The sequence below is a fragment of the Brassica napus genome, chromosome C5 (genome assembly GCF_020379485.1).
Source record: "Brassica napus cultivar Da-Ae chromosome C5, Da-Ae, whole genome shotgun sequence".
Lineage (NCBI taxonomy): Eukaryota > Viridiplantae > Streptophyta > Magnoliopsida > Brassicales > Brassicaceae > Brassica > Brassica napus.
This window is the reverse complement of record NC_063448.1, coordinates 27117679-27261857: the sequence shown is the minus strand read 5'-3', so window position 1 is coordinate 27261857 and position 144179 is coordinate 27117679. Positions and strand designations below refer to the sequence as shown.

At 38.7% G+C, this 144179-nt stretch overlaps 8 protein-coding genes, 2 long non-coding RNA genes and 3 pseudogenes across 16 annotated transcripts in view; 6 read left to right on the top strand and 7 right to left on the bottom strand.

Moving 5' to 3' along the window:
- LOC106415510 (vacuolar protein sorting-associated protein 53 A) overlaps positions 1 to 7138 on the bottom strand; it is an 8966-nt gene extending 1828 nt beyond the window's left edge. The window contains exons 1-20 of the mRNA XM_013856250.3: positions 7004 to 7138; positions 6746 to 6827; positions 6503 to 6597; positions 6198 to 6254; positions 5924 to 6074; positions 5612 to 5682; positions 5266 to 5390; positions 4719 to 4879; positions 4506 to 4647; positions 2858 to 2921; positions 2436 to 2621; positions 2298 to 2339; positions 1982 to 2086; positions 1842 to 1901; positions 1342 to 1419; positions 975 to 1082; positions 828 to 893; positions 318 to 395; positions 103 to 236; positions 1 to 16 (exon numbers count right to left, since the gene is read on the bottom strand). The exon at positions 1 to 16 is cut by the window's left edge and continues 78 nt beyond it. Of these exons, the coding sequence (XP_013711704.2) occupies positions 1 to 16; positions 103 to 236; positions 318 to 395; positions 828 to 893; positions 975 to 1082; positions 1342 to 1419; positions 1842 to 1901; positions 1982 to 2086; positions 2298 to 2339; positions 2436 to 2621; positions 2858 to 2921; positions 4506 to 4647; positions 4719 to 4879; positions 5266 to 5390; positions 5612 to 5682; positions 5924 to 6074; positions 6198 to 6254; positions 6503 to 6597; positions 6746 to 6794 (1788 nt within the window). The 5' untranslated portion in view covers positions 6795 to 6827; positions 7004 to 7138. The remainder of the gene's footprint in view (positions 17 to 102; positions 237 to 317; positions 396 to 827; positions 894 to 974; positions 1083 to 1341; positions 1420 to 1841; positions 1902 to 1981; positions 2087 to 2297; positions 2340 to 2435; positions 2622 to 2857; positions 2922 to 4505; positions 4648 to 4718; positions 4880 to 5265; positions 5391 to 5611; positions 5683 to 5923; positions 6075 to 6197; positions 6255 to 6502; positions 6598 to 6745; positions 6828 to 7003) is intronic.
- A 119-nt stretch (positions 7139 to 7257) lies between these two features.
- LOC106412011 (pseudouridine-5'-phosphate glycosidase 2) lies at positions 7258 to 9884 on the top strand. 2 transcript variants are annotated; one of them, XM_013852897.3, is made up of 12 exons: positions 7258 to 7437; positions 7550 to 7643; positions 7714 to 7824; positions 7938 to 8020; positions 8301 to 8360; positions 8429 to 8489; positions 8620 to 8726; positions 8813 to 8890; positions 8977 to 9022; positions 9107 to 9227; positions 9351 to 9453; positions 9563 to 9884. In XM_013852897.3, exons 1-12 carry the CDS (start codon positions 7354 to 7356, stop codon positions 9581 to 9583), a joined length of 969 nt encoding a protein of 322 aa, XP_013708351.1. In that variant the 5' UTR covers positions 7258 to 7353; the 3' UTR covers positions 9584 to 9884. The 2 variants fall into 2 exon arrangements, with proteins under 2 accessions (XP_013708351.1, XP_013708350.1); XM_013852896.3 differs by having other exon boundaries at positions 7259 to 7437; positions 9351 to 9436; positions 9569 to 9884.
- Positions 9885 to 9966: 82 nt separating this feature from the next.
- On the top strand, positions 9967 to 12050 carry LOC125586850 (annotated as a pseudogene).
- A 19107-nt stretch (positions 12051 to 31157) lies between these two features.
- LOC106411994 lies at positions 31158 to 35433 on the bottom strand. Of its 2 annotated transcripts, XM_048756603.1 has the most exons (7): positions 34937 to 35433; positions 33219 to 34845; positions 32865 to 33135; positions 32510 to 32759; positions 32120 to 32407; positions 31939 to 32044; positions 31158 to 31869 (listed from the first exon to the last, which is right to left on the bottom strand). In XM_048756603.1, the coding sequence occupies exons 1-7, from the start codon at positions 34963 to 34965 to the stop codon at positions 31258 to 31260; spliced, it is 3183 nt and encodes a 1060-aa protein (XP_048612560.1). In that variant the 5' UTR covers positions 34966 to 35433; the 3' UTR covers positions 31158 to 31257. The 2 variants fall into 2 exon arrangements, with proteins under 2 accessions (XP_048612560.1, XP_013708319.1); XM_013852865.3 differs by having other exon boundaries at positions 32510 to 33135.
- A 242-nt stretch (positions 35434 to 35675) lies between these two features.
- On the bottom strand, positions 35676 to 39356 carry LOC106376919. The gene is made up of 9 exons (XM_013817051.3): positions 38930 to 39356; positions 37970 to 38758; positions 37684 to 37890; positions 37514 to 37603; positions 37329 to 37436; positions 37015 to 37248; positions 36577 to 36927; positions 36187 to 36498; positions 35676 to 36112 (listed from the first exon to the last, which is right to left on the bottom strand). The coding sequence occupies exons 2-9, from the start codon at positions 38744 to 38746 to the stop codon at positions 35825 to 35827; spliced, it is 2367 nt and encodes a 788-aa protein (XP_013672505.1). The 5' UTR covers positions 38747 to 38758; positions 38930 to 39356; the 3' UTR covers positions 35676 to 35824.
- Positions 39357 to 48498: 9142 nt separating this feature from the next.
- LOC106415796 lies at positions 48499 to 50304 on the bottom strand (annotated as a pseudogene).
- A 4775-nt stretch (positions 50305 to 55079) lies between these two features.
- Positions 55080 to 59819, bottom strand: LOC106413831. The gene is made up of 3 exons (XR_001282673.3): positions 58474 to 59819; positions 55952 to 58337; positions 55080 to 55641 (listed from the first exon to the last, which is right to left on the bottom strand). It is a non-coding gene; the product is annotated as an uncharacterized LOC106413831 (long non-coding RNA).
- A 10148-nt stretch (positions 59820 to 69967) lies between these two features.
- LOC106414219 (pollen receptor-like kinase 5) lies at positions 69968 to 76566 on the top strand. Its single transcript, XM_013854908.3, has 3 exons — positions 69968 to 73612; positions 73850 to 74524; positions 74619 to 76566. Exons 1-3 carry the CDS (start codon positions 72901 to 72903, stop codon positions 75290 to 75292), a joined length of 2061 nt encoding a protein of 686 aa, XP_013710362.1. The 5' UTR covers positions 69968 to 72900; the 3' UTR covers positions 75293 to 76566.
- Positions 76567 to 90549: 13983 nt separating this feature from the next.
- LOC106413232 lies at positions 90550 to 91782 on the top strand. The gene has a single exon (XM_013854046.1). It carries the CDS (start codon positions 90550 to 90552, stop codon positions 91780 to 91782), a length of 1233 nt encoding a protein of 410 aa, XP_013709500.1.
- A 14462-nt stretch (positions 91783 to 106244) lies between these two features.
- LOC125587181 lies at positions 106245 to 107618 on the bottom strand. Its single transcript, XM_048757362.1, has one exon. It carries the CDS (start codon positions 107616 to 107618, stop codon positions 106245 to 106247), a length of 1374 nt encoding a protein of 457 aa, XP_048613319.1.
- Positions 107619 to 112414: 4796 nt separating this feature from the next.
- LOC106415979 lies at positions 112415 to 115322 on the top strand. Of its 2 annotated transcripts, none has more exons than XM_013856796.3 (4): positions 112415 to 113092; positions 113231 to 113297; positions 113385 to 113540; positions 113970 to 115322. In XM_013856796.3, exons 1-4 carry the CDS (start codon positions 112658 to 112660, stop codon positions 115109 to 115111), a joined length of 1800 nt encoding a protein of 599 aa, XP_013712250.2. In that variant the 5' UTR covers positions 112415 to 112657; the 3' UTR covers positions 115112 to 115322. The 2 variants fall into 2 exon arrangements, with proteins under 2 accessions (XP_013712250.2, XP_013712249.2); XM_013856795.3 differs by having other exon boundaries at positions 113967 to 115322.
- Positions 115323 to 129254: 13932 nt separating this feature from the next.
- LOC106414183 lies at positions 129255 to 134960 on the bottom strand (annotated as a pseudogene).
- A 230-nt stretch (positions 134961 to 135190) lies between these two features.
- Positions 135191 to 139087, top strand: LOC106411736. Of its 4 annotated transcripts, none has more exons than XR_002657279.2 (6): positions 135191 to 136411; positions 136508 to 136629; positions 137089 to 137401; positions 138042 to 138234; positions 138453 to 138783; positions 138859 to 139087. It is a non-coding gene; the product is annotated as an uncharacterized LOC106411736 (long non-coding RNA). The 4 variants fall into 4 exon arrangements; XR_001282426.3 differs by having other exon boundaries at positions 138423 to 138783; XR_002657280.2 differs by having other exon boundaries at positions 138080 to 138783.
- The last annotated feature ends 5092 nt before the right edge of the window (positions 139088 to 144179 follow it).

Sequence of the window (144179 nt, the reverse complement as noted above, 5' to 3'; positions counted from 1 at the left end):
TATTCCATTCACGTACCTGCAAGAAGATAGAAGTGCATGTTACTTACACTTGGTCGTATAATCAGAAAACAATAGAAGCTTTAAACTCCAGTTAGATCTTACCCAGACTGGTCACCCACACTGTCAAGTGTTCCCCATGGAACACGTGTCATTGCTGCCATTTCATTGTCAAATTTAGTTTCAATTCCAAGGACCAGCGTCACCAATGATTTTGTTATAACGGCAGAAAATTCATCCTGCACAGAAACACAGCTTAAGAAGAATCCAAAATAAGTAGCAACTCAAAGAAAATTATAAGTCCTTCATGTTATCAGTACCTGGACCTCTGACATGTCTACGCCTTCAGCATAATGCGGGTCAATAATTTCTGAGACTTTTTCTGCCAATTCACCAGACTGCGATACAAATAACATACAATTCTTGTGAAGTGCCAATTGTCATTCAGTTCATCGAAACTTTTTGACAGAATCCTACCGACATCGACACACATCTTGTATCCCGGAACAACACAATCGTTTGCATATATAGAAGCAGTAGAGAATATATTACCACATCACAGGTATTTAAGAAAATTTGCAAACAAATAACTTCGGTATAAGATCACATCACAAAAACATTGAGTAAGTAACTAGACCCATGAAATTTTCTTGGAACTTGATGTGAAGATTGATAGTATCACAGCTGGTCATTTACATGACTGGCTTTATACAACCCCAGTTAACCTCTCCCAGCAGGCTACAAACATGTATCACGTATATGCTGCATGCTGAGGGTGCTAAAGGTGAAAGGAGGGAAGTAACAGAATGATATACAAAAAACAAGCTTACTGTTTTGTGGCAATACTCGGCAGAATTAACTATGTAACATATCACCCTTTCATCTCTATCAGAGACCTGCATAGAAAAGATGAAAAAGGATAAACTAAGTCGCAACGCAGACATGAGAAACAGGAAGAAGGAAGAGATGCTCAGCACCTTTATCTGTCCGTCCATGCCTGTGGCTGCAGCAACGATACCGGTGCCTCCTTTAGGGAGCTTAAGAAATAGCTTTGTAGCGTATGCCTTCAGAACTCGTTGAAAGACCTGTAAAGAGGAGACCATTTCAAAAGAATGAACTCGGAATCTCCATCCATCTAATATGGGACCGTGAATTTGAGCATTTAAAAAGGCCTGCAAACACTATTAAAGAGCACATGTGTATACGTCCTCCCTTGTAGAAACCTAGGTTTGTCCAAATAAAAATTATGATACTCCACAAACAAAGCTGGTTCTTATAAAAAATAAAACATTGCCCGAATACCCAGTAATATATAAAATCCATATCGACGAATGAAAAATGTACCTTGAACAAATTGAATAAAGTCTGGTTCTTAGTGAGAACACTGCACCGTTTCAAGCTCTTCTTTATGTCGCTAAATAACTGCAAACAAAGCAAATAGTAACTGCGTAACAAAACAAAATTTGAATGGCTACAGAAGATAAGATATAATGTGACAGATACAGTTTGTATAGGAATCTTACCAAGTTCTCACAGGCTAATCTACTAATATCAAATTGATTATGATATACCGAGTTTCACATAGAAAACTTTTCCTACTAACTACTCAAACATCTCTTAGACATGACCCGGGTTTATTTTTGTCAGCTCAATGGGTAATGACCGAGTAGGTTCTGGGTTTCAAGTAGAGAGTTCTTTAACACATCTGTATAAAGAATCAAACTACCCGTGCCACAACCTAGTGCAAGTCGTGAATCATTTAATACAATGAATAAAGATGTAAATCTCTGTCAAAGTTAACACTCTCAGAAACCCAACTTAAAGAGGCTTGCCTAGGTACTCACCTGAGTGCTGCTATGTAAAACATTATTTTGACTTCCATCCTCAATATCCCATGTTTCCTCCTGATAAAGAAATGCAAATTATGAGAACTTGACAAAGCTTGGATCAAAAACAATTTCATTATGCGAAAAATTTAAATTACTTGAACAACTTTCTCCAGGCGTTCCATAAGTGTCTTCTCTTCCAACTCAATATATGGGGTTAAATGAGGTTCGAAGCAAGAAGAGATAATTCCACGGAAATTGAACTGCCAGGTCGAGATTTACACCAGTGAGTAAAGAAATCATTCAAATGATACTATGATAGAATAGCTCAAATGGATAAGGAAAGTCTTATATCAAAGCAAATGTTATGCCTATTACTAGCCACTTTCACTTGCTTTTTAAGAAACTCTAGAACTACAATAGAAATGACAACAGCCAAAATCAGAGAGACATAACAAGAAAAAGGGGATGTACCCCAGCTCCAGGAGCAGATAAATCTTTGTTTCCGGTCTTTTCCTGTTGAAATAGAGAGCAAAAATTATCATAATAAAATTTAAGCGATCATATAACATCACTATACAGTTTTCCATAGTACATATGAAGAAAACATACATTTTCCCCGGATTCTTGACCAGCAGCAAATTTCTTTTCATACTTCTTGCGAATTTTGGATATATTCTGACTATTGTTTTCCCATGTACCAATTTCTTCAATGTCATCTCCGATATCACTAGTAGGAACATCACCACCAAATTTCTTTTCAAGTTCCTTTTCAAACTCCACTGTCCTTTGTAGTGCCTAATCAATCATATCAAACTTTAAGCCTGAAACATTCCACAAAATATCAAGAAGTAACAGGATTTCATGACATCGAAAAAGAGGGACAGCATAATAAGATTTATAATCATCAGATATTCGCTTCAGAGGTGAAACAATGCTGTTATAGATATACAATCCATCTGATAAATATAATGATTTTTAATGATATGACAAGCATGTGTATGCTACTATTGATCAGAGAGACTATGGCTGACCAGTAACAATGTCGCTACTTCTGGTTTCTCTTTCATGTTGACCAGAATAGATTCTACTTGTTTCCTGAAAAACATGATGGGAACACATGACGTTTAAGAAGGTTACATATTGTTGTTAGATTAAGATTAACAGTTAATACTGCCGCTATATCTTTCACAGCGTAGTGACTACTACAATGCAGCAAAGCATACAGCCATACACACCAAAAAAAAGAAGCATCCATATACTGAAGCAGAACTTAGAGATACTTACAACAATTCTATCAAAAGGGGATGTGGTACTTATAACCAATTAACATTTATCATTTGTCTAAAATATTTAACTGATTTTTGATTAGTAGTAGCTATTATAAATCATGCATTGGTTATAATTTCCATAACTATGGTCCATTACCAAAAACTTGTCACTCATATACCAATAACTCTGTATCAAAACTTTTCCTCTTTATCGAATTTTCATTTACATTTTCATTTTCATTTACACCACGCAAAGTAGGGTTGTTATTTAGCTATGTTGTAACAATAAAAGTGTGGGTCAAATATCTAATTCAGAAGAGTAGGGGTGTTATGTTGCCATGCCCTAAAATTTTAATGAGCTCCAAGAGTAAAAATGAAGACTCTATACAAAGTGGAGCTCAAAAATGGTAGAGGAACGTCTTTTTGGTTTGAAGCTTGGTCCTCTCTAGGTTGCTTGAAGGATCTGTTGAATGGAGGAGGTCAGTTTGATTTGGGTATTCCTCTCAGAGCAGAGGTTGCGGAGTGTATGGGGCATCGCAGAAGAAACCATCGGATTGTCTTGTTGAATAAGATTGAAGACGAAATAGAGAAGTACAAAGAAAATTGGGAATCAGAGAAGGATGTGCCTCTATGGAAAGATGGGAAAGGCAAATTCAAGAGAATTTTATCAGGGAGAAGCATGCTCAGTGTAGTTGGAGTGAGACTGTGTGGTTCAAGCATGCTACGCCAAAGTACTCATTCATATTATGGACTGCGACTCTGGATAGGCTCTCGACGGGTGATAGAATGAGTCATTGGAATGCAAATGTTGATACCTCGTGTATTCTGTGTCAGGACCCGATGGAAACAAAGGAGCATTTATTTTTTGAATGCACCTTCTCTACTCTTATATGGAAGAATCTGATGGAAGGTGTTCTTGGGAATGAGTTTTCAGTGAGACTGGAAGAGGTTTTTCGAATAAGCGCAATATCAGGGAGGCCGAAGATTCAAAGATTTATAATCAGATATGCTTTGCAACTAACTGTGTATAGCATATGGAGGGAGAGAAACAGAAGGAGGCATGGAGAAACTGCTCTACCTCATGACCTACTCGCTAGATTGATAGAGAAGAATATGAGAAACAGGCTGTCTACAATTCAAAAGAAGAGAGATTCTGAGTTGGAGGGAGGTTTGAGCTATTGGTTTAGTAAAAGATAGAAGTATATAGAAAGAAGAGGGAAGGGGGTTTCATTAGTTTTTCTAGCAATCTAGCAATGTCTTTTTGTAAAGATAAAAACATTTTGTAAAGGTTTTTTTTTGAGTTTAAATTTAACATTTTAATTCAAAAAAAAAAAAAAAAATGAAGAATATTTGAGCAAATATGAAGATAAGAGAAGGCCAGAGATGTTCATCAAAAAGTCAAAGGTAATACCTTGTTTTCTTGCAGAACTGGATGCAAAGTCTATAAGGCACATGCCAAGAAGCGGGAAAAATCTTCCAAATTTCTTCATTTGTACGGATTCGACGCTTTATCCATGCATATCTCCTCTCCGTTTTATCCAGCTTTGCCAATTCTGCCCGCAAGTAACCACTTAGCAATTATGTAAAACAATACATGAAAAATGTACGGCATTGTGCAACATACCAGCTCCTTCGAAAATTTGTTCATATGAGGTTAGCTCCCGGCTACAGAAGTTGTTTACCAACTCTTCCCTGACAGATGACTCCAGAGCATCAACAACCAAACAAGAATCAGATAACTGTTGTAGCAAATTTGTTTCCTCTGTCTCTTTCCCGGTACCTAAACTGAAATCACAACAATATACATTTTTAGGAAAAGTACCTTTAGGAAATTAACAAATAAAGGGGGATGTGGAGACTGGGAGGGGGAATTTTATATAAAAACCAACAATTAGGAGTGTAGCACCACGAAAAGAAGCAGTCAATAACCTAATCACTATGCAGATACTACTCGTACAAAACCGCATGCCAGCCAACAAGCATGTTGTACCAATTTCTGACATCATATTGCAAAATTTATCCCCTGATACGTTGCAATATTCTACGGATTGAAGATAAAGAAATTAAGAAAGAGAGGCAGGATCAATCACTAGAACTACAGTGGACCTCTTTTGGCTATTTCTGTAGAACTATTTTAGCATAAATTACGGTAGGATCACTAGAGGCATTACCTCGAAAAATCAGAAAATACATGAGACTTGAGGACTTGCTTAATATTATTAAGCTTTTCCCTCAGTTCCATGATTTTAGGAACATCCCTATACGCTTCGAAGTGATTACATAATTGGTTTACGGCCTGAAACATATTACAAAAATCAAAATTTTAAAGATATAATCAGAAAGTGAGAATAGTCATCTGCTAGGAAATCCAGCAAAGTGTCCTAGGGTTACAGTTGATTGTGAAAAAGAGAAAGAGCTGCCTTGGGCGAACATAAAGCAAAAAAGTAAGTGAACTCTACAACCAACGTAACAGAAGCAACAGACGCATAAGATTGTTGAACTAAAATAAGAAGATACCTCCAGCTGTGCAGCTGCCTCCTTGTATTGTCTTTTTGACGCCATCACCTGAAGCTGTTCAACAGCAGAGACTGCCATAGCAAGGTAGGGAATTTTATCAATGTGGTTTGTGTACTTGGTCAACTTATACTACGCCGATGGCATATATTTGATTACCATGTAAAGATTAACATAGATCCACAAGTAGATTAACCAGAAACATCATGCATAACTTGGAACCCTATTTATATAGGGGTTCATTTCACTTAAGGTGTGATTCTGATTTCAGGATTCTATGACCAGATAAGTTAAGTTAAATTACTGCTAACTGACCTAACATTGTGAGACGATGAAGAGCAGTGATGGTCGTGGTTATGTTCTTTTTCGCAAAATCTAACTTCTTAATGTCACGGCATATTTCTTGCACCATTGCTTCACTTTGCTCAGCTTTGGATTTAATCTCTTGAATCTTATAGGAGAGTTCCTGTGTTAATTAAAAGCCAAAATCAAATCCCCTTGCGACTGAATAGATAGGAGAAACGAAAAAGGAAATGATATATTAACCGTATGATGGATACACTACATAACAACGTATGAGAAAACTAACCTCCACAGCACGCGTAGCATCAGCAAGATCTTCTTTCGCTTTAGTTCCGGAATTACTCTGGAGTATGATTTCCATCCCAAGAATAAGATTCAAAACCATATATTATTCTTTCAACACAGAAAAAAATGTTGCTTTTTTGTGCAGACAATATAATATAATAATTGGCTCAATGTACACATCCACAAGAAATTGATAAAGAGTGACTCACAAATGTTCCAGACAACACTAAGTATTAAGAATAAAAAAAAAAGGGGGAGCTACAAACTTCTGTACTAAGGGACCAATAAGGAAGAAGCAAATCTGACCTGTTGACGAACAGCAGAAAGAATGCTAGCATCAACCCGGCGAATCTCACCATGAATCTTTTGCATAAGCGGCTCAACGCCAGATAGCGATGCTTCTGTAAAGGGAAACACACACCATTTTGAAACACATGTTAAAGCAAGAAACAGTTAATCAGCAGCTGAACTACGCGTCCTGATTACAGAATCAAAAGATAAACAGCTCCAAACCATAAAGAGCATGACTGTTCTGAAACAAAAGATTACCTGTTGGGAACATCTGGTTGATATACTCCAACGCACTCGACTTATCCATGGCTTGATCAAAACCAAAATCACTCGAAATGATCTGTAAAACGAACATAAGAGACAACTTTTTTAGCGCGAATGAACACAATTAGGCAACGCAACCATTAGATCACGAGTTGCGAATACTTTTGCTGAGATCGGGAACAGTTAGTGTGAAAAAGCGAAGAAGCTTACGGATTTTGAAGGAGAGAGAGAGAGAGAGAACGCAACACATACCTGAGTACAGCGAGGACGATCAGCAAACGGCGGCGATGAATGCCGGCGACGGCGACTGAGATCAGAACGGATCGGATCGGAGATACGCTCCCAACGGACGATCCAAACACTCGGATTGAAAATTAGATCTCTCTCTCTCCAACTCCAAGGTTTCTTACAATACCGAAATCATCCGAACCGATCAATAATCATGAACCGAACCGAACCGAACCGGTTAAGAAGTACCAGTATATAGATACACATTTTAAGCTCCGGTTTGTTTTGGTTTTGTTTCGTCTAGTCGTCTACAACGGTGAGAGAGAGTTAAGAGTACTTCTTCATTCCCTGCATCGCGAACTTGTTGAAGAGAAATGGCTTCTTCTTCTTCTTCGGCTGCTCTTTATAGAATCTCAAATCTCCAGAATCATATCTCCCCTCTTGAAGCCAACAACAAGGTTTCTGTATCAAAAAAAGGATCCTCCTTTTTTTTTTCTTCTCAATTTCGTGTTTTATAGTCTCTTAGTCTGATCTTGATTTGACTTTCAATTAAAACTGGATTTGAAGCAGCTAAGGAGTCTGGTGAAGATATCTCCACAAGTATCTGAAGCCATATCCAGTGGACGTGCTGTGGTCGCTCTTGAGTCAACCATTATCTCCCATGGTTTAGATTAGATTATTTGCTGTTTCCAAAACTCAAACTTACTGGTCTGATTTCAACTGCATTTTGGTAGGGATGCCTTACCCTCAAAACCTGCAAACAGCAAAAGAGGTGGAGTCTATTGTGAGAGAGAATGGAGCAGTTCCTGCCACAATAGCTATCTTGAACGGAGTTCCTTGCATAGGTGAGTTACTTCATTTTGGTTGAATCATAAATGATCTGATTATGTGTAAGCACTAGACTTTCTTGTACGTGTTTTCTTCTCCTTATATATAGATGCTAAATTTTTGTAAACAGGTCTGAACGAAGACGAGCTTGAACGTCTTGCATCTCTGGGGAAAGGTGTCCAAAAGACTGCAGGCAGGGACATAGCATATGTTGTGAGTCACTCACTCTGTGCTCTCCTCATTTCTTGTGGCTCTCTTCTTATTACACTATCAATGTTCAACCAAGATCATAAGACTTGCTTGTTCTGTTTAAGGTTGTTTTCATAGTTCATAAAATCAAAAACTGCTTCATCAATTCAATCAAGCTAGCTTCTTTAACCTACCTTAACTCCAAACTAACCAGCTTTGTATAGACGAACACAGTTCTTTACTTCCAATCAACGGAGGACTTGCTTTATTCTCCCATATATTGCCTTAAAATGTTTTACTTCAGGTGGCTACAAGAGGAAATGGTGCTACTACAGTCTCTGCAACCTTGTTTTTCGCTTCTATGGTAACTCATTTGGTAATATTGGTATACCACTTATACTCATTTAATCCAAAGGACTTTGGTTGTTGTAGGTTGGCATCCAAGTCTTTGTAACCGGTGGAATTGGGGGTGTACATAGGCATGCCAACCAAAGTAAGTTTCATCTCCATTTTGTACTTTTTAATTTTTAAAAGTTCTATCTACTTGGTTAGAATCTCTGTTGGGATGCTACTAAAGCCAATATGCACTCCCCAAGCAATGCTAATTTGTGTTTGTAATGCAGCTATGGACATATCATCTGATCTTACTGCACTTGGAAGGACTCCTATAGCTGTGATATCAGCAGGCGTTAAATCCATACTTGATATTCCAAAGACTCTTGAATATTTGGTAACAATCTTAAAATTGAGCTTCCTACATAATGTTGTGATTATCAGAATTTGAGTTTTGAAAGGAGCTATTCGCTGGCAATGCAGGAAACTCAAGAAGTGTATGTTGCTGCATACAAGAGCGATGAGTTTCCGGCATTTTTCACAGAAAAAAGCGGCTGTAAGGTGTAAAATTGTCCATTAGCACTGATCTTAATCACTTGGTTCTACTTAGACGTTTAGTTCTGATGTGGATATATTGGATTCTTTAGGCACCTTCTCGTGTAGATAGCCCTGAAGACTGTGCTCGAGTAATAGGCAAGTGTAGACTTTGTCTCAAATTTTCCTTTTCTTATAAGTATTTCATATCTCTTACCACCGTGAGAAAACCACTTTTGTCAGATGCAAACAAGAAGCTAAACCGTCAGGCAGGGATTCTGTTTGCTGTTCCAATCCCGAAACAGCATTCAGCCGCTGGAAATCTTATAGAATCAGCAACACAGCGTGCTCTTACAGAAGCAAGGTCCATAGGGAGTAGCTAATATCTTCCATGCATACTTGCATCAGAATAAATTAAAGGCTTTGCTTCTTTTTCTTATTTCATCACGATCTGAAAACTGAATTTGTTTTTTTTGTTTTTTGTCAGGGAACAAAACGTTACGGGAAATGCAGAAACTCCGTTCTTGCTTGCACGGGTAAATGAGTTAACTGGAGGCACTTCACTTGCAGCAAGTATCCTTTCTCTAGAGGTTCCCTTAATCTCTTATAATAATCTTTCAGTGTCTAGTCACTATAAGTAGTTCAGAAATTTATATTGTATCCAAAACAGCAATGTCTCAGTTGAGTTCCTTGACACAGTTTCAGACATTGCGCTTGTGAAAAACAATGCACTTATCGGTTCTCAGATTGCGGTAGCCCTTTCTCAGCTAACGTGAGCTACCTTATCAATCTAAAGCTCAAGCTCGATTCAGGTTCATGATTCAGGGCATCTCAAAAACGTTCTGGATTGGTAGTTATCTAGTGTTTTTTAATGTTTTTCTTTAGCCCAAGAAACTCTTTTAAACATATTTTCACATGTGTATATTAAAATTTATTTTATATATCATGTGGAACCTGATTTACCGCCTTGTGTAACGTTTTTCCCTGAAGATTAAGCTATTTAATTATTGATTTTATATCATAGAGGATCTCAAGGAAAGATCTGTTCTAGAGACTTTATCTATAGTATCTTGCTTTAAAGCTCTCTATAGTTTTTCTTGACAACAATGGCTGCATTCACCGTTGACTTTCAACTCTGCTTCATCGCCATCCTCCTATGGCTCTTCTCATGCTTCTGCCTCTCTGCTTTCTTCTTCAAGAAACGAAAGGAGCCAGAACTCCAAGACTGTAATCTACCTCCGAGCCCACCGTCTGTTCCGGTCATTGCTCATCTTCACCTTCTCCTCTCTGTTCCAATTCACAAATCATTTCAGAAACTCTCTTCAAAGTATGGTCCTCTCCTTTACCTTCGCGCCTTTACTAGCCCAATTGTTCTGGTCTCATCGGGCTCCATGGCCTACGAGGTTTTGAAGATCCAAGACCTGAACTTTGCTACTCGCACCCATAATGGAAAACTCAATACTTTTTGGATCTTTTGGCTTTATCTCAGCTCCTTATGGAGATTACTGGAGGTTCATGAAGAAACTACTAGTCACAAATCTTCTGCGCTCTCATTCTCTCGAGCGGACACGGCTCATCCGTGGGGAAGAACTTAGGACATTCCGTGCTATGTTGTTTGACAAGGCGACAAAGAATGAGGCTGTTGATGTTGGTAAAGAGGTGATAAATCTGACGAATAACACCATTTGCAGGATGATCATGGGGAGGAAATGTTCAGAGGAGAACGGTGAAGCAGAGCAACTCGGAGACTTGTTGACCAAATCACTTAGTTTGGTGAGGAAGTTCCTTATAGCTAGCACGGTTGGTCGACTTCTCAAGAAGCTCGGTATCTCGTTGTTTGAGAAAGAAATCATGGAGGTCTCGCAGAAGTATGATGAGTTGCTGGAAAAGATTATTAAGGAACGTGAAGGTAATCCGAACAAGAAAGAGGACAGTTACCTGATAGATGTTCTGTTGGAAGTTTGTGCAGACGACAACGCTGAGTCTAAGGTTTCCAGGAACCAAATCAAAGCGCTTTTTTGTGGTAATGTTCTAAAAACTTCTCTTCATGTATGTTAAAAATAAAATAAAAATGTTCATCTTCATGTTAATAAAAGATCATGCAAAGTCTCTTACCTTTTAACATTGTGTGTAGGAACTTTTCCTTGGAGGCACAGAGACTTCAGGACAAACAACATCGTGGATAATGGCTGAACTCATTAACCATCCAGAGATGCTCAAAAGATTGAGAGAAGAGATAGAATCTGTTGTCGGAAAAATGAAGTTGATTCAAGAAACAGATCTCTCCAACCTGCCGTATTTGCAGGCTGTGGTGAAAGAAGGGCTTAGACTACACCCACATTCGCCAATCGTGGTGAGGAATGCAACTGAAGGGTATAAGATCGGAGGGTTTTACATCGATGATCATTAACACTTATGCGGTGATGAGAGATCCAGATTCATGGGAAGAACCAGACGAGTTTCAGCCCGAGAGGTTCATGGTTCCTCCTTCAAAAGGGAATAAAGAGATGAGAGAGCAGTTAGATTTGAACTACATTCCTTTTGGGAGCGGAAGAAGGGGATGTCCTGGATCAAACTTGGGTTCTATCTTCGTTGGACTAGCCATTGGAACAATGATACAGTGTTTTGACTGGAGTATTGATGGAGAGAAGGTTAACATGGAAGAGGCTGGAGATGTGAACCTGAGCATGGCTCATCCACTTAAATGCACTCTTGTTGCTCGAGACCCTTTGGCCAGCTTTATGTCTGCAGATCCTTAGTTGATTGTTGAGTTTGATATGTCCTATTGAAGTTGAAGACAATATGTCTGAAACTGGTTGTCTTTGTAATGTTCATAACAGAACTTGTTGTCTTTTAAGTTTTGAGATATATGTTACTTAAAGGACAAGGTTGTAAAAGTTACAGTGCTAAATTAGATAGTCTAAAGGCATCATAGGAAGATAATCACACATTTTAGATAGTGTACTTCTAACTTGTTATTACACTTTCACTACTTGCTACATCTGGTAACAAACTTGTGATGCTTTCAGAACTTCAGAAGAAGGCTCTTTGGTGTCTGCTGGGAAAGGAGTTCTCTGATTGGGTGGGGCTAACCATGTCCAAAAGAAGTTTCATCTTAGCCAGTGATTTAGTGAATTGCTGCAAGCTTTTCGTGTACATGTCATCAATATCTTGCTGCACTGCATGTTGCTCTAGTCGTTCAATGTTCACAGTCAGATTCGATCTCACAGTAGCTTAATTAATCCGTCTTATCTTTATCAACATTCTTGATTCACAAAGCCGGTTTCAGAGCTTACAAACTCATCAAAAACAGAACAAGGAGTGGCCAAGTAATTAGACACCATTTGATTGTCTTCACAGACAATCTTCGGATCCAAATACTCAATCTCATCAAAACCGGTAGAAGCCAACTTGGTCTCATTCACTGTTGGAACCTCAGGAATGCGCATCACCTCAGGTGAATCTCCTGAGTAGGAGAGAGGTAAACTCAACAAAACCGGCAGGAAAGTGAAACAAATCTGTTGAGGAAAGAGAGAACTCTTTCTCCAAATTTCTCATTCCTCACTATCACTTCAGACAAAGTATGAATCCACGTAACACTAGTATTGAATTGCTGCTAATTATAGAATGAATCCACTTAACTTTAGTATTGTAATGTTTGATTCTCAAAGTTAAATCATTCAACTTCCTTCTGTTGTCACTGATAGACCATCGATTTTACTCATTATTAGCCATAGTATATAAGTGTTTTATGGTGTATTTACTACTATATAGAGTCTATTTAGAGTAATTACAGGTTCATGCACTTACTTGAGGAAAATGATGTATTTGAAGCAATTTTGAGACTTTTTGAGAGTTTTGCTGGAAACAGAGAGAATCGATTATTTTTCAGAATATCGACCGACGATTACCAAGCACAATCGATCGATGAAAGACTCGTATCATCGATCGACAGCGAAGCCACCCGCGAGTTAATGACTGAATTAGAAGATTGTAAATTTCACAAAAGTTCCAATAATTGCATTTTAAGTCCATGGTCGCCTGTTAGGATATATTATTAGAGTTTTGTATTATTTTAGAGGCAGACTTGCCTAGAGACATTTTAGACCTAGTTTGGAGAGAAGCAACAAACCACCATTGGAGAGAGATGAAGCTTAGATTGGAGAGATAGATCTGAACAACAAAACTGAGAAGATCTTGAACTCCCTTGCTTTCATTTAACTCTACTGCTTACTCTTTGTTATTCAGTTATTTAAGTATTATTCAGACCATCATAACCATGGGCTTTATGAATATGTCTGAGTAGTCTTACTGTTAGATTTAGGTTTCCCAATAGGTTGATAAATGTATTAATAAGATTTAGGTTTCTCAATAGATTGATAAATGTATTAATAACTTAAAATGTTGCTAGGGTGTTTTAAAATATAATTCTTCGTCTAGTTGTTCTTAAAGCTAAGTTTAGGATTGATCACCCTTTAAACTTAGATCTTAGGATTAATTGAGAACAAGCCATTGCTTGACTCAATACCTGAAAATAACTAGCATAATCTAACTGACTAGATACACACGAGAGTTGGTCTAGTAAGTTAGAGAATATTAATCAAACATGTCCGTAAAGCTTTCTGGAAGAAGCATCGATCGACGCAACGATAGTTCAGTCGATCGATATTTTGAAAAGTGTATCGATCGATATTCTTTACGAATCATCGGTCGACACTTTCTCGCGATTAACATACAAAAGTTGAAATCCGAGTCCAGATTAGATAATCTAATTGATTAGTTTGAATTCGAGAATAATTAATATCAATAAACCCCTAAAAACCCAAATTAAGTTATTTACTTATCATACGTGAGAATATACTTGAATCTATCTATATTCCCCAACTGTTAACAACCTCAAATCAAACCAAACGAGCAATTACCTTGCTCACCCATTCATTTACTGCTTTAAGACCTATTAATCTAGCTTTAATTCAAGGACTATTAATCTATTGTGTAATCCTAGAGTCTCTGTGGATTCGATCCCTAAGTACTACATCTGAACTTCTTATTTGAGAGAGTAATTCACTCCCTAGGGTAATTTGAGTGATATCAAATTTGGCGCCGTTACCGGAGACTCTTTCTTATTACCATTAGATTAAGTTTAGAATTTAGTCTAGATTTTGTTACTGAATTTGCTAAAGTTTTCTCTCTTTCCCTGCTGACACATGTACTTAAGATGGAGGACATGGATTTCAGACGGACATCGATCGACGAAATAACGACAACATCGAGCGATCAGACGATGGAAACATCGATTGACGCTTCACAATAAACATCGATCGACGATACCCCGCCAGAAGCAGGTACTTTTTCTCTTACCAATCATGCTAATGAGGAAGTAGTCCTAGGTGAACCTAAAGGTCAACTAAGCAACGCAATTAACCAAATCATAAATGAACAGGGGACTGCAATCCCTGTAAAAATTAATTCAATCTAAAAAAGAGATGAAGAAACGAAATTGCCTTTGCAAGACTATATAAATCCTGGTAGGACATATTCCAATAGGTCAGCCATTAAACTACCAAAGGACGATACCAAGAAATTTGGGTTTAGCCTCGAACATCTAATCTTGGTACGTCAAAACCCTTTCCGTGGAACCATCTCAGAACACCCACACGATCACATCGAACACCTAGAAGACATGATGAATGATGAATACAATCGTTGTAAGCTATTTTCATTTTCCCTACAGGGTGACGCTAGAAAATGGTTGGACCAACTACCAGCAGGATCTCTTACCTTCTGGAAGGAAATTAGGAGTGTTTTCATTAATCACTTTTTCGATGAGACGCATTACTGTGATGTAAGGAAGAAAATCTCCACAATCCGGTATGATCCACGGGAATCATGTAGAAACACCTGGGAAAGATTCAAGAGCTACCAACTTGAATGTCCCCACCACGGTTATTCAGAACCATAGCTTATTAACACCTTTTACGGGGGTGTTAACCTACATTACCAAATCACATGACACAACCAGTGAAGGGAGCTTCAGTACTAGGAACCCGAAGAAGCAAGGCATTTTATCAAAAATGTAGCGACGGGTAGATCCTACGAAATGATGGATGTAGAACGAGGAAGAAGAGTTGATTCCATAGATGGGCCGCATCTCGCTGAAATTAAAGAATCTCTGGACTCACTTCATTTTGTTCTAGACGAGCAAAATCAATTTGGAATTTACCAAATTGATGATGATGCCCTTTCCGATCTAGAACAACGAGTAGATTTCGTAGATATTACAACCTCGAAAGATCGGTATCTTAACCCTGACGCCGACAGTTTTACCCGAAATTATGATGCTACTGTTGGATCACGCCGAGGCAGAGCGAAATTTAGGTTAAATCAAGCCTTCATGGAAAATCGCAAATTGGCCACTGACCTGAACGGAAAGATAAATATAATCTACAGCGAGCTAATGAGGAAGTTTGACGCTCTAAGTGAACACATTAAGAGACTGGACAGTCAAGTAGCAGAAAATGCGACTGCCATCAAAAGAGAAACATGACGTCTCCCTCAGAGAACTGACGCAAATTCGAAACGTCAAGTTAATGCTGTGTTACTAAAAAGCGGAAAATGCCTCGCCCCAAGCACAATAGAAATCAACTATGCAGGAAACCCAGCTGAAGTTGAGAAAACCGGTGAAAGTAGATCGCAACCAATAATTCTCGATAATCGCAATTCGGAATTATAAATTCCTCGAGAGAAAGGACGATCCGACACTGATGAAGCTGAGAAAGCGACTATCAACCTCGATGAAGAAGAGGAGTCAAGAGATGAGGTGGAAATCGATCGACAAGAAGGAAACAATGTTGATCGACTGACTACGGTAAACATCGATCGACATAATGGAAACAATGTCGATCGACGCTCGACTCCTGCCAAACCGATAGTAGAGAGAGTGTATAGGACTTTGCCACTCTTTCCCCCTAACGAGACGCAAACTAAGCGAGAATTGGATAAAGCTATCTGCAAGAAAGCAATCGATAAAATTACGCTGGAAATGCCACTAAGTGATGCTATAAAAGTATCACCTTCGATAAAGAAATATGTAAAGGACATGGTATCCAACAGTTTCCCAGCTACTGAACACAGCGTCATGATGGTTTCGGAGGAAGTGAGTGCAATAATCCAAGGCGAAACTCCGATCAAGAGACCTGGTCCGGGCAGTTTTGTTCTAGATTGCAACATACGAAACAAGAATTTTCCTCGATCCCTTTGTGACCTAGGATCCAGCGTAAATCTCATGCCGCACTCTGTCGCGATATCCCTGGGATATGACGAGTTCAAACCAACTAAAATAACTTTGCTTCTTGCTAATAGATCGGTCAGAGTACCTGAGGGAGTACTAGATGACGTGCTGATAAGGATAAACGACTGTCACGTACCAACGGATTTCGTTGTGTTGAAATACCAGAATGAATCAAAAGATCCCCTCATTTTAGGTAGACCATTTTTAGCTACTGCTGGTACGATCATCGACGTCAAGGAAGGTCGAATATGTTTAAACATTGGAAACATTACAATGACCTTTGATATGGAAAAATTGATAAGACGTCCCTTAATCGATAAGTAAACCTCTTACGTGGACGATATCTCCGAGTTGGCTGAAGAATCCTTCATAGACCTATGCTCAGATTATCCCTTGGAAAAAGTGCTCACATTTACCGAAGAGGAAACTTTTAGCATCGACAACAGGGCTGATGAATACGCACGATTAATGGACGCAAGTGTGGAATTGGCAAACGTCGATGATGTGGATGATGACAATTCGGAAATCAACATCGATCGATATTTAAAGGCCGCCGTCGTCGACAACCATCCTCGCTAGAAAACTGAGATCCCGAGAAAGCACCAAAAATTGAGTTAAAGCAACAGCCTGCCGGACTCAAATACGCTTTTCTCTACAATAATTCCTACCCCATAATCGTACAAACGGAGAGCTTGCGTTGTTATTGAACAAAATGCGCAAGTATAGGAAAGCCCTCAGATACTCTCTCGAGGAGATTCCTAGTATCTCTCCAGACATGTGCATGCACCGAATTCACTTAGAAGATGATTCCAAATCGTCAGTGGAACTGCAAAGACGGCTAAACCCGAACTTGGAAGAAGTTGTTAAGAAGGAAATTAGCAAACTTCTAGATGCTGGAGTCATCTACCCAATTTTGGATAGCAACTGGGTGAGCCCCAAGCATGTTGTACCAAAGAAAGGCGGGATTACAGTGGTGAAGAATGATAAAAACGAACTCATTCCCATGCGAACTGTCACTGGACATCGAATGTGTATCGATTATAGAAAGCTAAATGCTGCCACCAGAAAAGATCACTTCCCTTTACCCTTCATTGATCAAATATTGGAAAGATTGGCAAATCACCAATACTACTGTTTTCTTTATGGAAACTCTAGATTTTTCCAAATCCCTATACATCCTGACGATCAAGAAAAGACTACCTTTACATGCTCTTACGGAACATTCAAAGACCGCAAAATGCCTTTCGGTCTTTGTAATGCCCCTGCCACTTTCCAACTGCATGATGTCAATCTTTACGAATATGATAGAAGATTTCATGGAAGTCTTTATGGACGATTTCTCAGTATATGGATCCAGTTTCAAAAACTGTCTTGATAACCTATGTAAAGTTCTGGCAAGATGTGAAGAAAAGAACCTCGTTCTAAATTGGTAAAAATGCCACTTCATGGTTAATGATGGAATCGTCCTAGGACATAAATTATCCGCCGCTGGCATAGAAGTTGATCAAGCAAAAATTGAGGTAATGACCGGTTTACCTGCACCCACAAAATTAAAAGACGTAAGAAGTTTTCTTGGGCATGCCGGATTTTATAGGACGTTTATACAAGATTTTAGTAAAATCGCTAGACCACTGATAACCCTCCTCTGTAAAGATGATAAATTTGACTTCACGTCAGAATGCGTAAAGGCTTTTGAAGAAATAAAAAAAGCCTTGATAGCTGCCCCTGTCGTACAAGCACCTGACTGGAATCTTCCTTTCGAGATCATGTTCGATGCGAGCAATTTCGCTGTAGGAGCAGTTCTAGGCCAAAAGAAAGACAAAAAGCTACATGTTTTCTACTATGCCAGTCGAACACTGGATGAGGCGCAAAGGAATTACGCAACAACAGAAAAAGAACTACTTGTTGTAGTCTATGCATTTGAAAAGCTCTGCCAATACTTAGTTGGTTCGTGAGTCATTGTCCATACCGACCATGCTGCAATAAAATATCTAATACAAAAGAAAGACGCGAAACCACGACTCTTGCGATGGATCCTGCTACTCAAGGAGTTTGAAATCGAGAATAAAGACAAAATAGGAGTAGAAAACAAAGTCACATATCACCTTTCCCGGATACGAATAGAAGATGACGTTCCTATCGACGATTTCTTACCAACAGAAAACGTTTATCAAACAGATTCATTCGTTGGAAAAATATGTCTCACATCCGAGGAGCCATCAATCGACGCCGACGATGCTATGTCGATCGACACTACCGATGATCAAAACCAAGAAATTTCTCCCATAACCATCACTTTCAATATAAAAATCAGCATCGCATGCAACAAGTTGCATCCTGACCATGATCCACTCGTAGACGGAAGTCTGAGTCGGGAAGTGCATGCAGTCAAAAAAGGTTCGAGGAATAGACTTTGGTACGCTGATATAGTAAACTATCTGGTTGTTGACGTAGAGCCCGAAGAGTTGAGAGGGTATACAGGAAGAAGTTTTTTAGAGAAGTTCGGAGCTATCAATAGGGTGAACCATATCTCTACAAACATAGCTCTGACGGGATATATAGCTGCTGTGTCGCCGAAACTGAAATCCCTGATATTTTATTCCAATGCCATGGATCCGATTATGCTGGACATTTTGCAACCTTTAAAACGGTATCAAATATTCTTCAGGCAGGATTCTGGTGGCCAACCATGTTTCGCGATGCATTCATAGCACAATGCGACAGATGCCAACGAAGAGGAAAAATCAGCAAAAGACATGAGATGGAACAAAGGTCTATTCTAGAAGTAGAAGTCTTTGATTGTTGGGTTATAGACTTCTTGGGTCCTTTCCCTTCCTCGTACGGGAACAAATATATCTTAGTCGCTGTTGATTATGTATCAAAATGGGTCGAAGCAGTAGCTTCCCCAACGAACGACGCGTCTGTAGTTATCAAGCTTTTCAAAAGCATTATCTTCCCGAGATTTGGAATTCCCCGGAGTAGTCATAAGTGACGGTGGATCCCTTTTCATCAATAGAATTTTTGATGGATTAATTCAGAAGAACGGAGTGCACCATAGAGTTGCTACACCCTACCATCCGCAGACGAGCAGACAAGTAGAAGTCTCAAATCGGCAGATCAAAAAAATCTTAGAAAAGACTGTAGCAACCTCTAGGAGAGATTGGTCTAGGAAACTGGACAATGCACTCTGGGCCTACCGGGCTGCATTTAAAACTCCATTAGGAACGACTCCGTTTCACCTGCTCTATGGAAAATCCTGTCACTTACCGGTTGAGCTCGAACAAAAGGCAGCCTGGGCTATTAAATTATTAAACTTTGATATCAAACCAGCTGCCGAAAGGAGACTCATGCAGCTTAACGAGCTGGATGAAATAAGACATTTAGCCTATGAGAGTTCAAAGATATATAAAGAAAAGACGAAGGCATATCACGATAAAAAGATCATCTCCAGGCGCTTTTAACCAAATGATCAAGTTCTGCTATATAATTCTCGGCTTACGTTGTTTCCCGGAAAACTCTGATCTCATTGGTCATGTCCTTTCACTGTTGTGGATGTCAAATCGTAGGGAGCCATTACGCTCATATACGATAAAGGAGAAGAATTCACAGAGAATGGTCAACGAGTAAAACATTATTGGGCTAAACCGCCAATTAGCATTTCTTCTTCCGGATAATTAGATAGATCAAACCTCGAGTCAAGCTCAAGACTTAAAATAAGCGCTGAATGGGAGGCAACCCATTTCTATTTTTAGGATATTTAGGATTTCGTGAAAAAAAAAAATAATTATCGGAAAACATAACGACTGTTGATCGACGAAGATACCTCCTCATCGATCGACAGAGAAATGAAAAACCACGGGCCCATTTAAGTCGACACTCACACAAACCCGAAAACCCTTCGAACAAACTTCCACCCCTTTTCTATCTCGTTTTTCGGCCAAATCGGACGATTCTTGCGCCCAATCCACTCGATTTTCAACTCTCTATCCGTACTTAGCCCACGAATCAACATGGTATGAACACGAAATTTTCTAAATTTTCGTTCTTGTTAGGGTTGACATAAAAGATGAACTAGAACCGGGATTTTCGGGCTTATATCGATCGATTTGTGTTGATGGAATGATAGAATAGGGATTACTGATCGATTCTACTGATTATATATGCTATGCAAATCGAATTGCAGCAAATGGGTTTTTGCAGGTCCTCACGATGGAGATATCGATCGATGACACTCAATTACATCGATCGATTTTATTACCGAAATGTCGATCGATATAGACACAAATCTGTCGATCGATATGGACAACTACACCATCGAACTTCGCTGATTTTGTATATTCGGTTGTGAACTTTGTTTGCAGATGTACGAAAGGAGAACGAAGAGGAGATTTGACACTGGCAACACCAGCACAGCTCCACCCCCACCACCGGTTCACGACCAACACCCTTGGCCAAGGGAGCGCGAGGACGAACCCATCCCACTCTTTGCCACTTCGCCAACACTCGCACTACAGCCAAGAACTTGGAATGTAGAAACCGTGCGATCGAGGACAAGTGGGACGACTACGACGCAGTTCGTTGACCCGGACGTAATTAGACTGATGGGCATCAGATCGGACCTCGAGGACATGTTCGTGGAGCTGGGTATGGGGCACATGGCCACCAACTCACATGTTCTCTACCCGGAGTTGGTCCGTCAGTTCATGGCCACGGTGAAGGTCTACTACGCCAACAAGAGGGCAAAGAGAGCTAGCGAGGGTATCTTGACCTTCTTCACCTGCGGCATCCGCTACATAGTCCCTCTCTCCGCTCTCAGCACCATCTACTGGTTCCAGAACACGGAGCTTCAGCATGCTGCCATACTTGGCTTCGCAGGGAGATCGCACTTTTGGGAGCACTTAGCTACTGGTATTTTTGACTCCGGCTCAGCTCTTCAGACGGACATCCGTCACCCGACTCTACGCTACTTCATGAAGGTCCTTGCCAACACTCTGTTGTGCAAGATGGAACCTAGTAAGGTTCGGGTGCAGGAGCTCACATTAGTCTACTACGCAGTGAGGAGCTTGGTTTACATGGAGGACATTGAGGAGCCCGCGGACGATACATGGCCCAACCTAGGAGCCCTCTTCGCTGAGCATCTCGTCAAGCTCAAGATGAAGCAGTTCCAGTTATCGGGAACGAAGAAAGAGACGGTCGGGAGTCTACTTACACCGATCTTCAGACACTGCGGGATATCGATGGATGATGCTGCGATGGATGACCAGCTCGTCTACATGGATGCAGCGCACCTCACGAGCGCACAATGGCTCAAGGACGGTCGCTACTGGAATTTCAGGGTTGAGGACGGCCCGCACTTGGTAGAGCTACCCCATCGTGCACTCACAGATTTCTCTGCAGGCCTCGCCAGCATCCAGTTTTGCCCCAACCCGAACCTCCTCCGTGCTCCATCGACAATGCCGCGCTACTACACCGTGCAGCGACTTGGAGGACCTCAGCAGGGGCAGTCAGCAGCAGCATTCCCGCCATTCCCGCCTATGCCAGACATGTCTACACGCCCTGAGAGAGATTTCCAGCGCGTTGTAGTAGATGCTCTCACCGCCATCTGGGCTAGAGTATCGAGATGCCGCTGTTTGAGGAGGAGGAGTGTGCGAGCCAGCTCACCATCCGCAGCAGGACCATCACGCCAGCACAGGGGCGGCTCCGAGGAGACCACCGACGAGACTACTGATGAGGACTAGTCCTCATATTTCTATCCTTATCTACTTATGTTTTCTACTGCTCTCGTACTATTAGGATTTATCCTCGGATTTATTATTTTATGTTATGACTGGAGTTTATCTATTTGCTGATCTTGCATGTGTTTGGATTTGTCTAACAGAGCTAACCTGGCTGACTGATACTCACGTTGTGATGAGTTAGACCAATCAATACGTTACTTCGATCGACGGTAAGCCCCTTAGGTCGATCGATTAAGAGGTGTTTATGTCGATCGACATTCGAGACAGAAGGGTACGAACATGCTTTTCTCTTGTCTAACATCTAACTTAGTACTTATGATTTATTCTCTAACCAATCTTTAGACTGAATATCACTGGAGACAGTGAAATTTAAGTCTGGGAGAGGTAGTTTGTTATATGATTTCTATTTAAAAATGTTTTCAAAGAAAAATGTTTTATCGAGTCAAGAAGAGGATAATAAACTTTTTAAAGTTTTTACTTATTATCTAACCACTCTATAGCGCCACTCTTAGACTAACTGACTACAGAAAGCACTATAGATACTAAAGTGGATCAACCTGTCAACTATGACAACACTTGCTGAGAATGTTTGAAGGAACCAATACTGACCTCCAACCTAACCTGACTAAACTGCTTGTCTTGGGGCTTGGTATACGTTGGATCGGATTCCTCTTTCAGGTCTGAAAGGTATAAGTCTGTAAACTTTTTATTTCTTTCTCTCCTCTCTTCGGCATAAAAAAAAAAGAGGATTGAAATGATTTCATGCGGTTTAGAGGGGTAGGAGTGTCTCATGCGACCCCATTATTCTTCTCTAATGGAATGATCACACATCGTTGGAAGCGAGGGGTAGGTACATTACCAATGAACCCACTATTCGCCTACACTTTGCTAAAAAAAAAAATCGAAAAGAAGATGAATAAGATGGACTGCATCAGCATCATTATTCATTGGATTTGAGATAAAAGGATTCAGAGAAGAGAGATATAGGGAGAAAAGAAACCAGAATAAGACTACTTGTTTACTCAGATACCTGCTAGGGTGAGAGTCTATGTGTCCTATGATCGATACTCTCAACATTTAGTCTACACTTTTGTTTATGCAAGAAATGAGGTTAGTAGAGGGGAATGTCAGATAGGATCTGTTGAGTTGTTGGCTAGGTGAATTTGGTTGCTATACTAGGATAATGTATGATGTGTTTCTAAAGTTATGATTTCATTGATGCGGTTAGCAACATTATAGAAGTGATGATTCTAAGTTTTAACTCTGTGAGTCCCCGATGTTTTCAAACCTCTCTCAGAGAGACCGCTCTAGTATGTTTTGCTTGAGGACAAGCTCAAGCAAAAGAGTAAGTCTGAAGTCTATTTAGAGTAATTACAGGTTCAGGCACTTACTTGAGAAAACTGATGTATTTGGAGCAATTTTGAGACTTTTTGAGAGCTTTGTTGGAAACAGAGAGAGTCGATTATTTGTCAGAATATCGACCGACGATTACCAAGCACAATCGATCGATGAAAGACTTGTATCATCGATCGACGGCGAAGCCACCCATGGAATTAGAAGATTGCAAGTTTCACAAAAGTTCCAATAATTACATTTTAAGTCTCTGGCCGTCTGTTAGGATATATTATTAGGGTTTTGTATTATTTTAGAGGCAAACTTGCCTAAAGACCTTTTAGACCTAGTTTGGAGAGAAGCAACAAACTACCATTGGAGGGAGAGGAAGCTTAGGATTGGAGAGATAGATTTGAACTACAAAACAGAGAAGATCTTGAACTCCCTTGCTTTCATTTAACTCTACTGCTTACTCTTTGTTATTCAGTTATTTAAGTATTATTCAGACCATCATAACTATGGGCTTTATGAATTTGTCTGAGTAGTCTTACTGTAAATTTAGGTTTCTCAATAGGTTGATAAATGAATTAATAACTTAAACTATTGCTAGGTGTTTTAAAATTTAGTTCTTCATCTAGTTGTTTTTAAAGCTAAGTTTAGGATTGATCACCCTTTAAACTTAGATCTTAAGATTAATTGAGAAACCCATTGCTTGACTCAATACCTAAAAATAACTAGCATGATCTAACTGACTAGATACATACGAGAGTTGGTCTAGTAAGTTAGAGAATATTAATCAAACATGTCTGTAAAGCTTTCTGGAAGAAGCATCGATTGACGCAACGATAGTTCAGTCGATCGATATTTTGAAAGGTGTATCGATCGATATTCTTTACGAATCATCGATCGACACTTTCTCGCGATTAACATACGGAAGTTGAAATCCGAGATCCATATTAGATAATCTAATTAATTATATCTGAGTTTGAATTCGAGAACAATTAATATCAATAAACCCCTAAAAATCCAAATTAAGTTATTTACTTATCATATATGAGAATATACCTAAATCTAGCTATATTCCCCAACTGTTAACAACCTCAAATCAAACCAAACGAGCAGTTACCTTGCTCACCCATTCATTTACTGCTTTAAAACCTATTAACCTATTAATCTAGCTTTAATTCAGGGACTATAAATCTATTGTGTAATCCTAGAGTCTATGTGGATTTGATCCCTAAGTACTACATTCGAACCTCTTATTTGAGAGAATAATTCACTCTTAGAGTAATTTGAGTGATATCAGTCACTAAACTTGGGGATTTCCCAAACAAGCAAAGAAAAGTCTCTTTTTACGCAACCTGAGAGCACAAATCATTCTACTGACACAGTTGTACAGCTTACTAAGCTATTGGATGCAGAGTCCTAAGTTGCTCTCCTGCATTTTTCATCATATGTTTTCCTTCTACAGTCAAGCTCGAGGACTTCAAGAAGAGGTAAAGACTCAATCAGCAACATGGATTTGCAATATATATAATGTTGAGTTCGAAGATAAAATAAAATGATCAACCTGCAATGTGATAATGTTGTGCAGAATCAAATCGACCTCTGACTTAAATAATGGTGATAAAATCTTCCTAACTGTGTCGTCCTTGTGCATTAGCAGGATCTCAGAGACAACACATTGTATTAAATGCAATGAGTTTCGACTGCTCTCCCTGTCTTGTTGGACCGATGCTTCCAGTATAGCTTCAGTGTTTTCACTAACCATCATTCCCGTTCTTTTCAGAACCTCTTCTGTGAGTTTGGACCTCCGGTCTGTGGGAACCGAAATTCGCACTGTCGATTTCCGTTTAAATTAGGAAACTAGGAAAACTCTAATTTCCCAGAGGTCCCGGAGATCTGTTAATACCACACGCTAAGCAATCAGAACACGAGATATCAACGACAAAGTACAAAAATTGTAAAAGAGAGGAAAATAGATCTTATTCTGAATCCGTGTTTGAGCGTTACAACAAGGTATAAGCCTGGGCTCGAGAGCTGTCGGCGAGATTCCTAGTTCTAGCAACCCTAAGATGGCTAAACCTAATTGAGTCGCAGCTCGAAATAACAAAAACGGAAATATGCCTAAATCGCTCTAAGTGCTAAATTTGCTTCGAAAAAAGTCTCTTTTCATGCCTCTCGCCTAGGACTCCTTATATACTGGCTCCTATGCCGGTTTACGCTTTTCCTCTTCTGCCCTTAAGCCGTCATAGCATAAAAATGGAGATATTCCATTTTTTCCGAACTTTGTAATTATCTTCAAAATTTCGTATTTATCCGCGGAAACTTGACATTTATCTTTCCTTCCGAACCAAGCGTAAACCGTCATGCGGCTTACGGGCTGTTGGTTAAGAAATCGTAAGTTGGGCCTCGAGTCATGTCTTAGGTCCCTTTGGGCCGTCTTCTGACTCGAAGCGTTTATTACGGCTTCTTTCGATAAAGAACGAACTTTCCGCGGTTTTTACCGTAAAGTTTGATCGATGACTTAGAATGGCGGGAAACATGAAATGGGTTCGCTACGGTCTTCGGGAGATAACATCGAAGGGTAGACGAGAATGCATGGACTAATGTCGTATCGACGTTTTGGAAGAGCTCGATTGCTACGTAGCGACCGAGCGGAACGGACGCTTGGTCGCTAGCTCTTGTCTGATGTCTCGTGTTTCCTCCGCAAAGCTTTTCGTAAGAAAGAATCTATTTCGAAAAAGTATTTGTCGAAGAAAGTTCTCATTTTCTTCTTCGGACGTTTTGAATGTTAACTTCGTTGTAACCGGTTTTGACCCCAACAGTTAGCCCGCCAGCTCGTTAGAGTCGAGACTCTAGCGCGCGGTTTGACGATTTTGGCAATGTTAGGCGTATTGGACGAAGTTTACTTTAAACTCCGCGGAAGAAAATTCTCGAGAAAGTATATATTAAAAATATAAAATTCCGAGCCCATACTTCTATAAGTAGTGAGCTCTTGTCATTCATTTGCTTCACACCTTCCCTTCATCAAACCTCCAAAACTTCTCTAGCTCCAAATCTTTTGCCTTCAGCATGTCTTCTTCCCACGGTGACAAGAGAAGTTCCGATGTTGAGATGGGCGAGGCCACCTCTCCGGCTCTGATTCCGACTTCTTCGGTCGAAGCGCCGGCTTGCGTTGCTGATCATCTCTCCTTTCGAGAGAGACTAGTTCGTCGCCAAGCCGAGAAGGAACAGGTTCGAGCTGGCGCCGAGTTCCCATCTTCTTCTGCACTGGCCATTGCTCCGGGTCACGGGACCGAGGTCGTAACTCCGCGAGATGCAGGAACTCACGCAGGCTTGGGCGTTCCGGATGCATTGGCTCTACCTGCCGGATCGTCCACGACTCCGATTCTCGTCGAGGATAAGGAGAGGGCTGCTGACTCTATGCCTCCTCCTCCGGCCAGGAAAGAGATCGTTCTAGCGCTGCGCGCTCCTAGTGTTGTTCCGGTTGCTCAGCCTAAGGGCCAGAAGAGGAAGTTTACCAAGGGCGGTGACGGGGAATCTTCGCAGTAAGGAGGCTCGAGCATAGCGTTGGGGCTTCGCGGAAAGGTTTGTCGCTCACTTAATCTCTTGATTGTTATATATTTTTCTAAAAGACAAAAAATCCCTAACTTTCTTCTCGTTTCGCAGTTCATGTCGTTGATCGATGGGATGATCAGCGAGTGCGGTTCTGAGACCAGTCATCTTGCCAGGGAGTTGTTGGAGCTGCAGGGTAGATGGTCTGACACCGAGGCCATGCTGACGGCTGTCAAGGATTCTCACTCCGTGAAAGTGTCGAAACTCGAGGTCGCGATAGGGGAGCTCGAGAGGGACCTCGGGAAGACGGCGAGTTCACTGCTTAAGGAGAAGAAAGCCAGGAAGGCCAAATCTTTGGGGGTATGTCGGCTCCAGCGTCAGATCGAGGGCAATGCAGGATTAGCTAGCCGCGGGATCCGAGAGGCCACGAACGCTCTTCGTTCTGAGTTTCAGGCTCGCTTGGCGAAGATCTCTGCCTTTCTGGGCTCCCTCGAGTGCATCCGAAACAGGGACTTAGCCTTGGCGACGATTGAGGGCGGGGTGGCCGTGGTTCAGTCGTTCTAGAGTGAGACTCCTCCGACCTTAGAGGCCGAAGAGGCCCGACTGTCCGGCTGCAAGAGAGATTTGGCAGTCGTGGATGGAGATTTCGATCTCATCCTTGCTGACCTGAAATCTGCGTGCTTTCTTCCGACGTGTTCAGAAGGCTCAGAGGGGAAAGATCCGGTGCTCGGAGAAAGCGGAGGTGATGCGGCTCCAGGCTTGGACGAAGTGACGGGTGAAGAGGGAGCGTGAGTTCTGAGGATGACTTTGGTTAGATCTCTTGCGAGAGATTTTTTTTTTTGTTTGATGTTTCGGCCTTAAATGGCCTTATTTCATATTTTGGGACTGGCCGTATGTGGTTTTGAATCCCTGCCGCTCTGCGGCTTTCTTTTTATGATAAGATGATCAAGTTGCATTTTTCATAAGTTTATGTATGGCGTGGAAGGAGGGTGATGAGTTGTCGTCTCATATCCTTCTTCGATGTGAAATGTTTTGTTCGAGATCCGTTTCGAGAGTTTTTACGCGAGATATAAACTTCGCGGGATATCTGAAGATGTCGAATATAAACATAGAGGCATGGTTTTGGGATCTCGTATCTTTTGAATATCATGCCATGAGATGTTAGAGACCAGTGCGTTGGGTTTAGGGCAAGATCTAGGTTTACTTTCGGTTTTAAGATTTTATGCGGTGACTAGCCGGCTATCGATTTATCTGTCGTGATTTTAACCTGATTCGTATCGATTTAAAGTCCGCGATAGGTTCTCGGCTTACATGACTTGTTAGATATGAATCGAGCATCTCTCCGGAGACAATTTTTAAGCCAACCGGAAGTGCTGGACCAAAATTTCGGGTTTCTTTTATAGCACTATTATCCTTGTGTCGGATTTATGGGAGTCATCTTCGTGAGATGGCTATATCTGTTTAGGACGTTCGAGAGTTCGATGTGATCAGCACCGGACTTGGCGGCAGATGCCGTCGTTTGGAGTTTTTGCACAAAATATGTGTTAAAATGTTCATCATTTTTTGACGGAGTGTCCGTTTTCGTCGTTCGGAAGAAGTAACTCTCGAGGCATCTCTTGCGACGTCTCGCGATGCCAAAGGCTGTTTCTCCCTAACGGCTGATTTATTTCCGAATATCGAAATTGTTTTGCGGATAAAAAATAATTTGCTTGGTTAAGATATGTCGGAAACATCGAAGGCGTGGTCGGATATTTTTGAATTTGAGAGTATACGAGTATACGTATGCACTCCCCCCCCCTTTTTAATGAGGGGGGGACAGCTGAATTTGCCTTTCGCCAAACTGCCTACGTACTCCTTATGGAGATCAAGCTGTCTCGTAGTTCGGTCATTGCGAGTTGGTTTGTTTAGTGATAGTATTTTTTGAGATGCATCGCGTTCCAGGTCCTTGGAATTTTTATGCCTTGCATGTTGGCTATTTCGTAGGAGCCCGGTCGGACGACTTTTTCGATTTTATAGGGTTCTTCCCAGTTTGCTCCAAGTTTTCCCGCGTTTCGTTCAGCGGTGTTTTGGAAGACTTTGCAAAGGACCAGATCTCCTTGATTAAATCTGTGATTCCGTACGTTGGAATTACAATACTTTGCGGCTGCGTGTTGGTAATTTTGGGTTCGGATGAGCGCTCGATCTCGGCGCTCGTTAATGAGATCGAGATCATCCAGGAGCATGGCGTTATTGAGCTCCTCTCGTTCGGGAAGTAATCTTCTTCGAACACCGGGGAACTCTACTTCTGCGGGAATCATGCATTCCGTTCCGTACACCAGAGCGAAAAGGGTTTCTCCCGTTGCTCGCCTCGGGGTGGTACGGTGGGACCAGAGGACTCCCTCTAGTTCGTCGGCCCACCTGCCTTTTTTGGCCTCTAAGCGTTTCTTCAGTCCGTCGAGAATGGTTTTATTAATCGTTTCAGCTTGTCCGTTACACTGCGGATACCTGGGCGTCGACTTGTTAAGTCGTATCTTCCATTTTTCGCAGAACGCCTCGAACCGGGTGGAGATAAACTGAGATCCGTTATCGGTTACGATCTGATAAGGAACTCCATGCCTACAGATGATGTTTCTCCATACGAAACTTTCGACTTGGACATCCTTTATACTCGCGTACGAATCTGCCTCTACCCATTTTGAAAAGAAATCGGTGAGGACTAAAAGGAAACGCTTTTGCTTTGAATTATGAAGGGGTCTGACGATATCCATGGCCCAACGCATAAAGGGATATGGCGATGTGATGGAGGAGAGAACTTCGGCTGGTTGTCGGATGGTTGGAGCATGCCTCTGGCATTTTTCGCATTTCGTGCGAACATCTCGCAATCTTCGATCATCGTCGGCCAGTAGTATCCACGGTGTTTGATTTTCAATGCCAGTGATCTTCCACCGGAATGGTTCCCGTAGGACCCAGAATGTACTTTCTCCATCACTTTTCTTCCTTTTTCCCCTTCCAGGCACGTCATGAGTGGTCTGGAGAATCTCCATTTGTAAATTTCGTCGTCCACTGTTACGTAGCGCGTGGCCTGTGTTCGGACTTTGCGGGCTGCCCATTTCTCGGTGGGCAGGTGTCCGTTGATAATGTAGTCTCGAATTGTCTGCAGCCATGGGGTATCGCAGCAGTAATCAGATTGCTCCGATTGCGGTTGTATCGTAACTTCTTCTTCCTCGTCATCTTGACCTTCTATGAGGTTGACGACGATTGGTGGTCCGATGCTCGGATGTTCGTTCAACTCGACCGGAATTACTCTTTTAAGTCCTGGGCCAGAACTTGATGCTAAGGCCGCGAGAGCATCTGCCTGGACGTTTTCGGAATGGGGAATTTGCATAAGGGCAAAACAGTCAAACTCTTGAGCTAGATTTTGGATCAGTTTGAGGTACGCATCCATCCGTTCGTCCCTGGCTTCATACTCTCCGCTGAACTGACTTGCCACTAACTGGGAGTCGCAGTAAGCGTGGATGTTTCGTATCTTCAAGCCGTGAGCCAAACGCAGCCCTGCGATGAGTGCTTCGTATTCGGCCTCGTTGTTTGAGGCGTGGAATTCCAGCCTGGATGATTGCTCTAAGATCTCGCTCGTCGAAGATGTGAGGCGAATTCCGATGTCTGATCCCTGCTTGGATGAGGATCCGTCGACGTGGAGAAGCCAGGTGGAATTTGGTTCCTCGTTGGTTATGGTCCCTGTCGGTAGTTCGACCAAGAAGTCTGCAAGCACTTGTGATTTTCCGCTTGTTCTCGGTCGGTACTCGATATCGTACTCGCTCAATTCGACCGCCCATTTGGCCAATCGGCCCGACTGACTCGGGCTATGCAGAATCGTCCGTAGGGGAAAAGTCGTGAGGATGACGATCGTGTGGAATTGGAAATATGGTCTTAGTTTTCGGGCCGATGTTACGACCGCGCATGCTAATTTTTCCATTAGCGGGTACCTAGATTCGACATCCAGGAAGGCACTACAGGAAATAAGGGTTTTGATGGCACCGCTAAAGCGCTATAAGACGCTACCATAGCGTTGTAGAAAGCGCTCCAATATCGCCCGCGATAATAGGTCTCGTACATTTCATAGCGGATTTTTGTTGTGCTATTGATATTTTATTATTAATAGCGGTTCTTGTTATGCAATTGTAAATTTGTATTATAGCGTCGCCAAAATGATATTATAACTTTTTAACTATAGCATTTTTTAAAATTAAATATAGCGATTTGTAATTACTATTGTCGTCTTCTATCAATAGCAATATTTGAACATTTCATTGCATTTTTTTATATGCAATTGTTTCATTTTGTTTATAACAAATTTTATTTAATATTTTGATTTTTAAAATAATAGAGAATCAAAAAATGTAAAATAAAAATTAATTCTAATTAAAATTCGAAGAAAATTAAAATATTCGAAAATAAAAAATATATTCAATTCTCACAAATTTTCCATGCAAAAAAAATCAATCAGCAACTATAATTCCATCACAATCATCTCTAACACAAAAACTTTCATCATCAGACAATTGCTCTGTATCATCAAATTCCTGTGCGAGTAATGGTGCTCCGACAACGTCTTCCTCTGTCTCGAGTTCATGATATCCTCTCGGTGGTGCTCTCATAACAACATACCAAGGCGATTCTTCATCTTCTCTAGAGTAAAATACCTGTTTTGCTTGTGATGGTAGAATGTATGGATCTTGTAAATATGGCGTTTGGTTGACATGAAGATTGACAAGGGTGAAACCATCTTCTTCCTTAACACCGTAGCCTCTGTTCGCCCAATTACACTTGAATAAAGGAACGCTGAACATGTGGTAATCGAGAAGAATGATCTCTGTTATCACTCCATAATATGTGACCATATCGGCTGTATGTCTTGTATCTCTTGCAGAAGATCTACACATGCTGAAAGCTTCGTAAGTGACTCCACTATTCTGAGTCTTTCGCTTAACGGATTGTATGTGAAATCGGTTCCCGTTAATGACAAAACCTTTATTGGTATGAGCAGTAAACCTTGGTCCAAAGGCCAACCACCTCAGCTTCGTAGAATGCTCCTTTGAGTTAGAAGGTATCTAACAAGGATGTAAAACTGTGTGAGCTATGTGAATAGAAAAGTGAACAGATAGTGAAGTTGTACAAACCTTATTCTTCACCCATTCAGCAAATTGTTGGGTGTGATGCTTCCATAACAAAGTTTCATTTGTTGCTAATCGAACATCATTATCTTGCAGTTCTTGTAAGTGCTTCCTGGTTCTCATAACAAAGTAGAGAGTTATCAGACTGATAAAAAAATCTGAATTTGAGAGGGACAGTAGAACTTACTCAACATAGGGATCCATAATAGCCATATTCATCAAAACATATCGATGTGCTATGTCTCTATCTTTCTCTGAAAGAATAAGCTCTGTTCCCTTTTGCAGTGGTCGACCTTCAAGAACCATTCCATCAGACTGAATATCTTCATTACGGTTAAGTACTTCTTCAACGGGTACAGAATTCTTTAGGAACTCTAAACAAAAGGCTATGCATTCTCCAGCTAAGTACCCCTCAGCCATACATGCTTCTGGCCTAGCAAAATTCTTTACATATGCCTTGAGTGTTTTCATGTATCTACAGCTCAAACAATATAGCAATAGTTACAAACCTCAGTTGATCGGAAAAACAGTTCAGGATATAAACAATTTACATTACGCGAACAAAATGAAAACAAACCTCTCAAACGGATACATCCAACGAAAGTGCACAGGACCTCCCAAACGTGCCTCTCTTGCTAGGTGTAAAGGAAGGTGGAACATGATATCGAAGAGCGATGGAGGAAAGAACCGCTCGAGTTGGCACATTGTCTCCACAAACTCATTTTCCAAAGTTATCAGCTTCTCCGCGTCAATAGCACGCTGACACAATCTGTTGAAGTAGTTACATACTCGAGTTACTGCCACTCTTGGTCCTCTTGGAAGCAACCCTCGTAACGCAGCAGGTAACAGATTTTGGATTAGTACATGATGATCATGGGATTTAAGACTTCCAATCATAGGAGGGTTAATTGAAACAACATTTGCAATATTACCGCAGTAGCCGTCAGGGCCTCTAAACGCAGACAACCTTTGACAAAATATCTTTTTCTCTTCCTTACTGAGCCAATAAGTTGCTGGAGGCAAGTAGAATCTCTTTCCCCGTACCTGTGTGTGCAAGTTTTTCCGGATTCCAATATCTTCTAAGTCCTGTCTCGCTTTGAGGCCATCTTTTGACTTAGCACTCTGCATCAGCGTTGATAATAATGCATCAGACAAGTTCTTTTCCACGTGCATGACGTCGATGTTGTGACGCACCGGCAAATCCTAACACATTGAAAACAGAATGATCAGTTAATGGATAAACAAAATGTGACAATCGTATCTCAGTCTAACAATAGCTATAATACCTTCCAGTACGGTAAATCGAAGAATATTGATCGTTTCTTCCACCTCCATTGATCACTCGTTTCATCATTTTCTTCGTCTTCAGCCACCTCATCTTCTGAGACAACATTTCTCTTCCTTTTTTTTTTCTTTGCTAAAGATCTTCCAAAGTCATTCCTGAAGTTCTTTAGTGTTGCAAATATTTCTGCACCGGTTTGAATCCTGTTTGCAGTCCCCTTCTCCACTGTATTATCAAACCATCCTTTCCTGCGTCTGTAGTGATGTCCAGGGCTTAGTCGCTTCCTATTCCCCAAATACACATACTTGCGACTAAACTTGAGCCACCTATTTGGTGTATCCTTTCCACAAACATTGCATGCTTGTTTCCCTTTAACTTTACAACCTGCCAAACTACCTAGAGCCGGGTAGTCGCTTATAGTCCACAACAACATAGCTTTTAGTGTGAACTTCTCTTTCAGGAATGAGTCGTATACCTGAATCCCCTCACTCCACAATTCTTGTAAGTCTTCAACCAGTGGCTCTAGATAAACATCAATGTTGTTGCTCGGAGCCGTCGGTCCAGGGATCAACATAGTCAACATGACGTTCTCAGCCTTCATACACAGAGTTGGTGGCAAGTTGTAATTGACTAACAACACTGGCCAAGTACTATACTTTGTGTTCTGGATAGAGAAAGGGTTCATACCATCTGTTGACAGGCCGAGTCGAAGGTTTCTTGCTTCACTAGCAAACTCTGGCCACTTATTATTCACTTGAGCCCAAGATAACGAGTCAACAGGATGTCGCATTATACCATCTTCAGTGGCATTGTTGGCATGCCATCGCAAATCCTCAGCCATCCTTGCTGATCTAAACATCCTCTTGAATCTGTCTTTGATCGGAAAATACCGTAGGACCTTTGCAGGAATTCCTTTCTTTTCTTCATTACTGTGCTTATCAATTTCCCATCTAGAAGCACTACATCTTGGGCAGGTTTCCAACTCCTCATATTGCTTCCTATAGAGAATACAATCGTTCTTGCACGCATGAATCATTTCGTAGCCAAACCCAAAAATCTTCAAGAACTTCTTAATCGAATCAGTCGACTTTGGTAGTACATTACCTTCTGGTAGCATGTCATGTAATGCCGACAGTAGCTGATCAAAGTAAGCCTCTGACATTCCACTCTTTACTTTGATGCGGTAAAGGGCCATGATCGCAGAAACTTTGGTGTGCTTGCTACATGTCAAGTACAATGGAGTTTCAGCATCTCTCAACTTCTTCCTAAACTCCGAGTCTTCATCAGGTTCACCATGTACAGGCTCTCCTCCAGTGTCATCAGAAGGCGGTTCATCAGGTTCACCACTATCAAAATAAGCCGTCCTTAGCAAACCATAAGCCTCTGTTTCTGATTGAGGGACACTATCATTCATATCAGACCTTCTCTCACCATGAAGACTCCAACAAGAACTCCTCATATACTTCTTATCCATACCCCTAATCACAAGATGCTCCGTTACTTTGTCTAAAACTTGATGGGAAAGGTTTCTGCAGTGAGTACAGGGACATAATATTTCTGTCGGATCTCCTAACCTCCTCGCTGATGCAGTAACAAAGCCTGTTGCTCCTTCGAAATATTCGAGGCTAGCCCTATATATATATATAAGGAACAGAATCAGAACAAAAAATTTGGAACAGAAGAAGAATTCGTCATGAATTAAAATGTCGAAAAGATTACTACCTTGGAAGCCAAACCCATGCTTTTTCCATATCAGAACAATATAACTTCGAGGGAAATCGACTGAAACCTTCGATTTTCGAAAAGGAGGCGTCAGCAAAAGGAACTAAACCTAGATTTGAGTAATCGCAGAAGGAGAATGAACAGATCTCCGATGGAAAGACGGAGATTGAAAGATTAAAAAATCAGATCCTACGGCTTCTATGAAGGCACGTCATCTATCCCCACCATTCCTTCTTATTGGTTTATGTACAATTCTATATTAATTTATTTTTAAATTACGAAAAATGCATGAAAATGATGGGAAATTATGTTATAAACAAAATTTAAATTTTAATAAATTTTATTATTAATTTTTTTTAACAAAAATATTATATGTTTGAAATAAGTATAAAATGATTTCTCTATATGGAGAATAGATGATGATAGGGTTGAATCCTTATGTGTTATATAGGGTTGAATCCCTAAATAAACCCTAAAATCTAAATTTGTTTCATCTAAATTGTATAAATTTGTTACAATAGGGTTGAATCCCTAAATTTGAATCCCTATATGATGATAGGGTATAAATTTGTTACAATAGGGTTGAATCCCTAAATAAACCCTAAAATCTAAATTGTATAAATTTTTATGAACAATTTATTTGTAAAAATTTTAATGGAACACTTAAATTGTATAAATTATTTTGAAACACTTATTTTTTAAAAATTTTAAAGGACCACTTATTTTTATAATTTATATATATGCCAAGCCTACATAATCTTATTAGAAATATGTCTTAACAACCAAACAAAATATGTCTTACAACCAAACAAGCAAAATATGTCTTAAAACAAAACAAGCATACTCCGATCCATAAATATGTCTTTGAGAATACTCGATCGAGTACATTTAAACATACAGAATCTTATCATTTGGCCAAGCCACTGTGCTGCCCACAGCATCTGATATGTCTTCCAGAAAAGAGTTTGGTCTCCATAGAGATGCATCTTCAATCAAGGCCACTTCAACCCAGACCCGACTTGCATTGGGACCTAACGGGACGTGATGGACTAAACACAATGGATCAGTACTACTTACTCTGCCTTCTGCGACTTTCCGTCCTGAGTTGTTGTGGTCCAACAAGATGCACTTCTTTTTACCACCTGAACGGGTGGAACTAGTGCTGCCACTTGGACTCTACAAGCACAACAAATACATCACACCAACTACATCTAAATAAGTTTGTAAAAGAGAGAAGTTTGTAAATTTACCAATGAAGGCCTTCTGACACTAGCTTCCCCTTCATCTTCAGGAACTTTAATTACTGATACATTATGGAGCGGCCATGCGATCTTTTCATTAACAGCATCACTCATTGTTGTCATGTCACTTGTTGGCCTCCATAGAAAAGCTTTCCCATTAATCACCTTAGCAACTCTCATAACTACAGCATTCGGACCCAAAGGAACATTGTTCACCATCTCATATGGGTCAGTCGAACCCATAAAACCTTCAGCGATTACCTCGACGCCCTTAACCCAATCGTAGATCTTGCACCTTTCAAGATCATCTACGGTAGTATTCTATATTGACAATGCATATGGTTAGTATCATGTTGAATTTTATAATACAAACGTAAGTATACGTGCTAATGGAATGACCTTTGATCTTAACACATCCGAGGAAACTGGATGGTTGTTCGATGCACTATCTAGTATCAGTTTATCAATTGGCCATGGAATTTTGCATCCCGCTGCTTCCTGAAGATTACGCACATCCGTAGTTGGCCTCCAAACAGATGCCTTCGGGTTTGATACCGACTTTACAACAACCGCCGCGGCGTTAGGACCAATCGGAATACGACCAATCTTGTATGTACCTTCAGCAGAGCAGAATTCTCCTTCAGCGACAACAACATCTTTTGACTCACACCAATCAAGTAGTTGAACTCTAGTTCCTTCTTTGTATACATAACTAGCCTCAGATGGAGAAACACAATCATCATTGTTTTTCTGTAAAAACATAAAATGAATCATTGATTTTATATCAATCAAGGAAATTCTACATTATATAACCAGTTAAAACTAAAGAAAATTCACCTTATTTCCAGCTAAGTCACGGACCAGAATCTTCAAGTCTTTAATCTCGCTTTCCAAGTCGGCAAGTTTGGAGTCTCTAGCTGACAAGAATGCTAGTTTCGTAGCAGTAATCCCTCTTCCCAACCCTCTGACTCGTCCAGGTTTGTCTACTCCCAACACTTGACTAACAGCATCTTCTTTTATATTAACACTGGATGTGGAGTCCATTTGACTATCAAGTGAAATTATTTTTTCCTGAGACAAACACAATATAAGTTATGGTCCTTTTCAATACCAAAAAGAGTAACTTAATTAATCAGACAATGAAACCTTACAATGGTTTCAGCAAACTCAGGTCTAACAGGTCTACCATCAGAGTGAGTGTGTCCTGCTATCCAGACCTTGCTCCGGCTAATCTTCTTAGGGTCTTCACTCTTTTTTTTCTACAAGAGTGATATATTGTTTTACTTATCAGTTTGTTCTATCTTCAGATATAATATAATTACATACTGTTACTTACCATTTCACAAGCTAGACGATTCATTCCTCTACGACTAGTGGTGTGAGGAATCTGAGCTCTCCTTAGTGCTCTGTACTTTTCACTCTTTGCCTACAATATTATTAAATCAAATTTGATCAATCAAATCTCCGAAGTAAACACTTAAAAACCAAATGCTCTGTATATTTCACCTTGAACACAGACGAAGTCCTACTCTTAACCCAAGCGCTCCAAACCTGAACAGATCGAATGTTGCTTGGTTTCAGTGCTGCTCTCTCTGTGGAGCTTTTTGCATTTCGCAGTTGTGATACAAGCCTTGACTTTCCAGATCTCCACAAACAGCCCATCTGTTTGAAGACTGAATCTTTTTGCCACTCTTCTTTCAAATCAAACCTCGCCTGCAGTAATGTATGCAAATGCCACACATTATAATCCTTACAAAGACATTATACAATAGACTTAAGGGCATATATATACCTGAATTTCCTCCCATAATGTGTCCTTTGTCTGCTTATCAAGATTCCTCCAATCATCAAGAAGTACAGTCACATGTTCGCGTACAAGGGGTCCAAGGAACGATGAAAGTGTCACTGATCCAGGACCTACATGTTCGCCAAGCTCAGTGAATGACACAGAAACCTTCTCTTGATGATCCTTGGCCACTTTACGCATCTTTGTGGGTCCTCTTTTCTTCTTTTGTTTTCCATCAGATGGCGATGCTTCTGCTCCTGAAATGCCATTCTCAGTTTCAATGTCAGCTTCTCTCGGCTGAGAAGGTTCTTGAGTAACTCCATTCTCAGGTTCCATGTCAGCTTCTCTCGACTGAGAAGGTTCTTGAGTAAATCCATTCTCAGGTTCCATGTCAGCTTCTCTCGGCTGAGAAGGTTCTTGAGTAACTCCATTTTCAGCTTCCATGTCAGCTTCTCTCGGCTGAGAAGGTTCTTCAGTAACTCCATTCTCAGACTGAGACTGTTCTTCAGCAATGACATTCTCAACTTCAATTTCCACATGTGGATCATCACCATCACCATCACCATCCGCCTCATTAACATCTTCAGAAACCTTTGTCGGGACTTCGTCAGCACTTTCTTGCCTTATCTCAATGTTTTCTTCTTCAATAGCAACTTCTTTTCCCTTATTTAACTTACGCATTTTCGTACTCTTTCTGGTTATCTCAATGAACTCTGTTTCTGCTTCCAGACCTTGGGAACGTCTGCTTCTTCTAACCATTCCTCCTCGTGTCTTCGGCCCCATGTTAATTTGTTCCTAAAAAAATCATTTTTGAGATCTATTGAGATAATAAGCAATCGATTAATTTTCATGATTGTAGATTGTAAAAATGGAAGACGATCGATACATATCTATTGAGATAATAAGCAATCGATTATTATCATGATGCATGCAAGTTAAAGAAGACAGAGATCAAAGAAGACAAACCTGAGATCGAAGAAGACAAAGAAGACAGAGATCGATGAAGACAAAGAAGACAGAGATCGATGATTCCGAAGGGGTCTCACGAAGAACACTTTGGGAGAGAAAATGCAGAGACGATATTCTTTTGTTTTAATGAAAAAGTACTAAATATTCTTTGCTTTGGTCAAAGATATATTTCCCACAAAATTTATCATTCGCGGGTTTTAATAAAAAAATAAGCGGTCGAGGATACCATAACGATTATTCTTTCTCAGTGCTATAATCTAAAGATCAAAATCCCAAAAACATGCGCGCTTGCAAATTTCATTTTGCCGCTCCAGATATAATAGCTTTTTACTTAAAGAAACGCTATTATATTTCTAGCCACAAACATACAATAGCACAAACTTCTTTTCCGCTATATTACATTGCTATTAAAACCCTTATTTCCTGTAGTGAGGTTTTGCTTATATAGAAAATAGGTTTCTGTTCGCCGTGTTCTTCCCTGATCAGGACGCCGCTCACAGCTGTTGCCGACACAGTGATGTACAAGAACAAAGGTTCGCCCTCCACGGGTTTTGCGAGGACTGGAGGGGAAGCTAAATACCGCTTCAGCTGTTGGAAAGCGTTTTCGCATTCTTCCGACCGTTCGAATTTTTTATTTCCTCGTAAGACATCGTAGAAGGGCAGGCACTTGTCCGTTGATCGTGAAATAAATTGGTTAAGTGCCGCGACCCTACCGATCAGCCTTTGGACTTCCCGCTTATTCTTCGGTGAAGCCATCTCGATCAGCGCGTTGATCTGTTTTGGATTAGCTTCGATGCCGCGGAATGTGACTAGGTAGCCGAGGAATTCCCCTGATGCCACGGCAAACCTGCATTTTGTCGGGTTGAGCTTCATGTTATGGGAATTTAACTGCGTGAAACATTCCTCGAGATGTGATACGTGATCCTTTGCTTGGAGGGATTTGACGAGCATGTCGTCGATATAAACCTCCATCGTTTTACCGAGTTGTTTGAAGAACATACTGTTCACGAGTCGTTGGTAAGTTGCGCCAGCGTTGAGGCCGAAGGGCATTACCCTGTAGCAATAGGTTCCGCGATCGGTAATGAACGCAGTCGTCTCGCGATCGTCAGGGTTCATCATAATTTGATTGTAACCTGAGAAGGCGTCCATGAAAGACAGAAGTTCGTTACCCGCTGTTTCTTCTACTAATCGATCGATGTGTGGCAGAGGGAAACTATCTTTTGGACAGGCCTTGTTTAGGTCGGTAAAATCCACGCAAACTCGCCATTTCCCGTTTTTCTTTTTGACTACTACAGGGTTAACGAGCCAGTCTGGATACCTCACTTCCGTTATTGACTCGACTTTAAGCAATTTTTCGACCTCGTCGTTTACCGCGGAAGCCCGTTGGGGTCCCAGCTTCCGCCTTTTTTGTTTGACGGGTTTGAATGTCGGATCGATATTTAATTCGTGACACGTTATGTTAATGTCGATCCCTGGCATATCTTCCGCGGTCCATGCGAAAGTATTGAGGTTCTTTTTTTAGACAGGTTATGAGCTATGTCCTCAAAGGCTCGCGGAGATTGGCTCCGATCTCGACGCATCATTCCGGAAATGCTTCGTCGAGACAGACTGTGGCCACAGGTTCGCAAGTTGATTCGCGTTTTTCCTCTAGGGCCGTGATGTTACGAGACTGCCAGAAGAGATCCGCTGAATCTTGACTTCGCGAATCCTTGTTGGAGATCTTTTTCTCCACTTTTCTAGGAGTGGTATCGAGGTCTGGTCTTTTTCGTTTTTGTTCTGCGGCGTAACACACCTGTGATACTCTTGGGTTTCCCCATATTACCTTGACTCCGTTAGGGCTTGGGAACTTGAGGCAAAAATGGTACGTTGGTGGGATGGCACGCATGGTGTTCAACCATGGCGTTCCCATGATAACGTTGTAAGATGCGGGACAATCAACGACTAGAAACTCTGTGACTCTTGTCACGGTTCCGGCTTTGGCTGCGAGATTAATCGACCCGTAGACCATGGTTATTTCTCCCGAAAGTCCCAGTAGTGGGCTAGGGTATTTCACGATTTCGGATTGATCGATCCCCATTTTCTTGAGAGTATCCTTGAAGATGATATCGGCCAAACTTCCGGTGTCGATCAGCACCCTAGCGACGTCGACATCTCGGATCGTCAGCTCGATAACAAGGAGATCGTTTCGAGGTTTGGCTCGATCGACCGTTGCTCCCCCTTGAACGAGATGACGTTTGTGCACGTCGAGTCTTGCATATCGTTCCTGATCGCTGAGTGGCTTTTGCGGGTTAGATTGATCCGTAGAGCCCCCTCCTTCTAGCGCCAAACTGTGGGAACCGAAATTCGCACTGTCGATTTCCGTTTAAATTAGGAAACTAGGAAAACCCTAATTTTCCAGAGGTCCCGGAGATCTGTTAATACCACACGCTAAGCAATCAGAACACGAGATATCAACGACAAAGTACAAAAATCGTAAAAAGAGAGCAAAATAGATCTTATTCCGAATTCGTGTTTGAGCGTTACAACAAGGTATAAGCCTGAGCTCGAGAGCTGTCGGCGAGATTCCTAGTTCTAGCAACCCTAAGACGGCTAAACCTAATTGAGTCGCAGCTCGAAATAACAAAAACAGAAATATGCCTAAAGTGCTAAGTTTGCTCCGAAAAAAGTTTCTTTTCATGCCTCTCGCCTAGGACTCCTTATATACTGGCTCCTAGGTCGGTTTACGCTTTTCCTCTTCTGCCCTTAAGCCGTCATAGCATAAAAATGGAGATATTCCATTTTTTCCGATCTTCGTGATTATCTTCAAAATTTCGTATTTATCCGCGGAAACTTGACATTTATCTTTCCTTGCGAACCAAGCGTAAACCATCATGCGGCTTACGGGCTGTTGGTTAAGAAATCATAAGTTGGGCCTCGAGTCATGTCTTAGGTCCCTTTGGGCCATCTTCTGACTCGAAGCGTTTATTACGGCTTCTTTCGATAAAGAACGAACTTTCCACGGTTTTTACCGTAATGTTTGATCGATGACTTAGAATGGCGGGAAAAATGAAATGTGTTCGCTACGGTCTTCGGGAGATAGCATCGAAGGGTAGACGAGAATGCATGGACTAATGTCGTATCGACGTTTCGGAATAGCTCGGTTGCTACGTAGCGACCGAGTGGAACGGACGCTCGGCCGCTACGTAGCGACCGAGCTTGGCTACGTAGCGACCGGGCTTGGCTCGAGCTCGGTCGCTACGTAGCGACCGAGCGGAACGGATGCTCGGTCGCTATGTAGCCAAGCTCGGTCGCATAGCGACCGAGCGGAACACGCGTTCGGTCGTTGCGTAGCGACCGAGCGGAACACGCGTTCGGTCGTTGCGTAGCGACCGAGCGGAACGGATGCTCGGTCGCTATGTAGCGACCGAATGGAACACGCGTTCGGTCGTTGCGTAGCGATCTTTTTCGAGCTCTTGTCCGATGTCTCGTGTTTCCTCCGCAAAGCTTTTCGTAAGAAAGAATCTATTTCGAAAAAGTATTTGTCGAAGAAAGTTCTCATTTTCTTCTTCGGACGTTTTGAATGTAACTTCGTCATAACCGTTTTTGACCCCAACACGGTCAAACAGGAAAAAGCAAGGTACTAAATAGTAGAAACATGGTTGTAGGTGAAGGTCAGAAGGCTTGTCCTTATCTTCTGGTATACACTGGCATCAAGAAGAGATGTGTCAAATTCCAGAAGATTAAAAAATGAAACATTTTAATCCATATCAATTCAAAGAGATGAAAAAAGTTGTTATGTATCAGTCAAATTAAAGGGAAAGAAACCTATTTAAATTTATTTAGACTGATATAAACCAATTTAAATCGGTTTGAGTAACTTAAAAATTAGATTTTAAAAAAATGGTTTTGGTTTTGACTGATTTGCCGCCTATACCAATTTTTAGAACATTGATTTTAGGACAACCAGCGAAAAGGGAAGTAAGTGCTCACATTGACTATATCAATCAAATATACTGGTAAGAATTCACTTAGAGTTGTTAAACTGCTATCAGAAAGTCGGGTAGGTTTAGAGTCCAACGTGTAGAGCACCCTGAGTATGCCACACCCATTGTCCAAAGCAGGCTTCAAAATCTGTACCAAAGTCTATATGATTAAGTCTTTGGATAATAAGTGTACTTATAAAAAACCCACAAAAGTTACTATTTGTTCGACACAAACTTTCTCTAGAATCTGGAGGACAAGAAAGCTATCACCCATTCGTAACAAAAATGAGCACACAATCTGTAAGTGCTTTAAATGTTGTATCCCGCCCTTCATTACTCTCTATCGCCAAATCTGAAATAAACATAAAGCCATAATAATATAAGGTAAAGCTATTACAAAGCATTGATAATCAAGAAACTTGCAAGAGTCCAGAAAAGAACCTCCTCGGACAACTCTAAAACGTGCAATCAAGGTGATGAAGAAGCTAAAATGATCTGTAATCGGGATATATCCATCTTTATAGGAATCGTGAAGAACTTTCACTATCCGATCCAACACATCTGGTTCAAGTTGGTCATCTGAAATATACAGTCCCCTTTTTAGTCAATGATGTCATCAACTTTTACAAAGAAATGTGAAAGACTCACATAAACAGCATAAAGCTACTGCTCTCAGCAAAGGGGAACTGAAATTATCTATAGCCAGGGCCGGGTTACTAGGGGGGACAAGCGGGATCAGTATTTTCACTATAGGGGGAACTGGCTATCAGTTTCCTTTACTACTTCACTATAGTCAGGGCCGGCTTGCGGGATGCTTATCACCCAACCCCAACTGATTAAGCAGTGGTGGAAGTTTGTTGGGCCAAGAACGCTGGTAGCTACTTAAAATTGGATCATTGAAATAAAGGATATCTCCATTCTGTAGATATTACAAGAAAACGGATTTTAGATTTAATCAAAGTGTGTGGAAAGTGAGATTAGCCACATCATGAGATAAAGTTTACTTACAGGGATAATCAGGTCTCTAACAACTGAATACAAGCTAATTTAAGTGGAGACTCTGGTTTGCAATTGCTAAAAGTAGTAGTAAATGCCTGAAAAATACTCCCTCCGTTCCTTAATGATAGACTTTTTAGAAAAAAAATTTGTTTCAGAAAGATGTATTTTTGTGTTTTCTATGAAAAAAATTGTAAACTTCAAGAAAATTAATTGACTTTATTGAATTACTATTGGTTAAAAGTTATTGAAAATTACAGAAAACGATACATTTATTATGGCAGTTTAATGTGTTTTCTTAATATATGTGAAAACACTAAAAAGCCTATATTTGTGGAACAGAAAGAGTATAAACAATCATATATATAAATGAAGTTGCATGCTAGCTATGGAAGGAACTAATAAAGTATAGACGAACCTGCATAAGATTATCTCTCCAATCACCGTCCAAGCTCAAAGTAAGTTTTTGAACAAAAGGCATGAATGCAAGTAAAGTTTTTTCACGAATAGGTTCACTAATGCTCCTGGGAATCTACAAACATACATGTTCACATGATACACAATGCAATGCAGATAGAGTAAGGGCAACAAAAACAAAAATCAATGATAACTAATCAGCTTGAGTTATATAGTACTGAGAGCTAACCTTTTCTAGTAGGGTATTCTCAAAAAATACCAGAAATCTATTGGAAAGATCACAAGGAAGGTGGCTCCATCCACTTACTTTCGAAAAAGATTTCGGTCAATACGCCGTTGAGGACAAAGTTGCTTTCATCACTCTATCAAGAAAACAATCAACTAAGTGTTTAGGATAATAAGCTATTGAAATATGTTACTATAGAATAATAAGCAAAGCATAACATATAATCATTAGGGAAAATACAAACAATGGAAGAAGAACCGGTTCTTAAATTAATGGAGGGTTCTTAGCGGAATATAAGAAACCGTCTCCTAACTTTTAACTAAAAAGATAAGAAAATGTTCTTAAATAAGATATTTAAGAACCAGTTCTTAGCTTTTTTAGTTAAAAGTTAAGAAACAGTTTCTTATATTCCGTTAAGAACCTCACCCTAAGAACCTCTCATTAATCATGCTCTTACTAATCTAGCGATTGTCTGATGATTCATACTTTTTGAGAGATATTGTTTCCGGGATTGAGGGGAAAGGAACCAAATAACTTTTTTGATAACATTGATGCAATGTCCTGATCGAAAGTAACTTCCTCTTCATATGAAGTCTGTCTTTCGGTGAGCATGCGAATAGAGAACTTGATTGCATAACGTATGCTGCAAAGGATATGGTGTGCGCAGTCAATTAATGATTGTGCAAATACTGTCTTTCACTACTTTTTATAACTAACTAAAAGATGAAAAACGACAAGAGATGAAACTTTTTTATGTTTGTCTGACAGATGTCTACATAATCATGGCGGCATGGCGTCATCATGTACTTAACTATTTGCTCTTCAATCAAATACATATCTAAAAGTAGAAGAATGAAGCTATTACTGGACCAAGTATAACATATTTCGAAGAACTCACCACCCGCCAGTTAGTTTAATCGTAGGTGTTGGTGTTGTTATAGTTCTGGTTCGAAATCCAATAGAAAGAGTATTTTTACATCCTATATATATATAGTATCAGCAAAACCAGACTCATAAGAAAGACTAAGCTATGTTGATACATCTGAAAAGCTATAAATGACGAACTCTCTAATGAGGAAGATATCGAGGATCATATTGGATCCTCCTACTACAGAGGTTGAAACAGAACCCCCTTAGATATTTCGAACATCTACCTGTCAAATTGATGCTTCATAAATCAATAATGGCAGTGTCAGTGGCTTAGGGGAGAGTCTTAAAGATCAAATGGGTATTGGATCTTCTGGACTACGGGCGTGCGACAAACGCCTCTCAGTCTTACATACTGAGATGGAAAGCTTACTTTGGACAGTTTCATGCATGAGAGACAAGAGGATATCATTGATCTGTTTCGAGACAGACTGGTCAGACCTAGTTGACATAACTACAAATCCGATGGACTGACCAGCATTCGCGTCGGAAATTAAAAAATTGATGTGTTCTGGAGATTAGAAGAAGACTTCGAATAAGTGAATCTAATTTCTATATTCCTCAGAACAGAAATGGCCGGACGGATTCACTAGCAAAAGAGGCAAGGGCCAAATGATGTATTTTCTCCCATATAGATCAGACACTAACAGACATAGTGCTCTTGAGAAAATCGGCTCGTCTGACCAAAACTTGTTCTAGTTAAATGTGTAGTTGACAAAAAAAGATCTAAGAGCATCATTAGAGGTAGATTCTCTACCAAGAGTGTCTCATCAATATTATATTAATATTATGTAATAACATAAATAAATTTTAAAAATAAAAAAGATGGATCACTCTTTATGTGACATCTATAAAAACAACTTTTTAAGTCAAATGAGTCTTCCGAAAAAATAGTCCCTCAAGTTTCTATCATCTCTCTCTTCCTTTTTAGTTTTTCTTTGTTATTTTAATAGGAAGAAACTGTGTGAGAAACTTCTACTGTTAAAGCTTTAAGAGAAACCTTAATGGTAAAGTATACAAAAAGAAGTTCTTGTCAGATTTAAATTATATTTTAGTATATCTTATTCTTTTTTTATTAAACTTTGTTATTTAAAAAGAAAATTAACTAGTTAGAACATTACATGTGGCAGGTATGCGAAGAAGTTCTCTAAACATCTCATTTCAGATATAAAGTTTATCTCTTTCCTATTTTGGTTAATTTTTTTATTTTCTTTTAATTTGAGAACTTCACTTACATATTGTATTGGACATGCTGCTCTAAGAGCATGATTAGTGGATAGCTTCTCATAGAGTACCTTGTCATTAATATATTAGTATTCTAGTATTAATTTTTTATCTAGTTAAATTTTAGTGCAAATAAAAGTTTAAGCCAGTTAAAAAGGGCCAAATGGCATATGGGGGTTTCTAGGCCTGTTCAATATGGTAAAACCGAACCGTACCGAACCGAACCGAACCGAAATAGACAATATGGTTTGGTTTTGATATATACCATATAAACCGAATGGATATAATTTTATAAAAACCGTAGGATTTGGATATGGTTTGGTATATAACCGATTAAACCGAATAAACCAAACAAAACCGATTAAAAGTAGAAACATGTAAATATGTATCTATTTTATAACAATACATGAAAATCTATTTGTTACATAAGTTAAATTTGTGTTAATAACTATTACCATAATGTTATAGTAATAAAGAACCTTATATAATTTGTAAAACACTTGAACTATAATTAAATAACAATACATCGCAATTCAGACATCTTATTTTCTAAGTTTTTTTTTATCTTTTTCCTTTATTTTAATATTCACTAAATTAATATGAAGATGAAAAATTTGATGAAAAATAATTAGTGAAAAATTTTCACAACTTTTTTCTTATCTATAAACAAACAGAGTTTCGTGCTCAATCGAAAAAACATGACTTTAATGAACACCAAATATGAAAGAGCGAAAAAACTTTTCTTTCATGTTTCTGTTTTGTTTCATACTTTTATTTTCAAAATTTCAGGCTCTGATTTTAATTATAGATTTGTTGATTTTATTTGATGGTAGAAGCATTTTTACGTTTTTGTTCATTTATTTGAACATATAATATATTTTTAATAAATGATTGTGTTGACAATATGACTCTAAAATTCATTTTATATGATCTCAAACTAAATAATTATGTTTTTTGGTATAAAACCGAATAAACTAAAAACCGACGGTATATAAACCGAACCGAACCGAAGTAAATATGGATTTAGAATGGTAGTTATATTTTACTAACCGAAATACCGAAAACCAAAAAAAACCGAACCGAAACCGAACCGAAATCCGGATTGAACACCCCTAGGGGTTTCTCAGGAGCGTTGAACGTTTTTCTGCCACGAATAGATTCTCACTTTTTTAATACCTTCTTTCATACTTTTTTTATTTTTTAATATTATCTAGTTTGATAGACTCTAATATTTAGTACCAATGATGATGCTGTAAGAGCACCTCCAATGGTTATAAACTGTGAAAATTTCTAAAAGAAAAAAATATTAATATTATAATTATTCTTTTATTGTTTATTTTCTTAAAACTAGTTGAAGCATTTATTCTCTTTAACAGAATAACATGTGTTCTTTGAGTAGTTTAATAGTTTTTTGTAACTTATAAGTTAGGAACTTTTTTCTAATTTTTCTCCTAATTTTTTTTAAAAAAATGTTTAGAGCCTCCCCTGATACCATGGTTGGAGGTGCTCGCCCGATCCTTTCCTAGTTAAGAAAAAAAAAAGTAAACCTCACCACTGGCCAGTTTTTCCTAATACCATGGTTGGAGGTGCTCGCCCGATCTTTTCCTAGTTAAGAAAAAAAAAAGTAAACCTCACCACTCGCCAGTTTTTAACCAAACCTTATTTTCTTCGATCATAAACTTATCGCACGTTAACACCATGGTGATTCTCTGTGCATCGCATTACCCCTCAATTAATTTGGTCAAATGTTTGCAGGCAGATTACTTTGCCTTCACTGAAATTACATCAACTTCTTGATTTCTTATAGAAAAAAAAACGTTTTAAATTTACACTAAATAGATAATAAGAGTGTTAAACGTTTTCAACGACAAAACATAGTTTCTTCACTTTCTTGTGAAAATAAAAAAAAACATAAACTGTATACTTTAAAATATGACCACCACACTACGACTATATACTACTACTACATCTGACAACTGCTTCTTCAGTTCATGAGTTTTTTTACTTTTACAAAACACAACCTGCAAACTTGTAAAACATTATGTAATCTCTCAACCAAAGCTATTTTCTTCATTTTTCCTTTAGTTGTTGTTACCTCCAAGCACAAGAAGTGACAAGAGGCTGATTCTTCCACCCTAAATACAACGCTCGGTCTCTCTCTTCAAGTGTATACTTCTCTGAATAACTCTCAAGCAACCCTTTGATCGTTGCGTTCACATAAGAGCTCAACGGATACGGCTTAAACCCCGCCATGTGAAACCTGGACCTCCACTTCCCCAACGGCTCATGCCTCTTCTCTTTCAACCCCTTCGCAAACTACAAGGTTCACCACTTCCCTAGCCAAACAGTGCTGCTCCACATTGATCCTCTCCTTGTGATCTCTAGCGAGCTTCACATCTATAGACTCGAACACCGCCAAGTAATGGTTCATCGTCTCCACAAACCGGGGAAGAAACGGCGCGGTGTTCGTATTCGCTTCTTGCTCGACCAGAGTCGCAACGTTCGGAGACAAACGCTTCACCAATCTCAACAGCCTGTCTCTGTGATTCTCCACGGTTACACTCTCATCAGGCATGTGGTGAAGAACCAGCGGGAAGTTAACCGCTAAAGCTTCACTGTTTCTAACTCCAAGCTTCTCTATCTCAACCTCAGTGCAGCATAGAGCAGCTCCACGGAACTCAAACGGCACACCGTACATCTCAGCAAGCTTACCAAGTCTTTCTCCAACTAACTCAAGACCGCCTTGTCGAGCAAACGACGATCTAGGATCATCAATCCCCGTTATCCTCACTCTCGGAGGTCCACCAGGACGAGCACCAAGAGCGCGGATCAGACTCACCCACTGACCTCCTTGTGAGATTTGAAAATCTATAATGTGCACAAACCTCTCGTTCTTCACAGCTTCAGCTATGGCTCCGTTAGCAGATTCATAACCGAACTTGAAGTAAGGACAAGCTTCGTATAAGATATGCAGGTAGGTGAGAAGCTCAGGACCTGTAGGGTCTCTGCATCTCAAGGCTTTGTAGATTGAGCTACCGGAAGAAGCTAGCCAAGCTATAAGCCCTTCAAGCATATACGCTCCTAAGCGCTGAACAGGCTCTCCTGAGACTGAAACCATTTGCTGCAGCTGAGAGATTAACCAATCAGTCATTGCCACGTCGTGGTTGTCAACAGCTTTGGCGCATTCGTAGAGCGTTCCTATTAAATCTCCTTTAGAGATCATCTCCATGGATCTGTGCATAGCTGAAGAAACAGCTCTGTGTTGTAGTTGTTGTCCAAACTCATAACCGTTGAAGTTGTTTGATAAGCCATGGAGGGTGTATTACCGTAAGAAGAAGGGAGCTGTGAGAAGAGAGGAAGAAGATAAAGAGGAAGTGAGTGTTGACGTGGACTAAGGGGTTGTTACGAGGCCGTTACAATGAGAGGAGTATAAATAATAGTTTGAAGAGAAAGAAAAGGGTCTTTTTGAGTACTGTGTAAAGATCTATAGACTAGGGTCTTGATCTCAGGCTCTCGACGTGTGAGACGTCTTGAGAAGATCTCTATATTTGGCTTGTACTTCTAGAGTGTAGAATACAAGAGAGGGAGGTTGGGCGGAACAGAAACAAATAACATACAATCTCTTATCATTTGGTGCGGTGAGCATTCGTTCCACGAGAAAGAGACGACGATGACGAGATCGGCGACTCTGGAAGAATCAATGCAGCGGATCGGTGCGTTGAATAACAACGTCGATGAGTTACGACGGAGATTCGATAGTCTCGACGACCGATTCAACAGATTTGTAGCGACAACGGAGGTGAACAATCAATCGAAGGAGACGAAGATGGACGAGCGATTCTCGAGTCTTGAATCGACTCTGACAGCTTTCATCGCTACGATTCAACAATCGAATCCTCGGTCATCACAGCCGGAATCGAGTGGAGCTAATCCGACGCAAGAAGATCCACGAAACTTGAATCAGGCATCTCCTAGACATTTCGAACAGTACCGGAAGGAACCTGAGCTAGGTTATCGGAATGTAGAGAACAGATCTGAGAATCGAAAGGGATTATATAAGAAAGTAGAGATGCCTATCTTCTCTGGTATCAATCCGTTTGGTTGGATCGCACAAGCAGAGAGGTATTTTCGAGTGATGCAGTCAACGCCGGAGTATCAGTTGGAATTAGCCTCTTTGAGTTTGGAAGAAGATGCTCTCTGCTGGTTTAACTACGAGATTGAGTATGGGGATTTCATTGACTGGTTCGATTTCAAGAGGAGACTATTAGCGAGATTTGCAGAATCATTTGAGAAAACACCGGGGAAAAGACTGTTCAGTATACAACAAACATGCACGATAGCTGAGTATGTGCGGGAGTTTCAAGAGTTAGCTTCTCAGATTAAGTTAGCCGAAGCACACAAGATTGACATCTTCTTCAACGGGCTAAAAAGAGAAATGAAGGAGGTTATAATGATGAAAGAGCCTCGCACATTATCTGATCACATTCAAGCAGTGATTAAGATGGAAGATAGTGAGTTTTGTCGTTTGTTTTCATCTGCGAAGGGTCAAGAAAAACGTTTTGTCAAGTCGAGAACAAGTCCCTTCTTCAAACCGTTAGCTACTCCAACAAACCAAGCTTGGAACAATAAGCAAAAGCAACTTGACCCAAGTGTCAAACAATCAACTCAAGCTGTTGTTCTGAAGGGCCAGAATCGAGTGAAACTTTCTGATGCTGAATTTGAACACAAGAAAAAAATGGAATTTGTTTCTCTTGCGATGAGAAGTGGACGAGATCTCACAACAATATTTGTAAGAATAAACATCTTCAGATAATGGTGGTGGCACAGGGGTGTGAAGTTGAGCTAATTGAGGAAGAGTTTCATGATTCGTGTGAAGAATTGCAAGGTACTACTACAGAAGTGATGGAGATGTCATTGTATTCGTACATGGGATGGTCTTCTCCAACTACTACTAAGATTCAGGGCCGTATTGGAAAAACGAATGTGGTGGTTTTAATTGATAGTGGAGCTACTCACAATTTCTTATCTCCGGAAGTGATGACAAAGGCTCACCTGCAACAAGAGGACATGTCTTCTTTCAAAGTCATGGTGGGTACAGGAATTACAGTTAATGGTTGTGGTGTTTGCAAAGGAGTCACATTGCAACTGCAGTCGGTGGTTATCTGATCAGACTTTATTGTATTGGATCCGGGGGGAGCAGATGTGGTTTTGGGAATCCAGTGGCTTCGAACCTTGGGGAAATGTGAAGTTGATTGGGAAAATCAAGAGCTTTCGTTTGTTACTTCAAAAGGAAGAGTCACTTTGGTGGGAGATCGAGCTTTACATTCGAAGACATCATCATTGGAGTCTATCACGACTGGGTTTGAGTTACATGAGTTGGGTACTATAAAATCAGAAGAGGTGCCAATAGCTGAAGACATGCCAACAGAGATTGCGTCAATACTCGAACATTACTCATCCGTCTTTCAGGAACCAATTCAGCTACCACCTGAGAGAGAGTTCGAGCACAGTATACGGTTGATTGATGGGGCAGGAGCAGTGGCAGTTCGTCCATATCGTTACCCTCATGCACACATGACGGTGATAGAGAAAATGGTGAAGCAAATGTTGGATTCTGGAGTGATCAGGCCAAGTAGAAGCCCATATGCTAGTCCAATACTGCTAGTTAAGAAAAAAGATGGGGGATGGCGATTTTGTATTGACTATAGGGGCTTAAACAAGATCACAATTCCTGATAAATTCCCTATCCCAGTTATTGATCTGTTATTGGACGAGTTATATGGTGCATCAGTATTTTCAAAACTGGATCTTCGTTCAGGGTATCATCAAATACGAATGAGTGAAGCTGACATCGAAAAAAACAGCTTTTAGGACACATGAGGGACATTACGAGTTTGTTGTGATGCCGTTTGGCCTCAGTAATGCCCCGGCAACATTTCAGTCACTGATGAATGCAGTTTTCAAGCCGTATCTCAGGAAGTTCGTCTTGGTATTTTTTGATGATATTCTGGTTTATAGTAAATCAGTGGAGGAGCATTGTGAACATTTGAAGATCGTTTTAGAGACCTTGAAGCGTCATTCTTTACTAGCAAACCGCAAGAAATGTGCTTTTGCGCAAGATCATGTCGACTACTTGGGGCATATTATTTCTAAAGAAGGTGTGGCCACCGACCCAGCAAAGACGAAAGCAATGCAAGTGTGGCCATCTCCAAGAACAATAAAGAGTTTGAGGGGGTTTCTTGGATTGACTGGGTACTACAGAAAATATGTGAAGAGTTATGGGGTTATTGCACGGCCGTTGACAGACTTATTAAAGAAGGACAGTTTTGATTGGTCGGGAAAAACGCAGGTAGCTTTTGATCAACTGAAGCTGGCAATGACAACAGCTCCTGTGCTTGCTCTGCCTAATTTTCAAGAAATATTTGTGATCGAAGCTGATGCTTCAGGGTTTGGATTGGGAGCATTCCTTATGCAGAACCACAAGCCCATTTGCTATTTCAGTAAGGCGTTAACAGACAAAGAGCAGCTAAAACCCCATATACGAAAGAGAATTGATGGCCATTGTGCTGGCGGTTCAACGCTGGAAACATTATTTGATGGGAAGACGTTTTTGGTCTACACTGATCAAAAGAGCTTGAAATTTTTGTTAGAGCAGAGAGACATTTCTATGGATTATCAAAAATGACTCACTAAACTCTTGGGTTTTGACTTTGAGATCATCTACAAAGCCGGGATCGAAAATAAAGCAGCAGATGGACTTTCTCGTATTTCACAAGATACGAAGTTTGACAATGAAGGTCTTTTGTGCGCATTGACAGTTTCATCTAACCTGCAAATGCAAGATTTGTTGGAGGAAATTGATTCTAACCCGGGTTTACAGAAGGAAATTCAAGACATCGTTCAGGGAAGAAATCCGAAGAAGCATTATTCGATCATCAAGGGTCGACTATTTTACAAAGGAAGATTGGTTATCCCTAAGACATCAAAGTATATTGTGATTATACTCCAGGAATAACATGACGGGGTATTTGGCGGGCATTCTGGGGTGTTGAAAACAATCAAACGCATCCAAAGGTTGTTCCATTGGTCTAAGTTAAAAGACGATGTTCAACACTATGTGTCGGAGTGCACTATATGCCAGACCCACAAATACTCAACACTGAATCCTGGTGGTCTGTTACAACCGATACCACTCCCTACTATGATTTGGTCTGAAGTTTCCATGGATTTCATAGATGGTTTACCGAAAGCAGAGGATTTTTCTGTGATCATGGTGGTAGTGGATCGACTGAGTAAATACGCACATTTCATTCCTTTGAAACACCCTTACACTGCAACATCAGTAGCAGAGAAGTTCATTCGTGAGATTGTAAGGCTGCATGGTTATCCAGTTTCGATCATTTCAGATCGTGACCGCGTGTTTCTCAGTAAGTTTTGGAGGGAATGTTTTCGCTTGGCAGGCACATCTCTGAAGTTTAGTACGGCCTATCACCCTCAAAGTGATGGTCAGACTGAGGTGGTGAACCGATGCCTCGAGGCGTATTTGCGTTGTTTCACGTCTGCCAATCCCAAGCAATGGAGCAAGTATTTGTCTTGGTGTGAGTATTGGTATAATACATCCTATCACACTTCCACACATACGTCTCCTTTCAAGTTGGTATATGGTCGGGAACCACCATCATTGCTGCGGTATGAAGACGGTTCTACTATGAATTTTGAGTTGGAGGTTATGTTGAAAGAGCGAGATGAGATGTTGCGACATGCTAAAGAATTTTTAGTAAAAGCACAGGCTGCGATGAAGAACAGTGCTGATAAACATAGGCGTGATCTTCAATTTTCGGTGGGATCTTCGGTTTTCTTGAAACTCATACCTTACCGTCAGAAGACTTTGGCAAAAACGTTTTGCCGCAAACTAGCCGCGAAATATTATGGTCCTTTTACAGTATTGGAAAGGATTGGGCCGGTCGCTTATCGCTTGCAACTACCTGCTGACTGTAAGATACACCCGGTTTTTCATGTTTCGCAGTTGAAGCCGGTGTTGGGGAAGAACCATATTGTCACTGAGTTACCATCAGCATTGAAAGAGAGTGCGGAATTTGTCTTATACCCTGAGGCGTTGGCTAGCTATCGTTATGATGACGAGGGTTATTTGGAGGTTTCGGTGCAGTGGAAAGGGTTGCCTATACATGAGACATCGTGGATGCGTGTCCGAGATTTGAAGCGTGATTTCCCTGCATTCGAGCTTGAGGACAAGCTCAATTTGATTTGGGGGGGTAATGATAAGCCATGGAGGGTGTATTAACGTAAGAAGAAGGGAGCTGTGAGAAGAGAAGAAGAAGATAAAGAGGAAGTGAGTGTTGACGTGGACTAAGGGGTTGTTACGAGGCCGTTACAATGAGAGGAGTATAAATAATAGTTTGAAGAGAAAGAAAAGGGTCTTTTTGAGTACTGTGTAAAGATCTATAGACTAGGGTCTTGATCTCAGGCTCTCGACGTGTGAGACGTCTTGAGAAGATCTCTATATTTGGCTTGTACTTCTAGAGTGTAGAATACAAGAGAGGGAGGTTGGGCGGAACAGAAACAAATAACATACAATCTCTTATCATTGTTGTCTAGTTCAGGCTCCATCATTGCAGTCTCCAATTCTTTCAGCATGAGACTAAGCTCTGCCTCGTTGTTGTTTGTTGCTGAAGAACCGCTTAGGGGAGAGTTGCTGTTGTCCTCAGGAGAATGATTCAACTCTGATGAGTTGCCGTTAGAGGAAAAGCTAGTGGTTGAAGAAGTGTTGTTGTTAAGACATGCATGAGACTTGGTGCCTGGAGAGGATTCAAGTGTGCAGTAACAATCAAATGTTTGAACAGAAAGGTTCATTTGCTGGAGTGAAGATGGTTGATGATAAAAGATTGAAGATCTATCTTGAATTATATGTTTCTTCGTAGCCTCCATATTACAACTATCTGCCACCAAAAAAATCAGTTGCTTAGAACATGATTTATCACAGAGACAACCTTAAAGGTTGTGACTTTATCTAGATAGATTCAAGTGAAGATTAACCCAACAGACAACAACCATCAGTAAGGAAGACAAAGTTCATAGCTTTCAACTGTAGTTCTGCGCTACATATGGATCTTACATAACCTAAATCTTGATAACTCTATTTCAGCACAACTTACTTATTCAAACAAGAAACTTCCAGAAACAGAAACTCAGCAAAAGCACCCGACAGAAGAGAATAAAGATGGAAACTTTGAAATCAAGAACACGAACCTGGTTTGGTTTTGCAGAGAGAGAGAGAGAGAGATTGATTCTTGCGGATTGAAGCAAAAGATTTATTGGTTTATGATATGAAGAATCAAAAGAGAAGTGCTTTGTTGCTACCACTTGCTGTCCACCTTGGTGGAGAATGAATAATAATCGTTCGCTTCATTTTTATCCTCGTCTTTATATAAACAAAATGCCCCTTTGGCTATTTATATTTACGTATTTGCCATTGTTGATATTTTTCGAAAGCGCGTAAGAGCACCGTTAACCCACCAGTTGCTTAAGTTGGGGTGCTTAAAAAAAAAAAAAAAATGACCAATCGCGGGCCGCCACGTATCTGTGGAGCCCGCGAACAGTGCAAGCAACAGCTGCTTTTGATGCCTAATTAAGCACTTTTTCTTCTTTTTTTTCTCTTTCCTTTTTTTTGTAATTAAAAAAAATGATAAGCACCCCTTAAGCACTCATGGTTAATGGTGCTCTAAGGGCATAATTAACCCTAGCACCCCAAACGGAGTGCTTAATTTTTTATTTTTTTTTTTTAGGTTTTTGTCTGATTAAAAAAAATTAAAAATAAACCAATGGCGAACCGCCACGTATCAGTGGGACCCGCGAACAGTGGGAACAACCGACGCTTACTACGCTTGTTCAAGCGCTGCTGCTTACTTTTTTTATTTTTTTTTAAATGGTTAAGCACCGCGGTAAGCACCCCGATTGTGGTCCAAGAACTTTTTTATTTTTATTTTTGTCAGTCCAATGGTATTACGAGGATTGATGACTAGTATGATATAATAATAATAATCTTGATGCTTGATCAGGTTGTCTGAAAATCAAATTATTGTTTTTGTTTGTGGAGTATAATGATATCACTATTAATATGCTTGACTTAGTTTTTATTCATTCTATTTCAAAATGATATATGCTGTAAAGTTTTTATACATATTTAAAAATATATTATATTTTGATTATAAATATATTATTTTTTATGATTAGTTATTTTCACAATTTTAAACAATTAAAATCTAAAAAAAAATATTTTTTTATAAAATGACTTATCATCATTATTAACTAATAAAAAATATATTGAAAATATAAAATATATTTTTTCAAATATTTATTTTCTAAAACATGGACTATTTTGAAAAGAAAAGGTATTGATTAATAATAGAGAAATTCCATATAATATAACTAAAAAGTTATTTTTTATAACAAATATAACATTCAATGGTCAAAATGACCAAAAAGTTTCATTAAAAAGGTAAAAATACTTATACTCTTAGGTTAATTAATCTAGATTTAGAGTTCGGATATTAAGGATGAGATTTATGATTTTTTTTTAAATTAATATTTAAAATTTTAAATAATAATTTGAAAATATTTTTAAAATAATTTCCATATTTCAAAATAAAATTTGAATTTTTTTTTGAAAAAAAGAATTCCAAAAAATCAAAAAACGTCCGAATTATTTTTTTTAAATTAAAATAATTAAAAATATATATTTAATTTGTTATTTAAATAATTGTTTATATTTAAGTAAAGTAAGGGTAGAAGTGTTTTTATATCTTTAATGAATCCTCTTTTGAGCAATTCTATATTTAGTTTTTGTCTTTTATTTTTTTTCTTCAAACGGATATTCTATTACTCAAGCTTGAGGTGGTCTAGGGAACCAAACCGGAACAGAACAACCAATATAATACAATTCCCTATGGAAGGATCTCGCTATCTTAGCTAATGAATAAGACGATACATTTTCCGAGCGAGGAACAAAGACAATCGAGAACTTCGTGATACTACAAGAAAAAAAGCTTTTATTAGCGGACGAAAAACACTATCTAACGATACGATAGCGGTTTATGAAGCGATGTATCATCGCCCGTCATAGTAGATCAGACACATTAGATAGCGGTTTTTTGCGCTGCTATCTTATTGTCATATACTATAGCGTTTTTTTGTGTGCAATTAAATATTTTTTAATAGCGTATTATTTTCTTTATTATTTACAGTATTAAAACTTAAAAAAAAATTACAAATAAAAATATTATAAAAAATTTATATATCGATATTATTTACATATTTAAGGATTGGTATATTAAACTAAACCAAACTAAACCAAGCTAAACCAATTTTTGAAAAAAAATAGAAACTAAACCTAAATTTCTAAACCTAATTAAAGTCCATTTTCAATCATCTACTGCCGCCACATCTATCTTTTTCGTGCTTGGCTCCACCTCCACACCATGACCCTAACGTCTGCTGCCACAGCTTCTTCAGATCTGACGATTCATTGTCTTCGCGGCATCCATCACCTCAAGCTCGTCCCATTCACCTCGCCGCATTTCTTCTTCCTCTTTCATCTCCGCACCACCTCGGTCGCACCTTCTTCCTACGTCTCATTCTGTTATTAAAAAAAATATCAAAATCAAACAATGAGAGAGAGATGATGTCGAAACTGTTTACCATACAAGCAAATTTGACAAGGACCATTTTGTAGAAACTATATGTTGTTTATTGAGTCCAATGAAGTAACATACCTTCAATCCACCGTCCTCAGCTCCAGCCCACAATTGTCCAGCTCAAAGAACCGTCTGATTTGACTTTGCTTATGAGGATGGGGTCTGGCCTCGAAACTGGGAGGCCGATTTGGATGAACTGCAGACATAATCGGAACCTTGAAGATCTCGGTCCCACCGCACTTCCCGACGAAATTCCAGCAGAGAATCGGAACCGTCAGCGTTGGGGGGGGGGGGAGTAGCTGTGGCGGAGGAGAAGTTGGGATCATTGGGACTGGTAAAGAAGGATAAAGCGTAGAGACTGGATATGTTTCTCTGCAATATCGATGGGTTTTTTTGGTCAACTAGAGAGACGTATAGGAGAAGATAAATGAGAAAGAGAGAGATTTAATTGTAACCATTGGATTAAAGTTCATCAATTGCTAAAAATTGTGGTCTTTGAGAAAAAAAAATTAACCAATAAGAGAAAAGGTTGAAGATTGACAAAAAAAAAATAGTTTTAACCTTTGGATTAGAATTAATCAATGGCCATAAAATAGAGGCAACAAAAATTAGTTTTACATTTCTTTTTATTTATTTTTTTAGAACTTGCCTAAATTTAAAGATTAGATATTATAATTTAACATTTGAGATATAAATTTTGATTTGAATTTTTTGAATTTATGACTTTTAAAAATTTCATAATAGGGTTTGAATAATTAGAGTTATGTTAAGTATTTTTTAAAAAATACAAATTTAAGAGTTATGTTATGATTCAGGGGTTTGGAATTTTAAGAGTATAAATATTTTTGATTAATATTTAGATTTGAAATTTGTTAAATTATTGAAACTTAGATTTATAGTTTATATTTAGTGGATGCATGACTTATGTTTGAAGGTAGAGTTTAGGGTATAGAGTTTGGTTGAGAAATTAAAGTTTGTGTATTTGGAATTATATATTAAAACTAAAAAGAATAAATTTTGAGTTTAAGTTTAAGATTTGAAGTTATAGTACAAGAATATTAAAGTTTTTAAGTTTATATTATGAGTAGAGTTTTAAAACTTGTTTAGGGTTTAGGGATTTAAAAAGCCAAACATAGCATTTTAAAATGTTTTGCTATTAAACATACGCTATTATAGCGTTTTCAAATATGCCCCTCTATTATAACGTTTCCAAATATACAAACGCTATCTAAAAGTAATAGTTATGTCAACCATAGCACAATCGAAAAAAACGCTATCCCGGTCTGCTATTAAAACTCATTTTTCTTGTAGTGTGAATCTGATTTTCAACTTTATAAATTCTTCCAGCTCAGTAGAAAAGTCCGGCCATGCTTCCGGGTCATATTTAGTTTTTGTCAAACAATTGTTTTTGGCAACATATATATCTAACATACATATCTATGGTATTTACTCTCTTGTTCGTATTATTCTTAAATTCATATTATTTCATTGGCTATAAATGTCTTTACAACCATTACCAGAAAATTAAAATAGAAGCAAAGATGACATGATAAAAGAAAAACTAACTAGAAGCTGGAGTGGGTAGAAAGAAAAAACTATCTAACTTTCCTCTAAAAACACAAAACCCTGGGTCGTTATTTTCTCATTTCTCTCTCGCTTCTCTGATGTCGCCTCTCGTGGTGCGAAAGTCACTTCGCTTCATCCTTTATGTTTACTTAGGTTTTACATGGCGGCATTTGACTTGTGTTTCGGCTTCGGTGGCTTACCGGTTATTTTAGGACTGCTCTAATGGTCTCCGGTCCTTTTTTCCTCCTTCTAATTGCATTTGGGCTCTGGATTTGGCAGTTGATATTTTGTTTGATGGAGTTGCGGTGGCGCTAAAGTAATGTGTGTGGTGCGGTGGCCTTGAAAAAAGTTGTTCTGTCGATCATCATAGGTGGTCGAGGACTGGTTAGGATCAGGGAGTGATCCGAGGAAAGAACTCTAAGGATCAAGATGAGATCCTATTTCTCTATTCTTTAAAAAAAAAAATTATCTATAAATTGGGAAAGAGAATTCAAAGTGGGTTGTGGTGAATGCTCGTCGGATGTCACAATGCTTGGGGACGGCATATTTGCCTCTCTACAAATTTTTACTGGCATTTTCTTCCTCCGTTGGCTCATTTTGTCTCGCCTTTCGTTTTTGTTTGGAGTAAGTTCGAACCCTCCTCTTGTTCTTGTCATGAAGCTCGTTAGCGTTCTCTGGCTCACATGCGGTGGTGGTTTGATGGCAGTTCTTTGTGCTGACGTCGTGGCTCTTTTCACGTATCAGTCCATTTTTGGTGTTATTGGTTTGAAGAGGTGGTTTGTATCTTCTCTGCTCAGGATGGTGTTCTGTCTTCTAGAGTTTTCTTACGACGGACGGAGATCGCGGGTTCCGCTGTTTCTGTAAGGTTTTCGTTTTTTATAAACCTAAAACTTTATTGGATTTTAATGTTGGTTTGGATTTGGTTTAGGCTTTAGTGGGTTTTTGATTATTAGTTGGGTTTTTGTTACTCAAAACCTAATCATGGACATATGTAAAAATATTATAAAAAACTTTAAACGCTTTAAAAAAAATTTTGATAAAAAAAAGCTTTACAAAATTAATTAATACAAACAAAGTTAAAGAAAAAAGTCGATAACCTAAATAGGCGGACACCATAAAATTTCATGAGATCTAAGTCCAAATAAAATAAACAAAATAAAACCCGGCTTTAAATCTTGGATGATTTTAAACCTAATACTTAAATACAGTTTTTTTAACACTGAAATTTCAATTGCTACGGTTCAATGCAATAGCATTGTTATCCAAATACAAAGTGGAGAAAAAGAAAAGACCCACCAAAAGGTGGTATAAGAGCTCAAAAGAGCAGAAAGATAATACTAAATACTATAAAGATATTAAATGATGACATAAATGAAATACTTAGTAGTTAAAGAGAGTGGGTGAAATGTCCTGGGCTAGGCTTACCAAGTTTTAGCAGAGTCGATTCTTTTTCTCTTTTTTAATGCGAGGGTGTCCCAGACCTACGGAAGGTTCCAGACTAATCCCTAAAAAGAGGTGCAGTCCACGGATAGATCTTCTTTTCGGGTATGTAAATAAGTTTTAAACCATATGTTCATATCTGTGTGGTGTTCAAAGATATCATGAAATAGTTTCCTCCAGCAGAGTTTGAACTCACAATATGGGTGCAGGAAGGAGTTTGTCCTTACCATTGGGCATGATGTTCCGGACTACCATAGTCAATTCTAACGTATCAGTTTTCTATTAACCGAAATTAGGGTTGGAAAAAAATCTAAATCTGAAGAACCAAACATAATGCGTGATAGCAACAAAGCAGCTAGCTGATCATTCATGCCAATCCGATCTAAAAAAGTAGTATCAACCCAAACTAAAATTATTTAAATATTCGAATGAGTTCAAAATTTTGGTATCTAGAAAATCGAAACATTATTCGTCCCAAACCAAAATATTCAGGATATCCAAATATATCCAAATCCTATTTATATTTTAAATATATTAATTATTTCAGATTTAGCATAAAAATAAATATTCAAATATATAAAATATTTTGAAGTTGTCCAAAATACTTGAAAATATATACAAACTAGATTTTGACCCGTACATTCATGCATATATTTGTTTCATTTTGTAAATGTATAAGAAAATCGTCTATGTTAGCATCTATATTAATTTTTTTATTGATCATCCTCACATAGCACATGTAAAACATCTGAACAAAAGCGTACAACGCAGAAATTTTTTTCTTTTTTTTTAAGAAAGACCTATAGAGAACTTGTTCGAAGCTTTTTTATGACTACTTGAATACTTTGCGCTTGCCATCGAAATCATTTTTCTAATGAACTGGGTTTCCATCATCTACATTAAAGTTTTAATATAGAACATAACTAATATACAAACAATAATGTATAAGGGTGATGAGATTTAAATTATACTTCCGAATCAATCTAAATCGTGTATCATAAAATTATGATACTATATTTGTACATATACATTCATTGAAGGTAAATATATTAAAAAAGCTGGTGATATGGCATCACTTGATGAAGAGTTTGTCTTTCCCAACGACATATGTACATGGATTATTAATTCATTGAGATAAGTACTTTAATATTACGTACATAATGTGATGTAATTTCGATATGAGTTTGTTATATTAGCCTATTAAGCGGAGGATTTTATTTGAACGAAGACAAATTAATCCATTGGAGTAAATAGTGTATTAAATGGACCAAATATTGTGACCCAAAGACAAATTTAAAATAGTACTCTATTTTAATAGAGTAGATTAGGAGTGGACATTTTACCCGATACCCGAATCTGTATCCGAACTCAACCCGAAAAACCCGAACCAAAATAGAAAAATATCCGAACGAATATTGATTTAGGAGAGATTGGATATCCGAACCCGAACGGGTAATTCCGAACCCGAATGGATATTCGAAGATTTAACATATGTATACTTATCTTATATTTCATGTTTACATCTCTCATTTTATTTAAAATATTTATATTGATGTTACATATACTTTAAGATCATATAATATACATATAATTACGGAGAAAATGATTTGTCACTCAATTTAAATGCATGTCAAGTTTTTTGTTTCATGTATTAACAAAAGTTACATTCAAAATTTCAAAACAATAGCCAAATTAATGTTTACTTATTTTTGAAATGTTATCTCCAAATCTTTCAATCTATTAAAAAATAAAAAAAAATCAGTTAAGTGAAATCTATATTTTTAAATAAAATAAACCTAAAATTAAATGAAAAATTTAATTTTTTTCTTTTAAAATCTCAATATCCGAACCCGGACTAAAAAATACCCGAACCCGACCCGAAGTATAGAAATATCCGAACGGGTTTTATACCTCTATACCAAAATATCAAAAAATCTGAAATATCCGACTCGAACTTGAACGGATATCCGATCGCCCACTCCTAGAGTAGATAGTCAAAAATAAATGTCAAATAGTTAAAAATACTAGAAACACCAAAAATACTTGAAATTTCTATTTATTTTCTATCTAAATATTTAGTCAAAACCAATTTACATGTTAAGTTTAGGTATTTTATCATACATTATTCAAATTTATATGTGATATGTTATTTTTAATTTTGGATTTTGAAAAATTTAAGGTATATGAATTTAAATTTTTTTAAACTAATCCAAAAAGGTTATCAAAATTCGAACCAAAGCCGAAAAGATCTGTACCGAATCCGAACCAAATTTATAAATAAATTAATGGGACTGAAATCTTTATTCCCGAAAACCCGAAATCCAAATCGGACTTAGATGAGTATCAGAACGTCCACTCTTAACCGAAACCATTACTTTTTATTTTCATATATATATATATATATATATATATATATGTTGATGGCGTTAACAACTTATAGACCATGAAACCCGGATTTGTGTTGATTTTGTTTAATATATTTCTAGTTATTTTTAAGGGAAATTTGGGCTGTATAACCTTCAAACAAATTATAATTCACCCACTATTTAAAAGCCCTAATTTATCTATATACCCGGTACATAATATACATTATTACCATATTGTCTCCATATTCAACCGGTGAAACCTACTACAAAAAAAAATTAAATAAATAATTAATTAATGTAACAAGTAAAATATGTGGCCACGTTGTATTCACTCTCACCTCTCAAGATAATTAGATAGCTTTCATGAAGATGAAGATGAAGATGAACGTGGTCTTTTATTATGCACACATCTTCTTGAACTGAATTTCTTCTCATGAGAAGAACAAAGAGCAACGATGAAGGCGTATATGGTGAGCAAACATATATAACAACTCTTTCATTTCTTTTTCTCTTTCTCTTAAATCATTGATTCTTACATCATGCTTTTGTTTTCATACTTTGTTTTCGTTTCTTTTTTTTTGTTTTAGTGATCCAATGGTGAATAATAACGACGGCGGACCGGTAAAAGCATCGCCGTGTCGGAAAAAAGGAGAAGAGATGAAGATGATCTCTATATGGTAGTGAAGAATAACGACGGTGAACGAGGTGAAGGTGTATCAGCATGTTTGACAAAACAAGAATTGAAGAGGATGAACTTATCGTCTATACTATATTCGGGAAAGGAATAGTATAGTATATATTCTTTAGTGTAGTTATTTATGTAAAGTTATTATACTCTTTGGGATATATATCTAAACAATCCCTTAAAAATGTAATCATCTTCATATTTACAAATTTGATAGTTTTCTTCTATGTCATTTTGTGTAATTGATTGTAATATGAAATTCATACTATATTGGTTTAAGTGTATTGATTAAAACCAATTTTGGATAGATGATAAATAAACTCTTATATTAGTGTACTATACTACATTTCTCAACTATAAATAATATTTATATAGTATAAATTAATATTACATAATATTATGTATTATTTTAGATTTTGATATTTGGATTTAGAGTTTATATTTGAGTTTAGGGGTTAGTAATTAGTGATTAGGGTTAAGTATTTAGAGTAATAGGGGTGAGTTTGAGGCCAGTATTAGATTTTGAGATTTGGGTTTAGAGTTTAGGGTTTATGGTTTATATTTGGGTTTAGGGTTTATACTTGGGTTTAGGGTTTAGTGATTAGGATTTTGAGATTTGGGTTTAGAGTTTAAGGTTTATGGTTTATATTTGGGTTTAGGGTTTATACTTGGGTTTAGGGTTTAGTGATTAGGATTTAGAGCTTAGTATTTAGAAGGGCGGGATTGGGATTTGGGTTTAGTGAACATGTATCGTTTCATTTGACAATTAATAAAGAGTGTTCTATTTTGTTCACCAATATGTACTATACTATTTATTTTATTCCATTCTATTTGGGTTTAGGGCTATACTTGAGTTTAGGGTTTAGTGATTAGAGTTTAAAGTTTAGTATTTGGAAGGTGCGTGGTTAAGGCTTGGGTTTAGTGATAGCAGTTTAAAGTTTAATATTCAAAATGTGCCTTCAAGTGTCCAATATTGGAAAAAATTTTATAGATTGTATTTGAGTTTATAGGTTCATGCATAAGGTTTAGATTTACTAAGTAGAGGTTTGTGTATAGTAAACCATATTATATATATACTATTTGGGTTTATGCTTTCTTAATTAGAGTTTAGATTTAATAATTAATGGTGTGTCTTGTATTGTTGTATTTTTCGGGTGAAGAGAATTTACTATTGCATTTCATACTATGGATACACCATTGAATTTTTTTGATTATTTTAAATATTCGTGTACTATACTACTTACACTATATGGAATAGAAGATATGTAACATGCTAACTAAGTAAATATGCCTTCAAGTGTCCAATATTGGAAAATAATTTATAGATTGTATTTGAGTTTATAGGTTCATGCATAAGGTTTAAATTTAGTAAGTAGATGTTTGGGTTTAGTAAACCATATTATATTTTTTGTTACATTCTATCTGGGTTTAGGGTCACTTGGGTTTAGGGTCTATATTTGGGTTTAGGGTTTAGTGATTAAGATTTAGGGTTTAGTGATTAGCATTTAGGGTTTAGTATTTGGAAGGTGGGGATTGAGGTTTGAGTTTAGTGATAACAGTTTAGGGTTTAGTATTCAAAAGTTACGTATGGGTTTAACATTTAAGAGTTGTGTGTTGGGTTAGAGTCATATATTATTTCTCATATGAAATGAAACCATCCTTTTATTTTTCATTATGCACTAAATTCATTTCAGTTTTTATACCATTAATTTATTTATTTATTTCATGAAACCACATCACTAATCTAATTTAAAATTGTATGTGGTAATAAACACAAGTTACGTGGATGTCTTCCATATCTCTCATTCTGAACAGTTAGCTATTAAAGTGTCCACACCTTAAAACATATGACGTTATCTCTTTTTTTTTCACCGGTCACTTGTAATTAAAGAGGATATAACCGGATAAATTATAGCATAAATGATAATTTTTTCATTATGTCAACATCAATGTCAATCCACCTAATTTTTATTATGAATTTGGTTATTGGACGAAGAAGCCCTATTTTTAAAGAATATATATAAACATATATCATTCCAGTTCATCGTAATGAAATAAACACGAGCAAAAGCAAAACAATGGGTGGCACTAGCACATGATTCAAGAAAATGAAATAACTAGCTGCTCTATTTTATTTTATGTGCGGGCGAATGTATGAACGCAATAAGCAACTTTTTGTTTCCTTTTTTTTTGGGTAGACCTCGAGTCTTCAGTGAACAATCAAAGTATTCTATATATTATTTCACAAAAATAAAAATCAAAGTTCTATACATTATTGACCTTAGACCAAACTAAGAGACTAATTGACTGAACATATACTTATTGATTTATAAAATGCATTGCGATATAATTTCACCTTACGTAAGTTTTGCTTTATGGGTTTACCATACTAAATTATGCATCTTTTCAGCTAATAAATCGTTTTTTTTTTATAAATCCTTGGGTATAATAACAGAGGAGAGGACAAAATGGTCCACACTAGGGATATGCATGAATCAAATATCCAGATCTTTAGAAATATTCGTCCGATCCGTTTTGTATGAACTGATCAATAACTATTCGCATATTCGGTGTTCTAAATATCTGTAAAAAATTACAGGGGTATCTGATTCGATCTATAAAAATAAAATAAAAAAAAATTCAAAGATAAGATAAAATAATAAATTTTTATACAAAAATAAAAAATTATTTACATTTTAAAATTCTATTAACTAATATAATAAATAAAATATTATAAAATGATATAAAATATGATACTTATATAATATATAATTATTTAGGCATATGTATATAACGGATCAGATCGAATATTCGTTCTTAAAAATATTAGTATTTGTGATTTTCTTTGTTTCTTGCATATATTGCAATGAAACCTAGCTACAAAGCAATTTCAAGTGACAACTTAACAAAAAAACTTAACAATGAATGCCATAATATTATTTATAAACCTTTTCTTTAAAATAATTATAGATAGTACAACTAAGATGGTATGTACGTAGTACATCTACTATTATTAACTATATCATTTGATCCTTGTGAACCATGTTTTAGGATGAAAAAAATACATTTTGGTATATAAAAGTAGATATGAAAATGAACCAAGAAATTCTCTTTACAAACATACGCAATTTCTAAGATGAAAAATTACATCCATAAATATTATAACAGCCCCTTAAATTTTTTGACGTAATTTATACAATGAAAAACACATCTTTAGATTGAAAAATAACTCCTTAATGCAAATACAATTTTTAGGATGAAAAAAATGCATTCTTAAACATTTTGACAATCAAAAACCAATGTAATTGTTAGGATGAAAATATATCATTATGAAAAGACAAATCTGTAAACATTTTGACAACTTTTTAAAAATCAACACAAGTTTTAGGATGAAAAGATAAACCTTCGAATTTTTTTTATTTCTGTTATTAATAGTTATCATTCGATCATTCATATTATCATTTGGGTGTGATTGATAGTTGATGTAAATGCTTTCTACAGCCCCATATATTTTTACATCACCAAACTAACAGCAATCAAGGTTTAATAATTTTTTTAAAATCACAACTCTTGAAATAACGTATTGTTGTACAAGTGTTTTGTAGAGCCAAATATCCACATCAATTTTTTTATGCTTTCCATAAAATTCTACAACAGTAAAAAATCTAAAGCCACAGTAAAAAGTCTACAAATTTTTTTTTACAGAAATTTTTTTAAAGCTACAGCCATTACCAATCGGACCTATATATTTATTTATGAGAACTCAAAGCTAAAATCATGTTCATTTTATTTTGATATTCTTCTCTAAAATGAAGAATTTCTATAACAAAAAAAAAATTTGCTCCAATATGTTATTGAGAAATACCATTAAATAGCCCTAAATTTTTTTTGTCACAAATATAGTTCATAAGGATCAAAATGACCAAAATATTTCATTAAAGAGGTGAATATACACTTATACCCATAGGGTTAACTAATCTAGAACTTAGGGTTATAGTTAAGGGGTGAAGTTTAATTTTTCTAAAAAATAAAAATAACAAACTAAAATTTTGAAAATAAAATTTCAAAAAATAGTTTCAAAAATAAAATTTTGAAATTTTTTATAAAAATTTTGAATTTGAAAACATAAAATTATCTTTTTCTTTTCTTATTATTTATATATATATATATATATCAGCAAGTAATATATATCAGCAAGTAAGACTGAGAGATTTCTGCTGCAACCATAAACACCAAATGATTCAACACTCTTTAGATCTTTAAGACTCCACCCTAATCCACTAACTATATCATTATTGATTCATAAGTCGTCGATCTAGGGTATCCAAAGTGTGGCTGTCTCAATAAGTATGTTTTGAAGATCATGGTGACCTTCCTCTTATTCCTCTTTAAGATTTGCCTTTCTTCAGCATTGTGCTTCAAGAGAAACATTTTTTTGCCTTTCTCCAGCATCTACTTCAGCAGAAACAAGTTGCAGATTGTTGATTGGAGAAGTGTCTTTCCTATTAAACTTTTGTCGTTTTTTACTTTTCAAATTTACCAAATGATTTATTGGAAGATGTGAAATTGTGATTCCAATGAAATATTATAGATGCGATATAGAGATATTCAAGAATTGCTCTGAAATGCTACTAAAAACGTTTACCTTCAAAATTTACTCTCATAAAAAGTCAACACAAAATATTATAGTTTACACAATGTAGCCTCCAATGCACTGTTAAATGTGAAAAAATTCTTTATTACTAAGAAGGAAATATAATTAAAACTAACTTCCAGCTTGAACAAATTAATTAAATTGGTATGGACAGTAGATTACCAGCGACAAGAACAAATTTCTCCAGGTCTCCCTTTCTGTTTAGTTGATTTTCGTGAAGTAGGTGTTCGCTTTTTTCATAGTTTGTCGATACATTATCTTCTTAAATTTGTATTTATATTATATATGCCAGGTCGTTTGGTGATCTTGCACCAAAATAATTCTGTATACTCTTTAAACTTCAGTTTGTATTTTCTCTTTTCCTACTTCCCTTTAAGTGGTGGTTGTTTGAAGTCAAAATTTATGTTTTTTTTCATCGGTGGTTCTTTAAGTTCCTGAAGATTTTACTGTGTATTTTTATCGGTGCCACTCTATACCAACATTATTTTACAGGAAAAAACATTTTTTATAGGCTTATTTATCTTCCAGTTTTGTCGAGTTTACTATCATGTGGTGGTTCCAAACTTTTAACCATGCTTATTCCAAAATTATTGATTAAATCCGATTTAATCGACATTAAACAAAAATCTATACAAAATTTTTTTAATGTAAAAGGTTAAAACACAGAGAAAAGGTGCGTGTACTCGAAAATTCACATGGCGTTGTTTTTCCTCGTTCAAGCAAATGCCGACCAATTGAATGGGTCCAGCTTTGCTTTAAAAGCATTTGACCTATTAGGCGTTCTCTTCGAAGAATTTCAGGGAAAAAAAAAAAGATATGACATTTGCTAAAAAAAAAAAAAAAAAAAAAAAAGATATGACCTCTCATATTATTTTATTTTATTTTGATTTCCATCCACTATATAATAAAATTTCTCATTTTCTCTCTTTCGAACTCGAATCGATGTCTTTGCTTCCTTTTTTTGTCTTCTCACGAGTTAACATTGTCGGACAAAAAAATCAACTCTTCCAAATTGCGATAAAATCGTCAATTCCAGAATTTCAAAAAGGCATTATAAAGTCATCATTATAATTAGGCCTGGGCATTTTACCCAGATCCGAAGACCCGAACCATAACCGACCCGAAAATACAGGTTCGGATCCGGGTCCGGATCCATGCTAAGTATCTATTGGATCTTTTTTTTTGGACCCGCGGGTCTCGGTTCTGGTCCGGGTCCTACCCGAGACCCGTTCGGATATCCGAAGTACCCGCAAATAATGGTATATTTTGGGTTTTCGGGTCTGATTTTGGATAAATTTTTGGGTATTTTTGCGGTTCTTCGGGTATTTTTAAAGTTTTCGGGTTCAGTTCGGGTATTTTAGATCTATTTCGGGTCCTAAATACCCGAACCGACACGGATCCGAAATATACCCAAAAATTTTGGGTATTTTACGGGTATTGAAATTATAGACCCGAACCGATCCGGACCCGACCAGACCCGATCCGGAACCGACCCGAAAAGTTATAGGTACCTATATGGGTCTAAATTGCTAGGACCCGAAGGATCCAGATCCGACAATACCCGACCCGAATACCCGGATGCCCAGGCCTAATTATAATTTCTTTACAAGACTTTTGAATAGAAACAAATTTTTTTTTCCGTACTCACTATAAGAAAAGTGAGGGTTAACGTAACGACGCATGCATTCGTTATAAATTCGTCATAATGAACTTTACAACGAATTAACAATGAAACACGACTCGTCGCTAAATGCGCATAGTATTTAATTGTTTTACTACACATAGAAGATAAAAAAATGTCACTATACATATTTTAATTATTTACCCAATGACATAATTTAATTCATTTGACATATAATAAAGCCAAGCTAAATATCTCGGTAAAAAAATTCAAGCAAACTAGTAGTCTTTTTCAAAATAGTAATAAAATATTTAAGTTTTGACTATAGATACATTATTTCATATGATCAACTACTTTCAACAAATTTAAACCGATAGTAATTCTACAAATTCAATCAATTAAAATTTATAATTTAGCATTACTAAAAAATAAAAATAAATAAAATTATTAAAAGTTACAAAAAAATCTTTTAAAAACGGAAAGAATATTATTTAATTTGTAGTGTAACTGGCAATAAAAGAGAAATTCATAAATTCTACAAGCTCTAACTTATAACACATTGTTTAATTAGTCCAGATACAATCCCTTATATATTAAAATGCAAGTCGCTTGGCGAATCAAAAAGTGACATGTGGAATATGTATAAAAAAAATTAATAATGTCAATACAAAAAAAAAAATTCGATTCCAATTTTTCTCAACATCCAATAACTAAATCCCTAAAAAAAATCGGATTATCAATACCACGTTCAGAAAAACCATAAACACCACGTTCAAAAGTATTGATCATGATTCAAAACTGTTAATTGTATCTTCCATATAACCTTCCATCTATTAATTTTACTCTTTGTTTGATCTCCTTCTCTCCTACGTTATCTCATTCTTCTTCTCCATAGATTCATTTTTTAAAAGGAATTCATATTAAAAAGATAAAAAAAAAAATTTACAGATTAAAAAAGAAGAAGAAAACATATAAAGACACAGAAAGGGGGACGCATGAAATGGAAAGCCAGCCAAGGTAAAAGAGAAAATAACAAAATAGTTTTATATTTATCACTTCATATTCTTCGTTTTTTGGATTGAGATTTTTGACTGATGCAAAATAAAAATGTTTATGATTACTCTTAATTTAGTTCAGTTTCTTTCTATTCTCAATCAATAATCTCTTTTCTTTTTTGCATATTTTAGATTAGAAATAGCCCTTGAGTGTTTTCAGAACTTATATCTTCAATAAAAGAATAGCAAATCAAAGCTTTGTCATTAACAAAGATAAAAAAAAAATTACAACAAAAATGGAGATAAGAAAATATATTTAAACTAGATTTATTTGATTCCTTTAGTGTATTGAGAAAAGAAAGAAACAAATTTACGATTGGGTGGAACTTATTCGGCAAATAAAACTTAGAAATCCAAAATTAGAACTTTTTTTAAAGGGTTAGTGAAACTAAAAAGAGTCAAACTCTTCAATGCTCAAATTAAAATTGCATCATGTTAAATTTCTTTTTAATGAAAATATTCTCTCCTGACCTAATTAATTTTTTTTCTTTAGATATTGGAAAACTCATATGGTCAAAAAAAGAAAAAAGGTAAACTTAAATAAAAATATGTCAATAACATACTCACAATGGACTAAATCAAATCTCCATTTGCTCGAAGGTGTTTATTATTTGTGTGGTGATAATTCAAAGAAAGAAAATATATTTACCTTTTTCATTATAATTTCTATAAATACATTATATTTTTTATAAATAAATATTTACATAAAAATAATATCTGTGCATAGCACGGGAGATAATACTAGTATAGAATAATTCACGAGTTATTGGCTAATTCTTGAAATTTGTTCAACCAAATAAACCATCTAGAAACGAAAACAACAAAGATATTACATATATATAACTTAAACAAGATAACTGAATGGTTACCCATTGATCTCTCTCTCACCTAATAACAATCTTAAGATGTTACAAATTCAAAAACGAAAATAGAAAGAAAAAGGGAGAAAAGAATCACATCTTTGCCAATTTACACACTCGTGCTTTGTCTATTCTTGGTAGGTTTTGTTCTTCCCTCTTTCCGTTCTTACAATTTCTTGTCTCTCACGGAACACACAGAAACAACAAAAAGAAAGATTTCGCAGAGATCAAATCGATTCCATCACGTGTGTAACCGCAATGCGCAATTGGGAGAACCCGGTTATGCTTGCGTGTAACACGGCTTCAAAGAAAAATCTACCTTCTTGTATTGTCTTCATCATCATCTTCATCACCTTGTTATGTCCGGCCGTAATGTCTCAAGTGGTTGTGCCAGGTTCAGACGCAGATTGTCTCTTGAGATTCAAATATACATTAGCAAATGGTTCGGTGTTTTTTAGTTGGGATCCATCAACATCACCATGTCAAGGAAATGACGCAAATTGGTTCGGTGTTCTTTGTAGCAACTACGTTTGGGGGTTACAACTCGAGGGACTTGAATTAACCGGGAAACTAGACCTCGACCCATTGGTTCCTATGAAGAATCTACGAACCATAAGCTTCATGAACAATGAATTCGATGGACCAATGCCTCAAGTTAAGAGGCTCACTTCGTTGAGATCTTTGTATTTGTCTAATAACCGGTTTTCGGCGGAGATACCCGCGCTTGCATTTCAAGATATGTCTCATTTGAAGAAGATTTTGCTGGCTAATAATGCCTTCCGAGGAACAATCCCTTCTTCTTTAGCTTCTTTGCCAAGGCTTGTAGAGGTGAGGCTAAATGGTAATCAATTTCAAGGGCAGATACCACATTTCAACCAGAAGGATCTTAAGTTAGCTAGCTTTGAGAACAATGACCTTGCTGGACCGATACCTGAAAGCCTCCAAAACATGGATCCAGGCTCTTTTGCAGGTACATTTTCATTGGTCTGTATGGATGGTGCTGGCCCATGGATTAAGCCGCATAAACGACTGATTAAAACACATATATGATTTTTGAAAATTTTCATTATATATTTTTGTTGTCTTAGCTAGGGCTGTAAAAATATTTGCCAATGTACAATTGATAAAATGAATTTGGATTATTTATTCATTTCTGATAAGAAAAAAATTGCTTAACATGAATGTTTTTATGTTTTGTAAATTGTAGGTAACAAAGATTTGTGTGGTCCTCCCTTAAGTCCATGTTCTATTTCCCCTCCAGTAATTCCTGTTGATCCAAGGTCTCATCCAAGTCCTCCTCTTAGTCCTCCACAGGGGAACAAGACCGGTTCATTTAGCACTATAGCGATCATTATGATTGTTCTTGGCATACTACTAGTGATCATCGCACTTGTGTTCTGTTTCCTTCAGTCAAGAAGAAGAAGAAATTTCTTGTCAGCTTATTCTTCCTCTGGTAAGGAAAGTGTAGAGAGCTACACTTATCATGAACCAGTGGTTAGGACCAATAAACCCGCGGAATCTCTTGTGAATCACGCAAGGAGAAGATCAACGCCTGATCCAGGAGGCAGGCTTCTATTTGTGCGGGACAATGTTCAAAGATTTGGTCTTCAAGATCTTCTTAAAGCTTCAGCTGAAGTTCTTGGTAGTGGAACGTTTGGTGCTTCATACAAAGCAGCAATATCTAGCGGACAAACATTGGTCGTGAAGAGGTATAAACATATGAACAATGTCGGAAGAAATGAGTTTCATGAGCATATGAGAAGGCTAGGGAGGTTAAACCATCCGAATCTATTGCCTCTCGTCGCTTACTATTACCGGAGAGAAGAGAAGCTTTTAGTCACTCAGTTTATGTCTAATAATAGCTTGGCAAGCCATCTTCATAGTATGTTTTAACATTTCATTACTCATTTCACAAACTTTCATCTCAATACCAAATTATACTAACAATTTGGATTCTTTGTTCTTTGTTTTTGCAGCTAATCATTCAGCGGATCAACCTAGTTTGGATTGGATCACACGTCTAAAGATCATAAAAGGAGTAGCAAAGGGTTTATATTACTTGTTCAACGAGTTACCAACATTAACTATCCCTCACGGTCATATAAAGTCATCAAACGTGGTTTTAGATGAATCACTCGAGCCGTTGCTAACAGATTACGCTCTAAGACCAGTGATGGGCTCAGAGCACGCGCACAACTTCATGACTGCATACAAAACACCAGAGTATGGACCGGCAAAAGAACAAGTCTTGACAAAGAAGACAGATGTTTGGTGTCTCGGTGTGTTGATATTAGAGGTTTTGACAGGGAGATTCCCTGAGAATTATTTGTCGCAAGGTTATGATCCAAACATGAGTCTTGTGACTTGGGTTAGTGACATGGTTAAGGAGAAGAAAACAGGTGACGTGTTTGACAAGGAAATGGAAGGGAAGAAGAATTGTAAAGGGGAAATGATTAATTTGTTGAAAATAGGGTTGAGATGTTGTGAAGAGAAAGAAGAGAGGAGGATGGAGATGAGAGAAGCTGTGGAGATGATTGAGATGTTGAGAGAAGGAGAATCTGATGATGAGTTTGGTTCCATGGATCAACGAGTGAGTAATGATTTATATTCTTCAATGTTGTGGGACGATGATGACTCGTTGAATCGATGAGTTATTCGGATTTTCAGTCATTTCTTTCTAGGAATCATTTGAACATGTATAAAAGTGCCGTGGTGGCTTTACCCGAGAGAAGAAAGAAGAACATGTGATGGATTGTTCTTCTTTCTATTGTTAGTGCAGATCATTAAGAAAAATGTATGAGCAGTTTATGGACCAACAAATATGTATATAGTTTGTATCTGTATATCCCCATCGTTGTCAGCTTTAGTTCTTCACCATAACCTGGACTTTTATAGCATTATCATCAGCTTTAGTGCTTGTTCTTTGGTCCTAGCAATTAGCATTTGTGGAGTGATCTTTCTTTCTCTCATAAGGTAGATTTTTACAACTCTTTGAGAAAGATGAGATGTGTATTAGAAACTTTTAAAATATTTATGTAAAAATGGTTTTGAATTCACTACAAGAAAAATGGCTTTTATTAGCGGACGAAAACCGCTATCTATCAATACGAAAGCGGTTTATGAAGCGTTGTATCATCGCCCGTCATAATAGGTCAAGCACTTTAGATAGCGATTTTTTGCGATGCTATCTTATTGTCATATATTATAGTATTTTTTTATGCAATTAAAGAGTCTTTAATAGCATGAATTTTTTGTTATTATTTACATTAAAATTTATTTATTTTAGAATTATTTATTTCAAAATTATTTATTTTAGAATTATTTTTTATTTAATTATTTTAAAATAAAAACTTAATTAAAATTTAAAATTATTCATAGAATCAAATTTTCTTTATTACTTAAAATTATCTATAATTAAATTGGTTTACAAAAATACAAAAAAAAATCTAATTAAATAATAAACCAACAAACTAAATAAACCAAAAACTAAACCAGGCTTTAACCTAATTACTAACTAAACACACCACCACTTTGTTGTCTTCTTCATCTACCGGCCGCACCACCACCTTCGTCTTCGTGTTTTTCCATGACCTTCATCAGTATCCAGCCATGATTCTTCTACTTCATCTTGGGATTTGAGAGGCAAGTTGCAGTGAGGAGGCAAACGTCACATCCATCTAGACCTAATCTCGCCGCCTCCTCACCAACTTGCCGTCAGCTTCCTCTTCCTGAATCTGAAGCCGTCATCTTCCTCCTCCAGCCGCCATACCTGCCTTGCCTTGCTTCCTCCATCCCTAAAACAAACAATACAGTTCAAAACAGAGAGAGAGAGAGAGAGAGAGAGAGAGAGAGAGAGAGAGAGAGAGAGAGAGAGAGAGAGAGAGAGAGAGAGAGAGAGAGAGAGAGAGAGAGAGAGAGAGAGAGAGATGGTGGTGATGCTGGGACGGAGAACGAGACGAGTTGTGTGTGGTGGATGCTGGGACGGCGAACGAACGGTCGTGTGGTGGTGGTTGTGATGCTGGGACGGCGAAAACAAACGGGTGGTCGTGTGGTGGTGGTGGTGATTGAGAAAGATAGAGATCCAAAGAATTAAAAAAGATTTAGATGAGATCAGATTTAGATCTGTAACCAAAAAAAAGAGAGAGAGATAACGTGAGACAAGGAAGGAAGAAAGAGATTGAGATATGAGATGTGTGATTTCTAGCCATAGGATCAAAAATACTCAGTGGTCAAGATTGCTATCCTTGTGTTTAAGATATTGACCAATGAGAAAGAAGGAAAAAGATAAACCAAACATATTTGTGGCCATTGGATTGAAATCAATCAAAGGCCAAAATTAATCCATTAAAAACTGTTTTCATTTAATATAATGATTAAGTTAAATATTTATATATAATTTCGACCAAAAATATATATAATTAATGTAATTATAGTTTGGTTCAATGTTTCAAATAATAGACTGAAAATTTTAAAATTATTTATAAGTTATGATTTACTTTAAATGTAAAATGAAATTAGTTTAAAGGTTTAAAATACAAGAGTATAGTAAATAAAATTAGTTTAAAGGTTTAAAATTTAAACATATTAAATTTTTAAAAATGTATGCTCAAAGTTTGGTGTTTAACTTTGAGACTATTAGATTTGTGATTTATGATTTAGTTTAATAACTAAATGTGTAAATTGAAGGTTTGAGGTTTATTAATGATATATAAGTTTTGAGTATATAAGGTTTAGAGTTCAAGGTTAAGATTTTAAGTTAAAATTCGAAAATAAATTTGAATTTATTTGAAGAACTAAGTTTAAGTTTGATTTTTTTTTTGAATTTAGATTTTAGATTTAAAGTTATGAGTTTAGAATAATGGTTTGAGTATAGGGTTTGGGGGTTAAAGGTTTAGGGTATTGGGATTTAAGATAAATTATTGAAAAAGAAATAGTTTTTGAGTTTATATTTAATATTTGAGGTTAAATTTAAGATTTGATATTAAAATAGTTAGATTTTGAAGTTATGTTTAAAGTTTAGGGTTTAAAACTTGTTTAGGGTTTAGAGATTTAAAAAGTCAATGATAGCATTTTTAATAATGCGCTATTAAAAATACGCTATCATAGCGTTTTTAAATATACAGTTCTATCATAGCGTTTTTAAATATACAAATGATATCTAAAACTAACGGGTATGTCAATCATAGCAGAAAAGCAAAAAACGTTATCTTTCACTGCTATCAAAGCCCATTTTTCTTGTAGTGATTTGAGATTAGGATGTTAATAATCAAAAGAAAAGTGCTGATCTTTTATACAATAAAACACAAGTTAATCAACAATTCTCTGAGTGACATGTGTCATTTACAATTTTTTTCTTAAATTAACATTTTTTTGTTTTAAACGATTAATTAAAAAAAAAATGATTTTCAGCAATTGTTTAATCATAAACACAAAAAAAAACTCTGTAACCGTAAAACCTTTTCCATTTTTAATTTTTTGAAACTGTAAAATTTGAAAATCCCTGGATTTTCTCAAATCACCACGTTCAAAAGTGAACATATCTTCTACAACTCCTAAATCATGGCACGTTTCAAACTGTTTCTTACTTATATATATAACTTTCAATCAAAATTTTGTTTTTTTTTATTTGCTCTCCTTTTCCACAGTTTCATCTTCTTCGTCCATTTGTTTTTTTTTCTTTTGGGTTCTGAACCTCGCAACAGAAAATTTATGTTTTGATCTAGAATTCTATTCTTCCCAACGTAATACTCTCTTTTTTATTTTTGCATGATTCACATTAAAACATACCAGTCGAGTTTTATCCTGGTTCAGAGCTTTAGTTCTTCCAAAAAAAAAGGGAAATCAAAAACATTGTCAAGGTATAGTAAGTATATATGACTGTATTAATTATATAACTTATATTTGAGATAGATTACTCTTTTCTCTTTCTTTGACAAAAAAGATTCAACTATTTACAAACAGGTGTTTCTTTCGTTAATGGTTTGGATGTGTATATACATTATGAAAATTTGAGGTTCTTGACAATAAATATTCAATATTTTAGTGTGTTGTAGTTGTGGTTGGGTATTTAAATTTAATTGCTTTAGAATCTTAGATAGATATAGACTAGTGAAAGTGAAAATGTGTTATCAAAGTTTCTAAATAGACTCTTAAAGTATCAGTTCAGAGAACCTCAGTCATCTTTCTTTTCTACTTTTCTATATTTTTATTTGATTAGATACTTCTCTAGAATTGTCAATGGATAAGGTCTTAGAATACTGATATCTAAAAAGTTTCTAAAATGTTATCGGATGTAAACATATTTCTCTCTCTCTCACTTTTTTTTATTAAATGTGAAATTTATTGATCAGCTGTACAAGAGATTATAAAAGCCTAAGAAAATTTACAAGGCATAAAGAATGATTTTTTCCTAAGTATAGTCCGTGACTTCGAACCAACGCTGCATCAACCCAGCTAACTTGTGATCAGACCTGTACCGGAGTTATGTTATTCGGTTTCGTACTGCCTTGTCAATGATCCTAACAGCTTGAGCTACTGTGCGATACCCAGTTTGATGTCTCCTCTGATTTCGCTCCTTCCATATATGGTAAATGCAGGTTTGGAATGCCATCTTAAGCAGTATACAGTCCAAAATCTGGAGGTTATTCCTGCACACAAACCTCAGTGAGGTCATCCAGTCCGGGTCTGTTCTGTTTCCAGTCAGCTTTATTGCTACCGTGTCCCATACCGTGAAGGAGTATGGACACGCGAAGAAGATATGATCTCGGGTTTCATCCCTCTCTCCACATAAAACACAGCTATGCTGGATGCCCCAAGTTCTCATCATGTCACCTGTTGACAGTCTGCTTCTCACAACCAACCAGACTATAAAAGATAATCTCGGCACTTCCTGCGTAAACCAAACACTTGTACTCCAAAATACGGTGGCTCTCTTTTCTCTGATTTGATCCCAAGTTCTTGATGAAGAGAAACACGGCTTGTAAGTGTCCTCAGAGTGCTTCCATAGCACAATATCTTCCCTTAGACTATCATCAGGAACCGGCTCATTCTGAATACGAGCATGTAATTCATGAGTGTCGGCTTCTATGGCCCCTAATCTGCCAGCCAGTTTGTGTAGCTGCATCACACACCCGAGCATTGCGAGCCACACCAAGATAACAAGTACCCACACTTCCTGTGATGCCAATAAGCTTTCCCATATGCACCCAATCATCAAACCAGAAGAACGCAGTCCTGCCATTGTTAACCTCATACCGCAGGAACTGGTAAGCTAGCGGTCTCAGCTTTAAAAGTTTCCTCCAAATCCAGGATCCATTCCCATCCTCCTTTACATCCCAAAAAGAATTCTGTCTCAGCAGATACTGTTGAATCAATGATACCCACAGAGAATTAGAATGAGAGAAGATGCGCCATATTAATCCCAATGCAAACACTTTAGAAGAGTCCTGCAGCTTCCTTATTCCCAGCTCTCCTTCATCTTTGGGACAACATATATCTTCCCAAGCCACCTTAGCCTTGTGGGTCTGATTAGGCGATCCCGACCATAAAAACGCACTGCACATGCTTTCAATCTGATCTAGACAGGCATCAGGCAGAATGAAAGCTTGGCTCCAGAAGTTGACAATACTTGAGTTAACATATTTAATCAACTGAAGTCTACCAGCATAATATAAGCATTTGTTCCTCCATGATAGCATTCTTCCTCTCACCTTATCAATTAAAGGTTCGTAGTCCTGTCTCGATAAAGCTTTTGTAGTAAGCGGCATACCGAGATAGCGAACATGTAAACTCCCCACCTTGATCCCTATGTCTTCGGCTGCCATAAGCAGTGGAGCTACGTCCTGTCCCGAAGCAAAGGTTGAGGATTTTGCTGCGTTTATGTGGAGCCCAGAGATGGCAGCAAACTGATCCATAACATCCAGTACTCCTCGCAAAGATCTGTTTGAGCCATCTGTAAACACGAGAATGTCGTCTGCAAAACTGAGGTGAGTGAGCTTCAGTTCCCGGCATTGATGGTGGTATCCAAGCTGCTGAGCTTCCACTGCCTTGTTCATCATCTTGGAGAGGACATTATTCAAGATAACATATAGATAAGGCAAAAGAGAGCAGCCTTGGCGAATGCCCCTAGCGCTTGTGAAAAATCCTTCCAAGCTGCCATTTACTAGAACAGAAAAGGCGATTATAGATATACAGACTCGGATCCAGAGGATGAACTGCGCATGAAGACCCATTGCTTTCAAGACATAGGTGATGAATGACCATTCTGTGTCAAACGCCTTAGAGATGTCAAATTTAATCGCGTCTCTGTTCGAATTCGTGGTCTTGTGGTATCCGTTGACAAGCTCAGATGCAAGAAGGACGTTCTCCACTAACAACCTCTCTTTAATGAACGCACTCTGGTTTGACTCAATTGCCTCTGGTAGAACTGTCTTGAGGCGACAAGCCAGAACCTTGGAGATAACTTTATACAATAAGTTGCAGCAGGCTATTGGTCGATAATCCTTCATAGTTTGTGCCTCTTCTATTTTAGGGATTAGAGAGAGGATCGCAGCGTTGATTCCTGTGGGCATGAATCCAAACAGGAAGAAGGACTGGACAGCTATGATGAATTCTTCCCCAAGAATCGGCCAAGCCGCTACAAAAAAACTCTTTAGTGAAGCCATCGGGGCCTGATGATTTATCATTAGGTAGAGCATGAAGTGCAGAAATAATTTCATCAGCTTCAATAGGAGCAACAAGACCTGCAGCAGTGGTTTCAGGGCAGCGGTAGGTTAACAGCTCCTGTAGTGTATGATAAGAATCATCCTGATCACCTCGATCCTAGATTTGGAGAAACTTTTGAAAGTATTGAACCGCCTCCTGCTTTATATCAAAGAGCTTTGTAAGGACTGTTCCATCTTCGCAGACCAAGCTCTTTATCGTATTTCTGGAAGTTCTAGTTTGCACTGCTCTGTGAAAGAAAACCGTATTGTGGTCTCTTCCTCCCAATCACCTAATACAAGACTTTTGACGAAAAAAATTCTCCTCAATGCTAGCCAATCTATTCCACCTTTCCGATGCCTCAGTTGCCGCAACAAATGTTACCGGAGTTGGATCTATAAGCACAAGGTTCTGGCAGCGACACATTTCCTCAAACGCAAGCTTTGTTCTGTTGGGCAGATCCCCATAATGTGTCTTGTTGAGCATTTTCTTTTCGTATTTCAACAGCTTTAGTTTGGCATGAAATTTGCTTAAAGCTGAGCGGGAATGGTATATAGCAGGTGTTGAGTCCCAACTTCTCTTAACCACCGGCAGAAAATCAGCATGCTCTGTGAGATAGTTGAAGAACCGAAAGGGTTTCCTTGTCTCGTTGTGAGTACCAGATAAGTGCACCACACATCTAGCATGATCTGATATCCCACCATCTTCGAAACGTGCATAAGATTGAGGAAAATCCCTCAGTCAAGCCGCGTACATCAATGCTCGGTACAACTTTTTCCTTAGTGGGTCCTCCAACCTCATATTCCACCAAGTAAAGAGTGCTCCTGTAGAAGTCATGTAGGTTAGGCTGCAATCACCGACAACATTTTGAAAATACCTCATACCCACCTGAGATGAGAGAGAGCCTCCTCGAGAATGCTCTTGTGATGACAGAGTTTCATTAAAGTCTCCAATAACTATCCAGGGAAGATCAAGATGGCTATACGCAACTTTAGTACCCCGCAGATCATCCCATAAGATTCTTCTTTCTACTTCACAATTCGATGCATACGCTGCCGAACAGATAAACTGCTCTCCTGTCTCTGGTGACTGAACATCACATGTGATGACCTGAGAGCTGATATGAAGCTTAGTGACAACCACCTTGTCTGACCAACAGAACCAGATACGACCCAACGAATTGTACTCATAGTTCGCCATGGATGACCATCCCGGTAAAGCTGCTGCCAAGCAATCGCCATATTTATCTTGTTGTACTCTCGTCTCCAGCAAACATCCAAACAAAAATTTCTCCTCCTGTACCCATCTTCGAACCTCTCTGTGTTTACGAGGCATATTGAAGGCCCGCATATTCCATACGAAAAATGAATTCATAACTTCCGGGAGGAAGTTTTTTTGGAGTTTGTGTTGGTCCTGGCCGCTTTAGAATCTTTGGGGCGAGCTTGAACTTGCTTGCTAAGCTTGAGACTGGTTCCTGCGCGAAAACGTAGGTTCCTTGCTACATCTTTCGGCTTATCACCTACCCTCTGCACTTCTGTGCTCACTTCGCCTTCCTCTAACTCATCTACCTCCTCTTCCTTTCCAACATCCTCATCCTCATCCAATTCTTCTGTTGCTAGGACACTAAATATGGAGAGAGAGAGAGAGAGAGAGATTATGCCTTCCTCCTCATCCTGAACCCTTTCAACAGTCTCAATGCCTCGCTGCCTACCCTTCCTGCTTAACGATGGAGATTTACCTCCCACCAGAGCCCATTCCTGATGTCGACTAGGAGCACCTGACATTCCAGGGATCTGTTTTGAAGTTCCTCCAATCTCAAAAACATTACTTAACATCCACAACAACATCATTACCCAAAGCTGGAGGAAGTCCTTCAAGCTCCAGAAGTAGATCACTCACTACCGTACGACTCACATCCAGTTCACAGCTCGATTTACCATCACCATTTATCACCACAATTGAAGTCTCCGAACTCATCTCCACTTCCTTATCCTTCTGTATGATTTGGACCTTCTTTGACGTACGTGAACTTCCTTTGTGGCCCCAAGAAGAACACACATTGCATTTCGGGGGCAGCCATAGATAGTTCACATCAATCAGCACACGCGCTCCTTCCTTATCCAGGAAAGTGATATTCTCAACCAAAGATTTGTGAAGATTAACCTCGACAAGCAAACGAGCCACATCCAGACGCGAACATTTCTCAGTACTTGGGTGAAGTTTGACAAACTTGCCTGCAGCTCTGCTTAGACACTTTAGCGCCTTGTGAGAGAACATCAAGCTGGGAACTCCTTTGAGGTCAATCCACATGGGCATAACAGACAAGTCAGGAGGATCGAGAGCCGTCTCTGGAGACCACTCATTCACAACCAAGGGGATGTATGCTATGTACCAGTATCGACGGTTTACCACACGGGCTCTCATCTGGGGGTCTTCAATCCGGAATAGAACACTATTCTTCTCAAGGAACAGTATTCTTCTCAAGTATTCTTCAATCCGGAATAGAACAATATTCTCTCTCTCACTTCAACTTTTAATTATTTTATATTTTTTTTTATTTTGCAGATACCGTCTTCCCTCCTATGGATGAAGGTGCTCTTAGATAGTTACAATAATGGTGGGCTTGAGACAATCCACACTAAAATGCGCTAACTCACGAGAAACAAACAGTTTCCATGTATACAATTATTAATTTTAATATATGTTAATTTCTTACAAAATTGATAAATCCTCTAAATTATTTGTGAAGTGATGTTTTAATTTTTTTCTTACGTGGCATCTTCACCTTTAGTTTTACCAAAAAAATATAAATATTTTCTAAAAAATGACTAACATCAAGTTAATTATGATATTGACAATTTGATTTATTTTAACATATTTTTGATAATAGTTTTGAGTTATGGTAATCACTCATATATCCACATCAGATTAAACAAATATAACATCATTAAAGATAAATTAATAATATAACTATAAATATAATAATAATTTCATGTAAATTAAGAATAAAAATTATATAAATTTGTGTAAATAAATTAAACAAATTAATATAAATGTGGCTTAACCAGTAAAAAATGAAGATGCAATTAATCAAGTCACAATTAATTGTAAAAGTGTGTTAAGAATATAAATTAAAATAACATCCAAGTCAAAATTTTGCGGATATTTAAAAGCTTAAAACTATAACTAAATATGTTAGTCAGGGTAAGAATGATTAATTAAGTATTCATATTTTTAACATATTCACGCCTAACAGCAAAGAAGTACATAAGTTGAACGACTGAGAGTTGGATCACTAGGTTAATTAATAAATTAATTTTTATAAGTTTTTTTTTTTTTTTTTTTGATAATCCAGGGTTCCCCGCTTCGCGGGTCAGTCCCTGGGCCCGGTCAGGCAGCGGGCCAGCTTCACCTGGAAGGTTTTTCCCTGAGCCCGAAGGCCCAGTACCCACTTTAGTGACAGGGATGAGCAGTTCGCCTCCGGCTGGCGTCGAACCCGGAGACATTATATTAAAGCAAACTAAAAATCATTTTTTTAGAATATATACATTTAGTGTATATTTCTAAAATAAATATAGTTACCAAAATCTATTTTTTAGAAAAGGAAAAAAATATATTTTAAAAACAATTTAAGTAGAACTAAATAAATTCAAAAGTAAAATAGTTAAATCAAATTATAAAAATTTTAAAAAAAATATTTATAATTTTTTTTTTTGTAAACTGATAGAGTCAAAAAAGTTATTAATGTATCAACTAAATATTCATTTTGAAATTAAAATGCTAGGTTAAATCTATAATATTTATGTATGGCGTGTGATACCTCGTTGTAAACTATAATATTTATGCATGGCGTGTAATACCTCGTTGTAAACATATAGCGTGTTTACCGCACATAGTTTGTTTACTATATTTAAATCGTACCAGGAACTAAGTTCCTATTAACGAAATTGATCTATGTTCTAGACCTCATTAGAAAAAAATAGTTGTTGGTATTATCCTCCTTAGAGATTAGTTGAATTTCGATCTAAATACCCTTAGATTATAAAAACATATAGTTTGTAGTGTTGTTTCTCTAAACCATGTAAACAATGGTTTCAACACCCATTTCGTTTTCAACACCTTTTTTTCTCTTTTTAATATTCCACGTCATCTTATTTCTCTGTTCAACCTAATTTATTTCACTTCATTTTTAACCTATACAATAGTTTGTTTAAAAAAATCAACACTCTATCCCACTATTTTTAATTCATACTTATATATTTTATATTATATAAATACATATTAATAATATTTTTAATTGTAATTAACTTAAAAACAAAAAAAACATAACTAAGTTTGGTTTTGAAATTAATAATTTTTGGAATTTTGGTATTTAAGCGGAAAATTATAAGAATTTTGGATGTTAAAAGGATTCTTATTGGAATCCATTTAACAGTTTTATTTTGTTAGCAAAAGAAAAATGCTTAAATCACTAAAATAGTTGATTATAATGAAAATGACGGTTTATGTATCCAAATGAAATGAGAGTAGTATATATTTACAAATCATAAAAATCATGAACTTTTCTAATTTAATTAAAAGTTTTATTATATAATAAATGAGCTCAAATTATTAGATGAGATAAAAATTAAAAAATTTGCACAACCGATCAATTTACGCCACGTGGCTAAGCTAGACAACTAAAAAAAGATTCAACGTTGAAACTTTACAACATCTTTGCAGCTACCTAGATATATAATAAAATTTCAACAACCTCATTTTTGATTATTTAAGAGTTGAATTTGGTTTCGACGCCACCATGTTGGGTGAACAATATCCACAACGATAAAATTATTCAACACCCTTGTTTGCTCTTTTTAACATTTTACATCATCTTCTTCCTCTTCCACCTAATTATTTAACACCAAATTCATTTTTATCCTTTACAATAATTTTTTTAATAAAATTCAACATCCTATTCCACCATTTTTTATTTTTTATTTTATGTTTGTATACTTGTATATCTGCATACTAAATTTTATAAAAATATCTACATATTAACAGAAATAATAAATTAAAATCAAATTAAAGGAAAATTTTTTTAAGAATAAATTTTTTTATCTTGTTTTATATTTTTCATGTAATCAAATTAAACTAGTTTACTAAAAACTTGTATAACTATGTATTAATTTTTTTTAAATCCAAATCAAATAAAACAACTTTCTATTTGTAGAATATGAAACACAATTTTTTTTTATATAAAATAAAATAAATTAATCTATTTATATAAAAAACTAATCACAAACAATTAGGATAAAAAGTATCAAATATATCATTCTCTCTCTTCTTTCTTATTGAAAAAATGATACATGGCACCTAAGCATTTTGATTTTTTTCAACATGTTCTTTTGAAAGTTCAACTGTTGATTTAAAAATTCAACAGTCCCATTGTACATAGTCTAAGTCTTCTTCGTTATTAATTTTTATTCAATAGGACTTTTGTTTCTGAAAAACATATTTTTAGCCAACAACTTTTTAAAATTTTTGCCTGTTTCTGCAGGTTTAAATGTTTACCTTGTATTCCCTCACATTTATCATTTACTTTTCAATATATTATCTTCAAGCGAAAACAAAACTTTATACAAATAATAATGTTTGATACATAGTATAACCAATATTCTCTAAGCCTCTTTTCTCAGATATGACCAAACAAATAATATATTTAGTTGATTTTTTATAGCAAATATAAATGAAATTGGAGATGACAAAAAAAAAATATAAATGAAATTGGAAGCTTTCATAACGATTCTCGTAGAATCAAGTAAAATTTTCATTCTGTACATCACAGATAATTAATAATATTTTATAAGCATTCCATTGAATTCAAATAACAAGCCTCTAGTTGAGGACCTTAGCTATCTTCAAAAAGTATTTGTCTATTCTCTGAGTAAATTTTTTTATAGAATAATTTTAGTAAATAATTATCATAACCAACCATATCTATTAATATTTCACGTGTTTTAGAAAACATCAAAACTGGTATGATATATGTCATCTAACTATCATCATCCACTGAGTCCAATTTTCTCTCAAATGAAGCAAAAAGCCAATTCAAGCAAGTGGAGAGATTGTTCATGATTTAGATGCATCAACTCTAAACCCATCCACCCATGATAAGATTTATTCACTTTCCAAAGTTTGTTTTATATTTCATTTATGTTCAAGTTTCGCTTTCTCAAAGGTCAAAGCATAACTTTAATTAATAATGTAAAGACAACAAGCCATTTCTCTCATTATTTAAGCAATAAACATATAAATACACTGCTGTTTTCATGTCTTTCGATTGTAAAATTGGCTACATGTTTACGATGCTAACAACGACTTGGGAGTTATACAAATAATAATGTAAACTAAAAATTTAAAACTTATGATTCAGTGTATTGCATAGCACTCAACTTCGTATGGCTCTTTTAGATCATCACTATCCTCTTCTACTCAATAAAAATCTAAGGGATTATAAATTTAGAAAATTGAAACTTTTTTAGGAAATTGAAATCATATTATGTTAATATTGTAACATGACTATTCAAAAGATTGTGTGACAGATGTTAAAATGCTAGATTTTACACATGAGTTTCAAAAAAAATATATACTGTTTATTTAATAAGTAAAGAAACAATAAATACATTTGGTAATCTAAAAACTACTCTCTCTGGTATATATTAAGTATCGTTTTAAAATTTCGAACTTATTTATTTATAAATGTCGTTTTATATTTTTAATCCATATATTTAATAATTTTCTAGTTTTACCTTTACTTTTAGCTCACTAATTAACAAAATAAAACAAATAATACTTGGGGAAATTGTCAAAAAGACTCAAAACTTGATTTTAAATACAAAAGTGTACCCCAAATTCAATCAAATGCAAAAGCAATCTAAAATAGTAATGAAATTACAACAATCTTCTTATGACCAAACAAAAAATTTGTATTGAGTTTTACCATTATAACCCACCGCGTGAGAAGACTTATAAAGAAGACTTCTTTGTAATTCTTCTCGTTCAGTAGATCTTTAAAATAATTTACAAAATTTTATAAAAAAATATTTTGACGGGGAAAAAGCTGAAATCATGTAATAATAAACATTTCTAAATGATGTGAATTTAATTTTACTAAAATTGAATTCTTTTCAACATAGATGAATGAATGTGGATTGAGTCATGATAGTCCTTTATTTAGGGTTTGGTAACATATGGTATAATATTGTTGGTATTTTTAGGGTTGAATTTTGAAATCTTATCTTTTTTTTTTAGTTTGACCAATATGTGTTTAGGGACTATCTAATAACTTGATTTAAACATTTTTTAAGTATCTTTAAAGTTTAAGAAAGTGTGTTTTGCTTAGTTATTTATTATAGGGTATGGAAGACTAACATAAGACTTCCCAAGAAGTCTTCTGACACATCTCGCCTAAAGTTTAGTAGAATTTAGGGTTTCCGCCTTCCAGAAGTCTTCTCATGTATTAGATCTTAAAAGTAATTAATAATTTTTATAAAAAATATTTTGAAAGGGAAAAAATCGAAATCATGCATTAATAAACATTTCTAAATGATGGAAATTCAATTTTACTAAAATTGAATTATTTTTTAACATAAATGAGTGAATTTAGATTGGGTAATGATAGTCTTTGGTTAAGGTCTGGTAATATATATTATAGTATTGTTCGTATTTTTAGGGTTAAACTTTGAAATCTTATATTTTTCTTTTTTTTTTTTAAATTGACTTATATGTGTTTAGTGACTATCTAATAATTTGGTTTAAGCACTTTCTAAGTATCTTTTAAGGTTAAGGATGTGTTTTTTGCTTAGTTATTTGATTATAGGGTGATAAAGACTTACAAAAGACTCCCAAGGAGTCTTCTGACATATCCCGCCTAAATTTTAGTAGAATTTAGGGTTTTCGCCTAAATTTAAGAAGAATTTAGGTTTTCCGCCTAAATATACTACTCTTCCGTCGGAAGACTTCTATAGAAATCTTCTCTCATAACCAAAAGTTTAACCAAAAATCCGTAATAAAATTTGTGAAGAGTTCTAAAGAATTTTTCTCATTAATTTTAAATTTCTTACTATTATTTTTCAATTGCAAAAGTAATCCACATAGACTTCTTGCAACAGTGAAAAGACTTCGAGAAAACTTTCAGAAGACTTCTATAGAAATTTTCCCCGGAAGTCTTCTATAAAAAGTCAAATTTCTGATAAACTTTGGTCAATTGAAAAACTAACCTGTTTATCCGAGAAGTCTTCTCTGAGATTTTTCAATGTTTTTTTTCTTAATAAAGAAAAGTGTGAAGTTTTCTAGGGAAGTCTTCTTGATGGAGAACACATCTTGCGAAGTCTTTTGAAAGTCTTCCTGAAGTCTTCTGAAAGTCTTCGCAAACAGATCTGAAAAAAAAAAAGATTTCATACCTGTTGGACCGAATTTTTGTCAATACGTTAATGGGCCACGATCAAGTAAATAGGCCGCGAAGAGTTAAAGCCTATAGCGAACACTCGAGCTCCAGACGGAGACTTCGAAGATCCAGAGATCGCGGAACAGTTACGGAGATCGTGGACCGGTTGCGAGTATCACGGAAGCAGCCCGTTATAAGAAGAGATCGACGCATAAGGAAAGGACACGTTGAAAACCCTAGAGAGAGCTACACCCATACTTCAACCTTGTTTACATCCATCTTTAGATCTTTTCTCTTAACGATCTCGTTGTAACGTTCGATCTTGTTTTACTCATTGTATTCGATCTTATTCATCAATAAAAGTCAATTTTTGCCTACCGGAAACTGATTACATCATTGTGTTCTAAAGATATTGTTGCCTACATCATTTATCTTCCCTTGATTAAACTCCCGATCACTATCAAATTCTTAGTGTAGATTTTAGGATCTACATTTTGGCGCCGACTGTGGGGAAGATAAACGAAAAACATCTTTGCTAAGAAACCGATATAAGTTTCCAAAGCGCAACTATGGATCCTAATCACGCACGATCCGACTGCATCGAATCGATCAATCTCGAACTCTTTAGATCGGGAAAACCGAAGTCGTCGAAAATCGACCACGACGCGAAGGGTCAAAGTATCCCTCTCCAAAGATGAGATTGTCTCTCCAGTGATAAACAATCCGACACCTCGCGACAAGCGACTAACGAGTCGGACGCCGCGTCTTCCAAAGGGATAATGCGCGAATTCGAGACTATAAATTTCCACGAACACGAAGTCGTTAAGCTCGACATGCCCCACGACGATGCCTTAGTCATCACGTTGGAGCTTGCGGGCACCATTTTCTCGAAGATCCTCGTCGACTCCGGGAGCGCCGTCAATGTCATTTCACAAACGACACTGCGATCGATTAGCCAACCGACCCTAGTAATCGATCACGAAATGACTCTCCTCAATAGTTTCGAAGGAAAGTCGGTTCAATCGCTCAGGATCGTGCCACTAACCACCAGAACTCATAACGTCGAGCTCCATACCCGGTTCACCGTAGATGATCATTTCATGCCCTTTGACGCCATCATAGGACGTCCCTGGCTACACCAGATGAGGGCGGTCCCTTCGGTTTACCACCAATGCCTGAAGTTTTTATCACCGACCGGCGAAAAAACGATACATGGGAGCCAGAAACAATCCCGAGCCTGCTATATGACCGGATTCCGGAAGATGCCCCCGCGACAAGAGAACGTATCACTCGTCCGCGATCTCACGGTAAAAGACCCCGCCAAAGACCTATCGAGCATCGTCGCTCTAGACGAAAGCTCTCAAGAAAAAGGCATCAACATCGGAAACGATCTCCCTCCTGAAGTCAGGAACGACCTCTTGTCTCTCCTCAAGCAAAATATCAAAACATTCGCATGGTCCATAGCAGACATGCCCGAAATCGACATCAGTATCACCTCCCACGACCTAAACGTCGACACAACGTTTAAGCCTGTCAAACAGAAACGAAGAAAGCTAGGACCCGAACGAGCCAAGACAGTAAACGACGAAGTGGACAAGCTCCTAAAAATCGGTTCCATTCGCGAAGTCCAATACCCTGACTGGCTCGCAAACCCAGCCGTAGTAAAAAAGAAAAATGGAAAATGGAGAGTGTGCATTGATTTCATCGATCCCAACAAAGCATGCCCAAAAGATAGCTTCCCAATACCACACATCAACCGGGTGGTAGAAGCCACAGCTGGACACGAACTACTTTCCTTCATGGATGCATTTTCCCGTTATAATCAGATCCTCATGAAACCCGACGACCAGAAAAAAACAAGCTTTATCACTGAGCGGGGCACCTACTGCTACAAAGTGATGCAATTCGGATTAAAGAACGCCAGAGCTACTTACCAAAGACTGGTAAATAAGATGTTCTCCACGCAACTTGGAAGAACGATGGAAGTTTACATAGATAAATTCTTTCAGTAGCTTGTAGAAAGGAAGGCATCTGTCAGTTGACCTGGAGATGAAACAGTTTAATGCAGCTATTTTGCCAGTGAGGCGTTGTACCTCTCGGATCGACCCCGGAGGCAGGGTATCGATGAGCGCCGCGATCTGTTTCGGGTTGGCTTCGATTCCCCTTTCGGTCACGAGGTTTCCGAGGAACTCTACGGAGGCTACTCCGAAAGTGCATTTTGTAGGGTTCAGTTTCATCCCGAACTTGTTGAGAATGTTAAAACACTCCTGGAGAATATGAAGAAAAAAACGAAAGACTGGAAGCATATCTTGCAATTCTACGTGAGGTCGCTCAGCAGTTCGACAAATTCGAGCTCACAAAAATCCCAAGAGGAGATAACACGTCGGCCGACGCTCTGGATGCGCTAGCTTCGACTTCCAATCCGACAATAAGGAGAGTAATACCGGTAGAACGAATAGAGAAGCCCAGCATAGATCTTCCATGCAAAGCAACCGACCCTCAAGGAGATAATCCTCCCCTTGGCGCAATCATGACACGAAGCAAAGCCCAGAGAGAAAACCAGAATCTCGACGATGAAACCAACAGTGAGCTCGACGAGCGACCATCCCCTAGCGAGCCACCCATCAGGACTAGGAGGACTGCGACCTCAGCAACTATCCCCGAAGAGGCCGATCATGAAACTAATAGCGAAGCGCACGAAGCCTTCCGAAAAGAACTCGAGGCCAGACCAGACTGGAGACTCCCAATATTTAACTATATAAAAAATGGCGAGCTCCCCGGAGAGAGATGGGAAGCCCGAAAAATAAAAGCTCGAAGCTCGCGCTAATGTATTATGGAAGAAAAACTATACAAACGTAGCCTGAACGAGCCCTATTTGCTAGGCGTATCGCCCAAAGACGCGTTCACAATCTTGAAATAGACCCATGGAGGGTCGTGTGAGAGCCACTCCGACGGACGATCGTTACCAATTAGGATAAAAAAACTAGGCTATTTCTGGCCAACAATCGTCGATGACAACGAGCAGTTTGCACTAAAATGCCAAAGATACGCACCGATGATACATCTACCGACACAAAAATTATCTACGATATCGTCGCCATACCCTTTCATTAAATGGTCCATGGATATAGTAGGTCCGCTGATATCATCAGGACCGGCCCAGTTGCGATTCCTTTTGGTATTAACAGACTATTTTACCAAGTGGATCGAAGCCGAGGCATACCACAAAATCACCTCAGCGACGGTAACGAGTTTCATTTGGAAAAACATTATATGTCGACATGGTTTACCGTACGAGATAGTAACCGACAACGGACCGCAATTCATCTCGAAAATATTCAATGAATTCTGCGAAAAGTGGAAAATTAAGATTATAGCCGCAAGCCCCCGATATCCAAAATGCAACGGGCACGCCGAAGCCGCAAATAAAACCATAATGAACAACCTCAAGAAAAGACTCGACCTCAAGAAAGAGAGGTGGGGCGAAGAACTGTACGGAGTCCTCTGGGCCTACCGGACAACTCCTCACACAACAACCCAAGAAACCCCATTCTCACTATCTTACGGAATCGAGGCCGTAATACCAGCCGAAATAGAGGTCCCAAGCCAATGACGCATAATATGTCCAGAGGACATCGAGCTCAACGAAGAACTACTGATCGATCAACTAAACATGATCGAAGAACAACGAGAAAAAGCGGCAGTACGTGTACAAAGCTACCAACAAGCCGCAGCACGTTACTACGACTCCAACGTAAGAAACCACGCCTTTTCCGTTGGCGATCTAGTCCTTCGAAAAGTATTCAACGGAATAAAGGAACCAGGAGCAGGAAAATTGGGAACAAGATGGGAAGGCCCATACAAAGTAACCAAAGAAATCCGAACCGAAGTCTACGAGCTTGAAAAATGCAAAACCGGTCTCCCCGAGATGAGACCTTGGAACGCTTAGAACTTAAAGAAATACTACAAATAGTACAAACCCAAACTTCGACCAAGTCGATCGAGCTTCGAGCTGGGAGGCTACCGGCACCAACAGCTCAGTAAAACAAAACAGAACTACGAATATGCTTGATCCCTCGAAGAGGGTACGTAGGCGGCTCGATGCCGATCACAGCCCAAACAACCAAACAAACTTTTATCACTTTCCTTTTATCACTTAGAAGACTTGAACTACTAGCATAACCCACCCAATTGATTATGCCATCAGGCCTTATAAAGGCCCACAAAACAGATTCCTGATCAGTCTCTATTCCACACCTTCTAAATGTTAAAACAAACAAGCTCAATGAAGCTAAAGTTGAACAAAGCATTCGATTAGAAAGGTATTAACCCGATAATCTATTTTGAAGACATATATATGTTTTTTCAACAAACCAAAAGAAAAAATAAAAACACAACAAAAACTATAAAGTCCAAAGCAAGCAGGTCAACTTTCGCATCATTCTTGATCGACCGAGTCACCAGAAACCTCAGGAAGCTCGAGGCGACTAGGGGAAGGATCCGACACCGAACCAAGACAATAATCAAGATCAAGTGAGATCTCCCGGTCTCTAAGACGCTCCAACTCCTCTTCGAGCTCGAAACCACCTTCGATGTACTCAGTCAAAGCCTCAATACGAGCTCGCACCTCCTGCAAATGAATCTCCGCAGCCGTCTCCTTCTTCTTTTTCCGAACCTTATCCTTCACCACGGCCAGAACCGCATTATATTCCCGGGCAAGAGAACGACGAGCAAGATTGCGTTCCTTGCGAGCTGCCGCATCGCGACCTTTGATCTCTTGCCTATGCTTTTATTTCATCGAGTCGAGTTCATTCTGGACAGCAACCTTCTCCATCTCAGTAGCAGCCAACTTCCCCTTCAATCCCTCAACCTCGACTTCACGTTGCTTCTCCATCACTCGAACAGCCTCCAACTCACCTCGGAGTTGTTGAATCGTGCGAAGATGACCTCCGATTTAGGGTTTTCGCCTAAATTTAAGAAGAATTTAGGTTTTTCGCCTAAATACACTTCTCTTCCATTGGAAGACTTCTATAGAAATCTTCTCTCATAACCAAAAGTTTAACCAAAAACCCGTAATAAAATTTGTGAAGAGTTCTAAAGAATTTTTCTTATTAGTTTTAAAATTTTTACTATTATTTTCAATTGCAAAAGTAATCCACATAGACTTCTTGCAACAGTGAGAAGACTTCGAGAAAATTTCAGAAGACTTCTATAGAAATTTTCTCCGGGAAGTCTTCTATAAAAAGTCAAATTTCTGATAAACTTTGGTCAATTGGAAAACTAACCTGTTTATCCGAGATGTCTTCTCTGAGATTTTTCGATGTTTTTTCTTAATAAAGAAAAGTTAGAAGTTTTCTAGGGAAGTCTTCTTGATGGAGAACACATCTTGCGAAGTCTTCTGAAAGTCTTTCCGAAGTCTTATGAAAGTCATCGCAAACAGATCTGAAAAAAAACGATTTCATACCTGTTGGACCCAATTTTGGTCAATACGTTAATGGGCCACGATCAAGTAAACGGGCCGCGAAGAGTTAAAGCCCATAGCGAACACTCGAGCTCCAGACGGAGATTTCGAAGATCCAGAGATCGCGGAACAGTTACGGAGATCGTGGAATGGTTGCGAGCATCACGGAAGCAGCCCGTTATAAGAAGAGATCGACGCATAAGGAAAGGACACATTGAAAACCCTAGAGAGAGCTACACCCATACTTCGACCTTGTTTACATCCATCTTTATATTTTTTCTCTTAAAGATCTCGTTGTAACGTTCAGTCTTGTTTTACTCATTGTATTAGATCTTATTCATCAATAAAAGTCCATTTTTGCCTACCGGAAACTGATTACATCGTTGTGTTCTAAAGATATTGTTGCCTACATCATTTATCTTTCCTTGATTAAACTCTCGATTACTATCAAATTCTTAGTGTAGATTTTAGGATCTACAATACCTTGAACCTATGAGATGAATTGCTTAGCTTCTCTAAGCACCCAGAACTTCACTACAAAAGCTACCAAGTCGTTAATGACCACGAATCATGAGTTTCAATGTCTCTACGAACCTTACGAAACTTGGAATCTTAGTTTTTTTGATGAATTTAAAGAGAGAGTGAAAGAGATGTGATTTGTGTGCATGTATGATGATGAAAAATTGAAACTTTGGTGCATTAAAAGCTTCAAATTGGTTGTTCATGGTGGTTAGTGTATTGATGGCAATGACAATATTGTAAATAATTTGTGAAGATGAGGATGGTAAGGTAAAAGACTCATTTTTCAAATAAGAAAGAAAAAAAGTAATGACATTTTCGTGAATAACTCGTACTTCTAGGGTGAATAGGGAAAAAAAAGTTAAAAAAAACATATGTTATTTTTGTGTTTGACTTGAAATTTTAGGTCATATTTGAAAAAGTCCATAATACGTTAAGTAAGAGTAAAAAAACTTTAATTAGTTTTTTAAAATATGTATACAAAATTAAAGGACCATATTCTTAAAACGGAGAGAGTACAATATTATATCAAAGAAGTGGAATATATAGTGTATTTTTATGGAAACAATTGTTGTCAATTTAACTAATAATCTCTTTTATGTTTTGTTAAAAATCGTATACATTCTTTTGATGAATATTTTTTTTGTCAACATTTGGATTTCATTAAGACCAAAGGGCTAAAGCAGTAGTACAATTTACAATTCATGTAATATATACTAAATGAATATAATGCAAGACAAAGAAACACTTCTATTAAAATTAAGAGCCTTCAGCCACGTGGCCCTGATTAAGCGTTCTCTGTACGCCACCGAAGTTGCTTCCACCGCTTGATCATCTCCGATGACAAACCTCCGACATAGCAATTCATCAAAACCACCGTGAACCTTGGATCTTTTAAGCGTTTTTACTTCCTGCTCACTAAGAAGACTTCCAGCATTAGCCACGGCATAGAAACGGTGAGCCATGATTCACAAGTCAGACTGAGCCAAGAATCTGTTTGATCGGGAACGGTACGGAACGAGAGAACGTTCAGTTTTTAGATGCGGGCTAAGCAAAGACGTCTTATTAACGGTCAGAAGAGCGTTTCGTTGGTTACAAGGAAAGGAAATGCGTGAAAAGAAAGGTACCGGAGCCTAGAAGGCTTTACCGGAGCCTAGAAGGCTTTACCGGAGAGATACAACAAGGCGAGATAACAAAGGTAAAACCCTAATCTAGCCGCCCAGTGAGTGTCAGTGATTTCGGATAACCCTTACATTGCCTTTCCTTCCCCTTTTATAGCTGACCTCACGCTCTTCCGTGACCTAGTTTGTGTCGTCTCTGTGGGCTTTAACTCGCTGGGCCGAGAATCCCACGTTGTCTCGTGGAGTCGTTTCCTCAGGGCGTTTAGTCGAGAAGCCCATCGAAAGCTCTCTCACATTACGCCGAGAGATCGACCCTTCAAGCCGCAGCGTCGAGCCGATGCTCCGCTTCATGTGGGCCGGGCCGTCTGTTCTTCGGGCCTTGAGGGATGGTCGAATTTACCATCTACAGTAAGTCCCTCCAGTTCATCGAGATGAAGATCCTGTCGGATTCGATGAATTTAGGAAGTTAAAGGTTTGGGAGGACTGACGGAACGTTTCGAATGAATGTCTCCTGACCGGATGTCGCGAGGCATCGTTAGGCGTTTCCCCTTCATCGGGTGGTTTAGTAAAATCTCTACCGAACCGGCTTTGGTTTGGTTAGGTTTTCCCTTAACCGTTGGTTCTGATAGGGGTTGAGACCGGTTAAAACGGGAAGTCGAAATGACGCTCCGATTTCTTCGGCGGCTAGGTAAATGTTCCTTGGCCCACATAGGCCCATGTAGGCCAAATGATGACGCCTCGGGGAGGCACCCCTTCTTTCCCTATAAATATTCGCTTCCTTCTCATTCTCTCCATTCTTCTCCGCACTTCTCAGGTATTCTCTCTCTCCTCCTTCTTATTTCTCTCTCTAGGTTGTTGTTGCAACATAGATAGCGATATGTCGTCTGGCGGGAGGTTCTCTCATAAACAGAGAGGAAAAGAGATCGCAGCCTCCTCTAGTCCTTCGAGAGATGCGACCGAGGCACCGCTTGAAGAATTTGAACGGATTCATCACGACGCGATGATGGACACCGGGAATTTAGATCTGTCTCAAAGGATCCTAATCTCCGAATCTGCTCGTTCGTATCGGCAAGAAGTGAGAGGAAATCCAGATGAGCCACAGGCTTGCGAGAGAGAAGGTTCCGGCGGTGCGGGGGACGGAGCTCTCGCTGTCAATTACGTGCCGACGTGCTATTATCCTGGAGGGATCTTTGAGGAGCTCCCGACGTTAGCTTCCGAGCTCCTGCGCTCTCCTGATGTGAGCGGTCAAGCTTGGGAGAATGTTACTAAGACTCAGTCAACTCCCAATAGCGTGAAGAAGCTTCTGAGGGAACGTCATGGACTAGGGGTAACTTTCTTGATTCCCTCGGAAAACCAGAGGCCTTGGTCACCACCAGTTGGGTATCAGTGCGTTTACAAATCTTATTTTCGGGACGATACGAAGCTTTGGTTCCCAATTCCTCGACTAATCACATCGTATGCAAGGCGCCAAGATGCAGCGATAAGTCAGTTTTTGAATGGTTCATGGCGTATCGTGGTGGCCCTGATGGTTATGGCCGCTGAAATTGATGTCTCGTTGAGCGTTCGTGTCTTCGAGGAGTTGACGTCCGTCAGCTCGTTAGACGACGGGCTTCTGTTGATAAAAATGCGTCCCAGCTACAATGTGATAGGAAGGCATCCTAACAAGACGCCAAATTGGCAGAGATCTTATTTCTTCGTTAAATGTGATGACTCTGCCTTCGAAGACCCGCCAGATGACGACTACCGTGTCTTATGGAACACTCTGCTTGGTAGAACATCTTCGTTAACTCGTACCGTTTCTTCGTATACTAACTGCCTTTTGCCTTTGTTTTTTTTTTTATGCAGCCGACCATCCAACTTCTCGTGACTATCCAGAAGACTTTCTTACAAGCGCTAGCGCCGTTGCGGGACTTGCTCAGGAGCATTGGGGGAATATTTCTTGGGAGAGGGTTCACCGTTCGATCGATCGTATTTCCAGGAGTAAGTCCATACTTTTCTTTTATTTCAATACGACTCTTTGACTTTGCCTAATGGTCGGGCTTCTGGACTCGTGTTCTTCGCAGAAGATTGGAATTCGAGTTATCCTCTTTCTGCCAACAAGACTAAGAGGCGGATCTCCCTATTCACAAAGGAAGAGCAGAAGAGAATCAACGAGGCAAGGAAAATGAGAGGGCTTCCAGATCTGAGTGCGATGATGACGGTCGAACTTAATCTGCCCAGTGTCGAACTACCTGAACCTTCTAACGAGATGGCGATTGCCGACACCACCGACGCGAGCCCTCATCATCAAGATTCCTCGGCTGGTACCACTACTTTGGCTCCTAAGAAGAAAAAGGGGGAGAAGAGACCCCGTGACGACCTTCCTGTCAACGTAGGCTTTGAAGCAGCTCCTGTTGAAGCTGAGATTCCTAGTCAGGAGGAGACGGCTGAACCGTCATCAAAAAAGAGGAAGAAAGGCAATCAGAAGCCTCAAGCTGCGGGGATCATGAGGCCGCGAGAGACTGATGTCGCCAATCCCGTGCATCGGAGTGAATCAGCTGGTGAGCCGGCTCTCAACTTAGCCTCATTGGATGATATTGAAGACGCCTCTCCCAAAGTTACGCTGCGGAAGAAGAAGAAATCCAAAAAGACGGGTGATCGAGAGACGGTCGCTAGTGCTCTAGTTTCGTCGATCCCTGGAACATTAGCCGTCGGTGCTTCGTCTCGGAAGAAGACTCCGAGGGTCGAGTTTCCTGATCACGTGTCGTTCGAGTACGATGGTCCCACCCCGCTTATTTATGCTCCTTATAAATGTGCTGAGTTGGTCAGCCATATCAAATGCGGGCCGAAGCCTCTTCCATCCGTGTCTGACTTGATCTTTAAGGACGAGTACGTCGACGCTGCTCGCACTAACTTACTGTTAAGTACTTCCTTTGACTGTCTTCCTTTTATGTGAAAAAAAGAAACTTAAATATTCTGTTTTCATGTTAGGGCGACGGGAGCATGAATTTCGTTGTTGAGAAATACGACACAGACTTGAAGAAGACTCGCGACGCCTTGAGAAAGTCAGAGAAAGCAGTGGCGGCCAAGGGTAAGCTTCTCCGCCGGAATAAAGCGGAATGGAGGGATGAGTTCGTGAGGATGGACGAGAAGAGAGAACGAGCGATTGCTCGGAAGAAGATTCAGCGGGAGCGAGCTGACGCGGCCGAGGCCGAACTCTCCGTCGCTAATGTGACCATTGCGACTTTAGAGTCTCGGAAGGCCAGTCTGATGGAAGAGATGGGGGTCAAAGCCGAAGAACATAAGAAAGAGTTGGCTCGGCTTAGGGATTCGCGTGTCTATGAGGTTACGAAGGATCGCGAAATCCAATAGGCACTTCGGAAATCTGCGCGAATGGTGGACTCGCCGCGGCCCTTTCGACACAGCACGGTTGCTTCAGAGCCAGGCGTTTGGAACTAAGAGATGCCTTGAGGCTTTAAAGGCTTGTGGTCGTGATATCCCTCAAGATGTCATTGATACGTTCGCGGCCCGCGAGAAGCAGTTCGAGGAAGAAGCCTCGAAACTTGATCCCGGCGAGATCCCGGAGATTGACTTGACTCTTTCTCCACTTCACCTTGATTCTCAGTTCGTTGATATGCGAAATTTTGTGGGCCTTGACCCATATGGATCCAACGCAGAGCTGGTTGATCCGAGGACTGCTGTAGTTCTCCGAAGCCCCGCTAATCTTCCCGGAGCCTCGATCACTCCATCTCGTTCCGCAGGTGAGGGATCGTCGAAAGCCGATGCGCCGGCCCTCGCTTCTGAAGCTCTTGATGAGGGAACGAAGTCCTTCGGGAAGGATGTCTTTGAGATCTCCAACTTCTCTGTTTCGAACCCAGAGGGTAATCAGGGTGAAGGATCGGATAAAGATGATGGCGGTGAGGTGGTTAATAAGGAGCATAGTGGAGAGACGACTGGTTCCGAAGCTCACCCTCCCGAAAGTTAGCCGGAGGTTCGTGAAGGCGAGGCGACGAATCGTGTTGAGGGCGTCGATGCGGAGCGGTTGGTGCGTGCTGATCCTTTGGAGCCGTCCCTTGGTGGTGGAACCGTTGCGCAGGAGCGGGCTGAAGACCCCGAGGAGTAACTTTGTTGCTTTGTTTCTTTTAACTTTTCACGGCACTCTTGCTCTTGATGTATTCCTTTGCCCTTTTTGTTACGACTCTATTTATTTCTTCTCTTTACGAATCCTGCATCACTCGTCTTGCTTTTCTTTTGAGTGTTTGGTACTGATCTCGTCGCGAGAGAAGATCGGGGAGTTGCAAGAAATATGGAAATGATTATAGAGTGTGTGACTTCGCGCCGTATCGAGATAGCGATATAGTACAGGCTGTGAATTTCAATAACTCTTGTTCGAGTTTTGTTTGGTCATTTTGTCAAGTTCCCTTGTTTGCTTGACGTACGTCGACTAGATACGAGTCAATATAGGATTACTTTAGACCGTGAAAAACATTTTTTAAACGACAACGGTTCCTAACTCGATCTCTAAGTAATTTCCAAGCGTTCGGTCGGCCAAACCTTACTTAGCAAACCATGAGATGGTTAGGAGTCATCGTCTCGGGCATATTAGTTAATACTACGATTATGACCGGATTCCCGCGAGTATGTGTCTGATCAGGACATACTCGGCCGTGGGGTGCGAGTACTGGTACGTTTGTTTCGAGATGCCAGGGCGAACTCACGTAGGTATCGCATGGGTTGTACGACTTCTCGGGGAAGTATATTTTCTTGTTTTGATTATAGATGGACCCGTTAAGGCTGCCTACGTAGCTCCTTTGTGCAAGATCAAGCCATTCGTAGTTCTTTGTTTTCCGAGTAAAAGTGGAGAGCGCATTTACTCGGTTTTTTTTTTTTTTTTTTTTTAGAGTGAACATGACCGTTGGTCGTTCACCTGTCTTTGCTACTTTTAGTTGTGGAAGGGGCGAAGGTGCTTCGAGTTCCAGGCTCGTGGCACCGTTTCGCCGGTTGAAGTTTCTAGGTGGTAGACTCCAGGTGTCACGACCTCGATGATCTTGTAGGGTCCTTCCCAGTTGGTTCCGAGTTTTCCGGCTTTCCATCCCCTAGTGTTTTCGAACACCTTTCGGAGGACCAGATTTCCCAATTCGAGGGGGCGAGACTTAACATTCTTGTTGTAGTAGCTTTCGATCTGGTGCTGATAGTTTTGGATTCGAAGCAATGCTTGGTCGCGTCTTTCTTCTATATCATCCACTGCGTCGAGGAGCATACCTTAGTTAAGTTCGATGTTCTGCGGCATTTTGGAACGTCGTAAACTCGTCACGTTTACCTTAGCAGGTGCCATTGCTTCGACCCCATAGGCCATCGAGAAGGGGGTGGCTTTCGTTGCTCCGCGAGGTGTTGTTCTATGGGACCATAGGACCCCATCCAGTTCGTCGGCCCAACAACCCTTCTTCAAGTCGAGTCGTTTCTTGAGTCCGTCGATGATTGTCTTGTTAGTGGACTCGGCTTGACCGTTGCTCTGCGGGTTTCTCGGTGTGGACATGTTGAGCCGAATTCTCCATCTGTCGCAGAACTCTTTGAAGTTGTGGGAGATAAATTGGGATCCGTTGTCTGTGACTATCTCATATGGGAGCCCGTGCCTGCAGATGATGTTTTTCCAGACGAACTTCTGCACCTCCCTGTCGGTAATGCTGGCGTAGGCTTCTGCTTCCACCCATTTGGTGAAGTAATCTGTTAAGACTAGTATGAATCTCTTTTGTCGAGAGCTCGACATTGGCCCGATGATATCCATTCCCCATCGCATGAAGGGGTATGGCGCCGTCAAGGTATGGAGCAATTCCGTCGAGCTGTGTATGGTTGAAGCGTGTCGCTGGCACTTATCGCATTTCTTGACATAGGATTCGCAATCTGCATTCATTGTTGGCCAATAGAAACCGAGGCTTTTCACTTTTTGTGCGAGAGCTCGTCCTCCTGAATGATTGCCTGCTGCTCCTTGATGTGTTTCGGCCATGACCAGCCTTGTTTCGTCTCCAAAGATACACCTAAGGAGTACTTTAGTTGCAGTCCATCGATGGAGTGTTCCATCCATGACGACGTAATGCGCACTGCATCTTTTGAGTCGTCTTGCTTCCCATTTCTTTGTAGGTTGTATCCCGTCGGATAGGTAAGCGATGAATTTCGTTCGCCAATCTTCGAGTTGCCCTTCCGTTGTGCGAGGTTCCCCTTCGTCGACGTCCATGGCGTTGGTGATAGATGCTGCAATGGCAAGTTGTTCCGTCGGTGGGTTGATGCTTGGCTTTTCAATCCTATGTATTGGGATTCTCATTTTCACCTGATCATGTGGCTTACTCCCAAGGGCTGCGAGTGCGTCCGCACATACGTTCTCTCCGCGAGGGACTTTCGTTAGCTCGAAGAATTCAAAATCTTGTGTAAGATCTTTGACGAGTTTCAAGTAAGCATCCATTCTGTCGTTCCTGACGTCGTAGTCTCCGAGAAATTGACTCACCACGAGTTGGGAGTCACAGTATGCGTTGACTCGTTTAGCTTTAACTGCTTTTGCGAGACGAAGGCCTGCGATGAGAGACTCGTATTCGGCTTTTGTTGTTGGACGCCGGAAAATCAAATCTGAACGACTGTCGGATTAGTTCGCCTGTCGGTGACTAGAGTTGTACGCCTGCCCCTGAACCTTTGTTCGTAGATGAACCATCTACGTGCAGTATCCAGTTCAGACTTGGCAGCACAAGATCTTGTTCTAGCTCCGGCGTTAGCTCGATCAGGAAATCAGCAAGAACTTGCGACTTAGCTGCTGTGCGGTTCTTGTACACGATGTCGTTTCGCTAAGCTCAACTGCCCACTTTGTTAGCCTTCCTGATTGGTTGGTATTTTGCATTACCGTCCTAAGGGGCTGGTTGGAGAGCACCTCGATAGTGTGCGATTGGATATAAGGTCTGAGTTTTCTTGCCGAAGTGATGATAGCGAGGGCCATCTTTTCCAAGGTTGGGTATCTCGTTTCCGGTTCTGTCATCCGCTTGCTGGTGTAGAAAATAGGTTTCTGTTCGCCACGGTCTTCTCGTATTAGGACGCTGCTAACGGCCGAGGAGGTGACGGCAATGTATAAGGATAGAGTGTCCCCGACTTCGGGCTTCGACAGAACTGGAGGTGTCGTTAGGTAATGCTTGAGTTGATTGAAGGCTTCCTCGCATTTTTCGTCCCAGGCGAATCTCTTATTTCCTCGCAGGAGTTCATAGAACGGGAGGCACTTGTCTGTGGACCTTGAGATGAACCTGTTTAGTGCCGCAATCCTTCCGGTTAAACGCTGAACCTCGCGGGTGTTCTTCGGGCTAAGGAGATCGAGGATTGCCGTTATTTGTTTTGGGTTTGCTTCGATGCCTCGCTGGGTGACAATGTAACCTAGGCTCTCTCCAGACGTGACGCTGAAGGTGCATTTCGCCGGGTTGAGCTTCATCCCGTACTCGTTCAGCGTTTTGAAGCAGTCTCGTAAATGGTTGAGATGGTCCTTGGCGCGAAGTGATTTGACCAGCATATCATCAATGTAAACTTCCATAGTGTTGCCAAGTTTGTCGGCAAACATTCTATTGACCAGATGCTGGTAAGTCGCTCCTGTGTTCTTTAGGCCGAAAGGCATGACCTTGTAGCAATACGTCCCTCTGTCCGTTATGAACGCTGTTTTCTCGCGATCGTCCGTATGCATCATGATTTGATTGTATCCGGAAAAAGCGTTCATAAATGTTAGGAGCTCATTGCCGGCAGTCGACTCCACCAGACGGTCGATATGCGGGAGAGGGTAACTGTCTTTTGGACATGCTTTGTTCAAATCCGTGAAGTCAACACAAATGCGCCATTTCCCGTTTTTCTTTTTAACGACGACGGGGTTTGTTAGCCACTCCGGGTACCATACTTCGGCGAAGAAACCTGCGTCGAGCAACCTGTCAACTTCCTCATTTACTGCTTTGGACCGTTCGGGTCCGAGCTTCTGCCTCTTCTGTTGAATAGGCTTGAACGTCGGATCGACGTTTAATTCGTGAGATGTTATTGCAGGGTCTATACCCTTCATATCAGAAGTTACCCATGCAAAGGTTGAGGCATTCTCTTCGAGGAAAGAAATGATTAATGACTGCAGATCGTCGGAGAGATAAGCGCCAATGCGCACGACCTTCGATGGGTCAGCTCCATTGATGGGAACCTCGTGGATTTCTTCCTTCTGAGGGTAGATCTTATGTATTGGTTTGGTGACTGCGTTGACGAGAGAAGGTGATTGTTGTAGCTTGACCGCGGCGATAAGTATCTCTCTCGCGGCCCGTTGGTCCCCGCGAATCGTCTGCGTCGTTCCATCTTTCCCAGGGAACTTAACGTATTGGTGATAGGTGGAGGGAATGGCTTTCATGGAGTGTAACCAAGGCGTTTCGAGGATTGCGTTGTAGGGCGCCCTAGCCCGGATAACAGAGAACTTAACAGTGCGGGTCACATCACCTGCGTAAACTGGGAGACAAATTGTCCCAATCATCTGTTCCGAGGAGCCATTGAATCCCGTGAGAGTGCGTGAGGAGGGCTTCATGTCGCGCAGATCGACTCCCATCTTGTCGAGCGTGTCCTGAAAGATAAGGTCGACTGAGCTGCCTGTGTCGACGAGAACCTTCATGACCTGGCATTCGCCAATTCCGATATCGATTAGGAGTGGGTCGTGAGTGTCGGCCGCCGAGAAAGAGATTTGATGGTCTGCTTCGACTTGCGAAGGCCACTTTTGGGCGGTGATGGCTTGTCGCCTGTAATCTTTAACTGCTCTTACCGAGTCGCCGCAAGGAGGTGAACCACCCATTATGACGTTGAGGTGCGGGGTATTCGTAACTTTCATCAATTCCCGTTGCGCTTGTCGTTTCGCTTCGAGGCACGGTCGCAAATTATGTTGCTTGGGCTGACTAAGCTTGGCGCGCAATTCTTCGGCTTTGGAGTTGATCTGCTCACGTAAATCTGCGGGCTGAGGTTGAAGGTGTAGAGCAGCTCCGGTGCGGGTAGTCTTTCTTGCTTTAGACTTGTCGAGGGACGTCCTGAGGTCTGCCTCGCTCTTTTGTACCATTTCAGCCTTCCGCTTCAGAAATGTGCGTAAGTCCTTGGAATCTGTTTTTCTGCCCAATTTTTCGCGCAAGTCCGTTTGCACCGGCAGAATTTCGTCATCCGAGGAATCAGCCTGACGGGGGAGTATCATTTCCACCCGTCGCCGGTTCTTAGGTGGTTCTTCATCAGTTGATTTGCCTTCGAGGTTGAGATTGTTTACTGTGGCTTTCTCTGGATTAGTTTGCTCTTCTCTCTGAGGGGCTTTTGCTTGAGACTTCTGAATCTTCTTCTCTTTGTTTTTGCTCCAACTCTTATTGTTTTTTGGCTTCTACGGAGATTCAATCTCGATTTTCCCGCTTTCGATGGATTTGAGGAAGTGTCCGTATAATACTTTGCAATCCTTCGTATCATGTGATTTGACCTCATGATTGGAACACCATTTACTCAGCTCGACGGCGTTCGAGTTTGCTGGTTCGGGGGAGCTCGACTTTGGCTGGCTGGTATCTCGATCCCAATGATTCCACCCCTTCTCTCGCGCCATTGCGGCGGAACCCGACGGTTCGCCGTCGTCTATAGCATTCATGTAGCCCTTCTTCTGGTTAGGCTTGCCGCTTGTGGAATGTTGGCGCGGTTCTTGACGAGCGTCGTTCGTCCGGGCGGGAGTCTGTTTCCCTGCAGCTTCTTTGGCCGCCTTGGCCCTAGTATCCTCCTCCATTCGAATGAAGTTATTGGATCGAGCGATGGCATCTGGTACTGATCTCGTCGGGTGTCGGTAAATATCAGCCCGAAATGGTGACTTAATGTGGAGGATGTTCATCAACGACTCCACGGCTATATGATCTGGTACGTCGACTTTCGAGACAATGGATTTGAACTTCTCCATAAAATCTCTCAAGCTCTGCCCGTTCGCGTGGTTGAGATTCCAAAGATCCATCGCGGTGGCTTCTTGTCGAGTGAACATGATGTAATTTTTGAGGAAAGCCGTCGAGAGGTCGTGAAAACTATCAACGGAGTTCTCCTGAAGACCGGTGAACCAGTTAAGAGCGATACCTTCTAGGGTTTCGACGAAAAGTTGACAAAAGCCGGCGTCTTTTTCCTCATCAGAGAGGTTCGCGCGTCGCATCGCGATATTGAAGGATGTGACGTGAGCAGAAGGGTCGGATACACCGTCGAAGGTTGGAAGACGGAGCTTTTCCATCTTTCGGAGGCGGACCTTCGTTATCTTTTCGGTGAACGGTATCCGGAGAGATTCTGCTAGGACTCGCTCGATCTGAGGGGCGGACGTGGTGACATGATGAATCTTGGAGTTTATATCCAGCACCGACTGTTTCGGCGCGGCAAGCTCGTTTATCGTCTGCGCATCAAGACCCACCGGGGTTTGGGCCACATCATCATCGCCGACATCTTGGTTGGCAGTTTGCGTTGGTGCTGCGCCAGTCGCTCTCTCTGTGTTAAACAGATGTCTTAGGTACTGCGCCATCGAAGCTTCCACATTCGCAGCGAGGGGGGCTAAGATCTTTGTGAGCACTGCGATTTGGTCGATCGCCGCTTTCTGGGCTGCATCTTGCTGCGCAAGGCGCACCATGATAGTTTCTATTGAAGCGGGTTGGAGTGGTGTCGTAGTCACATGGAAAGACGCCGGCGTTACTTCAGCGGCTTCACGATCTTCTCCAGAGGAAGAGCCGTCATTACTCATCGCCATCTTGTCGACGTTACTTTCCTAAAGGCCCCACGGTGGGCGCCAACTGTTTGATCGGGAAACGGTACGGAACGAGAGAACGTTCAGTTTTTAGATGTGGGCTAAGCAAAGACGTCTTATTAACGGTCAGAAGAGCGTTTCGTTGGTTACAAGGAAAGGAGATGCGTGAAAAGAAAGGTACCGGAGCCTAGAAGGCTTTACCGGAGAGATACAACAAGGCGAGATAACAAAGGTAAAACCCTAATCTAGCCGCCCAGTGAGTGTCAGTGATTTCGGATAACCCCTACGTTGCCTTTCCTTCCCCTTTTATAGCTGATCTCACGCTCTTCCGTGACCTAGTTTGTGTCGTCTCTGTGGGCTTTAACTCGCTGGGCCAAGAAGCCCACGTTGTCTCGTGGAGTCGTTCCCTCGGGGCGTTTAGTCGAGAAGCCCATCGAAAGCTCTCTCAAATTACGCCGAGAGATCAACCCTTCAAGGCACCGCGTCGAGCCGATGCTCTGCTTCATGTGGGCCGGGCCGTCTGTTCTTCGGGCCTTGAGGGATGGTCGAATTTACCATCTCCAGAATCTCTCCAGGCCAAGTAGAATATACTTTATGTCGGACCGTTTATCAAAACACCAACTTTACTATCTTAATTTCCCAGCTTGAGCTAAAGTAATTCATCTTCCCCAACCTTTCTCTTTAAAGAGAAACTTTACCTAGGAGCCGTACATGTGATGATGGGTAAAAATTAATACTCTTAAAGAGGAATTTGGAGAGAACTAGTTAAAAAGGAAACCATATACTAGCCAAACGGATTGTGATGAGTTTGGAAGAGTCAATCTAAAACGATTCAAGCCAAACCAGAAGATAAATAATAAAGAAGGTGAAGAGTAGATTCGAATGAACACATGAAAAAATCACTTATGTGAAGAACAAAATATAGATTATGGAACTTAGTCGTATTAGAAGTTATGCATTACAATATATAGAGAGCAAGTCTCGACACTAACTAGGTTGGCCTCATTTACATATAAGTCATTTCCATATATACATTCTTTCTCAATACGCCCCCTCAAGATGGAGGGACTCTTGTGACTCCAATTTTGGATGTTGCTATGATGAACTGCTAACTACTCAGTAGCTTTGTTAGTGCATATGCAAGTTGATCTCTTGTAGAAATGTGTGCAACTCGAACCATTCCCAGCAGGACAAGATTCCTTATAAAGTGGTAATCAATTGCAATATGCTTCATTCGTGAGTGAAACACCGGGTTTGCACACAGATAAGTCGCATCAACATTATTGCAATATATGACAAGTGCTACCGGAACTTGAATGCCAAGTTCTTGAAACAAGCAGCAGATCTAGCAAACCTCTAATGCAGTATTGGCGACTGCCCTATACTCCACTTTCGTAGACGATCGAGCCACCCCATTCTACTTCTTAGATGACCAGGACACCGGAGTAGAGCCAAGATAGATCACATACACATTTGTCGAGACATAATCATCACTATCTTATGCCCAATCTGAGTTTGTAAAAGCATGAAGTGTAAGAGATGACCCAGCTTTCATGTAGATACCATGACTTGGAGTTCCTGCCAAGTAATGAAGGACTCTCTTTACTGCCTGCCAATTACACACCGTTGGCTGATGCATAAACAGAGGAAGTCGGCTAACAACAAAAGAAATATCCAGCCTCGTAAAAGTAAGATATTGCAGACTTCCAACAATCGACATGTACTGTGATGCATCAGTCAGAGGATCACTGTCCTTCAACGTCAGTTTGGAAGTAGTTTGCATCGGAGTTGTGACTGGTTTGCTGTCCAACATGTTCGTATGAGTCAACAAATCAAGAATGTAACATCTCTACATTTGATGAAGCGCTGCAGGAGACCGTGTAACCTCAACACCTAAGAAGTAATGTAAATTGACAGGATCCTTGATGGAGAACCTATTTGCCAAAGACTTTAGAATAGAGGAGACATGGTTAGGATTACTTCCGGTGACTATTATGTCATCGACATACACGAGAACGTATGTATGTTGTGAGCCATTGCTGCAAGTGAAGAGTGACGCATCTGCGACGAAATTGCAAAAGCCAATATCGATCAGATACTTCTTCAGGGCCATGTACCAGGCGCGAGGAGCCTGCTTGAGCCCATAAATTGGTTTCTTCAGGCGACATATATGATGTGGTCTATCAGTGTCGACGAAACCCGGCAGTTGAGTCACATATACCTCTTCTTGAAGCTCCCCTTGCAGAAAAGCATTGTTAACATACAACTGCTTCAACTGCCATCCACGATTGACTGAAATATCGAGAACTAGGCGATTCGTCATTGTCTTGATCACCAGACTGAATGTCTCACTGAAATCAACTCCATACCTCTGTGTGTTATCGCGTGCAACTCGTTGAGCTTTGGGTCTCTCCTCTTCTCCATTAGCCAAGTATTTGGTGGTATATATCCATCTACAGCCAACAAGATTCTGAGTTGGATCCGGTGGAACTAAGTCCCATGTCTAATATTTGATCTGGGCATCGTACTATGTAGACATCACTTTACGCCACCGTTCATCTTAAAGTCCTTGATTAACTGTTCTTGGTTTACGTTGCAAGTGTTGTCTAGAGACGGTGAGACTGAACTTGTTAACTGGCTTGACTATCTGATTTTGGATTCTCATAGGATGATGATTATGCGGTGGTTCTGTCGTGATCAGATTTTGTAGGTTTTGGGAATTTTGGGAATTTGATGGTAGTTGTATTTCTGGTTCACTGGTTGGTAAGACACGGGTTTGGTTATTTGTGGGAGATGGAGCTTGTTGTTGGGCTTCATTTATTTGGTGAGGTGTCTGGGGTGTGGGTTGTGGCCCATTATAACTTGGAGCAGTGGGCTCAGAATTAGAGGGAGAAGAAGAATGAGATGGAGAATGAGAAGAAGAAGGTGATACCTAAGTTTGTTGAGGCAACGATGACGAGGTGACTTGTGGTGGCGGGTGAGGATTCAAACACGGGGAAGGACCAGTAGGCTAAGACGTAGAGGTCTGTAGAGGAACCGGAGTTACCAGATGATACACTGGCGAATCAGAGCTCAATTGTTCAAGAGGAGAGCTCGAGGTTGAACTCATCGGAGAACCATAGAATGGAAACACCGTCTCTTGGAAAGTTACATGCCGAGATGTGTATAACCTTCAAGTGGGAACATGGAGACAAAGGTAAGCACTTTGGCTTGTCGAGTAGCCCAAAAATATGCAAGGCTTTGACCGATCCTCTAATTTATGTTTTGTGTATGGTCGCAGCCAAGGAAAACAAAGGCATCCTACAACCCTATGCCGATTGTAATTCGAAGCTTTCTAGAATAGCTTCTGATATGGTGATTGAAACTCCAAGTTTGGTGTTGGCAACCGATTAATCTAGTAGATGGCTCAGCAGAGGCAAAAGGCCAGTGCTTCTTTGACATCTTTGCTTGGGACATCTGTGTCAATCTTGTCTCCATGACATGCAGATGCTTCCTCTCCGCAATACCATTGTGTTCAGGAGTGTGCAGAGGTGAAGTAAGATGAGAGATACCCTGCACTTGAAGATATGATTTTATTGCCAGTAGCCGCAGGGATATATGATGAAGCAATTTCTCATGAATTTCAGTGAGCGTTGGGGGTGTGTCACGGCCTTCAATCTGGTCAATCACTGTCTTGTACTCAGCAGGTAAGCCTTCAAGTACATCAGCTATCTGATCTTCATGATCCATGGGTTTTCCTAGAATTGCAAGCTGATCAACTCTAGTCGTAACCCCTTGCACATAGACATCAATAGTCTTGTCTTCTTTCTTATACTTGAGTTGATTGCGCAGATTTTTGATGTGAGCCTGCTAGGCTTCACATATGTAGCGGCTAGAGTCTCCCACACCTGAGCAGCAGTAAGCGCAAGCGAGACCATCCGTTGAAGAGGGAGAGTTATGGCGCCGAACAACGCACTGTAGATCAAGCAATCTTGCCACTTCCAGATCGTATGTTCTGGATTGGTTGTAGTTACACCATAAATTGTAATCATCGGCGAGGTATCAAAGTAGATCCATCAAGATGGTCAATAAGACCATAACCATCTACCAAAGCATGAACTTGGAGACTCCACATGAGGTAATTTGTAGCTGAAAGCTTAGAAACACTAGACATGTTTATGTTAAGAAGGGTTTGTGTGTTTGAGTTTGTGGTATTGGTGTCAGTGATTGCAGCAGAGTTGTTTGGAGATGTTGTCATTTCTTGTGACGTGAAAAGAGATTGTGAAAAAGAAAAGTTAGGTCTTTAGAGCGACGACTCTGATACCATATAAATTATGGAACTTGAGTCTTATTAGAAGTTATGCATTACAATATATGGAGAGCAAGTCTCGACATTAATTAGGTTAACCTGATTTATATATAAATCCTTTCTATATATACATTCTTCCTCAATACAAAAGCACCTATGCAAAGAACAAAATCCGATAAACAAAACTTATAATCAATTAAAGATCAAAGATTTACACCAAAAAACAACAAAAAAAACAGATTTCTCTACCCTCTAAAAGATTTGTAATGGTTAAGAGAGTAGAGAGAATTTACTCTCTTTTTGCTGAACAAATAAATTTTAGTTTTCAATATATTTTTAAATAAAAGTTATATAACCTGCATTACAAAAAAAGAAGAAGAAGCAGAAGAAGTCCATGGGGCTACACTGTAAGAAAGACATCAATTTATACAGGCCCAATTCTTAGCCCAAAAACAATTATACAGCTGTTAAAATATATATATTAATAAATAATTATCTATCTATAAAATAGCAACCAAAACACGCCCCGTCCTCTCTCTCGCTCTAAAATCCTTCTTCTGCTGCAAATCTCTTTATGTAAATCGGCTCGTCTTTTATCCTCAAATCTTTTTCTTTTCCCTAAATTTTTACCCGCGAAAATTAGGTTTTGCGCGATTACATTTTCATTTTCAAAAATTTTAAAACACCGAGGAAACTCTCAGATCTCTCTCTTTCTTCTAGGGTTTTCTCTCTCTCTCTCTCTCTCACGTTGAGGATGGATGCGGCGGCTACCGATGTACCGACGAATCTCGAATCCGTCGAAGTGACTTCAGCGGTTAAACAAAAGAGGGATGCAGAAGAGAGCAGAGACGTAGAGGGAGAGGGAGAATCTGCGCCTCCACCGTCAAAGAAACGGCGATTCGACGAGGAAGTTAACAGAGTAGCAGAGATTGTTCTCGTCTTATCTGCACTACGGAGGATCCGAGGAGGCAAACCCCCGACGGAATTGGAGCTTGAGCTAATGGTTGAAGCTAAATCGAAACTGGTAGACATGTGTCAAGAGTTTTCTCCAAAGGATATCATCGGTAGGGATGCTATCGGAGCTGTGATTGAAGATCTGGGTTTGAATGGTAAGCTCAAGGATCAGAGATTAGGGTTCCGAGCTCCTAAGTTAACCATCTCCGAGAAGCTATCTCTTGGCAAGAGAAAGGTTTGTTCTTTTTGCTTTGAATTGATTGATTGGAATCAAAAATGTTGCCTCCTTGATCTGATTGTTACTTTGATAGATTAAAGTCTCGTTTTTTATCTAATACGATATGTTTTTTTTGTCATTAATGTGTCTTTTTAGATGGAAGATGCGAAGAAGAACTCACTAGTTCCCACTACCTATACATCTCCAGCTCATTTAACTCCTGGTATGACTATGCTTATACAACCATCTTACTAATTGTCTCAGCTCTCATGACAATCTTTTTCATTGTATGTTTTTTTTTTGTTTGCAGCAAATTGTGTTTCTATGGGACATCAGTGGGTTAATAGCGAAATGAAGGTATCTGGTAGTGCTCTTAATGCAGGTGGAACCCATTTCGTTAAGGATGCATCAGGGATTAGACCACAGTTTAAGCCGGATGTGCATGCCAGTGCTTCACAGGGACCAGGTAAGTTGACCTTCCTTACGTACATTCTTTCTGTCCCCATATTATTTTCCAAGTTATTATCAGCTGGACGAATTTACTCGAGTTTTGGTATTGGATGGTGTATTTTTTTTGGGTCATTTGGTTGATTTGATATGGCTTAATAGTATACATTAGAAGTTCACAAACTTACCCTTTTTTTGGTTTTGAAGTTATCACCAGACCTTCCGGTTTTTCAGTATGCGCTTTTTAGGTTTTGTCTTTAAGAAGTTTACAGGTGCCTTATTATGCCTTTGCATATCCTCTCTGATTCTGTGTATCGTTTCTGTTGTGCTCTTTGAAACGTCTGTTAGGTTTCATTTTGTGTCTATTTTGAGTGTTATGGTCATATTTTTTTGGTTCATTGTGGACAAGTGTATCTCTAAACTATTACTTCTTCTTGTAAACCAGCAGTTCCTGGTGGAAATTATTATGGGAATGCTGCATCTTGGTCTGCCCAACCTCATCCCAGTTCCTCCACCATATCATTTGGAACTCCATCAGAGAGCAAAGTTCACGTTCCGAGCTCTTCAAGAGTCACAGATCCGAGCTTTATACCCTTCATGTCTCAACCTCAGCCAGGTGCATTCCCAGGCATGAAAGGAGTGACTTATGGTCAGACCTCTTCACCTTTTGGAAACAACCACCATGCTGAAATCGCTAAGATTATCCACAAGGTACTGCAACCGAGGGCTAAACAAAACCTCTTGTGGAATCCACCTTCAAGAGAGTATATGAGTAAAGCAATGACATGCCAGATGTGCCAAGGAACCATCAACAAAGTGGAGACGCTGCTGATTTGTGATGCCTGTGAAAAGGGATATCACTTGAAATGTCTACAAGCTAACAATATCAAAGGTGTTCCCAAATCTGAATGGCATTGCTCAAGATGTGTGCAGTTGTACAGTGGCAAGTCTTTTCCTCCTAAATATGGTCGCGTTATGAGAAGCGCCACTACAGCAAAAATGTCTTCTACGACAGCTGAAGTTCAGTCACCCAAGATGGTTGGTAAAATTAATCTAAAGGTTAATAAAGAGGCAACGCCACATTCTGAGACAGCAAAACCAACTGTAGATTCAGCTACGGATCGAACAGTTGAAGCTGAAGGTGCAGAAGCTGGAAGTCAAACAGTTAAAGCTGAAGATGCAGCAGCTATAAGTCAAACGGTTGAAGCTGAAGATGCATCTTTGAATGAAGGAGATGATACTAATGATGAATCACAAGGTTCTGTAGGAAATGAAGCTGAGTGCGATGATCCTTCAGAACAGGTACCTCACGCAGAGACTCCTAATCCTCCAAAACAAGATAACAAAGAAGATCCAAGCAAAGGTGTTACTGAAGGATCTGTTTCACCGAGTGGCCAAGATAAAGACCTGAAGATCACTGTAGAACCATCATCACAAGAGGAGAATTCAGCATCTCAGACAGAGAACTTACCATCCCAGCCTCCTCCTTTGCAGCCCAACACAGATCAATCCCAGCAAGAGAACAACACAACACCAAATGTTGAAGAGGCTTTACAGAAGAATGTCACAGAAAATCCAGAGGAAAACTGAAGCTGTGAATGGAATGGTTGAGACTCTTTGTTCTTCTAGTGTATCATAGTAAGTGATCGTAAGTGCTGATGTCTTCAATCTACCCTAGGGTTGATTACTAGATCTTTGTTCCATGTTTCAAACTTTCTGAGCTAAACTAGTTATTGATTTAGGTATAATTTTGTAATTTAGCTTGAACTTTTTTTAAATAAGTAGTTTATTTAATTTTGAATCTACTTTACAATAACATGAACTCTGTAACAATAACAACAAATTGATTTACAGTGAAGGAAAAATAGAATTTGAAGGTGATGCAGTGTTAAAAACATTCTTGATAATCTCATAAAAGAAATTTAAGAAATGCCAATGGTCTTACCAAGAAGCCAGAGAACAAGAGAGAGTTCAAGTCCGAAAATTGTATGAAGTGTACGTACCTCTATCAAATGTAAATACAGTGATTCCTGCTCCGTTATTCTCAAAATAACTCACTACATAAAGAAAGAAAAAACAATCCAGCCAGTCATAATAAGTATCAAGTAGAGACCAGTAAGAATGTAAGATAGAAAAGCATTGCAGAAGACTTTTGGTCTTTTGTTTACCTAGAGCTTGTCGTTTTTGGAAAGAGATTGTACTGAAAGCATAAGCAGAAATGTGATAAGCTGGATAAGGTTTATGTGAGAAGAAGGAGCCGTAGGAGTTTAAAGGATTTGACTTGGCAGATTTAAATATACTCTTTTTGAGTTAGAGTCTTTCTAATTCTTTTTGTAATTCGAATTCGAAATATTTTTGGAATTTGGATTGAGACGTTAGACTTCAGGAGCGATTTCTCGAAGGACAATTCTTTCAAATAGACATTTTTAAGTGTAAATATATGGAGAAGTTGAAGTTAGATTTGGGTTATGATGAGTTGGTAACTGTGGATCCAATAGGCCGTAGTGGGGGATTGGCTCTGATGTGGAAAAAGAGTTATAGTGTCGAGATTCTTTCAAAAGATAAAAGAGTCATTGACACAAAAGTGAAGTTGGGTTCTTTAGTCTTCTACATTTCTTGTGTCTACGGAGACCCTGTCAAAAAACACCGGAAGAAAGTGTGGGATCAGCTAACTGGTATTGGTATCACAAGGAATGAGCCCTGGCTTCTCCTAGGTGATTTCAATGAGCAGATGAGTAACGATGAGAAGCTTGGTGGAGCAATAAGAGCAGAGTCTACGATCTGGGACTTCAGGAACTTTGTTACTAATTGTAAACTTAGAGATCTACGTACCTCAGACAACACACTGTCATGGGCAGGCTGGAGAGATAAAGTGTGGGTGCAGTGTAGGTTAGATCGGATTTTTGGCAACAATGAATGGTTCAGGCTCTTCCCTCGCTCTCAAACTGAATACAGAACCATGAGAGCCTCTGATCACCGGCCAATCAGAGTTGACTTCATCTATGAACCTGATGATAGAGGCAAAGGTCGTTTCTATTTCGACCAGAGACTGCTGAGCAAAGCTGGGATCGAATAGATAGTGGAGAAGGGTTGGAATGCCACGCTTCCGGATGGGAATATAAGCCTTACTGATCGCATAAACAGTTGTCGAAGTGCTCTAGCAGGATGGAAGAGAACACATAACATGAACGCTCAGAGTAATCTTGAAAGACTAACAAAGCTTTTGGAAGTGGAGGTGGCTAAACAATTCCCAAACCATCGGAAGATGACACGCCTTAGGAGTGAATTAGCGGAAGCATATAACCAAGATGACCTATTTTGGAGGCAAAAAAGCAGAGAACAATGGCTCAGAGAAGGAGATAAGAACACGTCCTTCTTCCATAACTGCGTCAAGAGTAGGAAGATTAGGAATAAAATCCTTATGCTTCAGAACGACTTTGGAGAGGAACTGTTTTCGGAAGGAGCTAAAGGGAACCTTGCAGCTGAATACTTCCGGGAGCTTTTCATGAGTACAAACCCGTATGAGATGGAAGCTCTATTTGACGGCTTTGATAGCAGAGTTACAGCTGAGATGAATGAAAAGCTCACAAGACCGGTAACACCTGAGGAGATTAAACAGGCGGCTTTCCACATCAAAGCAAGTAGTGCACCGGGTGAGGATGGGCTTACTGGAGCTTTCTATCAGAAATTCTGGCATATAGTGGGTCCAAGCATAACAGAGGAGATTCAGAATTTCTTCAGTTTTCCTGTTATTCCAGAGGGGTGGAATCATACCCAACTTTGCTTACTACCCAAGGTAGCAAATCCTTTGGTGATGAAAGACATGAGACCTATCAGCTTATGTTCTGTTCAATACAAAATCATTTCTAAGATTTTGTGCCAACGTCTAAAGCCAATACTACCAGAGTTGGTGTCAGATACGCATGGTGCTTTCGTATCAGAACGTCTCATCTCCGACAACATCATTGTAGCACATGAAATGGTGCATGGGCTCCGTACGAATGAGTCAATAGGCAAACAGTTTATGGCGATCAAAACTGATATGTCCAAGGCTTATGATCGAGTTGAATGCACTACAAGAAAACACATGCTTAACGAGAAAATTTAACGAGGAAAAACAATCCTCGTAAATTTACGTCGATTTTACGAGAAACTTACGTGGAAAACTAATGTCATCGTTATTTCCTCGTAAAGTAATGACAAAAGCGTTTCATCGTAAAGTAGATGTAATTTGACGTGTCTTTTACGAGGAAATACTATTTCCTCGTAAATACGACGTAAACTTCGCGTGTTATTTACGAGGAAATAATTTACGTGTATTTAGCGAGAAAATTTTGAATCCACCAACTTTGTAGGTGTTACACGTTTTTTTTTTGCCACCTAATTAATTTTCGTCGTAAATTCGTAGGAAAATTACAATTACCAGATTCGAAATTTACTATAAATATGGATGTTTGAACATCATTTTAAACACACCAACAACAAAAAACGTGAAAGAAAAAAATGGCTGGCTCCGAGACTACTTACGAGTTGCGAAAGTGGTTGTATATGCATATAGATGCTAACGGGAGAGTGACGAAAGAATACCTTGCGGGTCTGGAGACATTTATGCATCAAGCAGATTCAACACCGCTCGCCCAAGAAATTGGTAAGATGCTCTGTCCTTGTCGGAAATGCAACAATTCGAAACTGGCAAACTGTGAAAATGTTTTGAAGCATTTAATAAATAGAAGTTTCACGCCAAATTACTATATCTGGTTTCAACATGGAGAAGGTTTTAATTATGATCAGAATGAAGCTAGTAGTAGTAATAGCAATTTTCAGAAAAAATAACCGGTTGATCTTCATTTGCATAATAAACATAGTTACCATCAGGAGGAGATGGTAGATTATGATAGGGTTCATGATATGGTAGCTGATGCATTCGTAGCTCATGATGAAGATGAAGAACCTAATATAGATGCAAAAAAGTTTTACGAAATGTTAAACGCGGCGAATCAACCACTTTACAGTGGTTGTAGAGAAGGTCTCTCTAAATTGTCGTTAGCTGCTAGAATGATGAATATTAAAACTGATCACAATCTACCTGAAAGTTGCATGAACGAATGGGCGGACTTGTTTAAAGAGTATTTGCCGGAAGACAATGTGTCTGCTGATTCTTATTTTGAGATTCAGAAACTGGTTTATAGTCTTGGGTTGCCTTCAGAGATGATAGATTTTTGCATCGACAACTGCATGATCTATTGGGGAGATGATGAGAAGCTAGAAGAATATCGATTCTGCAAGAAGCCACGATTCAAGCCGCAAGGACGGGGACGTAATAGGGTACCGTACCAAAGGATGTGGTACCTACCAATTACAGACATATTGAAAAGATTGTATCAATCAGAGCAGACTGCTGGAAAGATGAGATGGCATGTCGAGCATACTCAGACGGATGGTGAGATGACTCATCCATCAGATGCAAGAGCCTGGAAACATTTCAACAAAGTACATCCGGATTTCGCTAGCAATAGCTGAAATGTGTATCTCAGACTATGCACATATGGATTTAGTCCATTAGGGAGACAATATTCATTGTGGTCAGTCTTTCTTACACCATACAACCTGCCACCGGAGATGTGCATGCAACGGGAGTTGCTATTCTTGACCATATTAATACCTGGTCCGAACCATCCAAAAAGGTCCCTGTATGTTTTCCTACAACCACTGATAAAAGAGTTGAAGGATTTGTGGTCAACAGGGGTGAGGACGTATGACTATTCAACGAAGACGAATTTTACGATGCGAGCGATGCTTTTGTGGACCATAAGTGATTTTCCTGCCTATGGGATGTTGTCTGGATGGACTACACATGGGAGATTAGCTTGTCCATATTGTAATGGAACGACATATGCGTTTCAACTGAAGAATGGTAGGAAGACAAGTTGGTTTGATTGTCACCGTCGATTTCTTCCCATTGGCCATCCTTACCGAAGAAACAAGAATTTGTTTAGGCACAAAAGGGTTGTGAGAGACACTCCTCCTCCATATCTAACTGGAGAACAAATTGAAGCGCAAATCGACTACTACGGAGCTAACGAAACAGTTCGTTGGGGTGGTAATTGACATTTCCCTCGTAATATGCATGATTCTTACGGTGTTCATCACAACTGGCACAAGAAGAGTATATTTTGGGAGTTGTCATATTGGAAGGATCTTCTTCTGCGCCACAACCTCGATGTGATGCATATAGAGAAGAATTTCTTTGAGAACATCATGAATACAATATTGAATGTCCCAGGGAAGACAAAAGACAACATAAAATCGAGGTTGGACTTGCCGGATATTTGCTCAAGAAGCGAGTTACATATTAAAAGCAATGGACAAGTTCCCGTTCCGATATTCAGATTATCTTCAGAAAAAAAGTCAGTGTTGTTCAACTGGGTGGCATCAGAAGTGAAGTTCCCCGATGGGTATGTTTCGAATCTCTCTAGATGTGTTGAAAAGGGTCAAAAGTTCTCCGGGATGAAGAGTCATGATTGTCATGTCTTTATGCAACGACTACTGCCCATTGCATTTGCGGAGCTACTTCCAACAAACGTACATGAAGCACTTGCAGGTACGTAGTGTATTATATCACAATAATTTTATAACGGTCTAATTTGCAAAATAATATATGACTAACAATGTGTTCAATATTTTTTGGAATATAAAAGGCATTGGAGAATTTTTCAGGGATCTGAGCACACACACTCTTAAAGAAGAAGTTGTGGAACAGCTTAAGGAGAACATTCCCATCTTATTGTGCAACTTGGAGAAGATATTTCCTCCCGGATTTTTTGACGTCATGGAGCATCTAGCTGTCCACCTCCCATATGAGGCATTGCTTCGTGGACCTGTACATTACGGATGGATGTATCAGTATGAGCGAGCCATGAAATATTTGAAGGGAAAAGCAAAGAACCTCGCCAAAGTTGAAGGTTCTATAATTGCTGGAAGTTTGACGGAAGAAGTTTCTCACTTCACATCGTACTACTTTGCGTCAAAAGTACGTATCCGGAGAAGAGCTCCAAGAAGATATGATGATGGTGGTGTTGGGCCAACATATGCAGTTGCTGGTGTTCCAGACATCTTTAGCCAGATTGGGCGACTCGGTGGGACGTCTAAAGAGGTTTGGTGGTCGAGTGAACAAGACGCTCATAGTGCACACACCTATATTCTACTCAATTGCGAGGATCTATTGATGCGTTATTTTGAAAGGTAACATATATGGACAATTCGAAACACATATAAGTATAATTAATTATATAATTGCGAGAGATTCATTCCTATAAAATGTGATTTTGCAGCCTATTTGTTTCTCAAGCCGAAGAAACATTTCCTGGTATATCCACAAGTGACGTAGACAAAAGGAAAGATCAACACTTCATTGAGTGGTTGCGGAATCAGGTATTAGCTCAAACTCTTTTTTCTTACATGATCTGTATTTCATTAACATTCTCTTTATTTTTGCAGGTTGATTATGACGACGATGCAGATTATCCTAAGTGGTTACACGAAGTAATTCAATCTCCACTTGTAAAGGTCACCACATCACAGATGTATTTCACACGAGGCTATACTTTTCACACATATGAGTATGGTAGACAGCGGGCGACCAGTAACTATGTAATATGTGTAAAAGGGGAAACAGATTTCTACGGGATCTTGACGGGGATTATTGAAGTCGAATTTCCAGGGATACTGAAGCTGAAATGCGTCCTCTTCAAATGTGAATGGTTCGACCCCGTCGTCAACAGAGGTGTTCGGTCTAACAAATTCGGTGTAGTTGATGTCAACGGTGGAAGAAGAAACAACAAATTCGAGCCTTTCATCTTAGCTTCACAAGCAGACCAAGTTAGCTTCCTTCCATACCCTCGGATGAGAGATTCAGGTGTAAATTAGTTAGCAGTGATCAAAGTTACACCTCGAGGACGAATCATCAGTGGAGAAGAACCACCATTGCAAGAAGAACAGATAAATGAAGTCGAGGAACCTGAACAAGAAATTGATGACATCCTTCTCATTGATCCGCATAATCACGAGTACGAAGATCTTACCGATGATGCCACAGACGAAGCTGTTGAAGACGAGTGTAATAAAAATGATGATGTTTCTAGTGATGACGAGAATGTCGATGTATCCGATTGATGTATTTGATTTTATGTAGTGTGTTTTATGAATAAGATGTGGGAGTTTGTTTTATGAATAAGGTAATGTGGGGTTTGTTTTATGAATAAGGTAATGTGGGAGTTTGTTTTATGAATAAGCAAATGTGGGAATTGTGGTTTGGAATGGAAATAAAGATGGGGTTTGGAATATATGAAGTAGAAAATAAGGAATATGGGGTTTGGGGTTTCGGATTTTAGGGATTTAAACATAACACTCGTTAATTCCACGTAAGTAAAAATCGTCGTAAAGGACTCGTAAGCCAACGAGGAAATAACGACGAAATATAAAAATAAAGAACGCGGGGCTCGTTAATTCCACGTAAGCGCAAATCGTCATAAACACCACGTAGGATGAAATCGTCGTAAATTCCACGTAGGACGAAATCGTCGTAAACACCACGTAAGCCAACGAGGAAATAACGACAAAATTTAAAAATAAAGATGGGGTTTGGAATATATGAAGTAGAAAATAAGGAATATGGGGTTTGGGGTTTCGGATTTTAGGGATTTAAATATAACACTCGTTAATTCCACGTAAGTAGAAATCGTCGTAAACACCATGTAATAGGAATCGTCGTAAACACCACGTAACCTAAATCGTCGTAAACACCACGTAAGTGGAATTGTCGTAAACACCACGTAGGACGAAATCGTCGTAAATACCTCGTAATGTAAAAACTAGAAAAAAAAAAGAAAAAGGAGAAAGATACCAGATTCACATGTGGCAAGACTTCCAACAATTATAATACGTAAGTCTCGCCCACATGAATTCTAATATCTTCTTCTTTTCTTTTTTTTCAAATATTTATAATTTGAATAAGATTTTGCTGAGGAGTGTGATTTGAGATAGGGTGTGATTTGGTCTGAGAGACTCAGTACACTGAGAGAGTCTCTGGGTCTACTTCTTCTACTGCACCATCGGCTCCTCATGTGCCTTCCCCGATGGCTCATCCGACGATGCCTCCTTCTGTGCCTCCTCCGATGGCACCTCCGATGGCCGCCGATATTCATCCCGATTTGATGGTGCCTCCGAGTGCTCCTTACTCGCAGTACACTGTAGAGGACATTCTCCGTCTGCCAGACAGAGAAGGTTTACCAGTCATTGACCCCGACCGACCGGACAGAACGTTGTGGTATGTTGCATTAATTTTTTTTAATTCATTTAAAATTCTTTTATAACATTAAAAAATAATTTATATTTTAAATTTCTATTTTCCAGGTGGGGTGTTGACAACTGTCTTGCAACAGACGTAACCGACACGATCAAAGGGTACTTCTCCATGGCACATCCGAACTGGAGTACGACGCCTCACTACGTCAGAAAGACGTGGTTCAAAATTTACGCTGTAAGTTTCTATTAATTAATTATATATACTTTAATTTTTTCATGATTTATATATATACTTTCTAAAAAACTAATTGTTAATTTATTTTTTCCAACAGCAAAAATATAATTGGGCCTTGGGGATCACTGAGAGGGTGAGGAAGAAGTTTAACGCGAAGGCGAAAGTTCGCTTGTTGGACACGGTCTCCAACTGGAAGGGTGACTGGATCGTGAAGGGGTATGAGTGTGGCAAACCCGCTGAGCTCACCACGAATGTGTGGGATGGCCTCATCTGTTATTGGCGTCTTCCTGATTCCATTAGAATCGCCCAGTCTTGCTCTAACTCCCATAACACGGTCGATGAGCACGGAAACGGGCCGATGCTTCACACTACGGGCCAAAAACCCCACGCCGGTGTTCGTTTAGAAATGGTAATTAAATATTTTATTAAATAAATTTTTTAATATATATATTTTTATTCTAACTTTCTTAAATATTTCTTAGGCCAAAGAGACGGGAACTTTACGAGAGGACCCACAAGAACAAGGCGGGCGTATTTGTAGATGGCAAGTCCGAGCAAATCTACAACGACGTGGTTGCTCGGGTTGAAGACCGCCAGACCCAGCTGACCCAGCAGTCTACCGACGGATTACCCGTCACCTTATCCACACTTGAAGTGGATAAGATTTACGAGGAGGTAAATTTTCTAAAATTTTAATTTTTTATTATTCATTTAATTTAACTTTAAATTTTTACTAACAATATTTATTTTTTGTTTTTAAGGTTGTCCCAAAAAAAAAGGGACGGACGTTGGGGATTGGTTCCGTCAACGATGTTCCGAGAGCGACATCGTCTTATGGTCAGCGACGGGATGATGAAGTCACTGAGCTGCGTAACGAGTTGACCGCGACAAAATCTGCGTTCACAGCTCGTGTGGGTGGACTCGATCGTTTCTTGGACTTTATAGCAGCCACAAATCCGGAATGGGAAACCATGTTGAGGAACATGCGACGACAAAATCCCATTCCAGGCGAGGGACAATCCGACGACACACATGCCGAGGAGGATGTAGACATGAGGAGTGATGAATTCCTCCGGGCGATGCACGACTCTTAGTTCTTTTTTTTCCGTGGTTGTATTATAAATTCAAAACTTATTTATATATAAAATATTTGCGTATTTATTTATTTTTAAAATTTTAATTTTGTTAATAAATTAAATAATTAAATATTTTTTAATTATATTTTTAAATTTGTTAAATAATAAAACGAAGTAGATTCATAGCTAATCTAAGACTTGTTTACGTTGAACATTTACGAGGAAATCACGAGAAATGTTAAACGAGTATTTTACGAGGAAATACTTTCAAGGTATTTACGTGAAAATTACGAAGAAAACATTTCAAGGTAGTTACGTGAATTTTACGAGGAAATATATACGTGTCGTTTACGAGGAAATGCTTTTGTGGTATTTACGAGGAATGGTAGCGACATTCTTACGTCGACTGTCTATGTGGTCTTTACGACGATTTGTTTTCTTCGTTTTTACGACGAAATATTTTCCTCGCTAATTTACGACGAATTGGCGAGGAAATATGTGTAACGACGAACGAGTAACGACAAAACGTGTTTCCTCGTAAAGCCTCTTTTACGACGAACTAACGAGGAAACCCGCCATCGTAAAATTTATGTTTTCTTGTAGTGATGGTATTTTTTGGAGACATTACTCGAAAATATGGGCTTTGATCACAAGTGGATACGGTGGGTTATGAGCTGCGTGACAACAGTCTCGTACACTATTTTATTGAATGGCCAAACACATGGTCTTATTAAACCAGAGCGTGGTATCAGACAAGGCGATCCACTATCCACTTTCTTGTTTATCTTATGTGCTGAGGCTTTGGTTCATGTGCTGAATGTGGCTGAGAAGAATGGAAAACTTCACGGGATAAAGCTGAGCAAAAATGGACCTGCGGTTCACCATCTTCTTTTTGCCGATAATAGCTTGCTGATGTGCAAAGCAGATACAGAAGAAAGCTTGGCGATCATGGAATCCTTGAAACAGTACGGTGATGCTTCTGGCCAGGAAATCAATAAAATGAAATCCTCTATTATCTTTGGCGTGAAGATACCTACAGCAAAGAAGGAGGAGATCAAGCGTATACTGGAAATAGATAAAGAAGGTGGAGATGGAACGTATCTAGGCTTACCGGAGTGTTTTCATGGCTCCAAGCAGGAGCTTTTGAACTTTATCCAAGAAAGACTACAAGGCAGGTTGCAGGGCTGGTTCCTTAAAGCCTTATCTCAAGGGGGCAAGGAGATTTTATTAAAGTCGATCGCTCTAGCTCTTCCAGTGTATGCCATGTCGGTCTTTAGACTCCCTAAGGACCTCTGTGATAGACTAACTAGTGCTATGGTTGAGTTCTGGTGGAGTAATGGCGCTAATAAAAAGAAGATAGCCTTGGTCTCTTGGCAACGCCTCTGTAAACACAAAGAATAAGGTGGTATGGGCTTCCACGACATCAATAGTTTCAACCAGGCGTTGTTGGCTAAACAAGCGTGGCGTATATTGCAAAGACCTAACTCCTTGGTTGCTAGGGTCCTTAAAAGTAAATACTGAAGAAATTGTTCTTTCATGGATTGTGGGGAAGGTACGCGTCCTTCGTATGCTTGACGAAGCATACTTCATGGTAGGGAGTTACTAGCTAAAGGCTTGGTCAAGAGAATAGGAAATGGCAACTCAACCAGAGTCTGGTCGGAGAATTGGCTTCAAAATCCTATCCCAAGAGCACCAATGTACAAGCAGGACATCGTTGTGGATCTTACTCTCAGTGTTGCAGACCTTCTCATTCTCCATACCGGCTTATGGGACACTCATAAACTTAATTAGTTATTTATTGAAGAAGATGCAGCTTCAATTCTAAATATCAAACCGTTGATCCACAAGGAGGATAGACTATGTTGGGGTTTCATTCGAGAAGGTTCTTATTCATCACAGAGTGGATATAAACTCATTGATACTCTAAAGAATCTGCAGGCACCTGACAACGGTTCACTTCCACCTATTGAGAAGAGCCTCTGGAAAAACATTTGGAAGCTGCAAACAACACCAAAGATTCGTCACTTCATCTGGCGAGCTTTGGCAGGTGCCCTGGCTGTAGCTGAACAGCTACGTTATCGAGGGATTCTAGTAGATCAAACATGTAAAGCTTGTGGAGCAGGACATGAGTCAATCTGTCATACTTTGTTCAACAGCCCAACGGCGAGAGATACGTGGTCTGCAGCAGGTTTGCCTCTCCCGGAGAGAGGGCTTTCTCAAAACTCTGTTTTCCTCAACATACACCACTTAGTGGCTTGCATCAAAAGCAAGAACTGCTCTATCTAACTTCGACAGAGTATCCCGTGGGTGCTTTGGCAGATTTGGAAAGCTCGCAATGTTCTAATATATGAAAAAATCAGAATGGACCCGGCTTCTATACTGAGGAAGGCTGAGGAAGAGTCCAACATTTGGTTTGAACTGAACTACCCTGACGCTAGATCCTCCGCCCCCAGTAACTCGCTCGGAACTATCACACCTTCTTGGAAGGCACCAGCTGATGACATTTTAAAATGTAACATAGCTGCCTCATGGTCTGAATCGTCCCGTAAGAGTGGAGCCTCCTAGATCGTAAGGAATTGTAGAGGAAAGGTTTTAATGCATGGCAGGAGATCCTTTTCATCTGTTCAATCCAGAGAACTTGCAGAGCTCTTAGCTATCTTTTGGGCCATCGAGAGCATGAATTCCATGCGTAAGGATAAGATCATCTTTGAATCTTCATGCGAGCGCGCAAGATTTTGTTTCCTAACCCCAAGTTCATGCAGTGGAGTCGTGGAACTTGTGGGGAACATTTGTGAGTTGGTACAACGGTTTCAACACTGGTCTTTGGACCATGTTATGGAGGCAAGGAATGTATTAGCACAGAGAATTGCCACTAGCGTAACCGTTGATCATAGATATCAGTCCTACATAGCTTCTGGTGGACCTAACTGGTTGAACGACCTAATTGCATATGAAGCAAGGAACGCTGCTCCACCTCCGTAAATGGAAACACCACTGTCTCACTTCCTTTTGTGTAGTGAGTGGTTTTTTAGGGTGTTTTGTCTTCGTGACAACCATTTTTTCATGTTTTAGACCTGCCTACTGGTATGGTTTCTTATTTCCCCTTTGGTATTGATAATTTGTTTTGATCGTTGCCTTGAGGGCTTAATAATACCCAGCGTTATAAAAAAAAAAAGGTTTTGTCACAAAAATACATCCAAAAACTAAAATGACCAAAATAACATTTTTTATTTCGAAAATTTTAATTTTTAAAATTTGAAATCCTATACCCCACCCCTTAACTCTAAAACCTAATGTCGATTAATTAACCCTATGGGTGTAATTGTATATTTAGATAAAACATTTAAGTTTGTTTTGGTCATTTTTATTTTTAAGGTCTCTTTCTCAGTTCAGATTCCAAGAGTGTAATTTGATTCTTGCTTATTATATTATATAGGAGATTTGGATTGAGTATGGTTGCGATTACATTGAAGTTTATATACTTAGCTAAACTCTATCAATTGGTGCGTGAGCTCGGTGATTCTTCGCGATGGTGTTGTTGGAAGATGCTAATGGACGCCGTCGATAACACGATTATCATCGGTGGTTTGGATCCTTAATCGATTGGAGTTGCATGTGATCGGTGAAAAAGGTACAACAATCGTGGACTCTTCATAGCCATTGGTTCAGGTACCTACCTATCTTGGATCCTCGGAATGAGTTAGGAACAGCGGAGCTAGGTTTTCAAAATGTCTCGAATGTGTTTGATAATCAAGATACTTTGCTGAAAAAGATTGAATTACCTATATTCGATGGATCTGTGCCGCGAGTGGAGAGATATTTCAGGGCAGCTTAGTACAACGATTGACAGAAACTGGAGCTTGTAACTCTTGGCTTAACTGGACCAGTATGGAACTGGTATTCTTGGGAGTTTAAAGTGGAAAGTTTTGAAAGTTGGATTCAGTTTATGAAAAAGGATGTTAGAAAGGTTTTCTGTATCAATTGACGATGAACTACGCAACAGATTTGATTCTGTGCGTTGAGACAAACTGAATCAATTCAAGCTTATGTGAGAGTTTGAGGAGTTTATTAAATCTGGTGAAAAGTAGGAAAGTATTCTTATATGCTCCGATTAGAAAAAAATTATTCTCACTACTCCACCATTTTTTTCACTACTCCATTATTTTTCTCCTTCTCCTATTACCCTTTCTTTTTATATTAGTTTTTATTTATTCAGCGGACCCCAAATCCCTCTCTCTTACTCGCGGACCCCACGTCCCTCTCTTCCTCACCCCATTTTGTTTCATTATTTTAATTTTATGCGGACCCCACGTCTCTCTCTTGCTCACCCCACTTTGTTTCATTATTTTAATCTCTGATGGGGACCCCTCTCTCATAAAGCTGATGCATTAACCAGAATCCTAGGATTCCCACTCCCAGACGCCTTCTCTCCCCTTAACACGTGTCTATCTTTTTTTTGGTTCTACTTATTCGAATTGGGATCGGTTCGATTCTTGGAATTCGAGTTTTTGTCCAACCCTAAATAGTGACATAAAAACAAATAGCATCATTTTTTTTAAATACATCCGCGGGCGCGCAGGTCAAAATCTAGTATATATTTATAAATGAAGATATAATTGTCGCTTAACCTTTTTGTAAAACCTATTTTGGTCACTTTGCCTTATGTAGGCTATTTTTAAATAAAAAAAACTATAGAAAATATATTTAGGAGATTTGCCCTATATATTATTATGAAAATTATTCTTAAAATGGTCAAAAAAATATCCACTTCGAAACTTGAGTCTCCCATCAAATACCAAATAAAGTTGTAAAACAAGTTCTTTAAAAGTTATAAGAAAACAAAAGCTAGGCACTAGATAAATGATAATCATATTGACAAAAAAAAGAGAAATGATAATCATAAGTTTCTTCCACACTATTGTGACATGCAGATGAACGCTTTCACCTCTTCAACCGCAACTTCCCAATAAAAAATCTCTTCTTTATGAAGTTGAGCCTTGCTCAAAGTCAGGCTTTCGTTGCCCGCGAATTGGAGTAGGCGGCCTCTCTCTGTCCACCTATAAAACAATATTTAAACTCAGCAACAGAAACATGTTTTTTTTGGTAAAAATGTTAAATTTTATACCAAACTTTTAAATTTGTGAAAAAAATACAGAGGTAACTGGTAGCAGAAAGAAAAATAAATCTAAACAACAACAACCTAAACATGTTTCATCATATGATCTATATAATACATTTCCACATGGTAAAGAAAAACTATTCTGGTCCAGAAGGTCTTACCTCAATCCATGCTTTGTCGGGAACGTTTTCTGAAGGTGAGATGGGAGGTGGAAGAGGATGAATCAACTTAGGAACAACGTCTAAATTTCTACCAATAACTAATATTGCTCCAGCATTTTTGAACTTTCCTGTTTACCACAATACCAAAATATATATATATTTTTTTCTTTTTCTTACCCTAGTGCAAAGAGAGACTAATACATTTTCAAAAGGATGTTTGTATTGTTTTCAATATATAAAACCAAAATTACTTACCGCAGTAGTTTGTAGCAGAAAAAACAGTAATGAGCTTTCCTTGTGCAAATCTTTCGAAACCATCAAGTACACACTCGTGCCCTCTTATAATCATATCTATATCATTCCTCTCACAAAATGCATTGACCCTATCAGGCTGCATATATATATATATATATACAAGACACCATGCCTTATTAGTCTCCGAGAGCTTGAAATGTTAAAGAAAAGAAAGAATTTTTACCCCAAAAGAGACAACATGGGGCCCTCTTTCATTTACTCCTATGCCCAAAATGCTATCATGCGCTGTAGGATCAGACCTGTTTATATGTAGAAGACAGAAGCTTGGAAAATAAGTAAGAATTAGTAGAAAAGTGGATGTTATTTTATTTTACCATAATAAGTCTTTGACAACTTTGTAATTATATTCGCAATCCATATCAACGGGCCTCTTGATATTTGTAATCTGTTTCATTGTGAATACTGAGGAACCAATCCCACCGTGTACACAGAAAATTTTCTTCTCGATTAGGGCAGCAAGGGGAAGATGACTGAAAAAATCATTAATCAATTTAAATGCACGATTCCCATCGTTACACTCCTGGTGGTTTACAGAGAAAAAGATTATCATTACTTCATTAGCCAAGAACAAGTAGAAAATATATATTCTGTGAACAGATTGACAGACACGTACTATTCTTTCTATGCATTCATCTAGGAAGCCATACACTGTATTCGTCGCTTCAGCCTCATGATTTCCACTGATCAAATGGATGTTCTTCGGATATTCAACCTGCACAAAAGACACATATACGCATCTTCGAAGATAAAAACAATAATAATAAAAAGCTATTTATCAATATCAATATAGATGATGTATATAGACTATCTCTCGCCTTCAAAGCAAGCAGCAATATTATGGTCTCTAAGCTGTGTTTTCCTCGGTCAACATAATCTCCCAAAAATAAATAATCAATATACCTGAAGGCACATTATATAATATAAACAATTGTTCAGTGACTATTCATGAGCAAAACTCTTGTCATAATGACTTAGCAAGACATCTTTGGTATTGAACTTACGAGATATCTCCTTGCCTTGAAGGATATCCATACTCGTAAAATAGCCGCATCAGATCACCGAATTGACCATGGAGATCTCCAAAGACTTTAATTGGAGCATATAGTTGCAACACTGTTGGCTCTTGCTCGATGATTTGCTTCGCAGCGAAGCACAGCTCAGCCAATTCATGGAAGCTCAAAAAGAACTTTCTATCGACAGGAGGTTCCCAAGTTTGAGGTCTTAACAAGGTTGAGATGACCTAGACATCAACTAAGTAAGCGCATGAAGTATGTGAAGATGTAGAGAATTTGTTTTTTTTCATACCTTGTTAACCAAGTCATGTAACTTCTCACTGGAGAAATTTGGCTTATAACCATCGTTCATGTCACTCGCAGGCGGCCATGGAGTGTTTGGCGATCTACCCAATAAACTATAAAAGAGGGATTTTTAAAGTCAAATTATGCATAGACTAAAAGGGTGTAAGAAGTTCAGATATATGACCTCCACAAAAAGGATGGGACTGTTGGTCCAGAACTTAAAAGTTCTCCAGAGATTAGTAAATCGTCGAGTAATACACCTACACAAAAAATGGTAAAGAAAATGAAAGCTGCAGAATTACCAGTGCTTAGGTATATGCGAAAAAAGTCAAATAATTACCTTCTCTAATCCCACCATACACATATATGCGGCTGCCAACCGATGCAGCAGCATGGAGACTACGTCGCATAACTTCATTAGAAGTATCAACCCATACACCAGTAGAAGTATCAAGCACTACAAAGAAACAGAGAAAGTATCATCCATACTTTTTTGCATTCCATAAATGAAGGAGAACTCAACACTTAACCATTGGTTAAAGCTCCAAAAACAAATTGGGAAACAAATACACAAAAGCAAAACGTCACATGAAATATAAAAACTAGTTAGATATTACCTGAAACAGCTTCTTCAGCATCGACTAGGCGAGTATTACTCAGCGCACCCCCAAAGACATGCAATCGTAGATTTACAAAAATCTGTTAAAAAGAGACGACGATTATGTTAGTAATATTTTTCTACAAATGATATAGAACCAGAACATGAAGTGAATTTAAAAGTGTGTCATGCATCTCATTTCATGTCAGTAGACAATAACAGTCATCTCTTTTTAAGAGTAGAGATAATTCTTTTACGCTTAAGATACTTTCCCCTTTTAATTCATTTTGTAAACGCAGTTAGTGTATATGTGTGTGTGTGTGTGTATTGCAAGTGGTGTGGCAAGATTCTGGTTCTGACCGCTGCATGTTGGTATCTCTTGGAAAGATCTAAGTGTGGACTACGAGTCCACACCCAAAAACCACTACTGCTAAGTGGTTCCAGCTTGTAAGTATCTCCCAGTGGCTGCAAAGGCAAACATTAGGGTAAATATATATGCCATAATGCATAGAGAAGAACTCGAAAGAAGAATAAATTTACAAGAAAAGTTATAGCGCTTGACGTTTTGGACTTTTTTTTTTATCTTTACACAGGAGAAGAAAATATACCATCCCATGTTGGTCCCTTCCCCCGTAGAGCATAAAATAACGACGATCTCGAGTACTAGCAGAAGCATACCTTAATAAAAATATGAAACAATGAAGAAGAGTTAACGCAAACAAAAATGATTGACAACAGTTATTTCAGTTAAATCAACCAAATTTACTAACACTCTTCCACAAGGCAGGTCCCCATATGGGTACAATATTTCCCACACATTTGGGTGCCTAGTCGTATTCAATGCCCATGTATCGGCGAGAACCAAATTTCCTTCTTCATAAGACATAAACAAACAAACTTGTGTTAAGTATCAACGTTTAGAAACTTTTCACCCACACAAAAAAAAAGAATAATCATAAACAAATGCAATATTGTTGTTATGAAAGGTTTAATTTATAGAGTAAATGCTAACAAATCCGATTTAAAACCTCCACTAATTGGTATGTTATACATTTGTTTGAGAAATTTCCTCTCTAAGAGGGAGACATATATATATAGAGCAATGCTAACAAATGCGATTGAAAACTACACTAATTGGTATGTTAATGATTTGTTACTCATGCTTGTCCTACGTATACCAATGTCAAACCAAAGTGGAACGAATATATAGATATTTCGTACCCTTTTTTCCACCGAATATAACAAGCTTTTTCCCAGCTAAACCCATTACATGGCCATAGCGAGGACATGGAGCCATACCCTCTTGAACCACCACTCTGAACAATATACATTAAATGCGAAGACATTTCATTGATAAAAGGTACGTATATATATCTCAGAGAAATCCATAAATGACACCATACTTTTTCCATTTGAACGTATCACTACTCATGTCAAGGACATGGAGATCTCCGTTACAAATGCCTGATGGACCAATTCCACCCTGCCAACGAAAACAGTATCCGATCCTCATGTGTCAGTCAGATACATATAGGGTCTAGACTCTAGATAACACAATCGAAACCTAACCAAGGAAAATCTTTAAATGATCATTTCAATATCACCTGAATAAGGACCCCATCGCCACATGAGACGGCTGCATGATTAGTCCTAGGAGATGGAGGCTCACCTTCTGGATAAACCCTGAACAATCAAGGATCATTACACACCATTAATGAAATGATTTATAGATCTACAACAACAAAAAACCTTAAGCAAAACAAGCTAACATCTGAAAACGAGAGATACATCAATGTTCTCAGTTACCTTGTCCACTTCTTGGTTAAGGAATTGAGACAGTATACTGAATTGGTTAAACATTGTAAACCTGGAACAAAAAAAACAGCCACGTCCCAGAAACGTTACGAAATCCAAAACCCTAACAATTTAAAAAACCTAGGATTAGGGAGTCAATGAAAGACGTACTGTTATCGGATCCACCGCTCGGGACTGAAGTAACGCCGCCGAAGAGGATTAGGCGGTGCTAAACTGCCGTGAGTGTATGACCACATCTCGGTCCCGGTAAGTCCTCTTGGGGGTTGAACAAGGTCTGCGTCGTACTCGTTGCGTAAGGAGGAGGGGGAAACTGCCATAAGTTTAAATCAGCCATGAGAACAATGTTGAGTTACAGATTGGGAGATATAAATTATGCGGCTGCGAAAGACGGTGGCGAAATCCTATCGGGTTCATCTCCATTTTATAGCACAATTTTTTTTCCCTAGTCTCCTTTTGTTTTGGTAAGCAAATAATGATGTTCATATTCAGACAAGTGTCTTGAATGTGTTTCATTCCCAGCAATGGTGCCTAACGGCAAAGTGATAAATGATAACTACGAAACTGCCCATTATTTAGCCTTTGGCTGCCTTGTTGCCACGTATGCTGGTCGTTGTTCAATATTTTGTTTCTTAAGTACAAAATAGTCTTTAAGGTAAGGAATTTAAAAGTGAGCTGCACATTTCTTCAATACGAACATTTGTAGTTTTCGCTTTGAGTAAGCAATATGGATTAATTTTAGGGAATATTATTAATTAGTGGTATTCCAGCGCTACACGCCGGGTTCATATGTTTTATTCTTACATGAATTTTCATATGTTTTATTCTTACATGAATTTACAATTCATTTATGGTCTTTTTAATAAAAATATGTTCAAAAATATGAAAATGAAAATATATTAAAAGAAAATGATTTTTTCGGATTTATTTGATAGTGGTTAGTGACCTAGTGTATTGCTTTATTTTGAAATTACTTATTTCAAAATGGAATAGCATAAGTGGTTGTGACTTATTGATTCAATAAAAGTGAAATAAAAAACCGATAATCGTAGCAAAGTTTATTTAGTTGGAATTTAAACATAAAGTAAAGTTGATATTTTATTTAGAGACATATTTATACTGTTAAATACCATGTAGACATTATATAGAAAAAACGGCATTTGAAATTTATTTTAAAGACTAATATGAATTGAAACGTGTGTAATGAAGTTTTGTTCATATATTTTACTTACTTTTTATATATAAAGATTAAGGATTGTTGTTTATTTTTAGAATTAATACATTTGACAATTTTTTATATTGTAAAGTAGTTTTTTTCAAAGGTCAAATATTTGTTCTTACATTGTCCATTATAATTATTGTAATCTTTTGGCGTATGTTTATTTGATTTATGGGACCTTAACCTTATCATCTTATGCCGTTAGTAATTTTTCTCAACAATAAAGTTGAAGTGGGACACAATCAAAGATAAGCAGCTTATTGATTTGGGCTACCAACATAATGTCACAAAATCTCATTATCGACTCTTGATATTCCAATAACTTGTACATCATACTCTGCGACTCTTCAACCCAAATAAAGAGACATATATTGCAACTTTGTAGCAAAGACAAAAGAAAAACTCTTAAAAGTGACAGATAAATCGTGAGCTACCTTCATGCTTCTAACACAGCTCGAGATGTCAGAACACTTCTCTGTCACATCTACGTGAATAACTTTCTTTTGAAAATTTGCAAACCAGGCCCGCAAGGATAGATAAAACCAACAATTTCATTTATAATTGTAATTTGTCTCCAATATGAGGTTTTGATTGATGATATTATAAGCAAAAGCATTCGTCGTGCTATAGTGACCCTCACCGAAAGATCTCATGTGATTAGCTTGGCTTTTGATTTGAGCACGGTCAGCTCATAATCTTACGACCCGTTAAAGGTTTGCAATCCGGCAAGCAATGATAAATAAAACATCAACAAAGTTTTTTTTATCTAAATTGACAGATAACATAACTCAAGAAACTGATGAAATAGAAAGTAGGAAGGATCGGAAGAGGCATAGTATACTGAGGAGAATAATAAGTTTGAGTTTCAAAATCGGAAAGTAGGTTTTGATGCGTACACGTTGTCACCGTGACAGTGGTGAGCGGCGAATATATAGTGACAGAGGAGAATCTGAAGCGAAGGGCATGGAGCTGTTACTGTGTTTGAATGATGAATAATTGAAAGAGGAGTGGGGAATAAGGACATTCGAACTTGAACTTTTGCTTGCAGTAAATTTTTTTTTTTCTAATTTGTTTTTGTTTTCCTACAAACCACTCCAATTATGAACCCGGACATAACTGAAATCAATGGTAATCTTAACCGAAATAGAAACAGAACCTAACTAAAATTAAACGGGAGCTAACCGAAGACCAGAAACCCTAAAGAGCAAACGAAGAAGCCGTCGTGTAGGGATAGTCGCCAAAAGAAACCTTCAGTGGCATAGGACCACCACCAAGAGGCGAGGTGACGCGAGACTCGAGCATCCACCTTCAGAGACAGACCGGAGCAGACCAGAAAAGCTCTACCACAGACATAGAGACGCACGACAAAACCACCGAAACATCTGACAGAGAGAGAGAGCCGAGCAAAACTACATCGGCGAGAAGGAGGCGGAAAAGAAAGAGAAAAAAACTTGACTTGGTAAACTATTTTAGACCACCTCCAACGGGAGGTGTTAAAAAGGAGTTCTTAGAAAAAAACAAAAAAAATAAATGAAAAAAGAGATAATGGCAGAGAATCGCTGCCTAAAACAAAGTTTTTGGAATCTCTAAAAACCTCATACGTGGTTCTTTATTGTTGGCTAATTCTTTTTCTGCTTCTCTCTCTTTCTCTTTGTCGTTGTTCTTCTTTTTTTTTGTCTGAGAAATCTGTCTGAGAAATCGATGTTGGTAGATTAAGTTGTGGGAGTATCCAAATCGTTCTGTTTGAAAAAAAGGTATGACGATTGAATTTTACCCTTTGAATTTTACCCTTTGTATTTGTCTTTCTGGGTTTCAATTGATGTTTTTGATCTGGGTATCTCTGTTTCTAGAATTGTTTGTGTCGGTGGGAAGGATTTCGCCGCATTTACTTGAAGGAGTCCCGGATGTGCTTACAAAGGAACTGTTTTTGGCATCTGGTGAAGGTCCTGGCCTCACTAATGTCAACCCATTGGTAACTCTTATATGTCTCCAAGTAGCTTTTTGTTCTTCTTTTGTCACCCTGACACACATCTCACACCAAAGCAAAACACAGAGCTGATGTCAATTGTTATTTATAGTAGTTGATAGGCAACTAGGATTTGTATCAAATACTTTTAATTGGTTTCTGTCGTTGTTTCAAGTGTCTTTTTGATTGGAATATCCTTTTCATTATGTACTTATAGCTTATGCAAGAAATTAGTTAGTTAATTGCACATGCATGTTTAGTGATAAACTTTATTTCGTTAGGAAGCAATTTGTGGAATCTATCAATCAATCAATGTGAATACTAGAATTAATCTCAGAAAACTTCCACAGATTGAGTTGATTTAAGTAGTGAATCTAATCTTGTTTCTGTTAAGAGATCTAATCTGTGCTTAATTAGTAAGATTGTCACTGATCTGATGATTTTAAGTGGATGTAATTGTTGCAGATAAGATCAGTGCAAGAGCTGAGAGGTACAGACATGCGAAATCTGCAGAGACGAGGTCGAATTGACCGTTAATGGAGAACCATTCGTGGTGTGTAACGAATGTGCCTTCCCTGTTTGTAGACCTTGCTATGAGTACGAAAGAAGAGAAGGCAATCAAGCTTGTCCTTAGTGCAAGACCCATTACAAAAGGCTTAAAGGAAGTCCAAGGGTTGAGAATGATGAAGAGGAAGATAACATTGATGATATAGACAATGAGTTTGATTACATGAACAATGGTGGGAACATGAACAATGGTGGGATTGGATTTGATCAGGTATGTTTTTGAATTCTAAAGTACTTAATTGTATATATGGTATACTGAGGTTCCTACTGGACCATGAGAAATTTAATTACACTAACAAGGATTCTAAACTTCTCAAATCACAAAATTAACTATTAAATTATTCATTAGAACCCATAACCATTGGAGTTGCTCTTACAACTGGGCCAATATTTTTTTCTAGAAGTCCGAACCCATTAAAAACTTCAACAAATGAAAACGTGACAAGTGTTATCAAAAAGCCTCAAAGTTGAAAAAAAAATCTATTTTATAGTATAAAATGTGACACAAGTTCATTGTTTTATTATTAGAGTAACTTAGAGCTAATGAAGGGTTCTTTAAAAATAAACCCAAAAAGTAAATCAAAAAGAAAAAAAAGCATAGCAGCCGGTTCTTATAAGAGGGTTTTTAGAATTAGTAAAAACACCTGAGGTGTCCGTTTTTTATTGGCTTTTGTTGTATTTCTCTCTCTCTCCTCTTTCTCTCTTTGGCGTCCCTTTCTCTCTTTCTATTTTTCTGGTAAATCAATTCTTCTATACAGATCCCAAACCTTAATTCTCTCTTCTTCACCATGTTTGATTTCGTGGGTATTATCTCAATTTAGGGATTTTGATGTTCTGATTTGGGAATTTAGGTTTCTTCAATTTCGTGGTCCTGTGATTGCTCTAACAGTAGATTGGTCTTGTGAGGAATGCTGCCTGTCGACTGTTTTCGGTTTGGTGATGAGGTACTTGAGGAGGGAACAGCTGAGTCTGCGTTTGCTAGCTTTCTTCTTATCTCAACCTATCAACGGCGTCTTTGCAGATCATTGCGTGAGGTTTATTAAGGTAATTAACTAAGTTAATAGCATGTTGATATAAAGTTAGGATCTTTATTGTTTATGTTGGTAGTGTTGATACTTCTTATGTGGAAGAAGAACCATTACTACCTTTTTATACTCTCTCAGAAGAATACTTTGTAGAATCACACTTGAGAAAGTCTTTAAACTCAAACGAGAGTTTTTTGAATTCTTCAGAGGTTCCTAGGTTAGCTTATCTGATCTCAGGTACTAAAGGAGATAGCCACAGGATGATGAGGACTTTGCAAGCTGTGTACCATCCAAGAAACCAATATGTTCTCCATTTAGACCTCGAAGCTCCACCTAAGGAGAGGCTGGAGCTTGCAATGTCTGTGAAGAGTGATCCTACTTTCCGTGAAGTTACAAACGTCCGTGTTATGTCACAGTCTAATCTCGTTACCTATAAAGGCCCTACAATGATCGCTTGTACGCTTCAAGCTGTGGCGGTTTTGCTTAAGGAGAGCTTGGATTGGGATTGGTTCATCAACCTTAGTGCATCAGATTATTAGACTATCCTATCCTCTCCTGACACAAGATGGTTAGTTAAAACTCTAATGATATTCTTGATCTTTTGTTACAAAGTTGTGACTCTTGTTTGTTACTGAACTTGCAGATTTGTTGTATGTCTTCTCCAACTTGTCTCGGAATGTTAACTTCATTGAACATACGAAGCGCACCGGAATGTTAAATTCATGATATAAATTTGTATTTCTATTTTTCATATGTTTTTATGTCATATTTGTTTAAATGTTATGAAATCCAATAATTTATAAGTTTTGTAATATTTAAATTTAATAATTCAATTTTAAAAAAAAATTAAGAACCTCATAGGGGTTCTCCCATTGGACTTTTACACAACTATACAATATTAAAATGCAAATATAAGCCATGTGGAGGGTGTCCATGTCAGCTCAAATAATCAACCAATTAGAAAATAGCTATGTTAATGAATAATTCCACGTCACCCGAAGCACTTCTCTTTCGCGTTCTCACCGTCTTACCGACGATGAAAGAAACCGACCTAATTTGTCGTTACAGTTCAATCGTAAATTCTGCATTCAATTATTATTAAACAAATAAGAAACTCTTCAAATTCATCCTGCATTCCACATCACTATATTAATCGATGGCGAGTTCTAGATTCAAAGATTCTAATTACGCGAAGAAGCTGTTCCGTCTCTCCTCTTTGTTCTACGGCGCAAGGAGACGCCTGAGCTTTTACCTGATCAGAGTCGACAATGATTCAAGGTTCTGATCTGATCTGTTGCTAATAATTGCTTTCTCCAGTAAACTTCATAAAGTACACAATTAACTATTAAATTAATTTTAAGAATTCATTAAGGGCTCTAATCAATGGAGGTGGTCTTATGTTTTCCTTTAATTTCTGACTAGTTTGATGCGTTTTTCTCCATCTAATCATTAGTTATTAAAATTTTTATTTATCTAAATATCATTGGACTATTTGGGATTAAAATGCATTATATACTATAGGCATGGATGGTTTATCCAAAGATGGACGAACCAAACGAAGCAGAAATGAAGAATCAAAACCAAAACCGAATTTGAAAGCAAACACTCAAAAAACCGAATTTGAAAGCAAACCCTCGAACAATTTATGTTTCTCTATCCCGGAAAAACTAAAACCGAAGTGAAAATGAGTATCCGAATACTCAAAATATAACTTATAGAACTATAAATATTAACAGTATTAATAATTATATTTAGTTTTAAGATAATCAAATACCATATCTATTATTTATAAACTAAATTATCTTAAAAAAACATATTGCAAGGGGAAAGGCGGTTCCAAGGCGATCGTTAAGGCGATTGCCTTGACTATCACTTTTTCTGCAATATCTCACCTGCAGATTATGATTCCATTGTTGAATATATATGATTTATATGTGTAATCTCTCCTTTCTCTTCATAGCTTTCAAAATCGAAACAGGTGGACCCAAATAAAAGTTCATTTTCCACAATTCTATTTTGCATTGGAGAGTATTTACGGTGAGTCCATTTGTGTTTACCGTCTTTTTCACAATACTTTGGCGTCTCACATATACACTCTCCGTAATGGAAATCGAAAGCCTTTTTCAAAACAATTTTTATATGTTCTGTTCTTCTCTCTAATGGAGAAGAAATTCAGATTTACTCACAGCGAATAGATTGTTAAGTATTTCTCTCAATTTGTTGTTGCAATCTCCAGCGTGGACTTCGTGGCCATGATTGACGACATATCAGTCAACCTATTTGTGTTAAATCCTGATTTAAGTGGTAATGAACTTATTCTCATCGCTTTAATTTGTAAACAAATTCCATGGAAGCTGCCATGAAAAGAGTGTACTGGAGTCGGGGATTTAGAAGTTGATGGACAATCCCGTTGGCTTCTTTTGATTCTTACACAATCGAGAGTTCAAAATTGAAAATGGGATTTCTCCATGATGATGCAACCACAAAGGCAATTGACATTTACATAGATTGCAATTCGACACCTTGTTTGGTTATTTACTGTACATGAAATCATCTAAACTGGAGAAGCAATTTTTTAGTTGTATAGCGATGTTTTTAGAATCGCTGAAGATTAGCAGTTCTAGTTCTTATTTCATTTGATAGAATCATTATATTGAATTATTTACCAATGGACATCTATAGATCTAAATTGGAAGTTTACAATGATATACAACAAAGAAAAACGAGAAGAAAATTCTAGAATCTCATTGCATTTTCGATGTCTAAACATAGAGATCGCATCAAGGAAATTGAATTGTTATTCTATTATCAAATAAGATGGTTCTGAAGACAGCTTCCTCAACTTTTATTTTAAGTGTTGTATTGCTCTCATTTAATTTTATATTTGCATTTGGCGTTTTTTTACTATCTAATGTTACATTTTTATAAAAATAAAAGTAGTTGTTAAATAAAAGTAGTCGTTAAAAAATAAATTATCTAAAAAAACGAATTGTTTGAATATTTTTATACAAAATAAATTATCTGAATCAATCAATATTTTATCCGTATTATCTAGTATTTTATCTGAACAACCTGAATTATATTTTTTACCCATATTACTCGAAAAAAGTGAATTGGATCAAATTTCTTGGATATTAACCAATTCCTAATCTTTGTTTCCAAACTAAACCAAAAACCTAAAGAACTTAACTGAAAGCCACAAATATCTATATCTAGGCCTGAGATTTCAGGTATTTCGGTTATTTAGAATTTGTATCCAATGGTTACTTGGAAGACTTACGGTTAGGTTTCGGTTCGATACCGACCGGTTCCGGGTCGGGTCGGTTTTTCAATAAAAGTAACCATATTCAATCCGAAAAAATTGGTTACTTAACAGTTAGGTTAAAAAAAACCCGCAATCTTAACCGAAACAAGTGGGTACAAATCGGTTCGGTTAACATAATACCCGATATCATAATAGTACCCGAACTATACCTGATTTTCAAACCAAACTCATTAACTTAAATGTCAAAGTACTTAAAGACTTAAACAAGAACACAAACTGAAAATGAAAACCAGAAAATAGAACATAGTTTCAACCACCAAACATGAAGCAAATCACAAGTTCACAACAGAAAAATAAAGTACTTGAAGTCTTAAACAAGAACACAAAGTCACAAACTGAAAATGAAAATGAGACAGTCACTATCACTCGTCCACACTCAACAAGTCCACTCCTTATTCCACATTGCATCCAGCTTCAAACTCTAGGGAAAAAGAAAACAGAACCTATAAGTGTTCTAAACTTCAAGCATCAAGATCATATGGTAAAGAGTTCAAAAGAGGTGAATCATACCTCTCATAAGATCATCTTGTTGCACCACATCTGAAAGTAGCTGCGCTATTGTATGAACGCCTTTCTCATTTATATGAATCTCGGATTTCAACCATTTTTCTGTGCACACCAACACCTCGACCATAAAGTGTGTCAAGCAGCTCCTATATGGGTCTAAGACTCTCCCACTAGTGCTAAATGCACTTTCTGTTGCTACAGATGATGCTTGAACCGCAAGAATATCAGCAGCTATCTGAGACAAGATTGGGAACTTCACACTGTTTCTTCTCCACATGATAAAATATCAAACTCAGTTCCAAGTCCAGTAACACCTTTTGTAACCTCTACTTTCTCTCTCAAATACACTTCTAACTCATCACTAGAATATTGTGTACCTGTTTCTTCTACAAGCTCCTCGTACAGATTATCCATTCTTTCATACCCGATCCCATTGCCTATGATTTGACTCTGAAGAACTGCACCACTGCCTTGCGACTGCGACTGTGAAGATGATCCTCCTTGAGACTGTGAACCACCTGATCCTCCATCACTTGTGCTGTATCCAACACTGTACTCATCATATAAGCACTTCTTGATATCCGTAATTGAATCAGAAAGCAGAGTATACTCGATGCTTTCTTTTCCATAAAGCTTCTCAAAGCAGAGGTTAGCAAAGTTCATCTTCTTTCTTGGGTCAAAAACAGTAGCAACAATCAAAAGCTTATTCATCTTACAGCTCTTAGACTTACTACTCTCAGACTCAGATACTTCCGTGAATGGATTCCAGTACTTCCTTAGTTTCCCCATCATCGTCAAAGCTTTCAATTGTAGTGTTTCATCAGCACCTGGTGCAGAGCTTATCTTACTGACATTCCTAGTGATGGTGACAATCTCATTGTAGATCTTGTGCGACGTAATCCCCTTTGTAGCCGAGAGCATCAGAGTTGAATTGTAAAAGATGACAAGAAAGTGTACCAACCTCTCAGCTTCTTCCCAATCTCTTGTAGAAGCCGGTCCAATCCTCTTTTTCCCATTTTCAAGCTCCAAGAAGTAGTCATTGTACGGTTTGTCCTCAGCCTCCATCTTCTCGAAAGCTGCCCTGAATTTGATTGCTTGGTCTAGCATCAGATATGTCGAGTTCCACCTTGTCTTGACATCTAATGGAAGGCTTCCTCTGGTCATCTTTCCCGTATCAACCCGAAACTCAAAAGACATCAGTCTGTTGGTTGAAGACCTCACGTACTGAACACCATTCCGAATGGCATTCAAGCTATCATCGACCTCATTTGACCCTTCCTTGACAATCAGATTAAGAATATGTGTCGTACACCTAATGTGCAAGAACTCCCCATTCAAAACCAGTGCATCTTCTCCTTGGTTCATGAATTCTTCCTTGAACTTCTTCATGGCTGATGTGTTAGCTGTGGCATTATCAACTGTGATGCAGAAGACTCTTTTAACATCCCACTCTGCTAAACAATCCACAAGAACTCTTGCAATTGTAGACCCTTTGTGATCATCCACATTCTTAAACCCTATGATCATCTTTCTCAGCTTCCAACTTGAATCAATAAAATGAGCAGTAATCACCATGTAACTAACCGCAGTGTAGGGAGCAGTCCATATATCTGTTGTCAGAGAGAGTCTTTGCTTGTTCTGTCCAAGAACTTTTTTCATTTTTGCTTTCCTCTTCATATACATTGCCGCAATCTCCTTTGTGCATGTTTTCCTACATACAGGTGGCTCCAGCTGTACTTTGTTGCAGAAGTGTTTCCATGCTAAGCTTTCCACAAAGTTCAATGGTAACTCGACTAAGACTATCATCTCATTGGTAGCATCTTTGAACACTCTGTCAGATACCTTACCAAAGCTCATGTTGCCTTCTTCATCCGTAGCTAACCGGGACTGTTTTTTTTGACTTATTTGCAGCCTTCCATGCCATGAATGACCTACAGTTAGTGATATGCTTCCTCAGATTAGAGGTCCCAGACTTAGTTGGACAACTCATCTCTTTACTACAATAGCGGCATTTACATCTGTCGTAGTTGTTTGGTAGCCTGCTGAGATGCTTCCAGACATCAGACCTCGTCCTTTTTCTTGAGCTTTCACCAGAACCACCAGCTTCATCTCTCGTGGTCTTTTTTCCCGAA

Coding starts and splice junctions, on each gene's coding strand:
- LOC106411994 (XM_013852865.3), bottom strand. CDS start 34,965: ATGGAAAAAGCATGGGTTTGGCTTCCAAG. Junction 32,045..32,119: donor ATTATGGATCCCTATGTTGA/GTAAGTTCTACT, acceptor TATGAGAACCAG/GAAGCACTTACAAGAACTGC. Junction 31,870..31,938: donor CTGAATGGGTGAAGAATAAG/GTTTGTACAACT, acceptor CATCCTTGTTAG/ATACCTTCTAACTCAAAGGA.
- LOC106412011 (XM_013852896.3), top strand. CDS start 7,354: ATGGCTTCTTCTTCTTCTTCGGCTGCTCTTTATAGAATCTCAAATCTC. Junction 7,644..7,713: donor GTCAACCATTATCTCCCATG/GTTTAGATTAGA, acceptor GCATTTTGGTAG/GGATGCCTTACCCTCAAAAC. Junction 9,023..9,106: donor AGACTGTGCTCGAGTAATAG/GCAAGTGTAGAC, acceptor CACTTTTGTCAG/ATGCAAACAAGAAGCTAAAC.
- LOC106415979 (XM_013856795.3), top strand. CDS start 112,658: ATGGATGCGGCGGCTACCGATGTACCGACGAATCTCGAATCCGTCGAA. Junction 113,298..113,384: donor TCCAGCTCATTTAACTCCTG/GTATGACTATGC, acceptor TTTTGTTTGCAG/CAAATTGTGTTTCTATGGGA. Junction 113,541..113,966: donor CAGTGCTTCACAGGGACCAG/GTAAGTTGACCT, acceptor CTTGTAAACCAG/CAGTTCCTGGTGGAAATTAT.
- LOC106414219 (XM_013854908.3), top strand. CDS start 72,901: ATGCGCAATTGGGAGAACCCGGTTATGCTTGCGTGTAACACGGCTTCA. Junction 73,613..73,849: donor GGATCCAGGCTCTTTTGCAG/GTACATTTTCAT, acceptor TGTAAATTGTAG/GTAACAAAGATTTGTGTGGT. Junction 74,525..74,618: donor CTTGGCAAGCCATCTTCATA/GTATGTTTTAAC, acceptor TTGTTTTTGCAG/CTAATCATTCAGCGGATCAA.
- LOC106413232 (XM_013854046.1), top strand. CDS start 90,550: ATGCGCGAATTCGAGACTATAAATTTCCACGAACACGAAGTCGTTAAG.
- LOC125587181 (XM_048757362.1), bottom strand. CDS start 107,618: ATGGCGATGAGTAATGACGGCTCTTCCTCTGGAGAAGATCGTGAAGCC.
- LOC106376919 (XM_013817051.3), bottom strand. CDS start 38,746: ATGGGGCCGAAGACACGAGGAGGAATGGTTAGAAGAAGCAGACGTTCC. Junction 37,891..37,969: donor CATTATGGGAGGAAATTCAG/GTATATATATGC, acceptor ACATTACTGCAG/GCGAGGTTTGATTTGAAAGA. Junction 36,113..36,186: donor GTGTCAGAAGGCCTTCATTG/GTAAATTTACAA, acceptor TTGTGCTTGTAG/AGTCCAAGTGGCAGCACTAG.